This window comes from Carcharodon carcharias, chromosome 13 (assembly GCF_017639515.1).
Source record: "Carcharodon carcharias isolate sCarCar2 chromosome 13, sCarCar2.pri, whole genome shotgun sequence".
Lineage (NCBI taxonomy): Eukaryota > Metazoa > Chordata > Chondrichthyes > Lamniformes > Lamnidae > Carcharodon > Carcharodon carcharias.
Window position 1 is genome coordinate 75,319,562 of NC_054479.1, and position 144,179 is coordinate 75,463,740.

The following is a 144,179-nucleotide window of genomic DNA, read 5'->3' on the forward strand; positions in this document are numbered from 1 at the left end:
GGGGTTGGTAATGGGACAAAAGATGTGTTTGGAGGAGGTTGGATGACAGAAAACTGAACGACTTCCAACCGAGAGCAAGAACAAGAGTAAGACCGAAACACGCAAAGAAAAATAAAACAAAATGGGGGCAGAGACTATGACCTGAAATTGTTAAACTCAATGTTGAGTGCAGAAGACTGTAAAGTGCATAATCAAAAGTTCCTGAAGCTTATGTTGAGCTTCATTGGAACAGTGCAGCAGGCCAAGGACAGAGAGGTCAGAATGAGAGCAAGATGGAGAATTAAAATGACCAGAAATTCAAGGTCATGCTTGTGGACTGAGCAAGGGTGTTTTGCGAAGCAGTCTGCATTTGGTGTCCCCAGTGTAGAGGAGGCTGCATTGTGAGCAAATTGAAAGAAGTGCAGGTAAATTGGGATTTCACCTGGATGCAGTGTTTGGACAGTGAGATGGGAGGGGGTCAAAGGGAAAGTGTTGCATCTCCTGTGCTTGCCAGAAGAGGAGGGGATGTTGGGGGTGATTTGTGATTTAATCTCTCTTGTCTTCTACTCTAGGATGGACCTTCACTTTTGTTATTCCCCCTTCATTTACTTAAAACTATAGCATTTCTAATTTTTCCCACAGCTAATGAAAGCCAATTGACCCAAAACATTAACTCTGTTTCTCTCTCCACAGATGCTGCCAGATCTGCTGAATAGTTCCAGCATTTTCTGTTTTTATTTGAGGTGTCCAGTGGTTGTAGAAGGTGCAAATCATTCCTTTTTTTAAAAGAGAAACAGGAATTCTACAAACAAAATAGGAACTCTATAAGTGACTCAGGACTGCTACAGGAAGACAGAAGTTCTATGGGTGACACTGTAATTCTCCAGGGAAACAGAAATTCTACAGATAGGCTAGGATTTTTGCAAGGAGACTGGAATTCTGTAGATAAGACAGTAATTATACAGGTTGGACAATAATCCTACATTGGGACCAATTCTGCAAGTGGTCAGCAATCCAGAGGGCGAACAGGTGAAACATGGAACTTACAGGTGTTGCAGGAATTCTACTGGTGTGAAAGGACTTTTACATGTGAGTCACTAATCCTACACTTTGGACAGAAATTCTACAATCAGTACACAAATTCTTTTAGGCAGGATACGGAGTCTACAAGTGGGACTGAAAATTTATTCGTGGATCCTGAACCCTACACTTAGAACAGGAATTGTTTATGTGGGATAGATATCATAAAGATAGGGGCAATGCTAAATTTGAGACAAATGATCTCCAGGTGAGATAGAAATTCTACGGTTGAGACAGGAGTTGTGAAGGTGCACAGTAACGCTATGAATGGGACAGAAATTCTATCGGTGGGTGATGAATTCTACAGGTGGGACACAAATCATATAGTTGGACAAGTTATCTGTACTATTCTCTGGCTATTTCACACATGGGACAGGAACACAACAGGTGGGCCAGATGTTCTGCAGGTTGGAACGGTCCACAGGTGGGACAGGAACTCACAAGAACACAGAAACAGGAGGAGGCCATTTAGTCCCTCAAGCTTGTGTCACCATTCAGTCAGGTCATGGATGATCTGTGACATGACTCCATATACCTGATTTTACCGCATATCTCTTAATACCTTTGGATAACAAAGATCTGTAAATTTCAGATTTAAAATTAACAACTGATCGAGAGCATCAATAGCCATTTGTGGAAGAAAGTATAAAAACCTCTACTACATTTTGTGTGAAGAGGTGTTTCCTAATTTCATTTATGAAAGGACTGACTCTAATTTTTAGACTATGCCTTAGGAGGTTCTAGACTCCTCAACTGGCAGAAATAATTTCTCTCTATCTGCTCTATCCTTAATATCTTGAAAATTTCAATCAATCATCCTCCTTCATGCTGTCATGAATGCTAAATTTTACAAGGTGGTTATGTTTTGAAATGTACTTTTAACTCAAAGTAAAACAGAATTCTAGATAAGCATCTCAGCTTGGAGACATGCTCATGTGATCCTGTTAACACAAGGAAAGAAACTCAAACAAAAACCCATTGAAGTGGAGGTGGCTGTTTTAACACTTTTTCATGGTATCTCATTGAGAAAGAACTTATGTTTGAGATGCAGCGAATACAAGCTACTGCTGTTGAGAAGCAGGGAGAACAGTTTGGTGTTAGTGATCAAGCAAGATTTGGTTTCTATTCAAAAGAAAGGGAACAAAACAGGGTGGGCTATAGAAGATTTAAGGAATGGAGAATCACCAAGGAGTTTCTGGCTTGTGGTAACCATATCCAGAAAAAACTCAGACTGAGTGGAATAATTGTTGAAGGACACTGGAGGCGAAATTTTACGGCAGCGGGATTTTACATTCTCGCCGAAGCCAATGAGGTTTAGAATGTCTCACCATATTTTACGGCCCCGCCAAAATGGGGCCATAAAATTCTGCCCTGGAAGTTTTCCACGGGAAGAAATGAACCTCCACTGGGGAGCTGGGAGTGACTATGGGGACGTTCTTGTAAAGATATACATCTGCCAGAAGTGTGGTGTTATGTGAATGTGTTTTGTAAGGCACATTTTAGTTGTGTTAGTTTGTGAATACAAAATTTACCTTTCTCTTTCGTTTGCTGTAATAGTTGTCTATTAATTAATGTGTGATCTATGTTGATTGTACTTTGTTTGTTATAGTGAAAGTCTTAAAACATGGAATCTTGTCCTTCAGTTCTTTCTGTTGGTTGTTGGGAAGCTCATCTCTTTTTAAGTTACCAGTCTTTATGGGGATAGGAACAAATTGGGGGCTCTTTCAGGATCGAACCCAAAAGCTGTAAATCTGCTACATTGGAATTTTCCAGGGATTAAGAAAACAAGATTTCACATTTACTTTTGCTGTATTAAGTGAAAAGTCAATATGACTACTTCTACTGCTCAGGCATCTTTGGAAAACAAAACATATCTATTAGTCCTTTCAACAGTTAACAAAAGTTAATTTGGATGTCCTGGCAGAAAAAAAAAATAGATGTCAACTTGGGGCCAAAAGGCAGAGATTGTTAAAGTATTGGCTCAGCATTTTAACATTGAGGAGGAAAGGGTGATTCCAATCACACTCAAGTAGAGTTAGCTGGACTTCAATTCCAAATGAAACAACTGGAATTCTAGAAAGAAAGAGAAATGAAAAAAACTGAATTCAAGAAAGAAAGGGAGGAAAAAGAGAAAGCAAGAAACTTTGAACTGGAATTCCAAAGAGAAAGAGAAGCGAGATTTGAATTGGAAAGATAAAGTCTTTGATTACATGAATGGGGGCAGTTGCAAAACGTGAGGACTACTCAGAATTAACTCCTGGTTTTGGTTTGGCAAGGAATATTCACTAAGTACCTAAATTGTGTGCTCATCTCTTTCAGATAAACATTCTAGTGACTATGATACAGTGAAAACTGCTGTTCCCAAAGCCTACACGTAGGTGCCAGAGGCCTACAGGCAGAAATTTAGGAATTTAGGAACAGTGTCAAACTTTTGGGGACTTTGCTAGAAAAAAGAAAATTGTGTTTTATAGATGGTACAGGTCTATGAAGATGGAACAACAATTTGAGAACCCTAGAGAGGTAATTCTGCCGGTATAATTTAAAAAATAGTGTCCCTTTGGGAATAGGTCCCACCTGGAAATCCATAAAGTTTCTAATATAAGGGAGGCTGAAGTCATGGTGGATGACTACAAGTTGTCTCACAAGCATGTTAGTAACAGGTCTTTGTTTGAAGCTGAAGAGATAAGAAATCTGATCACAATGAAAAAAATGGCCCACAGGCACTCCTCAGAGCAGTGAGAGAGAAAGCCCAGAAGATAAGTTTGATTCATAAGGACCCGACATGTTACCTCTGTCATAAAAAGGGACCTGTGAAGGAGGAATGTTGGAAATTACAAAGTAAAACTTTGCAGTAAAAGCTGCACAGTGTCCCTCCAGAAAATACTGTCCCAGTGAGTAAACCTTCTGACAAGCCAGTAGGTTCTCCTGTGTTTACTGTCAGAATGGATCTGAGTGCAGAAAATGAGAGAAGTTTAAGGTGAAGTGTCCTCATTTTTGTCTGGCGAGGCAGAGAAGTCAATTGTTATTCTTGGAGATATGGGATCAGCACAATCATTGATGTTGGCAGGTGACAGTAATTTCTCTTCAGAAAGTTTTCTAAATAAAAACCCGTTGACACGGGGTATTGATGGAAATTGATGGAAAAGGGGAAGACTAGAACTAGAGGACACAATTTAAAAGTATGTGAAATCCTTTTCCTCAGAAAGTAGTGGAGGCTGGGTCATTGTATTTATTCAAGTTGAGTTAGATTCTTGATAGACAATGGAATCTAGGGTTGATGAGGTACTAAGAAAGTGGAGTTGAGGCCACAATCAGATCGTCCATGATCTTATTTAATGCCAGAGCAGGCTCGAAGGGCCAAATGGCCTACTCCTGCTCCTAAGTCCAATGTTCCTATGAAATTGTTTACCCATTCCTTTATATGGCAATAATTTAAAATGTGACTTAATTACCAGTCTGTAATCAATGATTTTGTTCATAGCTTCCCTACTGATAGAATGGATTTTTTATTAGGAAATAACTTGGCTGGGGATAAGGTACTGTCATATTCATTGGTTTCAGGAAACCCAAGTGAGGCCATTGAAACTGAGGTTGTACAGAAAAACCTAAGTGGCTTAAAAGAATCAGTGAACTTCTGTAAATGCACTATGAGAATTAATGTTTCAACTAAAGATGTGTCCAAAGAGCCAAAAACTCAGCCTGTTAATTTAAAAAAAATATTGTAGCATTAAGCTGAAAAGAATAAAACAGTTGATGGCAATTGGAGATGAGGTAAAGCCATCTGAATTAAAAATTCAAAAGAAACATGTGGCAAAGCAGATAGCAACAATACTCAAAGCTAATGATAAAACAAAGGAATGCTTTGAAGGAGATTAGGAAAGCTGAGTCTACTGCTGACACTATAAGAGCTGTGAACAAGAATATGTGTTCTTGAATGTAAATTAAAACTTCAAAATGTTGAGGCTATCACTCTTGCTTGAAAAGAATTAAATAAAGCTTGAATTCAATGGGAGGACAAAAGCAAAAAGAGATTAAGAAAATTCAGTAGCTGAATTAAAAGGAGTATCAAGTTTTCTTAGCTGAACATTGAAATAACCTTAAAGTTCTTAAAGCAGATTAAAAATGATTTTACTCAACAGAAAATGAACTGCTCACACAAAAGGGGGTAGTGTTTAAATCTGCATCTCTGTGAAAAGCAAAATGAAGAGTTAGATCATGGAAAAGAACTGAAAGATAAAAGTAATCCTGAGTTTAATCAGGATGATGTGAATTCAATTGTAATGAAGGACGATTTAGATGTTTGGCTGGTTGAAATTTTTTTCCAAGACTTGGACATTATAAAACATGCAGACATGGAAAAAAATTAGTTATATGAGTTAAAAACTGATCAGAGTGGTTCAGAGTATATTACAAAGCATCTGGCTTGAAAGAAGAACAAAGTAAATTGCTGAATCCAGAGGATAAGAAATGATATGACAAGGGATTTCTCCTTGACCTCCAATTCATAGCTGCCAGTACTCAGAAGCCAGAAATATTGCTCTTGACAAAGTTAACTAGACCCAAGAAAATTGTGAAAAGTACTATCCCAGGGTTCAGGAAGTACCCAGTCCAATACAATATAGATTTTAAAAAAACATGATGAATGCTGAACCAAGGACATGGAAAAGTTTAACACTGTTTAAAAGTATAACACTGCCCCCTTTTGTATGAGCAGTTAATTTTCTGTTGAGTAAAATCATTTTTAATATGCTTTAAGAACTTTAAGGTTATTTCAATGTTCAGCTAAGAAAGCATGATACTCCTTTTTATTCAGCTCCGGAATTCCCTTTATGCAAAATGAAAAAGGAGACCTACTGCAGAGATTGAAGAAAAGTGAATCAATCAGTATAAAAAAGCACTCATCTGCAAGAGACTTTGGACTGTAAGAATTCACACAAGTGGGATTTTAAATCTTGTCATATTCAGTTGCTTATTATGAGTTAAGCCTTATAATGTATTGTGACAGAATGTTTAATGGTGAAATGTGAGAAGAGGGGAAAGAATGTTACCATTACTGTGAATAATAAATTAGTTGTTAAAATGTTTACAATGTTGAAATTGTTGTATTTTGCTCATGTTATGGAAAAAGATCATTACTATGGTAATTTTATTTCATTTTTAGCAAGTGGATACCATGAACACTGAACTTTACAAGATGGTTATGTTTTGAAATGCACCTTTAACTCAAAGTAAAACAGACAATTCCAGATAAATAACCCAGCTCAGAGACATGTCTATGTAATCTGGTTGCCATTGGGAGGGAAAGCCAATTCATTCATTGAGGTTGGGGTTGCGGTTTTAAGATCTATTCATGATGTCCCACAGGAAAAGGACAGCTGCTATTTGAAATGTAGAGACAAAGAAGCTCATGCTGTGTAGAAACAGGGGAACTGTTTTGTTTTAACAACCAAGCAGGATGCTTGTGGGATTTCAATTTCTGTTCAAAAGAAAGGGAACAGAACATAAGCTCTGGAAGATTTAAGTAATGGAGAGTCACCACGGTGTGTCTTGCTGGTGGCAATCATTTCTGTGAAAACTCAGGCTGAGTGGGATGATTGTCAAAGGCTGTTGGATGTTTTGACCTGACATGGTGAGAAGAAATGGATCTCCACTAGAGACTGTGTTCCTATAATGCTATATCTCTGTCAGAGACATGGCATTGCATAAAAACATTTCATAAGACATGTTTTGGTTGTGTTGGTTAGTTAATGAATGTGAAACCTATCTTTTTCTATATTTTGATGTATTGGTTGCCTGTTAATTAATTCTTGATCTATGTTGATTTTAGTTTGTTTATCACAGTAAAAGTCTTAAAACATTGGAATCTTGTCAACAGTGAAAACATTGATGAAGAAGAATGATGAAATCCAACTTGCACTTCTGAGCTATCACTCAACTCCACTCCACAATGGTCTAGCATCATTTGAACTCCTCAAGGGAAGAAGAGTGCATTGGTACAGAGTGGAATTACTGTGAGTTTTGAGAAGGGTGTTTGGTGAGGAAGGAAGGGGGGTGTTCTTTTCATTTTCTTTCTATCTTTCTCAGCCTGCAAGAGACCAGGAGTTGAAAAGCTGTATGAGAGGGCTGTATGAAAGTAAAATAAAGTTAACATAAGGGGAGTAAATTGAAGCCATGGCAGGATAGTCGGTCAAGTGGAATGCGTCTCTTGTTATATGTGGGAAATCCTCGATGCTATTTCTGACCCAGACAACCATATGTTTAGTAAGTGTCACCAGCAGCAGAACCTAAAGCTCTGGGTTTTGGAGCTCAAGTGATGGCTGGAGTCACTGTGGCGCATTCACGAGATTGGGAGGTACTTTGATAGCATATTCAGAGAGGTAGTCACACCACAGCATACGAGCCTGGAGACAGAAAGGGAATGGGTAACCACCAGGCAGTCCAAGAGAACTAGGCAGGTAGTGCAGGAATGCCGTGGGGTCCTGCTCGCCAATCGGTTTTCCGTTTTGGATACTGGTGAGGGAATTGGTTCCTTGGAGGAGTGCAGTCAGAGGCAGATTTATGGCATCACAGGCAGCTGTGATGTACAGGAGGGGAGGAAGAAGAGGGGAAGAGCAGCAGTGATAGGAGATTTGTTAGGGGAACAGACAGAAGTTTATGTGGCCATAGACTTGACTGCAGGATGGTTTGTTCCCTCCCTGATGCCAGGGTCAAGGATGTCACAGAACGGGTGCAGGACATTCTTCTGGAGGAAGGTGATCAGCCAGAGGTCATGGTCCACGTTGGTACCAATGACTTAGGTAGGAAAGGGGATGGGGTCCTGAAAATAGATTTCAGGGAGCAAGGAGATTGAAAAGTAGGACCTCTAAAGCAGTAATCTCAGGATTATTCCCAGTCACACGTGCAAGTGAGTATAGAAATCGAAGAATTGAGCAATTAAACACATGGCTGGAAAGCTGGTATAGGAGGAAGGGCATCAGATTTCTGAGGCATTGGGAGTGGTTCTGGGGGAGGTGGGATCTGTACAAGCCAGACGGTCTACATCTGAACAGGACTGGGATGAATATCGTTGCAGGGAGATTTGCTCCTGCTGTTGGGGGGGGGGGGGGGGGTGCGGTGCAGTTTAAATTAAATTGGCAGGGGGGTGGGAACCTGATTTCCAGAAGGCATTCAATGAAATGCCACATCAAAGTTTATTGCAGAAAATAAAAGCTCATGGTGCAAGGGGGTAACATATTCACAGAATCACACATGGTGCAGAAGAGACCCTTCGGCCCATCGAGTCTGCACTGACACATGAGACACACCTGACCTACCTATGTAATCACATTTACCAGCACTTGGCCCATAGCCTTGAATGTTATGACGTGCCAAGACCATAAGACATAGGAGTAGAAATAGGAGCCAAGTGCTCATCCAGGTATTTTTTAAAGAATGTGAGGCAACCCGCCTCCACCACCCTCCCAGGCAACGCATTCCAGACCGTCACCACCCTCTAGGTAAAAAAGTTTTTCCTCACATCCCCCCTAAACCTCTTGCCCCTCACCTTGAACTTATGCCCCCTCGTGACTGACCCTTCAACTAAGGGGAACAGCTGCTCCTTATCCACCCTGTCCATGACCCTCATAATCTTGTACACCTCGATCAGTCTTCTCTGCTCCAATGAAAACAACCCAAGTCTATCCAACCTCTCTTCATAACTTAAATATTTCATCCCAGGCAACATCCTGGTGAATCTCCTCTGCACCCCCTCTAGTGCAATCACATCCTTCCTATAATGTGGTACCCAGCACTGCACACACGACTCCAGCTGTGGCCTCACCAAGGTTCTATACAACTCCGACACGACCACCATATTGTTGTAATCTATGCCTCGAATGATAAAGGCAAGTGTCCCATATGTCTTTTTCACCACTCCACTAACATGCCCCTCCGCCTTCAGAGATCTATGGACACACATGCCAAGGTCACTTTGTTCCTCAGAACTTCCTAGTGTCATGCCATTCATTGAATACTTCCTTGTCAAATGACTCCTTCCAAAGTGTATCACCTCACACTTTTCAGGGTTAAATTCCATCTGCCACTTTTCTGCCCATTTGACCATCCCATCTATATCTTCCTGTAGCCCAAGACACTCAACCTCACTGTTAACCACCTGGCCAATCTTTGTGTCATCCGCAAACTTACTAGTCCTAACCCCACATAGTCATCTATGTCGTTTATATAAATGATGAATAATAGGGGACCGAGCACAAATCCCTGTGGTATGCCACTGGACACTGGCTTCCAGTCACTAAAGCATCCTTCTGTCATCACCCTCTGACTCCTACAACTAAGCCAATTTTGAATCTACCTTATCAAATTATCCTGTATCCCATGTGCATTTGCTTTCTTTATAAGTCTCCCATGTGGGACCTTGTCAAAGGCTTTGCTGAAATCCATATAAGCTACATCAGCTCCACTATCCTCATCTACACACCTGGTCACCTCCTCAAAAAATTCAATCAAATTTGTTAGGCATGAGCTCCCTCTGACAAAGCCATGCTGACTATCCCTGATCAAACTTTGCCTCTCCAAGTGGAGATAGATACTCTCCTTCAGAATCTTCTCCAATAGTTTCCCAACCACTGACGTGAGACTCACTGGCCTGTAGTTCCCTGGCTTATCTCTACAACCTTTCTTCAATAGCGGAACCACATTAGCTGTTCTCCGGTCCTCTGGCACCTCCCCCGTGGCCAGAGAGGAATTAAAAATTTGAGTCAGAGCCCCTGAAATCTCCTTCTTTGCCTCCCTCAGCAGTCTGGGACAGAAATCACCTGGACCTGGAGATTTGTCCACTTTTAAGCCTGGCAACACCTCCAATACCTTGTCACTCCCTATATCAATTTGCTCAAGAACCTCGCAGTCTCTGTCCTCGAGTTCCATACCTTCATCTTCATTCTTTTGGGTGAAGACGGATGTGAAGTTTTCGTTCAATACTCTACCGATATCCTCTGGCTCCACCCATAGATTGCCCCCTTGGTCCTTTATGGGCCCTACTCTTTCTCTGGTTATCCTCATCCCATTGATATACTTATAGAATATCTTGGGATTTTCCCTACTTTTATCCCCTCTATGCTCTCCTAATTGCTTTCTTAAGCTCCACCCTGCACTTTCTGTACTCCACTAATGTCTTCGTTGAGTTGCTCCATATTGGCATGGATAGAAGATTGGCTGGCTAACAGGAAGCAGAGAGTTGGCATAAATGGGTCTTTTTTCTGGTTGGCAAGATGTGATGAGTGGTGTGCCACGGGGATCAGTACTGGGGCTTCAACTTAGTACAATTTATATAAATGACTTGGATGAAGGGACTGAAGGTGTGGTTGCTAAATTTGCTATTGACACAAAGATAGGTATGAAAGTAAATTGTGAAGAAGACTTAAGGAGGCTACAAAGTGACATAGATAGATTAAGTGAGTGGGCAAAGATCTAGCAAATGGAATTTAATGTGGGAAAATGTGAAATTGTTCATTTGGGCGGGAGGAATAAAAAAGAAGCATATTATCTAAATAGTGAGAGATTGCAGAGCTCTGAGATTCATAAGGATCTGGGTATCCTAGTGCATGAATCACAAAAGGTTAGTATGCAGGTACAGCAGGTAATTAGGAAAGCTAATAGAATGTTATCATTTATTGCAAGGGGAACTGATTACAAAAGTAAGGAGGTTATGCTCCAGTTGTACAGGGCACTGGTGAGACCACATCTGGAGTATTGTGTAAAGTACTGGTCTCCTTATTTAAGGAAAGATGTAACTGCATTAGAAGCAGTTCAGAGAAGGTTTACTAGATTAATACCAGGAATGGACGGGTTGTCTTATAAGGAAAGGTTGGACAGACTAGGCTTGTATCTGCTGGAGTTTAGAAGAGTAAGAGGTGACTTGATTGAAACATAAGATCCTGAGAGGTCTTGACAGGGTGGATATGGAGAGTATGCTTCCTCTTGTGGGAGAATCTAGAACTAGGGATCACCGTTTAAAAATAAGGGGTCGCTCATTTAAGACAGAGATGAGGAGAAATTTCTTCTCTCAGGGGGTAATGAATCTTTGGAACTCTCTTCCTCAAAAGGCAGTGGAAGCAGAGTATTTGAATATTTTTAAGGCAGAGCTAGATAGATTCTTGATTAACAAGGGGGCGAAAGGTTATTGGGGACAGGCTGGAATGTGGGGTTGAGGTTACATTCAGATCAGCCACGATCTTATTGAATGGTGGAGCAGGCTCGAGGGGCTGAGTGGCCTACTCCAGCTCCTAATTAGTATGTTCCTACGTATGTCGAGGACAAATTCAGGGCAGGGAACAGGAGATGGAGAATTAGTGGGTGACTCTGGAAGACAAAAGAAGCACAGGTTAAGAAGTGTGCAGCACAGGAATGTGGCAGTCTTAAAGCTTTATTTGTAAATGCAAGGAGTATAAAGCAAATGAAGCTGATGAGCTGAGGACACAGATAGATACATGGCAGCACAATATCATTGCTATAACCCAAACTTGGTTTAGCAGGGGGGGAAATGGCAGCTCGCCAGCCCTGGATATAGTGCAGTGTTCTTCATTGCAAGACTGGCTGGTCAGTGGCAGCTCCCATTGACACTAAGGGCAACTCCCCAACCAGTGCTGTAGTGCTGCAGGAGCAGAGCTCTGGCATCTCCAAACAGGGCCTGGAGAGCAGAGGGCGGTGGAGGGGAGTGGAGTGTCAGGGTCCCCGTGAGGTGAGGCTGGCTGTAAGGTCCGCGAGTGACCTGTTGTGGAACTGAGCCCCAAGTTGTGGGGCGGGGGGTGAGGGGAGTAAGAGGCTGACTGCTGAGTGTGTGTGTGGGACTGTGTGGGACTGAGAGAGTGAGTGTGTGTGTGAGACTGAGAGAGTTAGTGTGTGTGTGGGAGTGAGAGAGTGTGTGTGTTTGTGGGAGTGTGTGTTTGTGTGAGTGCAAGATGAGTCGAGAGTTGAACAGAAACGGGAGAGGAGTCGAGAGTTGAAGAGAAACGCGAGAGGCATCAGGAGTTGAAAAGGAGCGAGGGAGGAGCCGGGAGTTGAAGAGGAGCACAAGAGGAGTCGAGAGTTGAAGAGAAGCACGAGAGGAGCTGGGAGTTGAAAAGAAGTGTGAGAGGAGTCGAGACTTGAAGAGAAGCGTGAGAGGAGTCGAGAGTTGAAGAGAAGCACGAGATGAGGCGGGAGTTGAAGAGAAGTGCAAGAGGAGTCGGGAGTTTAAGAGAAGCTGGGAGAGCAGAAGTGACTGAGGGAGTTCGGTGAGGAGGGAACAAGGTCATCCTTTGAGTACCGTGAGTATGGCCAGTTAAGCATTTACTACTTATATTGGTCATAGTTTTTAAGATCTTATTTTGTGCTTCATTGTTTGTAAGGGCTATATTCTGTCACAATGAGGAGCAGGGAAGAAGGGCCAGAGAGTAATTGATATTATTTGATATTAAGTATCTTCCAAAAGGTTTCATTTAATTTAAAGGCATAAGTCATGGCAGAAGAGCTCAAAGCCATGGTGTGCTCCTCCTGCTCTATATGGGAAGCTGGGCACATTTCCAGTGCCCGGGGCCAGCATGTGTGCGGGAAGTGTCTCCAGTTGCAGCTCCTGGAAGCCTGGGTTTTGGAGCTGGAACGGCAGCTGGGGACACTGTGTAGCATCCCCGAGGCAGAGAGTATCGTGGATAGCACACATAGAAAGGTGGTCATATCGCAGGCTAAGAGTCCACAGGCAGGAAGGGAAAGGGTGACCACCAGGCAAAGCAAGAGGACTAGGCAGGCAGTGCAGGAATCTCCTGTGGCTATTCCCCTTCAAAACAGATATACCGCTTTGGATACTGTTGGGGGAAATGGCCTCTCAGGAGAAAGTAGCAACAGCCAAATTCATTTACCGTGGTTGGCTCTGCTGCACAGGGGAGGAGTAAAAAGTGTGGGAATGCAATAGTTAAAGGGGATTCAATTGTAAGGGGAATAGATAGTTTCTGTGGCCACAAATGAGACTCCACATGTTATGTTGCCTCCCTGGTGCTACGGTCAAGGATGTCTCAGAGCGGCTAGAGGACATTCTGAAGGGGGAGGGTGAACAGCCAGTGGTTGTGGTACACAATGGTACAAACGACTTGGGTAAAAAAAGTGATGAGGTCCTAAAAGCAGAATATAGGGAGTTAGGAAGTAAGTTAAAAAGTAGGACCTGAAAGGTAGTGATCTCAGGATTACTACCAGTGCCACGTGCTATGCAGAGTAGAAATAGCAGGATATATCGGATGAATACGTGGCTGAAGAGGTGGTGTGAAGGGGAGGGTTTCAGATTCCTGGGGCATTGGGACCAGTTCTGGGGCAGGAGGATGGGAACCTATGCAAGGTGTCAGAGGAAGGGGAATCAAAGACAAGAACAAAAGACAGAAAGCGGAATAAGAAAAGTGATAGTCAGAGAAATCAAGGGCAAGAATCAAACAGTGCCTCAGTGAAAAATAGTGGGAACGGGACAAGTAATGTTAAAAAGACACCACACCCCATCTTCCAATCCCAGCCCCAGCTGTGTATTCACTATACCCCCTGACCTTCCCCTCTCCGATGCTGAACGTTCAGTGCTCAGCAAAGGACTTCGTTTCATACCCTTACGCCCTCACCTCAATGAATTTCGGGCTCGGCATGATACTGAACTCTTCTTCCGCCGTCTTCGTCTCCGGGCTCACTTCTTTGGGCAGGAGTCCTCACCCCATTCAACGGATCCTTTCACCCACCTCCAATATTCGCCCTCCACCTGGACCCCTCCCTCTGGATTCTTACCTTCTCTTGATCTTTTCATTGAGAACTGTCGACGCGACATTAGTCGTCTCAATTTCTCTGCTCCTCTCACCCATTCTAACCTGTCTCTCTCTGAACTTACTGCACTCCATTCACTCAGGTCCAACCCTGACATCATCATCAAACCCGCTGACAAGGGTGGTGCTGTTGTTGTCTGGCGCACGGACCTCTACCTCGCGGAGGCTGAGCGTCAACTCGCAGACACTTCCTCCTACCTCTCCCTGGACCATGACCCCACCACTGAACATCAAGCCATTGTTTCCAGGACTGTCACTGACCTCATCTCCTCTGGGGATCTTCCTCCCACAGCTTCCAACCTGATAGTCGCCCAACCTCGGACGGCTCGCTTCTATCTCCTACCCAAAATCCACAAACAGAACTGCCCCGGTAGACCGATCGTCTCAGCTTGCTCCTGCCCCACAGAACTCATTTCTCGTTATCTTGACTCCCTTCTCTCTCCCCTTGTCCAGTCCCTTCCCACCTACATCCGTGATTCCTCTGACACCTTACGTCACATCAACAATTTCCAGTTCCCTGGCCCCAACCGCTTCCTCTTCACCATGGACGTCCAATCCCTCTACACCTCCATCCCCCACCAGGATGGTCTGAGGGCCCTTAGCTTCTTCCTCAAACAGAGGCCTGAACAATCCCATCCACCACTACTCTCCTCTGGCTGAACTTGTTCTCACACTGAACAATTTCTCCTTCAACTCCTCTCACTTCCTCCAAATAAAAGGTGTGGCTATGGGTACCCGCATGGGCCCCAGCTATGCCTGTCTCTTTATGGCGTATGTGGAACATTCCTTGTTCCAGTCTTACTCCGGCCCCTTTCCACAACTCTTTCTCCGGTGCATCAATGATTACTTCAGTGCTGCTTCATGCTCTCGTCGGGACTTGGAAAAATTTATTAATTTTGCTTCCAATCTCCACCCCTCCATCATTTTCACGTGGTCCATCTCTGACACTTCCCTTCCCTTCCTTGACCTCTCTGTCTCAATCTCTGGTAATAGACTGTCCATCAATATCCATTACAAACCCACTGACTCCCACAGCTACCTCGACTACAGCTCCTCACACCCCGCTTCCTGTAAGGACTCCATCTCATTCTCTCAGTTCCTTTGCCTCCGTCGCTTCTGTTCCGATGATGCTACCTTCAAAAACAGTTCGTCTGACACGTCCTCCTTCTTCCTTAACCGAGGTTTTCCACCCACGGTCGTTGACAGGGCCCTCAACCGTGTCCGGCCCATCTCCCGCGCATCCGCCCTCACGCCTTCTCCTCCCTCCCAGAAACATGATAGGGTCCCCCTTGTCCTCACTTATCACCCCACCAGCCTCCACATTCAAAGGATCGTCCTCCACCATTTCCGCCAACTCCAGCATGATGACACCAGCAAACACATCTTCCCTTCACCCCCCCTATCGGCATTCCGTAGGGATCGCTCCCTCCGGGACACCCTGGTCTACTCCTCCATCACACCCTACTCCTCAACTATGGCACCACCCCATGCCCACGCAAAAGATGCAACACCTGCCCCTTCACTTCCTCTCTCCTCACCGTCCAAGGGCCCAAACACTCCTTTCAAGTGAAGCAGCATTTCACTTGCATTTCCCCCAACTTAGTCTATTGCATTCGTTGCTCTCAATGTGGTCTCCTCTACATTGGAGAGACCAAACGTAAACTGGGCGACCATTTTGCAGAACACCTGCGGTTTGTCCGCAAGAATGACCCAAACCTCCCTGTCGCTTGCCATTTTAACACTCCACCCTGCTCTCTTGCCCACGTCTGTCCTTGGCTTGCTGCATTGTTCCAGTGAAGCCCAACGCAAACTGGAGGAACAACACCTCATCTTCCGACTAGGCACTTTACAGCCTTCTGGACTGAATATTGAATTCAACAACTTTAGGTCTTGAGCTCCCTCCTCCATCCCCACCCCCTTCCTTTTGTTTTTTTCCAATAAATTATATAGATTTATCTTTTCCCACCTATTTCCATTATTTTTAAATATTGTTAAATCTTTTATGCTCTCCCCACCCCCACTAGACCTACACCTTGAGTGCCCTACCATCCATTCTTAATTAGCACATTCGTTTAGATAATACCACCAACTTTAACACCTATGTGTTCTTTTGTTTTATTGTTGGTGACATCTTTTGATGATCTGCTTCTATAACTGCTTGTTTGTCCCTACAACCACACCAACCCCTTCCACTTCTCTCTCTCTCTCTCTCCGCTCCCCCCCCACACACCTTAAACCAGCTTATATTTCAACTCTTTCTTGGACTCGAACTCAAGTTCTGTCGAAGGGTCATGAGGACTCGAAATGTCAACTCTTTTCTTCTCCACCGATGCTGCCAGACCTGCTGAGTTTTACGAGGTAATTCTGTTTTTGTAAAAAGACAAGCCTTAAGGCTTTGTGCCTTAATGCGAGGAACATTCGCAATAAAGTGGATGAATTAACCGCGCAAATAGGTGTAAACAGGTATGATATAGTCGGGATTATGGAGAAATGGCTGCAGGGTGTCCAGGGATGGGAACTGAACATCCAGGGATATTCAGTATTTAGGAAGGACAGGCAAAAAGAAAAAAGCGGTGGTGTTGCATTGCTGGTTAAAGAGGAAATTAATGCAATAGTGAGGAAAGATATTAGCTCCGACGATGTGGAATCTGTATGGTTAGAGCTGAGAAACACTAAGGGGCAAAAAATGTTAGTGGGTGTTGTATATAGACCTCCAAACTGTAGTGGTGATGTTGGGAAAGGCATTAAACAGGAAATTAGAGACACATGTAATAAAGGAACATCTGTAATTGTGGGTGACTTTAAGCTGCATATAGATTGAGCAAATCAAATTAGTAACAATTCCGTAGAGGAGGAATTCCTGGAGTGTATAGGGGTTGGTTTTCTGGACCAATACATTGAGGAACCAATGAGAGAACAGGCCATCCTCGACTGGGTATTGTGTAATGAGAAAGGAATAATTGGCAGTCTAGTTGTGTGAGGCCCCTTGGGGATGAGCAACCATAATATGTTAGAATTCTTCATCAAGATGGAGAGTGACGTGGTTGATTCTGAGACTCGGATCCTAAATCTTAATAAAGGAAGCTACGATGGTATGAGGCGCGAGTTGGCTATGATGGATTGGGAAACGTTACTTAAAGGGATGATGGTGGGATAGGCAATGGCAAACATTCAAGGAGCGCATGGGTGAACTGCAACAATTGTTTATTCCTGTCTGGCACAAAAGTAAGACAGGAAAGGTGGCCAAACCATGGCTTACAAGGGAAATTAAAGGTAGTAAAGTAAAGGAAGATGCAAGGAAGAGGCATACAAATTGGCCAGAAAAAACAACAGACCTGAGGATTGGGAGCAATTTAAAATTCAGCAAAGGAGGACCAAGGGATTGATTAATAGGGAAAATAGAGTACGAGAGTAAGCTTACAGGGAGCATAAAAACTGACTGTAAAAGTTTCTATAGGTATGTGAAGAGAAAAAGATTGGTGAAGACAAATGTACGTCCCTTACAGTCAGAAACAGGGGAATTTATAATGGGGGAACAAAGAAATGGCTGACCAACTAAATACATACTTTGGTTCTGTCTTCACAAAGGAGGACACAAATAACATATCAAAAATGTTGAAGAACACAGGGTTTAGTGAGAGGGAGGAACTGAAAGAAATCAGTATAAGTAGGGAAATGGTGTTGGAGAAATTGATGGGATTGAAGACTGATAAATCCCCAGGGCCTGATAATCTACATCCCAGAGTACTTAAGGAAGTGGCCCTAGATTTAGTGGATGCATTGGTGGTCATCTTCCAAGATTCTACAGACTCTGGAACAGTTCCTACAGATTGGAGGGTGGCAAATGTAACCCCACTATTTAAAAGCAAGACAAAGAGCAAACAGGGAATTATAGACCAGTCAGCCTGACGTCGGTAGTGTGGAAAATTCTAGAGTCCATTGTAAGAGATTTAATAGCTGAGCACATGGATAACAGTGGCAGAATCAGACAGAGTCAGCATGGATTTATGAAAAGGAAATCATGCTTGACAAATCTACTGGAATTTTTCGAGGATGTAACTAGTAGATTTGATGAGGGGGAGCCAATGGATGTGGTTTATTTGGACTTTCAGAAGGCTTTCGACGTGTAAGATGGGATTGGGGGTAGTGTATTGAGATGGATAGAAAACTGGTTGGCAGACAGGAAACAAAGAGTAGGAATAAACGGGTCTTTTTCCAAATGGCAGGCAGTGACTAGTGGGGTACCGCAGGGATCAGTGCTGTGATCCGAGTTATTCACAATATATGTTAATGATTTCGATGAGGGAACTAAATGTAATATCTCCAAATTTGCAGATGATACAAAGCTGGGTGGGAGGGTGAGCTGTGAGGAGGATGCAGAGATGCTTCGGTGTGATTTGGACAAGCTGAGTGAGTGGGCAAATGCATGGCAGATGCAGTATAATGTGGATAAATGTGAGGTTATTCACTTTGGTAGCAAAAGCAGGAAGGCAGATTATTATCTGAATGGCTATAAATTGAGAGAGGGGAATGTGCAGCGAGACCTGGGTGTCCTCATACACCAGTCACTGAAGGTAAGCATGCAGGTGCAGCAGGCGGTAAAGAAGGCAAATGGCATGTTGGCCTTCATAGCCAGAGGATTCGAGTACAGGAGCAGGGATGACTTGTTGCAATTGTACAGGGCCCTGGTGAGACCAAACCTGGAATATTGCGTGCAGTTTTGGTCTCCTTATCTGAGGAGGGATGTACTTGCTATAGAGGGAGTGCAGCGAAGGTTTCCCCGACTGATTCCTGGGATGGCGGGGCTGACATATGAGGAGAGATTGAGTCGATTAGGATTATATTCGTTTGAGTTCAGAAGAATTTTTTAAGGGGGGGATCTCATAGAAACCTATAAAATTCTAACATGACTAGACACGGTAGATGCAGGAAGGATGTTCCTGATGGTGGGGGAGTCCAGAACCAGGGGTCACCGTCTGAAAATACAGGGTAGACCATTTAGGACTGAGATGAGGAGAAATTTCTTCACCCAGAGAGTGGTGAGCCTGTGGAATTCATTACCACAGAAAGTAGTTGAGACCAAAACATTGTACGTTTTCACTAAGGCATGAGGTATAGCTCTTGGGGCAAAAGAGATCAAAGGGTATGGGGAGAAAGCGGGAGCAGTCTATTGAGTTGGATGATCAGCCATGATCATAATGAATGGCAGAGCAGGCTCGAAGGGCCGAATGGCCTACTCCTGCTCCTATTTTCTATGTTTTTAAAATTATGAAAATAAATTGGCAAGAAATACAAAAACAAACAGCAAGAGCTTCTACGGTTATATAAATAGAAAGAGGGTAGCTAAAGTGAGAGTGGGACCCTTGGAGGATGCAACTGGAGAATTGATAACGGGGAACAGGGAAATGGCAGATAACTTAAACCAATATTTTGCATCGGTCTTCACGGTGGAGGACATCTCAAACATCCCAAAGATATCAGATAAGCAAGAAGCTAATGGAAGGAAAAATCTTCTAACAGTCTGTCACAAGGGGCAAAGTATTTGACCAACTAATGGGACTAAAGGCAGACAAGTCACCAGGACCTGATGGCCTGCATCCAAGGGTTTTAAAGGAAGCGGCTGGAGTGATAGTGGAGGCATTGGTCGAAATATTCTAGAACTCTCTGGATTCCGGGAGTGTCCCAGGGGGTTGGAATACTGCTAATTTGACATCCCTGTTCAAAAAGGGAGGAAGACAAAAAGCAGGAAGCTATAGGCCAGTCAGCCTAACATCTGTCGTTGAGAAAATGCTAGAGTCTATTACTAAGGAAGAAATAGCAGGGCATTTAGAAAAGTTTAAAGCAATCAAAGAGTCAACATGGTTTTGCGAAAGGGAAATCATGTTTGGTAAATTTGCTAGAGTTCTTTGAGGATATAACAAGCAGAATTGATAAAAGGGAACTGGTAGATGTAGTGTACTTGGATTTCCAGAAGGCATTCGGTAAGTTGCCACATAAAAGGTTATTGCACAAGATAGGAGCTCACAGTATTGGGGGTAATGTATTTGCATGGACTGAGGATTGGTTAGCACACAGAAGACAGAGAGTCAGGAGTAATGGGTCTTTTTCAGGTTGGAAAGTGGAGTGCCACAAGGATTAGTCCTAGGGCCTCAATTATTTACTATTTATTTAAATGACTTGGAGGAGAGGGCAGAGTGTAATGTATCCATTATCCATAATGCTGACGATAGAAAAATAGGTGGGAAGGCATGTTATGATGAGGACATAAGGAATCTGCAAGTGGATAAAGATAGGTTGAGTGAGTGGGCAAAAACTTGGCAGATGGAGTTTGATGAAGCAGCTCAAGTTGGTTGGGCCTAGAACGCTACCCTGAGGAACTCCTGCAATGATGTCCTGAAGCTGAGATGATTGACCTCCAACAACCACAACCATCTTCCTTTGTGCTAGGTATGATTCCAACCAGTGGAGAGTTTCCCCCTTGATTCCCATTGATTCCAGTTTTGCTGGGGCTCCTTGATGCCACACTTGGTCAAATGCTGCCTTGATGTCAAGGGCAGTCACTCTCACTTCACCTCTGGGGTTCAGCTCTTTTGACCATGTTTGAACCAAGGCTGTAATGAGATCAGGAGCTGAGTGGCCCTGATGGAACTCAGACTGAGCGTTAGTGAGCATGTTATTGCTAAGCAAGTGCCTCTTCATAGCACTGTTGATGACCCCTTCCATTACTTTATTGATAATCGAGAGTACACTGATGGAGCAGTAATTGGCTGGGTTGGATTTGTCCTGCTTTTTTTGCACAGGACATACCTGGGCAGTTTTCCACATAGCTGGGTAGATGCCAGTGTTGTAGCTGTACTGGAACAGCTTGTCTAGGGGCATGGCGAATACCATGGCACTGAAACTGCAATTTCCAGCAGAAGCACACGGTAGCAAGGCGATGCTGGAGCAGGAGAGTAGCGACCATCAACTGACCAGAGCAGACCTCAGTGAAGTACAAAGGCAAAGGAAAGAACACAGTGTGGTGATGAAAGCCAAGCTTGCAGGTTTAGCTCATAGATGAGGAACATTCACATTGAATGGAGATATACCTTCAACTCCCAGAAAGATAATGGGGGCCTTATGAAAAAAGAAAACCTATGATCATACTATGTAAGAACGGAATGAACACTCCCTCCAAAAGAAATGCCCATGGTGCACGAACAAAGTAGATGAGTTGTTGATAAGGAAAAGTTCAACTCAATGAAGTGCAAAAGTGATTCAAAAGTGTTTCAGAAAAAGTGATCCAAGTGCCAGAAACACAAAATATTACAAGTCCAACTCCAACCCAACCAAGCTTGCCCAAAGCAACTAAGCCCACCACTCCTCCGAATGTGACCAGACCGAGATCTGGAAGAATCGTGAAGCTTCCAGTCTGTCTGAAATACTTGAGGGATGTGTAATGTAAAGGTTTTCAGCACAACAAGGGTTAATGTAGATAAAAACAAAAAAACTGCGGATGCTGGAAATCCAAAACAAAAACAGAATTACCTGGAAAAACTCAGCAGGTCTGGCAGCATCGGCGGAGAAGAGTTGACGTTTCGAGTCCTCATGACCCTTCAACAGAGGAGAGAGAGTTGTATGGAGATACTATAAATTAACATGAAGTTAGCTCTTAGTCTCGGTCATTGTAAATAGTTATGTGTTACCAATAAACACTACTGTTCAAACTTACAAAGCTCTGAACCTCTTCCTGAGACCTACTGAACCCTAACAATAGGGCGAAGGGCATGGAGGAGAAAGGAGGGGGCGGGCCTGCTCCTTGATAGGCTGAGGGAGTTTTTAAGGACGTGCCACATATCAGCGGGCTCTAGGACCTGGTGGGAGTCGAGAGCAGAGCTTCTGCAAGAACGAGGTTGTTTATCAAGTTGGAGCTGAGATGGAAACGAGAAGAGAGAAAGAGAGAGGGACAGCCTTGGCTCTGCAGCTGGTGGCTCTAATCCTGCAGGGGATCCTGGCGTGTGGAATGGCCCAACGGCCAGGTAAATACTTGGGGGAGGGGAGAAAGGAGGAGGAGGAGGGAGGGGGGAGGGGAGAAAGGAGGAGGAGGGGGGGGGAGGGGAGAAAGGAGGAGGAGGAGGGAGGGGGGAGGGGAGAAAGGAGGAGGAGGGGGGGGGGAGGGGAGAAAGGAGGAGGAGGGGGGGGAGGGGAGAAAGGAGGAGGAGGGGGGGGAGGGGAGAAAGGAGGAGGAGGAGGGGGGAGGGGAGAAAGGAGGAGGAGGAGGGGAGGGGAGAAAGGAGGAGGAGGAGGGGAGGGGAGAAAGGAGGAGGAGGGGAGAAAGGGGGGGGAGGGGAGAAAGGAGGAGGAGGGGGGAGGGGAGAAAGGAGGAGGAGGGGGGAGGGGAGAAAGGAGGAGGAGGGAGGGGGAGGGGAGATAGGAGGAGGAGGGGGGAGGGGAGAAAGGAGGGGGAGGGGAGAAAGGGGGGGAGGGGAGAAAGGAGGAGGAGGGGGGAGGGGAGAAAGGAGGAGGGGGGAGGGGAGAAAGGAGGAGGGGGGAGGGGAGAAAGGAGGAGGAGGGAGGGGGAGGGGAGAAAGGAGGAGGAGGGAGGGGGAGGGGAGAAAGGAGGAGGAGGGAGGGGGAGGGGAGAAAGGAGGGGGAGGAGGGAGGGGAGAAAGGAGGAGGGAGGTGGGAGGGGAGAAAGGAGGAGGGGGGAGGGGAGAAAGGAGGAGGAGGGAGGTGGGAGGGGAGAAAGAAGGAGGAGGCGGAGGGAGGGGGGAGAAAGGAGGAGGGAGATGGAGGGGAGAACGAAGGAGGAGGGAGAGGGGGGAGAGAGATGGAGGGAGGGAGGGAGAGGGTGGAGGGAGGGAGGGAGAGGGTGGAGGGAGGGAGGGAGAGGGTGGAGGGAGGAGGAGGGAGGAAGGGAGAAGGGGGAGAGAGGAGGGGGGAGAGAGGGGGGGAGAGAGGGGGAGGGGGAGAGAGAGAGAAGAGAGGAGCGGGGGGGAGAGAGGAGCGGGGGGGAGAGAGGAGGAGGAGGGAGGGAGAGGGTGGAGAAGAGGAGGAGGGAGGGGGGAAGAGGAGGAGGAGGGAGGGAGAGAGGAGAGCAGAGGAGGACGGAGGGAGGGGGGAGAGACAGGGGGGGAGAGAGGAGGAGGGAGGGGGAGGGGGGAGAGAGGAGGAGGGAGGGGGAGGGGGGAGAGAGGAGGAGGGAGGGGAGGGGGAGAGAGGAGGAGGGAGGGGGGAGAGAGGAGGAGGGAGGGAGGAGGAGGGAGGGAGCGGGGGAGAGAGGAGGAGGAGGGAGGGAGAGGGGGGAGAGAGGAGGAGGAGGGAGGGAGAGGGGGAGAGAGGAGGAGGAGGGAGGGAGAGGGGGGAGAGAGGAGGAGGAGGAGGGAGGGAGAGGGGGGAGAGAGGAGGAGGAGGAGGGAGGGAGAGGGGGGAGAGAGGAGGAGGAGGAGGAGGGAGGGAGGGGGGAGAGAGGAGGAGGAGGGAGGGAGAGGGGGGAGAGCGGAGGAGGAGGGAGGGAGAGGGGGGAGAGAGGAGGAGGAGGGAGGGAGAGGGGGGAGAGAGGAGGAGGAGAGAGGGGAGAGAGGAGGAGGAGGAGGGAGGGAGAGAGGGGAGAGGGGGAGAGAGGAGGAGGAGGAGAGAGGGAGAGGGGGAGAGAGGAGGAGGGAGGGAGAGGGGGGAGAGAGGAGGAGGGAGGGAGAGGGAGGGAGAGGGGGGAGGGAGAGGGGAGAGAGGAGAGGGAGGGAGAGGAGGAGGGAGAGAGGGAGAGGGGAGGGGGAGGGAGAGGGGGAGAGAGGGGGAGGGGGGAGAAGAGGAGGAGGAGGGAGGGGGAGGAGGGGAGGGGGGAGAAGAGGAGGAGGAGGGAGGGGGAGGGGGGAGAAGAGGAGGAGGAGGGAGGGAGATGGGGGAGAGAAGAGGGGGAGGGGGAGAAGAGGAGGAGGAGGGAGGGAGATGGGGAGAGAGGAGGAGGAAGGGAGAGGGGGGAGAGAGGAGGAAGAGGGGGGAGAGAGGAGGAGGGGGGAGAGAGGAGGAGGGGGTAGAGAGGAGGAGGGGGTAGAGAGGAGGAGGGGGAGAAGAGGAGGGGGGAGAGAGGAGGAGGGGGAGAAGAGGAGGAGGGAGGGAGAGGGGGGAGAAGAGGAGGAGGAGGGAGGGGGAGAGAAGAGGGGGGAGGGGGAGAAGAGGAGGAGGAGGGAGGGTGATGGGGGAGAGAAGAGGGGGAGGGGGGAGAAGAGGAGGAGGAGGAAGGGAGAGGGGGGAGAGAGGAGGAGGAGGAGTGGGGAGAGAGGAGGAGGAGGAGGGGGGAGAGAGGAGGAGGGGGGGAGAGAGGATGGGGGGAGGGAGAGGAGGAGGGGGGAGAGAGGATGGAGGGAAGAGAGAGGAGGGGGAGAGAGGAGGAGGAGGGGGGAGAGAGGAGGAGGAGGGGAGAGAGGAGGAGGAGGGGGAGAGAGGAGGAGGGGAGAGAGAGGAGGAGGGGGGAGAGCGGGTAGAGAGGAGGAGGTGGGGAGAGAGGAGGAGGAGGTGGGGAGAGAGAGGAGGAGGGGGGAGGGAGAGGAGGAGGGGGGAGAGAGGAGGAGGAGGGAGAGCGGGTAGAGAGGAGGAGGGGGGAGAGAGGAGGAGGAGGGAGGGAGAGCGGGTAGAGAGGAGGAGGGGGGAGAGAGGAGGAGGAGGGGGGAGGAGGGGGGAGCGAGGACGAGGAGGGGGGAGAGAGGAGGAGGAGGGGAAGAGAGGAAGAGGGAGGGGGAGGGAGGGAGAGGGGGGAGAGAGGAGGAGGAGGGGAGGCGGGAGAGGGGCGAGAGGGGGGAGGGGGAGAGGGGGTGGGGGGAGGAGGGAGGGAGGGAGAGAGGAGGGGAGAGAGGGGGAGAGAAGAGGGAGAGGGGGGAGAGAAGAGGGAGAGGGGGGAGAGAGGAGGAGGGAGGGAGAGGGGGAGAGAAGAGGAGGAGGAGGAGGGAGGGAGAGGGGGAGAGAAGAGGAGGAGGAGGGAGGGAGAGGGGGAGAGAAGAGGAGGAGGAGGGAGGGAGAGGGGGGAGAGAAGAGGAGGAGGAGGAGGGAGGGAGGGGGAGAGAGGAGGAGGGAGAGAGAGGGGGGAGAGAGGAGTAGGAGGGAGGGAGGGGGAGAGAGGAGGGAGGGAGGGGAGGAGGAGGGAGAGGGGGAGGGGGGAAAGGGGAGTGGAGGAAGAGGAGAGGCGAGTGGGGGGAGGGAGAGAGGAGGAGGGAGGGAGAGGAGAGAGGGGGGAGAGAGAGGAGGAGGTGGGAGAGAGAGGGGAGAGAGAGGAGGAGGAGGGGGGAGAGGAGGAGGAGGGAGGGAGAGGGAGAGAGTGGAGGAGGAGGGAGAGAGTGGAGGATGAGGGAGAGAGTGGAGGATGAGGGAGAGAGTGGAGGATGAGGGAGAGAGGGGAGGATGAGGGAGAGAGGGGAGGATGAGGGAGAGAGGGGAGGATGAGGGAGAGAGGGGAGGATGAGGGAGAGAGTGGTGGAGGAGGGAGAGAGTGGAGGATGAGGGAGAGAGTGGAGGATGAGGGAGAGAATGGAGGAGGAGGGAGAGAGTGGAGGATGAGGGAGAGAGTGGAGGATGAGGGAGAGAGTGGAGGATGAGGGAGAGAGTGGAGGAGGAGGGAGAGAGTGGTGGAGGAGGGAGAGAGTGGTGGAGGAGGGAGAGAGTGGTGGAGGAGGGAGAGAGTGGTGGAGGAGGGAGAGAGTGGTGGAGGAGGGAGAGAGTGGTGGAGGAGGGAGAGAGTGGTGGAGGAGGGAGAGAGTGGTGGAGGAGGGAGAGAGTGGTGGAGGAGGGAGAGAGTGGAGGAGGAGGGAGAGAGTGGAGGAGGAGGGAGAGAGTGGAGGAGGAGGGAGAGAGTGGAGGATGAGGGAGAGAGTGGAGGAGGAGGGAGAGAGTGGAGGAGGAGGGAGAGAGTGGAGGAGGAGGGAGAGAGTGGAGGAGGAGGGAGAGAGTGGAGGAGGAGGGAGAGAGTGGAGGCGGAGGGAGAGAGTGGAGGCGGAGGGAGAGAGTGGAGGCGGAGGGAGAGAGTGGAGGAGGAGGGAGAGAGTGGAGGAGGAGGGAGAGAGTGGAGGAGGAGGGAGAGAGTGGAGGAGGAGGGAGAGAGTGGTGGAGGAGGGAGAGAGTGGTGGAGGAGGGAGAGAGTGGTGGAGGAGGGAGAGAGTGGTGGAGGAGGGAGAGAGTGGTGGAGGAGGGAGAGAGTGGTGGAGGGGGGAGAGAGTGGTGGAGGGGGGAGAGAGTGGTGGAGGGGGGAGAGAGTGGTGGAGGGGGGAGAGAGTGGTGGAGGGGGGAGAGAGTGGTGGAGGGGGGAGAGAGTGGTGGAGGGGGGAGAGAGTGGTGGAGGGGGGAGAGAGTGGTGGAGGGGGGGAGAGAGTGGTGGAGGGGGGGAGAGAGTGGTGGAGGGGGGAGAGAGTGGTGGAGGGGGAGAGAGTGGTGGAGGGGGGAAGAGAGTGGTGGAGGGGGGAGAGAGTGGTGGAGGGGGGAGAGAGTGGTGGAGGGGGGAGAGAGTGGTGGAGGGGGGAGAGAGTGGTGGAGGGGGGAGAGAGTGGTGGAGGGGGGAGAGAGTGGTGGAGGGGGGAGAGAGTGGTGGAGGGGGGAGAGAGTGGTGGAGGGGGGAGAGAGGAGAGAGGGAGAAGGAGGGAGAGGGGGAGGGAGAGGGAGAGGGGGAGGGGGGAGTGGGGGAGTGGGGGGAGAGGGGAGGGGGGAGTGGGGGAAGAGGAGGGTGGGGAGTGGAGGAAGAGGGGAGGGGGGTGGGGAGTAGGGGAGAGGGGGGAGAGAGGAGGAGGAAAGGGGGAGGTGGGGGAGAGAGGAGGAGGGAGGGAGAGGGGAGAGAGAGAGGAGGAGGTGGGAGGGAGGGGGAGAGAGAGGAAGAGGGATGGAGTGGAGAGAGGGGAGAGAGAGGAGGAGGAAGGGAGGGGAGAGAGAGGGAGAGAGAGGAGGAGGGAAGGAGGGAGAGAGGAGGAGGGAGGGAGGGGAGAGAGAGGAGGAGGGAGGGAGGGGAGAGAGAGGAGGAGGGAGGGAGGGGAGAGAGAGGAGGAGGGAGGGAGGGGAGAGAGAGGAGGAGGGAGGGAGGGGAGAGAGAGGAGGAGGGAGGGAGGGAGGGGAGAGAGAGGAGGAGGGAGGGAGGGAGGGGAGAGAGAGGAGGAGGGAGGGAGGGAGGGGAGAGAGAGGAGGAGGGAGGGAGGGGAGAGAGAGGAGGAGGGAGGGAGGGGAGAGAGAGGAGGAGGGAGGGAGGGGAGAGAGAGGAGGAGGGAGGGAGGGGAGAGAGAGGAGGAGGGAGGGAGGGGAGAGGGGGAGAGAGAGGAGGAGGGAGGGAGGGGAGAGAGGGGAGAGAGAGGAGGAGGGAGAGAGGGGAGAGAGAGGAGGAGGGAGTGGAGGAGGAGGGAGGGAGTGGGGAGAGAGTGGAGGAGGAGGGAGGGAGTGGGGAGAGAGTGGAGGACGAGGAGGAGGGGGGAGAGAGTGGTGGAGGGGGGAGAGAGTGGTGGAGGGGGGAGAGAGTGGTGGAGGGGGGAGAGAGTGGAGGGGGGAGAGAGGAGAGAGGGAGAAGGAGGGAGAGGGGGAGGGAGAGGGAGAGGGGGAGGGGGGAGTGGGGGAGTGGGGGAGAGGGGAGGGGGGAGTGGGGGAAGAGGAGGGTGGGGAGTGGAGGAAGAGGGGAGGGGGGGTGGGGAGTAGGGGAGAGGGGGGAGAGAGGAGGAGGAAAGGGGGAGGTGGGGGAGAGAGGAGGAGGGAGGGAGAGGGGAGAGAGAGAGGAGGAGGTGGGAGGGAGGGGGAGAGAGAGGAAGAGGGATGGAGTGGAGAGAGGGGAGAGAGAGGAGGAGGAAGGGAGGGGAGAGAGAGGGGAGAGAGAGGAGGAGGGAAGGAGGGGAGAGAGGAGGAGGGAGGGAGGGGAGAGAGAGGAGGAGGGAGGGAGGGGAGAGAGAGGAGGAGGGAGGGAGGGGAGAGAGAGGAGGAGGGAGGGAGGGGAGAGAGAGGAGGAGGGAGGGAGGGAGGGGAGAGAGAGGAGGAGGGAGGGAGGGAGGGGAGAGAGAGGAGGAGGGAGGGAGGGAGGGGAGAGAGAGGAGGAGGGAGGGAGGGGAGAGAGAGGAGGAGGGAGGGAGGGGAGAGAGAGGAGGAGGGAGGGAGGGGAGAGAGAGGAGGAGGGAGGGAGGGGAGAGAGAGGAGGAGGGAGGGAGGGGAGAGGGGGAGAGAGAGGAGGAGGGAGGGAGGGGAGAGAGGGGAGAGAGAGGAGGAGGGAGAGAGGGGAGAGAGAGGAGGAGGGAGTGGAGGAGGAGGGAGGGAGTGGGGAGAGAGTGGAGGAGGAGGGAGGGAGTGGGGAGAGAGTGGAGGACGAGGAGGAGGGGGGAGAGAGTGGAGGAGGGAGGGAGAGGAGAGGGGGAGGGAGAGGAGAGGGGAGAGAGGAGAGGAGGGAGGAGGAGAGGGAGAGGAGGAGGGGGAGAGGGGAGTGGGGGAAGGGGAGAGGCGAGTGGGGGGAGGTGGAGCGGAGGAGGGAGGGGGAGGAGAGAGGGGAGAGAGTGGAGGAGGAGGGAGAAAGTGGAGGATGAGGGAGAAAGTGGAGGATGAGGGAGAGGGTGGAGGAGGAGGGAGAGGGTGGAGGAGGAGGGAGAGAGTGGAGGAGGAGGAGGAGGGAGAGAGTGGAGGAGGAGGAGGAGGGAGAGAGAGGAGGAGGAGGGAGAGAGAGAGGAGGAGGGAGAGAGAGAGGAGGAGGGAGAGAGAGAGAGGAGGAGGAGGGAGAGAGAGGAGGAGGAGGAGGGAGAGAGAGAGGAGGAGGAGGAGGGAGAGAGAGGAGGAGGAGGAGGGAGAGAGAGAGGAGGAGGAGGAGGGAGAGAGAAGAGGAGGAGGAGGAGGGAGAGAGAGAGGAGGAGGGAGAGAGAGAGGAGGAGGAGGAGGGAGAGGGAGGAGGAGGAGGGAGAGAGGATGATGAGGAGGAGGGAGTGGGGGGAGAGAGAGGAGAGAGAGAGGAGGAGGAGGGAGGGTGCGGAGAGAGGGGAGAGAGAGGAGGAGGAGGAGGGAGGGTGAGGAGAGAGGGGAGAGAGAGGAGGAGGAGGAGGGAGGGTGAGGAGAGAGGGGAGAGAGAGGAGGAGGAGGAGGGAGGGAGAGGAGAGAGGGGAGAGAGAGGAGGAGGAGGGAGAGGGGGAGGGAGAGGGAGAGGAGGAGGGAGAGGGGGAGGGGGGAGTGGGGGAGTGGGGGGAGAGGGGAGGGGGGAGTGGGGGAAGAGGAGAGTGGGGGTGGGGAGTGGAGGAAGAGGGGAGGGGGGGTGGGGAGTAGGGGAGAGGGGGGAGAGAGGAGGAGGAAAGGGGGAGGTGGGGGAGAGAGGAGGAGGGAGGGAGAGGGGAGAGAGAGAGAGGAGGAGGTGGGAGGGAGGGGGAGAGAGAGGAAGAGGGATGGAATGGAGAGAGGGGAGAGAGAGGAGGAGGAAGGGAGGGGAGAGAGAGGGGAGAGAGAGGAGGAGGGAGGGAGGGGAGAGAGGAGGAGGGAGGGAGGGGAGAGAGAGGAGGAGGGAGGGAGGGGAGAGAGAGGAGGAGGGAGGGAGGGGAGAGAGAGGAGGAGGGAGGGAGGGGAGAGAGAGGAGGAGGGAGGGAGGGGAGAGAGAGGAGGAGGGAGGGAGGGGAGAGAGGGGAGAGAGAGGAGGAGGGAGGGAGGGGAGAGAGAGGGGAGAGAGTGGAGGAGGAGGGAGGGAGTGGGGAGAGAGTGGAGGAGGAGGGAGGGAGTGGGGAGAGAGTGGAGGACGAGGAGGAGGGGGGAGAGAGTGGAGGAGGGAGGGAGAGGAGAGGAGGAGGGAGGGAGAGGGGAGAGAGGAGAGGAGGAAGGAGGGAGGGAGAGGAGGAGAGGGAGAGGAGGAGGGGGAGAGGGGAGTGGGGGAAGGGGAGAGGCGAGTGGGGGGAGGTGGAGCGGAGGAGGGAGGGGGAGGAGAGAGGGGAGAGAGTGGAGGAGGAGGGAGAAAGTGGAGGATGAGGGAGAAAGTGGAGGAGGAGGGAGAGGGTGGAGGAGGAGGGAGAGGGTGGAGGAGGAGGGAGAGGGTGGAGGAGGAGGGAGAGGGTGGAGGAGGAGGGAGAGGGTGGAGGAGGAGGGAGAGGGTGGAGGAGGAGGGAGAGAGTGGAGGAGGAGGAGGAGGGAGAGAGTGGAGGAGGAGGAGGAGGGAGAGAGAGGAGGAGGAGAGAGAGGAGAGAGAAGGAGGGAGAGAGAGAGGAGGAGGGAGAGAGAGAGGAGGAGGAGGGAGAGAGAGAGGAGGAGGAGGGAGAGAGAGAGGAGGAGGAGGGAGAGAGAGAGGAGGAGGAGGGAGAGAGAGAGGAGGAGGAGGAGGGAGAGAGAAGAGGAGGAGGAGGAGGGAGAGAGAGAGGAGGAGGGAGAGAGAGAGGAGGAGGAGGAGGGAGAGGAGGAGGAGGAGGGAGAGGGAGGAGGAGGAGGGAGAGAGGATGATGAGGAGGAGGGAGTGGGGAGAGAGAGGAGAGAGAGAGGAGGAGGAGGGAGGGTGAGGAGAGAGGGGAGAGAGAGGAGGAGGAGGAGGGAGGGTGAGGAGAGAGGGGAGAGAGAGGAGGAGGAGGAGGGAGGGAGAGGAGAGAGGGGAGAGAGAGGAGGAGGAGGGAGAGGGGAGAGAGTGGAGGAGGAAGGAGGGAGAGGGGAGAGAGTGGAGGAGGAGGGAGGGAGGGGGAGAGAGTGGAGGAGGATGAGGGAGAGGGGAGAGAGTGGAGGAGGAGGTGGAATGGGGAAGGGGAAGAAGGGGGACGGAGGGGGAAGGCGGGAGGGATGGGGAAGGAGGAGGGAGGGTGGGGGAAGGGGAGAGGGGGGAGAGGAGAGGAGGAGGAGGAGGAGGGAGGGAGAGGGGAGAGAGAGGAGGGGGAGGTGGAAGGAGGAAGGGGGGACGGAGAGGGAAGGCGGGAGGGATGGGGAAGGAGGAGGGAGGGAGGGGGAAGGAGGAAGGTGGGAAGGGAGAGGGAAGGGGAGAGGGGAGGGGGAGGAGGAGGAGGGAAGGGGAGAGAGGAGGGGGAGGAGGAGGAGGAGGAAGAGGCTGGAGGGGGAAGGGGAGAGAGGGAAAGAGGGGGAAGGGGGAAGGGGAGGGGAGAGGGGGAAGAAGGGAGGAGGAGGGAGGGGTGAGGTGGGAGGGAGGGGTAAGGAGGGAGGGGGAGGGAGGAGGGAAGGGGAAGGAGGAGGGAGGGAGGGGGAAGAATGGGGGAGGGAAGGGAGGGGGAGCGGAGGAGGAGGAGGGAGAGGAGGGGGAGGGGGAAGGATGGGAGGGGGAGGGGGAGGAGGAGGGGAAGTAAGGAGAGGAGGAAGGGAAGGGGGAGAGGGTGGAGAGAGAGTGGGGAGGGGGGTAGGGGGAAGGGGTAGGGGGTAGGACACAGGGAGAGGAGGAGGGGGGAGCGGAGGAGGAGGAGGAAGGAAGGGGGAGGGAGGAAGGAGGGAGGGGGTTAAGGGGAGGGGGGATGGGAGAAGAGAAGGAGGGGGCGAGGAGGGGAGGGGAGGGGAGGGAGGGGAGTGAAGTGGGGAGAGAAGAAGGAGGGAGGGAGAGAGGGAGAGTGGAGAAGGAGGGAGGGGGAGGGGAGAAGGAGGGAGGGGGGAGGGGAGAAGGAGGGAGGGAGGAGGGAGGGGAGAAGGAGGGAGGGTGAGGGTGAAGGAAGGAAGGAGGGAGGGGGAGGGGGGAGAAGGAGGGAAGGAGAGGGGAGAAGGGGCGGGGAGGGGAGAAGGAGTGAGGGGGGAGGGGAGAAGGGGGGGAGAAGGAGGGAGGGGGTAAAGGGCAGGGGTGTAGAGGGGAAGGAGTGGGGTGGGAGATGGGGGAGATTGGAGAAGGGGAGGGGAGCAGGGGGAGGGAGGGGGCGGGGGGGGCGAAGGTGAAGGGGTGGGGAAGGGAGGGGGAGGCTTAGTGGGTGACGGGGTAGGGGAGAGAGGGGGAGGAGTTAGAGGGCGAGGGGTTGGGGGTGGGGGAGAGGGGGGAGGGGGGAGTGTTTAGAGGGGATGGGGGGGGCGGGGGGGGGGGCGAGAGCAGGGAGAGGGGAGGGGTTAGAAGGGGTGGGGTTAGATGGGGAGGGGTTAGAGGAGGCGGGGTGAGGAGGTGGGGAAGGGGAGGAGGAGGGGGGCGGGGAAGGGGAGGAGGGTGGTGCGGAAGGGGGAGGAGGAGGGTGGTGGGGAAGTGGAGCAGGGTGTGGGGCGTGAGGAGGAGGGAGGTGGTGCACGAGGAAGGGGGAGGGGCAGGGAGGTGTAGTAGTCGGGTGAGGGGAGGCAGGAGGGAGGGGGTGGGAGGAGAGTGAGGGGGGGTGAGAGGAGGGAGGGGCAGGGCCAGATGGAGGAGGCAGGGCAGGGAGGGGGTGAGGAGGAGGAGGAGGAGGGAAAGGGGGTGGGGTAACGGGGGCAGGAGAGGAGGAGGAGTGGGGGATGGAGAGGGGAGCCTGAATCTCCATGGCTTTTGGCAGGTGAGTGCTGAAGCAGCAGAGCCCAAATCTCCCTTGTGTTTGGTGGGGGTGTGGTTTGGGGATTGGCCTCCTTGAGTTTTTTTAATATTCTGTCACAGCTTGTGGGCATCATTGGCATGTCAGTCCCTGAGAAGGTGGTGATGAACTGTCTTCTTCAACTGCTGCAGTCCATGTGGTTTAGGTACATCCACAGTGCTTTGGGGTGAGTTCTAGACTTTTGACACAGTGACAGTGAAGGAATGACAATATACTTCCAAGTCAGGATGGTGAGTGAATTGGAGGGGAACTTCCAGGTGGTGGTGTTGCCATGCATCTGCGTCCCTTGTCCTTCTAGGTGTCCCTCTGCACGTTGCCCTCGAGGTGGCTGTGGTGGGGAAGAGACCGTTGTTCACCTCCTTGTAGATTGTGTCTTTGCGAAGAAGGTCTGGAGAAAGATGCAGTGGTTTCTGTCGAGGTTCATCCCGAGCAGTTCTGTAACAGAGGACTCTGTGCTCTATGGGCTGTTCCCAGGGACACACGCCGAGACAAACATCAACTGCAGCTGGAGGATCATCAACTCGGTGAAAGACGCTCTTTGGTCTGCCAGAAATTTGTTGGTTTTCCAGCGCAAAGAGTTGTCCCCGACCGAGTGTTGCAGACTGGCACATTCCAAGGTCCAGGACTATGTGCTGAGGGACACAGTTAAGCTTGGGGCAGCCACCACAAAGGCGCAATGGGGAAGGGTCACTGCCTAAGACCTTTCTGCCATAGTACACTGAGGGGCTGGGAAATGTAAAGAGCCCCTCAGGCTGTACAGCTTAAAATGAATGTCTGCCAATGATTGTAATATTCATTGTTTGTACTTGTGATTCACGTTGTAAAAGTTGAACCTGATTGTATTTTTGTAATGGTGATATTGAAATGGTTCTAAATGTTTTTGAAGATTTATAAATAAAGTATATTTTGCAGAAAAAAAGTCCCTTGTCCTTCTAGGTGGTAGAGGTCGTGGGTTTGGAAAGTGCTGTCAAAAGAGCCTTGATGAATTGCTGCAGTGCGACTTGTATATAGGGCACACTGCTGCTACTGTGTGTCGGTGGTGGAGGGAGTGAATGTTTGCGGATGGGGCTCCAGTCAAGCGGGCTGCTTTATCCTGGATGGTATCTAGCTTCGAATTTAGTCGGAGCTGCACTCATTCAGGCAAGTGGGAAGTATTCCATCCCACTCCTGACTTCTGCCTTGTAGTTGTTGGACAGACTTTGGGGCAATAGGAGATGAGTTATTTGTCACAGAATTCCCAGCCTCTGACCTGCTTTTGTAGTCAAAGTATTTATATGGCTAGTCCAGATCAGTTCCTGGTCAATGGTAAACCCAAGATGTTGATAGTGGGGATTTCAGTGGTGGTAATGTCATTTAATGTCAAGGGGCGATGGTTAGATTCTCTCTTGTTGGAGATTGTCATTGCCTGGCACTTGTGTGGCGTGAATGTCTTGCTGCATTTAGACATGGATTGCTTCAGTATCTGAGGAGTTGCGAATGGTGCTGAACATTGTGCAATCATTAGCGAACATCCCCACTTCTGATCTTATTTTTATTTTATCCACTCGTGGGAAGTGGATGTTGCTGGCTAGGCCAGCATTTATTACTCATCCCTAATTGCCCATTTAAAAGTCAACCACATTGCTGTGGGCATGGAGTCACATGTATGTCAGACCAGGTAAGGACAACAGATTTCCTTCCCTAAATGGCATTAGTGAATCAGGTGGGTTTTTCTGACAATTGGCAATGGTTTCGTGGTCATCATCAGACTTTTAATTCCAGATTTTGATGGAAGGAAGGTCATTGATGAAGCAGCCGAAGGTGGTTGGGCCGAGGACACTACCCTGAGGAACTCCTGCAGTGGTGTCGTGGCTGACCTCCAACAACCACAACCATTTGCAGCTCTTGGCATGCCCTACTGCACTTTTCATTGAGCCAGGGTTTATGAAAATGGTAAACAAAGGGAACGCAATGTTTCTACCCTCTTGAACTCTAATAACGCCACCTAACTGAAGTGGCCCAGAAACATTGCATTTCATTGCAGATTCCTTGTCACAAAATCCATTTTAAACCTTATCTTTGGCCACTCTCATCCCTGTGGTTTTTTATGTGGTACTTTGTCAAACACTTTCTTAAAACTTGTATAGACAACATCCATTGCATTCCTCCTTAACCCTAACCTTCTGTTATTTCATCAAAAAATCCAATTAGATTAGATAAGCACAATCGACTTTTTACAAATCTGGCTCTCCTTGTTGGCTCTAAAACTTTACCTACCACTGATGTTAAACTAACTGCTATATCATTGTCAGCACTGTCCTTTACACCCTTTCTTGAATAAGGGTATAATATTTGTCACTCTCCAATTCTCTGGCACCTTCTCCCTTATCGACAGAAGATTGGAAAATCATGGCAAGCCTTCTACTATATACATCTCACAAGAGCACACAAGAATTAGGAGCCGGAGTAGGCCACTTCCCCCACTTCCTTTAGCAATCTCGGATGCAAGCTACCCTGACCAGCTGATTTAACCACTCTAAGCTTAGCCAGCCTTTCCAGTACCTCCTGCCTCAATTTTCAACCCATTAATTACCTCTCCCACTTCTGCTTATCAGATTCTTCTTCCTTAGTAAGCACTGATACAAAGTACTGATTAAGTATTCTAATCCTTGTCGTGAGCGTCCAAGCACATATCACCCTCGTCATCCCTAATACCAGGCAGCAGTGATCCTTGTGCTCCTATATGCATTGGAGACTGGACAACTTACAGCAAATACCTTAAAGCACATCTGTCTTAGGGAGAGTGCTAGAATCTATTAAGGAGGTTATAGCAGGATACTTAGAAAATCGCGATTTGATCAGGCAGAGCCAACATGGCTTTGTGAAAGGGAAATTGTGTTTAGCTAATTTATTAAGAGTTTCTTGGGGAAGTAACAAGCAGGATGGATAAAGGGGAACCAGTAGATGTGGTACACTTGGGTTTCCAAAAGGCATTTGATAAGATTCCACATCAAAGGCTACTACATGAGAGAACATGGTGTAGTGGGTAACATATTAGCATGGTTAAAGGATTGAATAGCTAGCAGGAAGCAGAGAGTAGGGATAAATGGGTCTTTTTCAGGTTGACAAGTTGTAGCTAGTGGCATGCCACAGGGATCAGTGCTGGCTTCTCAACTATTTACAATCTACATGAATAATTTGGGTAGCACTGGATGCTATGGGGAGTTTCTGGGGGCTGAGTCTGACACTGGGAATAATAATGGCTGAGTTATATTGTGATTGTTCCATCAATTATTTATTATTTTATTGCAGACTGTATCCAGTCCAATGGGATAAGTTACAGAGGGGAGCAGCAAATTACATCACAAGGAATGAATTGTGCAAACTGGATGCACAGTGAGCGTGATTATAACTTGGCTCTGTATCCAGACAGCATAGCAGGTATTGAGAGTAACTTTTAAGTATGGAACATCTTTTCTATGTTAATCTGAGAAAACATGGTAGCTTTAATCTAACTATGTCAAAATGTTATGAAAACCAACAGGTGTGGGAGACCACCATTTCTGTCGAAATCCAGATGACGTGGATGGGCCCTGGTGTTATGTGTCTGGTGAGGGAAGACCAGTTCGACAACCCTGTAGCATTCCAAGATGTAATAGTAAGGCAGATCTTTAATGTCACATAAATTCTATGCAGTGTTCAACTCCTATGTACTGAATATGGCATTGAGCATGTGAGAGGGGTTGGATGTTTCCTAGAGGGGGCCACTGAGGGTGACAGCAGTACTTGTGTAATTAAACTGCCTTTATGAACAGTGGAAGTGAAAGGTAGTATCATCAAGTTAAAAGAAAGGGCAAAGAACAGGAGAACTTCTGCAGATTGGGAGCAATGTAAAGAATAGCAAAGGGATATAATAAAATTAGAAAAAACTACAAAAAGAGATTAAGCAGAAAAATCTGAGAGAGATATCTGGGGTAACAGTAAATATTTTTCTAGGAATATTGAGAAGAAGAGGGTGATTAAGAATAATGTGGACCCCTTAAAGATAGGAAACAAAAACAGAATTACCTGGAAAAACTCAGCAGGTCTGGCAGCATCGGCGGAGAAGAAAAGAGTTGAAGTTTCGAGTCCTCATGACCCTTCGACAGAACATGAGTGAGTCCAAGAAAGAGTTGAAATATAAGCTGGTTTAAGGTGTGTGTGTGGGGGGCGGAGAGATAGAGAGACAAAGAGGTGGAGCGGGGGGGCGGGGGTGTGGTTGTAGGGACAAACAAGCAGTGATAGAAGCAGCTCATCAAAAGATGTCAACGACAATAGTACAATAGAACACATAGGTGTTAAAATTAAAGTTGGTGATATTATCTAAACGAATGTGCTAATTAAGAATGGATGGTAGGGCACTCAAGGTATAGCTCTAGTGGGGTTTTTTTTTTATATAATGGAAATAGGTGGGAAAAGGAAAATCTTTATAATTTATTGGGAAAAAAAAAGGGAAGGGGGAAACAGAAAGGGGGTGGGGATGGGGGAGGGAGCTTACGACCTAAAGTTGTTGAATTCAATATTCAGTCCGGAAGGCTGTAAAGTCCCTAGTCGGAAGATGAGGTGTTGTTCCTCCAGTTTGCGTTGGGCTTCACTGGAACAATGCAGCAAGCCAAGGACAGACATGTGGGCAAGAGAGCAGGGTGGAGTGTTGAAATGGCAAGCGACAGGGAGGTTTGGGTCATTCTTGCGGACAGACCGCAGGTGTTCTGCAAAGCGGTCGCCCAGTTTACGTTTGGTCTCTCCAATGTAGAGGAGACCACATTGGGAGCAACGAATGCAGTAGACTAAGTTGGGGGAAATGCAAGTGAAATGCTGCTTCACTTGAAAGGAGTGTTTGGGTCCTTGGTCCTCACACCCCGCTTCCTGTAAGGACTCCATCCCATTCTCTCAGTTCCTTCACCTCCGTCGCATCTGGGGTTGAATTTTCTTCTATCACCCTTTTCAGGCAGTGCACTCCAGATCCTAACCACTCACTGCTTAAAATTTTTTTCTTTATGTTGCCTTTGGTCCTTTTGCCATTCACCCTAAATTTGTGTCTTCTGGTTCTCAACCATTCGGCCCATCCAGTCCATACCAGATTTCCACGGAACAATCCAGTTAGCCCCACTCCTCCACTCGATCCACAAAGTCCTGCAAGCTTATTTCCTTCAAGCGTCCTTCCAATTTCCTTTTGAAGTTATTGACCATTTCTGCTTATACCACCCTTGTGGGCAGCGAGTTCCATTATTTCTGGTCACTGTGTAGAAAAGATCCTCCTCATATACCCCCTGCATCACTTGCTCAGAACCATCAATCTGCGTTCTCTAGTCCTTGTACCATCAGCTAATGGGAAGAGTTTTTCCTTTGTTAACCTTATCCAAACCTGTCATAATCCAAAATGAATTTAGTGAATCTTTTATGCAATCTGTTGAAGTCTGAAATATTTTCTTCCATAGAATGACCATATATTTTCTAAAATATATCAAACGATTGCTGGGGGGCAGAGGGGGTTCACAAAATGATATGAAAGTGCTTAACTGAGATGGGTTGGACTTGCCCAGGCTGCAGTGGTCAAAAGTAAGTGAAGGAGCAAGTTTGGAAGCAGTGAAGTGGGAGTGGAGTGCAGTTGCCACATGGGATGGCTGTTTTGCTTAGGAGGGGAACATGCATGGAGGAATGCTGTGCACAGCACAAAGATTGAGGAGGAAAGATTGAAAGATGGAGGAACCTCAGTCCCTGGTTTTGTTGAACAGGTATGAGGTGCTTGCTACCTGTGTGGATGAGGAGAAGGACTACAAGGTGGATGAAGAGAAGGACTACAAGGTGGATGAAGAGAAGGACTACAAGGTGGATGAGGAGAAGGACTACAAGGTGGATGAGGAGAAGGACTACAAGGTGGATGAGGAGAAGGACTACAAGGTGGATGAGGAGAAGGACTACAAGGTGGATGAGGAGAAGGACTACAAGGTGGAAGAGGAGAAGGACTACAAGGTGGAAGAGGAGAAGGACTACAAGGTGGAAGAGGAGAAGGACTACAAGGTGGAAGAGGAGAAGGACTACAAGGTGGAAGAGGAGAAGGACTACAAGGTGGATGAGTGGACTGATCATGGTGAAGGATGTCATTCAAATGGGTGGAGGGAAGGAGAATGTGATAGTGAGGCAGTATAGTCAGGGGGACAGATACTGTTCTCTACAGCTGTGTTGCCTGCCCAGTGTCAGGGTTAAGGACATCTCCTCATGGCTGGAGAGGAACTTGGAGGGGGAGGACCCAGTTGCCGTGGTCCACATTGGAACCAATGACATAGGGAGAATCAGAATGATGCTCTCCTAAGAGAATTTGAGGAATTAGGGTCCAAATTAAAATGCAGAGCATCAAAGGTAATTTCTGGATTGTCACCTGAGCTGTGTGCCAATAGACAAAGGGTTAAACAGATTAGAGAATAAAATGCGTGGCTCGGAGTGGTGAAGGAGGAAGGGGTTTCAATTCGTGGGGCATTCAGAAGAGTGAGCTACTTCCTCAGGATGGGCTCCACTTAAACTGTACTGGAATCAGAGTCCTGGCTAGTCATATAATTAGGGCTGTGGACAGGGTTTTAAACTAACAGGGTGGGGTGGAAGGTTTGAGTGAAGGGAGACTTAGAAATCCAAACAGAAAAAGATTGATGTATCAGAGCAGTGTAGTGATAAGGACAAAGACAAGCAGAGTGGGACAGGAAGGGGCAGAGAATGTAACAAAATATGGACACCTGAATAAGGTCAATACAAGGAATAGAAATATAAAAATGAAATTAAATGTTCTTTTTATAAATGCATGAAGCATCTGCAATAAGAGGATGAACTAGTGGCATAAACATAGATAAATGATTTAGAATAAATCGCCATTACAGAGACATAGTTACAAGGTGATCAAGGCTGGGAAATAAATATTCCAGTATACACAATATTTCTTTCAGACAGACAGAATAGCAAAGGAGGCAGGGAAGCCCTGAGAGTAAAGGCTGACATAAGGACATTAGTGAGAAAGGATCTGGCCTCTTAAGATCATGCAGTAGAATCCGTATGGGTGGAAATTAGGAATAACAAGAGTCAGAAAGCGCTGTTGAGAGTAGTTTTTAGGCCCCCAACAGTAGTTATAGTGTTGTGCATTAAACAAGAAATTATTGGAACTTGTAACAAAGGCATTGTGGGTGACTTTAATCTTCATATAAGCTGAGATAATCAAATTGGCAAGAGTGGTCTAAAAGATGAGTTTGTTGAATGTTTTTGAGACAGTTTCTTGGAGCAGTACTTAGTGGAAGCGACTAGGGGTAAGGCTGTCTTCGATCTAGTATTGTGCAATAAAGCAGGCTTAATTAATAATGTCATAATAAAAGATCCATTGGGAAATTGTGATCATAATACCATTCAGTTCCATGGTAAGTTTACAAGTGATTATCCTAATGGCAAACAAAAATCTTAAACTTTAAACAAAGCCAATTACATAGGTATGAGGGGAGAACTGGCTATGGTTGATTGGGTAAGTAGACTAAAAGGTATGGAGGAACATGAGCAGTGGGAAACACTTAAAGAAACCATTCAAAATGTTCATCAAAAATACATTCCATTGCAGACCAAAAACTCAGCAAGAAGAACACACCTGTGTCTCTGTCAGGAAGTTAAGGATAGTATTAGATTAAAAGAATATGCTTACAATGTTACAAAAAACAGTAGCAAGTCTGAGGATTGGGTGTGTTTTAGGAACTAGCAAAGGGCCACCAAAAAGTTGATTGAAAAGGGAAAAAAATGGAATATGAGAGAAAACTAGCCAGAAATATGAAACCAGATTCGAAGAGCTTTTATAAGTATGTTAAAAGAAACAGAGTTGCTAAAGTAATCATTGGCTCCTTAGAAACAGAGACAGGAGAAATTATCATACAGAATGAGGAAGTGGCCGAAGCATTGAACAAATATTTTGTGTTTATCCTCACAGTAGAAGACACAAGTTCCATACCAGAAATAGGAGGTAAAAAGAGTGAGGAAATTAGGGAAATTAATAATCAGTAGAGATAAAGTATTAGAGAAACTCGAGGGACTAAAATCCTACAAATCCCTGGGACCTGATGGCCTACACCCTAGGATTCTAAAAGAGATAGGTGCCAAGATAGTGGATGTGCTATCTATGATTTTCCAAAATCCCTTAGGTTCGGGAACAGTCCCAGGGGATTGGAAGTTGGCAACTGTTACACAGCTTTTCAAAAAAGGAGGGAGAGAGAAAACAGGAAACTATAGGCCAGTTAGCACAATATCAGTTGTTGGGAAAATGCTGAGATCTATTATTTTTATTCATATACGGGATGTGGGCGTCGCTGGCTAGAGCAGCATTTACTGCCCATCCCTCATTGCCCTTGAGAGGGTGGTGGTAGTGAGCTGTCTTCTTGAACTGCTGCAGTCCATGCGGTGTAGGTACACCCACAATGCTGTTAGTGGGATTCCAGGCTTTTCACCCAATGACAGTGAAGGAACGGCGATATATTTACAAGTCAGGATGGTGAGTGGTTTGGAGGGGAACTTCCAGATGGTGGTGTTCCCATCTATCTACTGCCCTGTCCTAGATGGTACTGGTTGTGGGTTTGGAAAGTGCAGCCTAAGGAGCCTTGGTGAGCTTCTGCAGTGTGTCCTGAAGTGGTACACACTGCTGCCACTGTTTGGTGGTGGTGGAAGAAATGAATGTGGATGTGGTGCCAGTCAAGCGGGCTGCTTTGTCCTGGATCGTGACGAGCTTCTTGAGTGTTGTTGCAGCTGCGCTCATCCAGGCAAATGGAGAGTATTCCATCACACTTCTGATTTGTGCCTTGTAGATGGTGGACAGACTGTGGGGAGTGAGTTACTTGCTGCAGGATTCCTAGCCTCTGACCTGGTCTTGTAGCCACAGTATTTATATGGCTAGTCCAGCTCAGTTTCTGGCCAATGATAACTCTCAGGACTTCGATAGTGGGGGATTCAGCAATGGTAATGCCATTGAACGTCAAGGGGCGATGGTTAGATTCACTTGTTGGAGATGGTCATTGCCTGACACTTGTGTGATGTGAATGTTACTGTTATTAAGGAAGTCTTATCAATGCACGTAAAAAAGCATAGTATGATTAGAACAAGTCAACGTGGCTTTACTAAAGGGAAATCCTGTTTGAGAAGTTGATTAGAGTTTTTCGAGGATATAACTAGTAGGGTAGATAAAGGGAAAATAGTAGATGTTGTATACCTGGATTTCCATAAGGTGCCTCACCAAAAGTTAATCAACAAGATAAGGTTTCGTGGTGGTGGTAATATATTAGCATGGATAGAGGATTGGTTAAAGGATAAGAAACAGAATGGGCATAAACAGGGCTTTTTCAAGTTGGCAGGCAGTGAATCGTGGAGTGCTGCAAGAATCAGTGCTGGGACCTCAGTTATTTACCAGCTATATTAGAAACTTAAATGAAGAGACAGAAGGCAATGTATTTAAGTTTGCTGGTCATAGCAAGCTAGGTGGAACAGTAAGCTGAAGGAAGGATACTGAGGCTGCAAAGAGCATGAATGGGCAACAAGATGGCAGATGAAGAATAATATCATGTTACAACCACATGAGGAGGGGTAAAATGACTTCCCCATTCTCCCACTCCAGGTCTGAATGTAACAGGGTTTTTGTGAGTTTAGAAAAAATGTGCTTTGCCAATACTGCTGGAGTCCCACTATGTATGCTTTCAGATGATAAAGAATTATTTGGACAGATTTCTGAGTTTAAACAAAAAACAAGATAGGTTTATTAAGGAGAATGGGGGTCTTTTATGCTCCCCAGGGGGTTGGAGTACCTGTTCCTTTTCATCCTATTTGGTTGAAATGCACATTTGTATATTGTGACTGGCAGTCCTTTTACTGATAAAAACAAAAAAACTGCGGATGCTGGAAATCCAAAACAAAAACAGAATTACCTGGAAAAACTCAGCAGGTCTCCTGCTGAGTTTTTCCAGGTAATTCTGTTTTTGTTTTAGTCCTTTTATTGTGTTAAAATTACAGTTTATTATTAAATCCAGCCATAAAAAGAGGAATTAGAAATTGTATATTTTTACAATCTTTAACAATAGGGAAATGTGAAGTTATTCGCTTCGGTCATAAGAATATTTTTTAAAAGGCGAGAAACTTGTTTGTGCAGTTCAAAAAGACTTGTGTGTGCTCAGAAAGTTAGCAAGCAGGTGCAGCAGCAATTAGGCAGGCAAATGACATGTTGGCCTTCATTTCAAGGGGGTTGGGGCACGAATAAAGTTTTGCTACATTTGTACAGGGTTTTGGTGAGACCACACTTGGAATATTGTGTGCAGTTTTGGGCTCCACATTTAAGAAAGGATATACTTGCATCGGAGATGGTACAGCGAAGGCTCACCAAATTGGTCCCTGGGATGAGGGGGTTGTCCTATAATGAGAGGCTGTGTAAATTAGGCTCATGTTAGAACAATGAGAGACGATCTTTTTGAAATCAACATATTTCGGAAGGGTGTGTGCTGAGGGATTGTTTCCACTGGTCGGGAATCTAAAACACGGGGACGCAGTCTCAGGATAAGGGGCCGATCATTTCGGACTGAGATGAGAAGATATTACTTCACTCAAAGGGTTGTGAATCTTTGGAATTCTTTACCCAAGAGGGTTGTGGATGTTCCATTGTTGGATATATTTAAGACTGGGGTAGACAGATTTTCAGTCTCAGGGAATTAAGGGATATGGGGAACTGGAGAGAAAGCAGAATTGAAGCTCAAGATCAGCCATGATCATGTTGAAAGGCAGAGTAGGCTCCATCGGCTGTGTTCAGGAGAAAGGATTTTTGTTTAAATATTTAAGTGTTACATAGATACATAAATAAAAGTCAAAGAAAAGTGACCAAAATGCAAGTTTGCCAAGGGTGCCATTTTCTCTAATGCCAGAAAGACAAAAGTAATGTGGAAAATGATTTAAGTGTGTTATTGTCAAACATCATACCAAGATGGACAGACTCTGCGGTGAGAAGTGGGCAGATCCAATTTACAGTCTAACCTTGGTGGTGGAGAATTATTGGAAAAAATTTGAGGAACAGATGAAATCTTCATTTAGAAAAGGGTGATTGACCTGGAGCATTGGCTCTGTTTTTTTTTCTGTGGGCGCTGCCTGGCCTGCTGAGTGTTTCCAGCATTCTCTGTTTTTATTTCATTTCTGAAGAGTTGGAGTAATCAAAGACAGTTAGCACAGATTAGTTGAGGGGAAGTCATGTCTGACTAACATGATTAAATGAGGATAGTTGATGAGGTGTTGTATTTGATTCAGTTTATCTGGACTTTAGCAAAGTTTTGATAAAGTCCCACATGGCAAACTGGTCACAAAAGTTAAAGCCCATGAAATGTAAAGTATACTGGCAAAGATCCAAAATAGGCTCAGAGGCAGGAAGCAAAGGATAATGGTGGATGCATGTTTTTGTGACTGGAAGGTTGTTTCCAGTGGGGTTCTACAGACTTAGTACGAGCTCCCTTGTTTTTTGTGGTATATGTCAATGAATCCAACTTGAATGGGGGAAAATGATTAGGAAGTTTGCAGATGATACAAAAATTGGCCATGTGATTATAAAGAAGAAGAAAGTTATAGACTTCAAGAAGATATCAGTGCACTAGTCAGATGGGCGGAACAGTGACAAATGGAGTCCAATCCAGAGAAGTGTGAGGTAATGCATTTGGAGAAGGCTAATAAGGCAAGGGAATGCACAATAAATAGTAAGATACTGAGAAGGTTAGAGGAACAGAGGGACCTTGATCCCTGAAACTTGCTGGCCAGGTAGATAGGCTGGTCAATAAGGCACATGGGATTCCTGCCTTTGTTAGCTGAGGCATAGAATTTAAGAGCTGGGAGGTTACACTGGAACTATATGAAACACTGGGTAGGCCACAGCAATTCTGGCATCACACTGTAGGAAAGATGTGATTGCACTACAAAGGCTATAGAGTAGATTTACAGGGATGTTACCTGGACTGGAGAATTATAGTTATGAAGAATGATTGGATAGGCTGGGATTGTTTTCTTTGGAACAGAGGAGACCAAGGGGGGACTTAATTGAAGTGTATAAAATTGAGGGGTCTAGATAGAGTGGATTAAAAAGCCCTTGTTTAAGGGGTCCATAACCAGGGGCAAAATTTATTGTACAAGGTTTAGAGGGGATCCGAGGGAAATTTTTATCACCTAGATGGTGGTGGGATCTGGAACTCTCTGCCTGAAAAGGTGATAGAGGCAATAATCCTCATAACATTGAAGAAGTACTTAGACATGCATATCAAGTGCTGTAACTTGCAAGGCTACAGACCAAAACCTAGAAGGTGGAATTAGTCTGGATGACTCCTTGTTAGCCAGTATAGACATGATAGGCTGAATGGCCTCCATCCAAGCTGTGAATTTTTGATTCTGAAGGGACTTGATGGGATAGACACTGGGAGCTTGCTTTCCTTGGTTAGTGAATCTAGAATATTGAGGCACAGTCTCAGGATAAAGGATTTAGCATTTAGCGCTGAGATGAGAAATTTATTTTCTTGGAGGGTTGTGAACCTTTGGAATTCTCCACTTCAGAGGCTCCATCATTGAAATATATTCAAGGCTTAGATAGAGACATTGGGAATGGATGAGAAAGTGGTGTTGAAGCTGAAGATCAGCCTTGGTCATATTGAATAGCAGAGCAGGCTCAAGGGGCCACATGATCTTCTACTTCTATTTATTATGCCCCTCACGTTTTGCCATCTGCAAATTTGTACACTTCACACCGAAGTTCAAGTCATATATAAAAGCAAAATACTGCAGATGCTGGAAATCTAGAACAAAAACAAAAATACCTGGAAAAACTCAGCCGGTCTGACAGCATCTGCGGAGAGGAATACAGTTAACATTTCGAGTCCGAATGACTCTTCATCAGAACTAAGGAAAAATAGAAAAGAGGTGAAAAAAAGCTGGTTTAAAGGGGGGGGGGGTGGTGGGACAGGTAGAGCTGGATAGAGGGCCAGTGATAGGTGGAGATTGCCAAAAGATGTCATAGACATAAGGACAAGGAGGTGTTGAAGGTGGTGATATTAGCTAAGAAATGTGCTAATGGGGACATTAAGGGTAGAAAGCAGGACAAACAAGAGACAGATAGCCCTATTGGGGGTGGGGTGGTGGGGGGGAAATCGAAATAGACTGAAAGGTAGAGACAAAACAATGGATGGAAATACTTTTAAAAAATAATGGAAATAGGTGGGAAAAGAAAAATATAAATTATTGGAAAAGGGGGGATCGGAAAGGGGGTGGGGATGGAGGAGAGAGTTCATGGTCTGAAGTTGTTGAACTCAATTTTCAGTCCGGAAGGCTGTAAAGTACCTATTCGGAAGATGAGGTGCTGTTCCTCCAGTTTGCATTGAGCTTTGCTGGAACATTGCAGCAGACCAAGGACGGACATGGTATGAAAGCAGGGTGGTGTGTTGAAATGGCAAACGACAGGGAGGCCTGGGTCATGCTTGCGGACAGACCGAAGGTATTCTGCAAAGCAGTCACCCAGTCTGCATTTGGTCTCTCCAGTGTAGAGGAAAGCACATTGGGAGCAGCAAATGCAGTAGACTGAATTGAGGGAAGTGCAAGTGAAATGCTGCTTCACTTGAAAGGAGTGTTTGGGCCCTTGGGCGGTGAGGAGGGGGGAAGTAAAGGGGCAGGTGTTACACCTTCTGTGGTTGCATGGGAAGGTACCATTGGAGGAGGTTGAGGTGTAGGGGGTGATGGAAGAGTGGACCAGGGTGTCCCGGAGGGAACGATCCCTGTAGATCAAGCACAATGCCCTCAATTATTATCTCATGAAAAAAACTCAATCAAGTTATTAAATGCGGTTTACCTTTAACAAACCTGTGTTGATTTTCCCTAATTAATTAATTGTTGTTTCTCAAAGCTTCCCCGCCATGGAGGTTAAACTGACTGGCCTGTAGTTGCTAGGTTTATCTTTACACCCTATTTTTTTCAAGAAGGGTGTTACATTTGCAATTCTCCAGGCCTCAGGCACCACCTCCAGAATCTGTGGAAGATTGGAAGGTTATAGCCAGTACTTCCACAATTTCCACTCTCACTTCCCTTAGTATCCTAGGGTGCACTCCATTGGGGCTTGGTAACTTACTGACTTTAAGTGTGGCCAGCCTTTCTAGAACCATAGAACACTACAGCACAGAAAACAGGCCATTCGGCCCTTCTAGTCTGTGCCGAAATATTATTCCGCTAATCCCATTGACCTGCACCCAGTCCATAACCCTCCAGACCCCTCCCATCCATGTATCTATCCAATTTATTCTTAAAACTTAAGAGTGAGCCCGCATTTACCACATCAGATGGCAGCTCGTTCCACACTCTCACCACTCTGAGTGAAGAAGTTGCCCCCAATGTTCCCCCTAAACCTTTCCCCTAAAGCCATGTCCTCTCATGTTTATCTCTCCTAATCTAAGTGGAAAGAGCCTACTCGCATTTACTCTGTCTATACCCCTCATAATTTTGTAAACTTCTATCAAATCTCCCCTCATCCTTCTACGCTCCAAGAAATAAAATCCTAACCTGTTTAATCTTTCCCTGTAACTCAACTCCTTAAGACCCGGCAACATCCTAGTAAATTCTAATACCACCTCTTTGTTCTTATAGCCTACTCAGTATCTCAACTACCTTTTCATTGTCACTTTGGCAGTATCTCCTTCCATGCCGAATACACATTTAGTACCTCAGCCATATCATTTTTGGTCCCTCATCAGTTCCTTTATTACCTGTCCACTGTTAGAAAGCCTACTGAAGACTTTTGGATTTCCTTTCATGTTAGCTATCAGTCTATTCTCACACTCTCTCTCTTAGCCCCTCTTTATTCCTTCAAGTGAAATGAGGGCCGTATATCCAAGTTTGCTGACAACACTCAGGTGGCACAGTAAGTAGTGTAGATGGGAGCAGAAAGTTGCAAAGGAACATTGGTACATTAAGTAAGTGGGCAAAACTGGCAGATGGAGTTCAATGTGAGGAAGTGAGAGATAGTCCACTTTGGACCTAAGAAAGAGATCAAAGTATTTTCTAAATGGTGAGAAAGTGCAGCGGGGAGGTTTAGAAGTCCATGTACAGAAATCACTAAAAACTAGTGGACAGGTCCAAAATAATGATTAAAACGGCTAAAGGAACTTTTATTTCAGGAGGGTTGCAATACAAAAGGGTGGATGTTATGCTTCAGTTATATTGCACTCTGGTTTAGTCCACACCTGGAGTTCCATGTTCAGCTGTGGGCCCTGAACCTCAGGAAGGATATATTGGCCTTGGAGAGTGTGCAGTGTAGATTCACTGTGTAGAACCTTACTGGGATTAAACTATGGAGATGGGCTGCATACACTAAGTTTGTATTCCCTTGAAGTTATAAGATTAATGGGTGATCTGATTGAGATGATTAAGATGATTAAAAGATTTGATAGAGCATATATTTCCTTTGGTGGGATAGTCCTGTGCAAGGGGGCATAATCTTTAAATTAGAACTACATTGTTCAGGGTGATGTCAGAGCACTTCTTTACACACACACACACACACACTAGTGAATATGTAGAACCCTTTCCCAAAAAAAGCTGTTGAGTCTGGGGGTCAATTGAAAATTTCAGTACTGAGATTGATGGTTTTTATTAGGCAAGAGTATTTAAGTGCTGCAGAACCAAGATGGGTGGATAGAGCTGTCATACAAATCAACCTTGATTAAATTGAATGGTGGAGCAGGCTTGAGGGCCTGAACTCCTGTTCCTATGTTCCCATGTTCTCCTTCTCACCCTGACCCTAGTTTCCATCTAATGACCCCTGCTCGACCATGAAGCTGGGACAAGAAAGCCTAAGATGCATCCCTAACCCCATAGTCCTGTCAACACTCATGGTTTAAACCCAAACATGAAGAGTAGCTGCAACTGTGCTGCAGATCAGATCAATACTCCTTTAACAATAGTGAACAGTAATGGTTCCAGTCAGCATGGTCATTGCCCCAGGTGAGTTTTGCTTTATGGTGTTGATGTTTATAAGGTTTTCCCAATGTATAGATGGTACTTTACTCTCTGCTCCTTGATCATTTAGTTTCCTCTCTCGTCTTTTTTCACTAGGTACTTCTCTGAATGAAGATCTTAATCCCACAACAGCGGAGCTGGAAACAGCAAATATTGAATTGAGTGCAGGTCAGATTGATGATCAAGTTATATCAGTGCCGTCCAAGAATGCTGATACTGTGAAGCAACCAGACATTGGAATGAGGCAGCCTGTGAGGCAAACTGCTAAACAGAAGAAGGATCTTGGAATTTTAGGTATAATTCTTGAGATCTGGGGAATTACTGAGTTGTGTGTGTGTACAGTAGTGTGTGTGTGTACAGTAGTGTGTGTGTGTGTATACAGTGTCTCTGGTTGTAGCCAGTGTGCAGTGATACAGTACACAATGTGAAGCCACAATCATAGAATTATAGAAAATGACAGCATAGGAGGCCATTCAGCTCTTTGTGCCTGTGTTGTATTTCTTACATAGACCAGCCACCACCCTTAACTCCCCTCTAATCCTTCTGCCAATTAATTTAAATCTGTTTAAATCTATACCCCCTGGTTATTGACCTCTGATAGGGGAAGTAGGTCCTTCTTATCCATTCTGTCTAGGTCCCTTATAACTTTAAACACCTTACCTGTTCCAAAGAAAACAATCCCGTCCTATCCAACCTTTCCTCATAATTAAAAGTCTTTATGCCTGGCAACAACCTCTGTAAATATCTTCTGTTCCCTTTTTAGTTCAATCACAGAATCCTGTAATGTGTTGATCAGACCTTGTCTGCAGTACCCTAGTTGCAGTCTAGCTAGTGTTTTATACAGTTCTAGCATAATCTGCCAGCTCTTATACTTTATGCCTAGGCCATAGAAGAAAATTATGCTATATGCCGTCTTAACCACCTTTCTACCTTTCTGCTCCCTTCAGGGATCGGTGGGCAAACACACCAAGGGCCCTTTATTCCTCTACACTTCTCAGTATTATGCTATTTATTTTGTATTCCCTTGCCTTGTTTGTTCTCCCTAAATGCATTTCCTCAGACTTCTGTGGATTGAATTTCATTTGCCACTTCTCTATCCACCTGACCAGTCCATTGATATCCAATACCACAGTCAGCGTGCATAGGGCTGTGATACTCTTGGCACGCACGGAGAATATATCAGTATGCAACCAATGTTCAGTGTCAGGGCACAGGTCATGGTGCCGGGCTGCCAGCAGCTTCGGGCATGGTATCAATTTGCAGAGTGTACAGTAGATGTAAAGTATGAGAAGTGTTCCTCTCCATCTCGGATCTCCGTTAAGTGGTATCCTCTGTGACCCAGGCAATGACGATTGAGATCGTTTAACTGCACAAACAATGTATCTTTCTCCAGGTCAGGGCCAATGTTGTACTTTTCATAATTAATCAACAAGATTAGAAATCATTTGTTAATATTCATCAAATTAACAAAGATAACCATGAGGATGAGTTAATAGGGCGTATTTGGGACAGTTTTTTGTGGAACCAGCCAGGGGATGGGTTACTTTAGAACTGACTATGTGTAACGAGACAGGTTAATTAATGTCATAGTAAAGGATCCTCTAGGGAAGTGATCATAACATAACACAATTTCACGTTCAATTTAAGGGTGAGAAACAAGACTTAAAGAAAGCAAGTACTACTAATTTAACATTATATTTTGTAGACACTTATAATTTAAACCTGAAAATTTAAGCAGGACTATTCTATTTTTATTACCTCACAAGAATTGCCCTATAGTTTACAGGATCTAGAGGGTTCCTTCACTTTTCCTGGGACCAAACCAAGGTGAGCCACAGTTCTTCAGAATTCACTTTAATCTCTGTGTTCCTGCTGTTCTCTGAGGTATGGGTTTTCTCGGGTTCTTTCACTAACATTCGGCTAGGGCGACCCCTGAGGCACCTCAGGGTTGTGGATATACCAGCTGAAACATGGGCTGACTGTTTTCTTGCCCAGTGACTCCAAAATCAATTAACGCCCTTGGTTTCTGATAGCCCTTTGCTACAGGTCTACAATTCCTGGCAGCTTTCTCTCCCTGCTTCTCAAAGCTGTTCTCAGGCACCAACTACCTGCTTCTGTGATAAATCACAGGTAAAACCCAAAACTAAGAAAACCACCTCCCTTCAAACTATCCCCACGATGACACCACATCCCTACGATGTCTGGATAAAGATCCAAATTCCTCATACCCATTCCTAAACATTCCCTTTGTTCTGGGAAACCATATGAATAACTTGTGTGAATAATTTAAATCCCTTATGAAGACAACTGCAGACATCTCGTCTCCACCCGTTGTTTAACTTCCAACTTTGACCTTGTTAAATAAAAACAGGCCATCCTTTGAATTACAATTACTTTAGGTCTGTTTACCAGCCTCCCACTGGGGGATTTCATTTATTCTACAATTTAAAAACTGCAATCCCCGAACGAAAAGTTTTGTTCCTGAAACACATGATTCATGAAATTACCTTTTCACAACACTGCTTGATCCAGTTCAGTTTCTTATCAATGGCAACCCCCAGGTGTTAATGGTAGGGTTTCAGTGATGGTGATGCTGTTGAATGTCATGGGGAGGTGGTTATATTCTCTCTTGTTGAAGATGGGTCATTGTGTGGTTGTCATCACTTATCAGCCAAAGCCTAAACATTGTTCAGGTCTTACTGTATGCGTGCAGGGTTTGCTTCAGTATCTGAGGAGTCATGAATGGTGCTGAATGTTGTGCAATCATCAGCGAACATCCCCACTTCTGACCTTTCGAGGGAGGGAGTGTCATTGATGAAGCAGCTGAAGATGGTTGGGCCTAGGACACAACCCTGAGGAACTCCTGCAGTGATGTCCTGGAACTGAGATGATTATATTGCAAGAACCACAACTATCTTCTTTTGTGCTAGGCATGGTTCTATCCGGTGGAGAGATTTCTCCCTGATTCCAATTCACTTAAATTTTGCTATGGCTTCTTGATGCCACACTTGGTCAAATGCTGCCCATCACCTTTGCTGTCTCCAGTGCCTTCAGCTGATTCTTGATAACATGAAAACTGAATCGAATTGGCTAAATTTATAGGTATTCAGGCTAAACTAATTTTTATGTATGCCTGTTGTTGCTCTTGGCTGAAGACTGGTGTCTGTGATGTTGGGGATCTCAGGAGGAGAGCGAGATCGATCATTGTCTTGGCAATTCTGGCTAAAGATGGCTGCAAATGTTTCAGCTTTGTCTTTTGGACTGATGCACTGGGCTCCCCCATCATTGAGGATGGCGATATTTGTGGATCTACCTCCTCTCAATAATTGCCCACCATCATTGATGACTGGGTGTGGCAGGATTGTAGGTCTTGATCTGAACAGGATTGCTTTGCCATATCTATTACATGCTGCTTCCATTCTGTAGCATGCATGCAGTCCTGTGCTGTGGCTTCACCAGGTTGGCACCTCACTTTTAGGTATGCCTGGTGGTGCTCTTGGCATGCCCCTCTACACTTCTGACAAAATTATGGTTGACCCCTTGGCATGATGGTAATGGTAGAATGAGGAATATGCCAGGCTATGAAGTTAAAGATTGTGGCTGAATACAATTCTGTTGCTGCTGACGGCCCACAGGGCCTCATTGATGCTAGATTTATTCTGAATCTGTCTCACTTTGCACAGTGGTAGTGTGACACAGCTGAGAAAGTGTGTGTGGAACAATAGCAAGCTGACTGAAAACACCAAACTGGGAGTCTACAATCCTGCATCCTCAGCACACTAATCTACAGTGGTGAGACCTGGACAACATATGCTTGGCAGGAGACAGCTGAACAGTTTCCACCTTTGCTTGCTCATGTATCCTTGGCATCTCTTGGCAGGACAACGTCACTAACCCAGAGGCCCTGGAGCGTGTTAATTCCAAGAGCATGCACTCATTGCTAAGCCAACAACACCTGCGCTGGTTCGGCCATGTTCAGATGGATACCAGCCGTTTACTCAGAGACCCTCTATACGGTGAACTGGCCACTGGATCATGCTCTAGGAAGGCATCCAAACCTCCACTACAAGGATACCTGCAAGCAAGATATGAAAATGGCAGGCATTGATAATTCCAATAATTGTATGTTGAGGAAGAATAAGTCCGAAGCCAGCCAGTACCTTTTAAAAAACGGGTCTATTTCCAAGACAGCAAAGTAAAATCTCAGACTCTCCCAGTTCCTCCCGGACACCAGTAGTTACAATTTGAAACCATTGAACTCTTGATAATCTTTTAAATGAAAACAATTAAACCAAATCAACAAAATTGGGATAAATCAGGCGCAGCCCCTAATTCAGGTCAGCTGTAAAACCAAGGACAAAAATTTAAAGGAACCTTACAAACTTTAAATCAAAATGTGATTAAAGGGGTCAACAAAACACCCCAGTCCCCGCGGTGCCCACCGAGCACGGAAGGCCTCGAGAGCGCCAGCAGACACCGCGTGCTCCCTCTCCAGGGACATCCGGCAGCGAACGTAGCCGCGGAAGAGGGACAAACAATTGGGCGGGACTCCCCCGTTAATCGCCCGCTGCCTGGACCTGTTAATGGCCAACTTGGCCAGGCCCAGGAGCAGGTTCACGAGGAGGTCCTCCTCCTTCCCGACCCCCTTCCGCACCGGGTGCCCATAGATCAGGAGCATGGGGCTGAAGTGCAAACAAAACATTAATAAAAGGTTTTTCAAATAACTAAAAAGGGAGTGCAGCCTACAACACCCTATGTATACATGGTCCACGGACTCCATAAGACCGCAAAAAGGGCACGTGTCCTGAGAGTCCGTGAACCTATGCATCCTCTTATTATACGGGACTGCTGCATGCAACACCCTCCAACCCAGGTCCCCGATAGAAAGGGGGAGGACACCTCCGTAGAGGGCCTCCCATCGGGGGCCTCCACCGCCGGACGGCAACAAGGCACGCCAGGGTGTGTCCAGGCGGCGGACAAGGGCGAGAAAATGGAAGGTGTGCAGCAGCAGTCCATACAAAAAGCCCCTCTTTGCCGTGCCAAAAGGCACGGAGGGCATGTCCCCGAGGCGGCTCATATTGCGGGGCACCAGGACCCAAGGGAGGGTTCGGGGCTTGGGGCCAATGTGGAATTCTGTCCGAACAGGGGATAAAATGGAGCAATTCCTGTAACCCTTTCGAGTACAAACACGTTTCCATCTGTTTCAGATGAAGTTACATTGTTTCATAGTTTGTCATTAGGAGATTTGAACTCTTGATAATCTTTTAAATGAAAACCAAATCAACAAAATTGGGATAAATCAGGCACAGCCCCTAATTCAGGTCAGCTGTAAAACCAAGAACAAAGTTTAAAGGAAACTTACAAACTTTAGATCAAAATGTGATTAAAGGGGTCAACAAAACACCCCAGTCCCCGCGGTGCCCACCGAGCACGGAAGGCCTCAAGAGTGCCAGCAGACACCACGTGCTCCTTCTCCAGGGACATCCGGCAGCGAACGTAGCAGCGGAAGAGGGACAAACAATCGGGCGGGACTCCCCCGTCGATCGCCCGCTGCCTTGGACCTGTTAATGGCCAACTTGGCCAGGCCCAGGAGCAGGTTCACGAGGAGGTCCTCCTCCTTCCCGACCCCCTTCCGCACCGGGTGCCCATAGATCAGGAGCGTGGGGCTGAAGTGCAAACAAAACATCAATAAAAGGTTTTTCAAATAACTAAAAAGGGAGTGCAGTCTACAACACCCTATGTATACATGGTCCACGGACTCCACAAGACCGCAAAAAGGGCACGTGTCCTGAGAGTCCGTGAACCTATGCATCCTCTTATTATAAGGGACTGCTGCACGCAACACCCTCCAACCCAGGTCCCCGATAGAAAGGGGGAGGACACCTCCGTAGAGGGCCTCCCATCGGGGGCCTCCACCGCCGGACGGCAACAAGGCACGCCAGGGCGTATCCGGTCGATGGACAAGGGCGAGAAAATGGAAGGTGTGCAGCAGCAGTCCGTACAAAAAGCCCCTCTTTGCCGTGCCAAAAGGCACAGAGGGCATGTCCCCGAGGCGGCTCATATTGCGGGGCACCAGCACCCGAGGGAGGGTTCGGGGCTTGGTACCAATGTGGAATTCTGTCCGAACAGGGGAACGCTCAGACGGAAGACCACCGCGCACCTGGGCCACCTCAAGACCCAAAATAACGTCGGGTCCGAGCACGACCGTTCTCAGGTCTTGGATGGCATCGGCTGCGACCTGGACACTCACAGACGCGCGTCGCGCCAACTCCTGCGGGAGCATCCAGCCCAGATCTCCGCCACCCAGCACGTCCCCGATCCTGGTCACCCCTGCGGCCACAGCCCTCCTCTCCGCCAACCACTGAAAAGGACGGAGGGGCGGATTCCTGAGCAGCGGCTCTCTGACGATAGCCGCTACTCCTGACGGGGGAGAGCTGCGTCGCGAGGCGACCACTTTCCAGACTTTGATCAGGTCCTGGTAAAAGACGGGCAACGCCTGCAAGGAGCCACCGAGGCCCAGCTGTTCTATAAACAGGAGCTGCACGTCACAATTCAGGCCGTGCACCTGACGGAAGAAATACGTCATCAGGGCACACCATCTAGGAGGAGGCTCGACGTAGAGGTATCGCTGCAGGGTCTGAAGGCGGAAAGTCGCCACCTGTGTGCATAGGCACACTAGCGCCTGACCACCCTCCCTAAGCGGGAGACTCAGAACCTCAGCAGCGACCAGTGCAATCTTTTGTCCCAGAAGAAGTCGACTAACAATCTCTGGATTCTTGTGACAAAGTCCGGGGGAGGGGTCAATGTGACCAGCCGATACCACAACATGGCGGCGATCAGCTGGTTTATGACCAGAACTCGACCTCGGTAAGATAGCACCCGGAGCAGTCCTGTCCAGCGCCGCAGGCGAGCGGTGACTTTCGTCTCCAGTTCCTGCCAGTTTGCCGGCCAGGATTCCTCAGCGGGGCAGAAATGGACCCCCAGGTGGAGGAGGCTGGTCCTGCTCCAGGTGAAAGGCCTGAGCTCCTCGGGTAGGGGATCCATCTGCCACTGACCGACCAGGAGTCCAGAACATTTACCCCAGTTGATCCTGGCAGAAGAAGCGGCAGAGTAGACCTTCTGGCACTCGCGCATCCTCCGCAGGTCAGCCGGGTCACTAAACATAAGGAGCACGTCATCGGCGTAAGCCGAAAGGACCACCCCGATGCCCGGCCCGCGCAGAACCAATCCCGACAACCTCCTCCGCAAGAGGCGCAGGAAAGGCTCCACGCAAATAGAATACAACTGGCCAGACGGGGGCAGCCCTGACGTACCCCTCTCCCAAAGCGAAGGGGCGCCGTCAGGGACCCGTTAACCTTCACTAGACACTCCGCGGCGGTGTACAGAAGTCGGATCCGGGCGACAAAATGCGTCCCGAACCCGAAAGCTCGCAGAGTTCCGAGTAAGTATTCGTGATCCACCCTGTCGAACGCCTTCTCCTGATCGAGAGACAGGAAGGCGCTCTACAGACCAGCCCTCTGGGAATGGTGGATGATGTCCCGGACCAGATGGATGTTATCATAAATGGTTCGGTCCGGGACGGTGTAGGACTGGTCAGGGTGGATCATGTGGTCCAGCACGGTGCCGAGCCGAGAAGACATGGCTCGGGCGAAGATTTTGTAGTCCGTGCTGAGGAGGTAGACCGGGCGCCAGTTTTTAAGAAGGCGGAGATCCCCCTTCTTCGGCAGCAGGGCAATTACGGCCCTGCGCCACGAAAGGGGCATCTCCCCGGTAGCAATGCTCTCCCCCAGGACCCCCGCGAAGTCGCTCCCCAAGATGTCCCAGAACGCCCTGAAGAACTCCACGGTCAGCCCGTCTAGTCCCGGGGTTTTGCCCCTAGAAAGACCGTCGAGTGCGCCGGCCAGCCCCCCCAGACTTATAGGGGAGTCAAGCTTTCCGGCGCACTCCGGGCCGACCTGCGGCAGGTCCTCCCACAAAACTCTGCAAGCTTCCTCACTGGACGGATCCGGAGAGAACAGGGCAGTGTAGTAATCTCGGGCAATGGCCCTGATGCCCTCCGGATCCGAGACAAGGGATCCGTCGTCGGCCAGCAGCGTAAAGAGCTGCTTACGGACCCCGTGCCTTTTTTCCAGTGCGTAGAAGAAGGGAGAGCCACGGTCCATCTCCTTAAGGAAACAGATCCGCGACCTCACGAACGCGCCCCGAGACCCGACCAGTTGCAGGTCCCGCAGCGCGCCCTTCTTCTCATCGTACACCGACCGCAGGGCCGGGTCCGCGTTGGGTTACGGAGACGTGCCTCCAGGTCGAGCACCTCCTTCTCCAACTCCTCGACCCTGGATTTGCGTCTCCTTGTCGACCCCTTCGCGTACTCTTGACAGAAAACTCGGACGTGAGTCTTGCCCACGTCCCACCATAGCCTCAAGGAGGGGAAGCCTCCCCGCTTCCTTCTCCAGCCGGCCCAGAAGCGACGGAACGAGTCCAGGAACCGCTGGTCTTCCAACAACAGGTTATTAAAATGCCAGTACGCGGACCCCGTCCGAGCGCAGAACGAAGTGAGCTCCGCCCACACCAGACGGTGGTCCGTGCACGGAACCTGCTGTATAGAAGCAGCCGGAACGCAGGACACGTACGCCTTCGAAACGTAAAGGCGGTCGAGTCTGGACGCTCCGACTCCAGGTGACACAAAGGTGAACACGCTGGAGTCAGGATGGAGATTTCGCCAGACGTCCACTAAGTCGAAGGACCTGACCAGGTCCCGCAACTTACTCACACCTCGCGTGCAGTGCGGGGTACCGTGACGGTCCCGGACCCCGAGGGTGCAATTGAAATCCCCCCCGAGGACGATGCACTCGCCAGCGTCGATGGAGCCGAGATGAGTGGACACTTCTTCAAAGAAGCTCGCTTGCTGCTGCGTGCCCAGGGGAGCGTACACATTCACAAAGTGAAGCACCGCCCCCCCCAGACGCACAGTCAGGTGCAGCAACCGGCCTGGCACCGGCTCCTTGACCCCCAAGATCTCCGGCTGAAAATGCGGGGCCAACAAGATAGCCACCCCGCCAGAATTGGAGGCTAGGTGACTCATGTAGACCCCCCCTCGCCACTCCAGGAGCCACGTGGCTTCGTCTCCCGGAATGGTATGGGTTTCTTGCAGGAAGCAGAACGCATACTTCCCGTCCCTGAGGACCGAGAAGTTCTGGAACCTGCGCTGTGCGGCCCTGCTGCCGCGGATGTTGAGGCTGGCTATAGTCGTCTTCATTGTCAAAGGTACATCAAACCTTCACCTTAAGTCATTAAAAAGAAGAGGACTTTTTAGTCCTTCCTCTCCTTCAGGAGCCCAGCGAGAAACGTTTGGACCCTCCGCCGCGCGTTCCTATCCAACTCAGGAGACTTGAGAGCCCCGCGAGTGGACCAGAACACCAGCGGAAAAGAATGCCACCGGTCCAAGGCCAACTGAACCCTGTCTCGGCGACCGCGATGACTCGCCAAAAAGTCCCGGAGTTCCCTTGGGGGGATGAGGGGGGAGTCAGTGGAGGGCACCAGGGGATCCACCGCCTCGCTTGAGAGCGACTCAGCATAAACTCCAGCGCTCACCACGGACACCCCGTCCTCCTCCAGGTCGTCGCCTCCAGCTTCCGACCCCTCCCCCGCATTGAGTACGGGGGCTGATTCGGAGCTGCCAGCTGGCCCCACCTGTACCTCGATCCCACCCCCAGGATCAAGGCCAGAGGGGTCCTCTCTGGTCTCCTCTAAAGGTTTTGGGTCAGAGGGCAGCGGCAGTTCTGATGCCCGCTCTCCTCCCGGCACCGGGTCGTCCGGGGAGCTCAGGACAAGCTCCTGACCTAAACATAGGACGCCCGGTGTCAAGGTTTGGGAGGGAGCGGGAAGGCCCTCCTTTTCGCCGCCACCCAATGACGCATTTATATTTTTTAAATTTTCAAAGTTGCAGTCCCCCGACGAGCCAGAAGGTACCTCAGGGGTGTTAAGTGCACTGGAGATGGACACCACCTCAAGGGAGGTGCCCTCAGTGACCCCCGAGGGGTCCTGTTCAGGGGACTGCAGCAGACTGGTAGGGGGAACAGTGGTAGGGGTAGGAGTTTCGGGTTCCCCCAGAGGGCAGGGCGAGGTTTTACTGGGTGGAGACGCCACCACCTCTTCATCAGGGGAAGGGACACGCCCAAGTTCTTCAGTTTGGGCGTCGCCCACTTCCTCCTCCGAAGCGTGACGTCTCTTCCGGGTCAGGCTGGGGGCTAGGGAGACCTCCATTTCCGAGGCCCCCTCCTCCTTGTCCAGCCCTCCCGGACACTCCACCCTCTGGGTTTTTGATGTTTGTTTCCCCGGCTCGGGGTCCCGCGTCTTTTCCCCGCCGGCCCCGGGAGCACGCGCAGGGACGACGCCGGGCCCAGCACTTGGCGCCTTAGCGCCCACGGACCCGGGAGCACACGCGGACATGACGCCGGGGCCGGATGATGTTTTTTCCCCCGAGCCGGTTTTTCCATGTGTTTGGGGGGTTTGGGGCGTTTCAGGGGCCGCCTCCAAATTTCGGGTCTTCCTCCGCGCCTTCTTACGGCGCGGGGGCTCTCCCCCCGCCTCACCGGCAGCCGAGATGGCAGCTGCTGCTGGGGTCGCTTCCCCTTGCGGGGAGGGAGATGGAGTGATGGCGGGGGGAGGAGGGGCGGTGCCAGCCGCGGCCGCTTGGGTGGGGCTCGTGGCCTTGGAGGCGGGGCAGTTCTTTCTTACGTGCCCCACCTCCTTACAGGCATGGCACCGCACACCCTCCGCGGTCCAGAAGACCCGATAGGCGGTCCCCTCAAAATTAACTGAGAAGGCCCCCTCCAGGCACTCCTCCCGGGCCAAGCGGACGAAAACTTGGCGCCGGAAGGAGTACACGTGGCGGAGGGCCGAGTCTTTGAGGCCGAGCGGGACTGGTGCAACCCCTGACCTGACCTCCCCCAGCTTATTAAGGTGGGGGAGGAGGAGCCCACATGGTATAAAGGGCGGGACATTTGAAATAACAATCTTCTGGGCGGTGGCCTCAAGGGGATCCACCGCCAGAAAAGTCCCGCCCACAGTGAGCCCCTTCTGTAGGGCGAGTTGCACCGCCCGCTCGGACCTCAAGAAAAAGATGGCCCTCCCATACATCTTTGAGGCCGCGACAATGGCTGAGGGGCCGACAACCCCAGCCATAGCCTTAACGCAGGCCTCAATAGTCATCTCAGGGTGAGCGTAGCATTTTACCCCGAGGGCCCTGGTGAGGAGACGGAATGGCGACAGGGCAGCGGGAGCAGCAGGAGCTGCAGAAGCAACCACCCCCGCATAAGTCTTTTTTATCGGCCCTGCCACCGGTGACAAAGCCGCCTCCACATTAGCCCTCGAGGGCCCGGCCACAGGAGATGTTGAACTGGCTTTAAGGCCAGAGCCACGCCCACCCTGGGAAGGATTGGCCATTTTTTTTTTTAAATTATATATATTTTTTAATATATATATATTTTTTTTTAAATATACAATGTTCCTCCCTAGGGAGGGAGGTAGTAATAACCTCCCCCTTTTGTACAGGAGAGGAGAGGAGGGAGAGGAGTGAAGGACAGGGAGGCACAGGAGGGAAAAGGGAAAAGTCCAGGTGGGTGTCTCCAGTGAAAGGTGGATGTTGGGTGGGGTGTGATGATCTTCTTGCAGGGGGAGGCGATGTCTTCACCAGCCACCGCTGGCCTTACTGGGAAAGGGCTGGGTGGGGCGGGGGGGGTAGCAGAATGGTGGTTTTAACCACACACCCCCCTCTCTTCCTTCCCCAAACCTTCCTGCAGTCTTCTTTCCTCCCCCTACAAAACACAGTCCTTTATTGCCCCCACCTTACACAAACAATAATGTTGGACACCCACCTAGGATGTTGTTTTTAGACACAGTCCTGGCCTCCTGGCCTTCCTGTCCTGTAGCAACAGAAGCTGTTCTTCTTCTCTCCCTCTCTCTCCTTTTGCTCCACACGGGCAGGTCCAGCAGCAGCAGCAAACACCTTCAAGTGCAGGTCCAGCAGCAGCAGCAAACACCCTCAAGTGCAGGTCCAGCAGCAGCAGCAAACACCCTCAAGTGCAGGGGCAGCAGCAGCACACAGCAGAAGCAACAACCCCAAAGGCAGCAGCAGAAACAGTTGAAACACTGAGGAGCAGCAACACCAACACCACACACCTTCTCTCCTCAGTATCAGGAAATCTTTTAAATGAAAACCAAATCAACAAAATTGGGATAAATCAGGCACAGCCCCTAATTCAGGTCAGCTGTAAAACCAAGAACAAAGTTTAAAGGAAACTTACAAACTTTAAATCAAAATATGATTAAAGGGGTCAACAAAACACCCCAGTCCCCGCGGTGCCCACCGAGCACGGAAGGCCTCGAGAGTGCCAGCAGACACCGCGTGCTCCTTCTCCAGGGACATCCGGCAGCGAACGTAGCCGCGGAAGAGGGACAAACAATCGGGTGGGACTCCCCCGTCGATCGCCCGCTGCCTGGACCTGTTAATGGCCAACTTGGCCAGGCCCAGGAGCAGGTTCACGAGGAGGTCCTCCTCCTTCCCGACCCCCTTCCGCACCGGGTGCCCATAGATCAGGAGCGTGGGGCTGAAGTGCAAACAAAACTTCAATAAAAGGTTTTTCAAATAACTAAAAAGGGAGTGCAGCCTACAACACCCTATGTATACATGGTCCACGGACTCCACAAGACCGCAAAAAGGGCACGTGTCCTGAGAGTCCGCGAACCAATGCATCCTCTTATAAGGGACTGCTGCATGCAACACCCTCCAACCCAGGTCTCCGATAGAAAGGGGGAGGACACCTCCGTAGAGGGCCTCCCATCGGGGGCCTCCGCCGCCGGACGGCAACAAGGCACGCCAGGGCGTGTCCGGTCGACGGACAAGGGCGAGAAAATGGAAGGTGTGCAGCAGCAGTCCGTACAAAAAGCTCCTCTTTGCCGTGCCAAAAGGCACAGAGGGCATGTCCCCGAGGCGGCTCATATTGCGGGGCGCCAGCACCCGAGGGAGGGTTCGGGGCTTGGGGCCAATGTGGAATTCCGTCCGAACAGGGGAACGCTCAGACGGAAGACCACCGCGCACCTGGGCCGCCTCAAGACCCAAAATAACGTCGGGTCCGAGCACGACCGTTCTCAGGTCTTGGATGGCATCGGCTGCGACCTGGACACTCACAGACGCGCGTCGCGCCAACTCCTGCGGGAGCATCCAGCCCAGTCCTCCGCCACCCAGCACGTCCCCGATTCTGGTCAGCCCTGCGGCCACAGCCCTCCTCTCCGCCAACCACTGAAAAGGACGGAGGGGCGGATTCCTGAGCAGCGGCTCTCTGACGATAGCCGCTACTCCTGACGGGGGAGAGCTGCGTCGCGAGGCGACCACTTTCCAGACTTTGATCAGGTCCTGGTAAAAGACGGGCAACGCCTGCAAGGAGCCACCGAGGCCCAGCTGTTCTATAAACAGGAGCTGCACGTCATAATTCAGGCCGTGCACCTGACGGAGGAAATACGTCATCAGGGCACACCATCTAGGAGGAGGCTCGACGTAGAGGTATCGCTGCAGGGTCTGAAGGCGGAAAGTCGCCACCTGTGTGCGTAGGCACACTAGCGCCTGACCACCCTCCCTAAGCGGGAGACTCAGAACCTCGGCAGCGACCCAGTGCAATCTTTTGTCCCAGAAGAAGTCGACTAACAATCTCTGGATTCTTGTGACAAAGTCCGGGGGAGGGGTCAAAGTGACCAGCCGATACCACAACATGGCGGCGATCAGCTGGTTTATGACCAGAACTCGACCTCGGTAAGATAGCACTCGGAGCAGTCCTGTCCAGCGCCGCAGGCGAGCGGTGACTTTTGTCTCCAGTTCCTGCCAGTTTGCCGGCCAGGATTCCTCAGCGGGGCAGAGATGGACCCCCAGGTAGAGGAGGCTGGTCCTGCTCCAGGTGAAAGGCCTGAGCTCCTCGGGTAGGGGATCCATCTGCCACTGACCGACCAGGAGTCCAGAACATTTACCCCAGTTGATCCTGGCAGAAGAAGCGGCAGAGTAGACCTCCTGGCACTCGCGCATCCTCCGCAGGTCAGCCGGGTCACTAAACATAAGGAGCACGTCATCGGCGTAAGCCGAAAGGACCACCCCGATGCCCGGCCCGCGCAGAACCAATCCCGACAACCTCCTCCGCAAGAGGCGCAGGAAAGGCTCCACGCAGATAGAATACAACTGGCCAGACAGGGGGCAGCCCTGACGTACCCCTCTCCCAAAGCGAAGGGGCGCCGTCAGGGACCCGTTAACCTTCACTAGACACTCCGCGGCGGTGTACAGAAGTTGGATCCAGGCGACAAAATGCGTCCCGAACCCGAAAGCTCGCAGAGTTCCGAGTAAGTATTCGTGATCCACCCTGTCGAACGCCTTCTCCTGATCGAGAGACAGGAAGGCGCTCGACAGACCAGCCCTCTGGGAATGGTGGATGATGTCCCGGACCAGATGGATGTTATCATAAATGGTTCGGTCCGGGACGGTGTAGGACTGGTCAGGGTGGATCATGTGGTCCAGCACGGTGCCGAGCCGAGAAGACATGGCTCGGGCGAAGATTTTGTAGTCCGTGCTGAGGAGGGAGACCGGGCGCCAGTTTTAAATTTGATCAGCTGCCAGAGCTGGATTTGAACCTTGAACATTATTCTCTCTTGGTTACTAATCCAGTGCCATGGCCAGAGAATATGTTAACGACTCACATTGTTTGCCATTGTGAGATTTGAACTCTTGATAATCTTTTAAATGAAAACCAAATCAACAAAATTGGGATAAATCAGGCACAGCCCCTAATTCAGGTCAGCTGTAAAACCAAGAACAAAGTTTAAAGGAAACTTACAAACTTTAAATCAAAATGTGATTAAAGGGGTCAACAAAACACCCCAGTCCCCGCGGTGCCCACCGAGCACGGAAGGCCTTGAGAGTGCCAGCAGACACCGCGTGCTCCTTCTCCAGGGACATCCGGCAGCGAACGTAGCCGCGGAAGAGGGACAAACAATCGGGCGGGACTCCCCCGTCGATCGCCCGCTGCCTGGACCTGTTAATGGCCAACTTGGCCAGGCCCAGGAGCAGGTTCACGAGGAGGTCCTCCTCCTTCCCGACCCCCTTCCGCACCGGGTGCCCATAGATCAGGAGCGTGTGGCTGAAGTGCAAACAAAACATCAATAAAAGGTTTTTCAAATAACTAAAAAGGGAGTGCAGCCTACAACACCCTATGTATACATGGTCCACGGACTCCACAAGACCGCAAAAAGGGCATGTGTCCTGAGAGTCCGTGAACCTATGCATCCTCTTATTATAAGGGACTGCTGCATGCAACACCCTCCAACCCAGGTCCCCGATAGAAAGGGGGAGGACACCTCCATAGAGGGCCTCCCATCGAGGGCCACCGCCGCCGGACGGCAACAAGGCACGCCAGGGCGTGTCCGGTCGACGGACAAGGGCGAGAAAATGGAAGGTGTGCAGCAGCAGTCCATACAAAAAGCCCCTCTTTGCTGTGCCAAAAGGCACAGAGGGCATGTCCCCGAGGCGGCTCATATTGCGGGGCACCAGCACCCGAAACACGTTTCCACCTGTTCCTATTCAGTTGAAGTTACATTGTTTCATAGTTTGCCATGGTGAGATTTGAACTCTTGATAATCTTTTAAATGAAAACCAAATCAACAAAATTGGGATAAATCAGGCACAGCCCCTAATTCAGGTCAGCTGTAAAACCAAGAACAAAGTTTAAAGGAAACTTACAAACTTTAAATCAAAATGTGATTAAAGGGGTCAACAAAACACCCCAGTCCCCGCGGTGCCCACCGAGCACGGAAGGCCTCGAGAGTGCCAGCAGACACCGCGTGCTCCTTCTCCAGGGACATCCGGCAGCGAACGTAGCTGCGGAAGAGGGACAAACAATCGGGCGGGACTCCCCCGTCGATCGCCCGCTGCCTGGACCTGTTAATGGCCAACTTGGCCAGGCCCAGGAGCAGGTTCACGAGGAGGTCCTCCTCCTTCCCGACCCCCTTCCGCACCGGGTGCCCATAGATCAGGAGCGTGGGGCTGAAGTGCAAACAAAACATCAATAAAAGGTTTTTCAAATAACTAAAAAGGGAGTGCAGCCTACAACACCCTATGTATACATGGTCCACGGACTCCACAAGACCGCAAAAAGGGCATGTGTCCTGAGAGTCCGTGAACCTATGCATCCTCTTATTATAAGGGACTGCCGCATGCAACACCCTCCAACCCAGGTCCCCGATAGAAAGGGGGAGGACACCTCCGTAGAGGGCCTCCCATCGAGGGCCTCCGCCGCCGGACGGCAACAAGGCATGCCAGGGCGTGTCCGGTCGACGGACAAGGGCGAGAAAATGGAAGGTGTGCAGCAGCAGTCCATACAAAAAGCCCCTCTTTGCTGTGCCAAAAGGCACAGAGGGCATGTCCCCGAGGCGGCTCATATTGCGGGGCACCAGCACCCGAAACACGTTTCCACCTGTTCCTATTCAGTTGAAGTTACATTGTTTCATAGTTTGCCATGGTGAGATTTGAACTCTTGATAATCTTTTAAATGAAAACCAAATCAACAAAATTGGGATAAATCAGGCACAGCCCCTAATTCAGGTCAGCTGTAAAACCAAGAACAAAGTTTAAAGGAAACTTACAAACTTTAAATCAAAATGTGATTAAAGGGGTCAACAAAACACCCCAGTCCCCGCGGTGCCCACCGAGCACGGAAGGCCTCGAGAGTGCCAGCAGACACCGCGTGCTCCTTCTCCAGGGACATCCGGCAGTGAACGTAGCCGCGGAAGAGGGACAAACAATCGGGCGGGAATCCCCCGTCGATCGCCCGCTGCCTGGACCTGTTAATGGCCAACTTGGCCAGGCCCAGGAGCAGGTTCACGAGGAGGTCCTCCTCCTTCCCGACCCCCTTCCGCACCGGGTGCCCATAGATCAGGAGCGTGGGGCTGAAGTGCAAACAAAACATCAATAAAAGGTTTTTCAAATAACTAAAAAGGGAGTGCAGCCTACAACACCCTATGTATACATGGTCCACGGACTCCACAAGACCGCAAAAAGGGCATGTGTCCTGAGAGTCCGTGAACCTATGCATCCTCTTATTATAAGGGACTGCTGCATGCAACATCCTCCAACCCAGGTCCCCGATAGAAAGGGGGAGGACACCTCCGTAGAGGGCCTCCCATCGAGGGCCTCCGCCGCCGGACGGCAACAAGGCACGCCAGGGCGTGTCCGGTCGACGGACAAGGGCGAGAAAATGGAAGGTGTGCAGCAGCCGTCCATACAAAAAGCCCCTCTTTGCTGTGCCAAAAGGCACAGAGGGAATGTCCCCGAGGCGGCTCATATTGCGGGGCACCAGCACCCGAGGGAGGGTTCGGGGCTTGGGGCCAATGTGGAATTCCGTCCGAACAGGGGAACGCTCAGACGGAAGACCACCGCGCACCTGGGCCACCTCAAGACCCAAAATAACGTCGGGTCCGAGCACGACCGTTCTCAGGTCTTGGATGGCATCGGCTGCGACCTGGACACTCACAGACGCGCGTCGCGCCAACTCCTGCGGGAGCATCCAGCCCAGTCCTCCGCCACCCAGCACGTCCCCGATCCTGGTCACCCCTGCGGCCACAGCCCTCCTCTCCGCCAACCACTGAAAAGGACGGAGGGGCGGATTCCTGAGCAGCGGCTCTCTGACGATAGCCGCTACTCCTGACGGGGGAGAGCTGCGTCACGAGGCGACCACTTTCCAGACTTTGATCAGGTCCTGGTAAAAGACGGGCAACGCCTGCAAGGAGCCACCGAGGCCCAGCTGTTCTATAAACAGGAGCTGCACGTCATAATTCAGGCCGTGCACCTGACGGAAGAAATACGTCATCAGGGCACACCATCTAGGAGGAGGCTCAACGTAGAGGTATCGCTGCAGGGTCTGAAGGCGGAAAGTCGCCACCTGTGTGCGTAGGCACACTAGCGCCTGACCACCCTCCCTAAGCGGGAGACTCAGAACCTCGGCAGCGACCCAGTGCAATCTTTTGTCCCAGAAGAAGTCGACTAACAATCTCTGGATTCTTGTGACAAAGTCCGGGGGAGGGGTCAAAGTGACCAGCCGATACCACAACATGGCGGCGATCAGCTGGTTTATGACCAGAACTCGACCCCGGTAAGATAGCACTCGGAGCAGTCCTGTCCAGCGCCGCAGGCGAGCGGTGACTTTCGTCTCCAGTTCCTGCCAGTTTGCCGGCCAGGATTCCTCAGCGGGGCAGAGATGGACCCCCAGGTAGAGGAGGCTGGTCCTGCTCCAGGTGAAAGGCCTGAGCTCCTCAGGTAGGGGATCCATCTGCCACTGACCGACCAGGAGTCCAGAACATTTACCCCAGTTGATCCTGGCCGAAGAAGCGGCAGAGTAGACCTCCTGGCTCTCGCGCATCCTCCGCAGGTCAGCCGGGTCACTAAACATAAGGAGCACGTCATCGGCGTAAGCCGAAAGGACCACCCCGATGCCCGGCCCGCGCAGAACCAATCCCGACAACCTCCTCCGCAAGAGGCGCAGGAAAGGCTCCACGCAAATAGAATACAACTGGCCAGACAGGGGGCAGCCCTGACGTACCCCTCTCCCAAAGCGAAGGGGCGCCGTCAGGGACCCGTTAACCTTCACTAGACACTCCGCGGCAGTGTACAGAAGTCGGATCCGGGCGACAAAATGCGTCCCGAACCCGAAAGCTCGCAGAGTTCCGAGTAAGTATTCGTGATCCACCCTGTCGAACGCCTTCTCCTGATCGAGAGACAGGAAGGCGCTCGACAGACCAGCCCTCTGGGAATGGTGGATGATGTCCCGGACCAGATGGATGTTATCATAAATGGTTCGGTCCGGGACGGTGTAGGACTGGTCAGGGTGGATCATGTGGTCCAGCACGGTGCCGAGCCGAGAAGACATGGCTCGGGCGAAGATTTTGTAGTCCGTGCTGAGGAGGGAGACCGGGCGCCAGTTTTAAATTTGATCAGCTGCCAGAGCTGGATTTGAACCTTGAACATTATTCTCTCTTGGTTACTAATCCAGTGCCATGGCCAGAGAATATGTTAACGACTCACATTGTTTGCCATTGTGAGATTTGAACTCTTGATAATCTTTTAAATGAAAACCAAATCAACAAAATTGGGATAAATCAGGCACAGCCCCTAATTCAGGTCAGCTGTAAAACCAAGAACAAAGTTTAAAGGAAACTTACAAACTTTAAATCAAAATGTGATTAAAGGGGTCAACAAAACACCCCAGTCCCCGCGGTGCCCACCGAGCACGGAAGGCCTTGAGAGTGCCAGCAGACACCGCGTGCTCCTTCTCCAGGGACATCCGGCAGCGAACGTAGCCGCGGAAGAGGGACAAACAATCGGGCGGGACTCCCCCGTCGATCGCCCGCTGCCTGGACCTGTTAATGGCCAACTTGGCCAGGCCCAGGAGCAGGTTCACGAGGAGGTCCTCCTCCTTCCCGACCCCCTTCCGCACCGGGTGCCCATAGATCAGGAGCGTGTGGCTGAAGTGCAAACAAAACATCAATAAAAGGTTTTTCAAATAACTAAAAAGGGAGTGCAGCCTACAACACCCTATGTATACATGGTCCACGGACTCCACAAGACCGCAAAAAGGGCATGTGTCCTGAGAGTCCGTGAACCTATGCATCCTCTTATTATAAGGGACTGCTGCATGCAACACCCTCCAACCCAGGTCCCCGATAGAAAGGGGGAGGACACCTCCGTAGAGGGCCTCCCATCGAGGGCCTCCGCCGCCGGACGGCAACGAGGCACGCCAGGGCGTGTCCGGTCGACGGACAAGGGCGAGAAAATGGAAGGTGTGCAGCAGCAGTCCATACAAAAAGCCCCTCTTTGCTGTGCCAAAAGGCACAGAGGGCATGTCCCCGAGGCGGCTCATATTGCGGGGCACCAGCACCCGAAACACGTTTCCACCTGTTCCTATTCAGTTGAAGTTACATTGTTTCATAGTTTGCCATGGTGAGATTTGAACTCTTGATAATCTTTTAAATGAAAACCAAATCAACAAAATTGGGATAAATCAGGCACAGCCCCTAATTCAGGTCAGCTGTAAAACCAAGAACAAAGTTTAAAGGAAACTTACAAACTTTAAATCAAAATGTGATTAAAGGGGTCAACAAAACACCCCAGTCCCCGCGGTGCCCACCGAGCACGGAAGGCCTCGAGAGTGCCAGCAGACACCGCGTGCTCCTTCTCCAGGGACATCCGGCAGCGAACGTAGCCGCGGAAGAGGGACAAACAATCGGGCGGGACTCCCCCGTCGATCGCCCGCTGCCTGGACCTGTTAATGGCCAACTTGGCCAGGCCCAGGAGCAGGTTCACGAGGAGGTCCTCCTCCTTCCCGACCCCCTTCCGCACCGGGTGCCCATAGATCAGGAGCGTGTGGCTGAAGTGCAAACAAAACATCAATAAAAGGTTTTTCAAATAACTAAAAAGGGAGTGCAGCCTACAACACCCTATGTATACATGGTCCACGGACTCCACAAGACCGCAAAAAGGGCATGTGTCCTGAGAGTCCGTGAACCTATGCATCCTCTTATTATAAGGGACTGCTGCATGCAACACCCTCCAACCCAGGTCCCCGATAGAAAGGGGGAGGACACCTCCGTAGAGGGCCTCCCATCGAGGGCCTCCGCCGCCGGACGGCAACAAGGCACGCCAGGGCGTGTCCGGTCGACGGACAAGGGCGAGAAAATGGAAGGTGTGCAGCAGCAGTCCATACAAAAAGCCCCTCTTTGCTGTGCCAAAAGGCACAGAGGGCATGTCCCCGAGGGTCAGAAGATGTAACTCTTTCCAGTACAAACCCATTTCCATCTGTTTCAGATGAAGTTACATAGTTCCCTATTGTGAAATTTGAACTCTTGATAATCTTTTAAATGAAAACCAAATCAACAAAATTGGGATAAATCAGGCACAGCCCCTAATTCAGGTCAGCTGTAAAACCAAGAACAAAGTTTAAAGGAAACTTACAAACTTTAAATCAAAATGTGATTAAAGGGGTCAACAAAACACCCCAGTCCCCGCGGTGCCCACCGAGCACGGAAGGCCTCGAGAGTGCCAGCAGACACCGCGTGCTCCTTCTCCAGGGACATCCGGCAGCGAACGTAGCCGCGGAAGAGGGACAAACAATCGGGCGGGACTCCCCCGTCGATCGCCCGCTGCCTGGACCTGTTAATGGCCAACTTGGCCAGGCCCAGGAGCAGGTTCACGAGGAGGTCCTCCTCCTTCCCGACCCCCTTCCGCACCGGGTGCCCATAGATCAGGAGCGTGGGGCTGAAGTGCAAACAAAACATCAATAAAAGGTTTTTCAAATAACTAAAAAGGGAGTGCAGCCTACAACACCCTATGTATACATGGTCCACGGACTCCACAAGACCGCAAAAAGGGCATGTGTCCTGAGAGTCCGTGAACCTATGCATCCTCTTATTATAAGGGACTGCTGCATGCAACACCCTCCAACCCAGGTCCCCGATAGAAAGGGGGAGGACACCTCCGTAGAGGGCCTCCCATCGAGGGCCTCCGCCGCCGGACGGCAACAAGGCACGCCAGGGCGTGTCCGGTCGACGGACAAGGGCGAGAAAATGGAAGGTGTGCAGCAGCAGTCCATACAAAAAGCCCCTCTTTGCTGTGCCAAAAGGCACAGAGGGCATGTCCCCGAGGCGGCTCATATTGCGGGGCACCAGCACCCGAGGGAGGGTTCGGGGCTTGGGGCCAATGTGGAATTCCGTCCGAACAGGGGAACGCTCAGACGGAAGACCACCGCGCACCTGGGCCACCTCAAGACCCAAAATAACGTCGGGTCCGAGCACGACCGTTCTCAGGTCTTGGATGGCATCGGCTGCGACCTGGACACTCACAGACGCGCGTCGCGCCAACTCCTGCGGGAGCATCCAGCCCAGTCCTCCGCCACCCAGCACGTCCCCGATCCTGGTCACCCCTGCGGCCACAGCCCTCCTCTCCGCCAACCACTGAAAAGGACGGAGGGGCGGATTCCTGAGCAGCGGCTCTCTGACGATAGCCGCTACTCCTGACGGGGGAGAGCTGCGTCGCGAGGCGACCACTTTCCAGACTTTGATCAGGTCCTGGTAAAAGACGGGCAACGCCTGCAAGGAGCCACCGAGGCCCAGCTGTTCTATAAACAGGAGCTGCACGTCATAATTCAGGCCGTGCACCTGACGGAAGAAATACGTCATCAGGGTACACCATCTAGGAGGAGGCTCAACGTAGAGGTATCGCTGCAGGGTCTGAAGGCGGAAAGTCGCCACCTGTGTGCGTAGGCACACTAGCGCCTGACCACCCTCCAAAATATGATGGCTGTAACTCTTTTGAGTACAAACCCGTTTCTATCTGTTTCAGATGAAATTACATTGTTTCATAGTTTGCCGTTGTGAGATTTGATCTCTTGATGAAGTTACATTGTTTCATAGTTTGCCATTGTGAGATTTGAACTCTTAATCTTGGGGTTACAAACCCAGTACCATAACCACTTGGCTATTTAGGCCAAGCTTAAATAATGCAATTGAATTTAAATCCCACCAGCTGCCATGGTGGGATTTGAACCCATGTGCCCAGAGAATTAGCCTGGGCTTCAGGATTATTAACCCAGTGTCATTACCACTACACCACCATCTCCACCGAAAGTGGTAACTCTTTTGAGTACAAACCCATTTCCATCTGTTTCAGATGAAGTTACATTGTTTGCCATTGTGAGATTTGAACTCTAGATCTTGGGGTTACAAACCCAGCACCATAACCACTTGGCCATTTAGGCCAAGCTTAAATTAAGGAAAGATATGTTGTAACTCTTTCGAGTACAAACCCGTTTCCATCTGTTTCAGATGAGGTTATATTGTTTCATAGTTTGCCTTTGTGAGATTTGAACTCTTGATCTTGGGGTTACAAGCCCAGTACCATAACCACTTGGCTAATTAGGCCAAGCTCTAAAAGGCACAGAGGGCATGTCCCCGAGGCGGCTCATATTGCGGGGCACCAGCACCCGTACAAATACGTTTCCATCTGTTCCTATTCAGATGAAGTTACATTGTTTCATAGTTTTGCCATTGTGAGATTTGAACTCTTGATCTGGGGGTTACAAACCCAGTACCATAACCACTTGGCTATTTAGGCCAAGCCAAATTTTCATAACATACTTCTGGTGATGGCACTATGTTTTAGTAACTCTTTCAAGTACAAACATGTTTCCATCTGTTCCTATTCAGATGAAGTTACATTGTTTCATAGTTTGCTATTGTGAGATTTGAATTCTTGATCTTGGGGTTACAAACCCAGTACCATAACCACTTGGCTATTTAGGCCAAGCTTAGAATGAAGATTTTGTGGCAGCTGCCAGGAAACCTTGCACACACTTGAGGATATTGTTGTGATCACAAACCAGATGTAACTCTTTCAAGTACAAACACATTTCTATCTGTTCCTATTCAGATGAAATTACATTGTTTCATAATTTGCCATGGTGAGATTTGAACTCTTGATCTTGGGGTTACAAGCCCAGTACCATAACCACTTGGCTATTTAGGCCAAGCATGGTGTATTTGTAACTCTTTCGAGTACAAACACGTTTCCATCTGTTTCTATTCAGATGAAGTTACATTGTTTCATAGTTTGCCATTGTGAGATTTGAACTCCTGATCTTGGGGTTACAAACCCCTCCCGGACACCACGTCTTTTTACCAGTCTCCTAACTCCTGCAGGTCTGGCAGCATCTGTAACTCTTTCGAGTACAAACCCGTTTCCATCTGTTTCAGATGAAGTTACATTGTTTCATAGTTTGCCATTGTGAGATTTGAACTCTTGATCTTGGGGTTACAAACCCCTCCCGGACACCAGAGGGAATTGGTTTATATTCTCTTGCAATGATTCCCTAATCTTTCCCTAACTGGGAACAGCTGTGCGTAATTAACAACTTAAAGCATGTATTCTATTGCAGCACAAATTCAACATTCTGTTGACCCTGACAACTGGGAGACAGTCACTGACAGACGTGACCTCTGGAGGCTGATTGTTTGGAAGGGCATTGGAAGAGGCGAGCAGAAACAAAAAGCTCAGCTGGCCAAGAAAGAGCCTTTTCTATTGTGGTTTGATACGATTGTGTGGCTTGTTAGGCCATTTCAGAAGGCAGTTAAAAGTCAACCACATTAGTGGGTCTGGAATCACATGTAGGCCAGCCTGGGCATTAGTGAACAAATGCCCTTTAGAGAAGGAAATTTACCATCCTTGCCCAGTCTGGCCTACATGTGGTTCCAGACTCAAAAGGTTACAGCACAGAATGAGGCCATTCAGCCCATCATGACTGCACTGGCATCCAGAAGCCCAAGCCATTAATAGATATCAAAAGCAGCAGTGGTCTTAGTATTGAACACTGCTGGGAAACTCCACTGTATACCTCCCTTCATTCTGATTTATTCATTAACAGGATGTGGACATCACTGGCTGGGCCAGCATTTATTGCCTATCCCTAGTTGCCCTTGAGAAGTTGGTGGTGAGCTGCCTTCTTGAACTGCTGCAGCCTGAGTTGTAGGTACACCCACAGTGCTATTAGGGAGGGAGTTTCAGGATTTTGACCCAGCGACGGTGATATATTTCCAAGTCAGGATGGTGAGTGGCTTGGAGGGGAACCTCCCATCTTTCTGCTGTCCTTGTCCTTCTGGATGGTGGCAGTCGTGGGTTTGGAAGGAGCTGTCTCAGGAGCCTTAGTGAACTACTGCAGTGCATCTTGTAATCTGATAACATATGATAAACAGCCATTCACCACAATTCTAACCCTTACCCAATTTTTTATTCATAATGTTAGAGTTTCTTTTTATTCCATGGGCTTCAATTTTGCTGACAGTTCTGGTATGTTCTACTTTATCAACTGTCTTTTATATACATCAGTTGCACTGCCCTCATCCATTCTCTGTTACATCATCACAAACTCAATATATTGCCTTTCCTTCACTGTTGCTAGGTTAAAATCCTGGAACTCCCTCCCTAACAGCACTGTGGGTGTACCTACACCACAGGGACTACAGCGGTTCTAGAAGACAGCTCACCCCCACCTTCTCAAGGGCAACGAGGGATGGGCAATAAATGTTAGCCCAAAAAGCGAAGCCAACATCCCATGAATGAATTTTAAAAAAAAAACAAACTCAATCAAGTTAGTCAAACACCATTTGCCCTTAACACATCCCTGTAGGTTCTCTTTTATTAGTCCATACTTGTCCAATTAAGTGGCTCTTAATTTTCTTTCAGATTATTGGTTCGGAAAGCCTCCCCACGCTAGCACTAAACAGACTGGCCTGTGATTACCAGGTTTATCCTTTTCCCCTGTATTTTGAACAAAGGGGTAACAGTTGCAGTTCTCCGGTGCTCTGGGATTGCTCCTATACCTACGGAGGATTGGAAAATTGTGGCCAGAGCCTCTGCAATTTCTAGCCTGAGCAACTAGATTGCTTCCTATCTGGATTGGGTGACTTATCCACTTCAATTACTGCCAGCCATTCTAGTACCTCCTCTATCTGTTTTTACCTTACCCAGTATCCTGATAAACTCCTCATAAACATTTACCATGACTTTGGGAACGTCATCTTTATTAGTAAACATTGATTTTAAAGTACTCATTTAGTATATCCAACCATACCTTTTGTCTCTACTGTTTTCAGCTCTAACTGGCCTACCACTCCTGTGATAACCCTTTTATTGTTACTACCCCTATACTATCTTTGGATTCCCTTTAGTTGTAGCTGCCAATCTATTTTTATACTGTCTCTTTGTCCCTTATTTAATTTTTTTACTTCTCTCTACTTCAGCCTGATTCTCCCTTATATTATCAAGCTGACATCTGGTTCATCCTACTCTCTAAATCTTTCATCATCCAGGGATCATTGACTTTGGTGCTCTCCCACCAAGGGAAAAGTGGCGGGGGTATACCTGAATCATCTCCTCTTTAAAAGCCGACCATTGCTCCATTACACTTCTGCCTGTCAGTCTTTGATTCCAATTTACCTGGGCCAGATCCCTCTTCAGTTTGCAGAAATTAGCTCTCCTCCAGATAAGTATATTTATTCTAGATTGCTCTTTGAGCTTCTCCATAACTAAACCTTAAAGGAATATAGGAACTATAGTAGACCATTTAACCCTTCAATCCTGTTCTGTCATTCAATGAGATAATGGCTAATCTGCAACTTAATTGCCTTTGCCGCAGGTCTTTTAATACGTTTGGTTAACAGAAATCTATCAATCTCAGACATAAAATCTACAATTGAGCTAGCGTATTGTTGAAAAAGACATTCCGAAGCTTTTTGTCTTGCACTTGTCAGGATACTTCGCAAAGTAACATGTTTGCGAGCCTATTCACCAATGTACTGCCTAAGGAAGCCATAGATGTTTGCGCTGCAGCACTATATCATGGCGATCTAGACCCACCACCATTGCATGAATCAGTATCCATTGAGTTTATGAACTTGGCAACTCGTGCAGTTGAATTCAGTTTTAACACCATGTCTGCCCAAATAGTTAATGTTGCCATGGGATCGTCTCTAGGCCCAGCTCTCACAAACATTTGTTAGGTTCCACGACAAATGTGTCTTTGACGAAATAACACCTAACCTCCTATACCCCTCACATATTGCTGATATGTAGATGATACGTTTGCTATATTTAAATCTGCAGCTGCATGTAAGAATTTCCTCTCACACCTTAATGGGCTCCATCCTGTGCTCAAATTCACCTTTGAAACGGGACAGTCAAATGAACTCCCCTTTCCTGATGTACTAGTTGCAAAATCTGCCAGGGGGGTTCTCTGTCACAGTTTACCACATGCCTACCTTCACTGGTCAATATACGCATTGGGATTCTTACAGTTCTACATGCTATAAGATTCGTCTTATCCGCAATCTTGTAAATAGGGCCTGAGCCATTTGTTCACCATGCAAGCTTGATGCTGAAATAGGAGCATCAAAGACATCCTGTGGATAATGGCTACATAATATACATTTTGCACTGTACATCATGCAAACTCATGAACGGGCCTAAGGCTGTCACTTTCGGCCCTGAAAAGTGTCCAGTCTATCTCAGATTACCCTGGAAGGGCAAGGTATCTCAAAAATTTGAGCAACTGGTGAAGCTAGCTGTTTCATGCAGCTACTATGCAGTCACAACTCGAGTGGTATTCCCTACTAACAGGAAGCTACCATCAAGCCAAAAAGACGTTTTGCCGATCACACAAATGAGTAATGTGGTATATGAATTTCAGTGCCAGTGTGATGCTAGGTATGTAGGCCGTATGTCCCAAAGACTGGTGGATTGTATCAAACAGCGTGTCTCAGCTGTTATTCGCAACGGGCAAGGTACAGACTGTAACCAGACCATAAAACTCAACACAGAGTCCAACATTAGATATGATTCTGCAATTGGACAACATTTACTAAATAATCCTCAGTATGGTAAGAATTGTGCTGACAATCAATTTAAGATTATCAGTCAGGCTCGCAGTGTGGTGCATTTGCATGGACTGGAAGCTACATATATTAATACAATTAATAAAACAGGGCCCTGTTCTTTGCAGACAGAACGAACATTTACACACATTGTGCTTGTTGCAGCTAATCAAAATAAGTGACAGCCATTCGCTGACTCATTCCTCAAGGTAATGCCTTGACCAATCAGGGTCAAGCTGCTTGGTTTAAATTTCAAACAATGCTTGGCAGTTAACTGTCAGTCACCAACACTGGTGCATTCTGCATGGCAATGCCGCTACCAGTCAGAATCCACTTGCCAACCAATCAGCACTCCCTTCACGTAAAGTATAAATTGTTGTTTTCCCCTTATCAGGACACTTCACAAGAATATTGGCATGAGTGCCAGACGAAAAGCTTCGACGTGTCTTTTTTTTCAGCCATACTCAAGTTCTGTGCTACCAAATGAGTAATTGAGCTAGCATCGATTGCAGTTTGAAGAGGGGAGTTTCCTTTTTTTTACACATTAATTTTACAACAAAGCACTAAAATATTTGTCCAGTATTTTAACGACTAACTGCCCCAAGCTTACACGAACAACTACAAATATTGGAAGCAAAAAGCAGTACCTCCTCCCCCTACTGTACTGCATTCCCACTTGCGTTGAATTCCTAAATTTTGCACTCTAATAAGGATGCACTCCATGCTGACCACTTCCAAAATGGTCCATCACTGTGGTATTCGCGCTTCCTTCCTCTGGAGTAGATCCAACAATGCCTTTTTCCTTCTTGGGCAGGAGACATACAAATCAAGAAAGTTCCCCTACATTCACTTCAGAAAACCCTTCCCTATTTTGCCCTTAACACTATTGCCCCATTCAGTATTGGCTAGTTAAAGTCTCCCATTGTTGCTCATCTATAGTTCTTGCAACTCAGTAATTATCTTGCAAATCCACTGCTCTAATTCTTTCCCACTATTTGGTGGCTTATAAAATAGTATAATAGCTCCTTTACTGTGGGATTGATTCAGCTATATCTTTCATCCAATACGTTATCGATTTGTAACCAAGCTGCCCTTTTTCCACCCAGTAGAACAGAAGTGAAAGATTACATGTTTATGGTTTGAGCTATGATGGCACCCATTACTTAGTGTGACCAGACTCTCAGCAGTTTTCCTCTAGCTGGCCAACTAATCAAGAGAAACACAACCTCTGGGATTGGGTTAAACTCTATGCCTGGGGAAAATTGGACATTACAGGGGATTTGATTGAGGTTTCTGTTCATCCCCCTCCTCTTTCTACAGTGTAACATTGGTGTACTTTTATCTCTAGGTCAGGCTTTGGCGATTGGAATGATGACCATTATAATAGTGTTGGGTGCTGGCATCATCTTGGGCTACATCTACAAACGGTAAGGATGTGCCAGACACAGGATTCCATGGAGATACTATAAGATAGATTATATGGAACATAATGTGTTGCACATGCTGTATTAGGGTTTGACTTCTGCATCAATCATTTGCTGAAGATTCCACACTGTGCCAGCTCTGACACTATTTTTATTACATTCTATAGATGGAATCATAGTTTACAACTGAGAAAGAGACCACTTGGCCCATAGTGTCTGCGCCACCTAGCTTAATCCCACTTTCCGGTATTTGGTCCCTATCTCTGCATATTACAACACTTGAGGTGGAATTTAACCCTGAAATGTGTGAGCTGATACACTTTGGAAGGAGTAATTTGACAAGGAAGTATTCAATGAATGGCATGACACTAGGAAGTTCTGAGGAACAAAGGGACCTTGGCGTATGTATCCATACATCTCTGAAGGCGGAGGGGCATGTTAGTTGGGTGGTGAAAAAGGCATATGGGACACTTGCCTTTATCAATCGGGGCATAGATTACAAAAGTAGGGAGGTCATGTGGAGTTGTATGGAACCTTAGTGAGGCCACAACTGGAGTAGTTTGTGCAGTTCTGGTCGCCACATTATAAGAAGAATGTGATTGCACTGGAGTGGGTGCAGAGGAGATTCACCAGGTGTTGCCTGGGATGAAACATTTAAGTTATGAAGAGAGATTAGATAGACTTGGGTTGTTTTTGTTGGAGCAGAGAAGACCGAGGGGCGACCTGATTGAGGTGTACAAGATTATGCCGGGCATGGACAGGGTGGATAGGGAGTTCCCCTTATTTAAAGGGTCAGTCACAAGGGGGCATAAGTTCAAGGCGAGGGGCAGGAGGTTTAGGGGGGATGCGGAGAAACTTTTTTACCCAGAGGGTGGTGACGGTCTGGAATATGCTGCTTGGGAAGATGGTGGAGGCGGGTTGCCTCACAACCTTAAAAAGTACCTGGATGAGCACTTGGCACATCATAACATTCAAGGCTATGGGCCAAGTGCTGGTAAATGGGATTAGGTAGGTAGGTCAGGTGTGTCTCACATGTCGGTGCAGACTCGATGGGCCGAAGGGCCTCTTCTGCGCTGTGTGATTCTATGATCCAGACATATTTTAAATGAGTTGAGGGTTTCTGCCTCTATTACTTCATCAGGCAATGAGTTCCAGACCCCTGCCACCCTCTGGGTGAAAAAAAATCCTTATTTTCTCTCTAATCCTCTACCAATCACTTTAAACCTATGCCCCTAGTCACTGACCTCACTGCTAAAGTAAGCAAGCCCTTCCCATCCACTGAAACCAGGCTCCTTACAATTTTCTACATCTCAATCAAATCTCCCCTCAGCCTCCTCTGTTCCAAAGAGAACAACCCCAGCCTATCAAATCTTACCTCATAGCTGCAATTTTCCAGTCCTGGCAACGTCCTCGTAAATCTCCTCTGTACCCTCTCTAATACAATCACATCTTTCTGCAATGAGGTGGGGACCAGAACTGCACACAGTACTCATGTTGTGGCCTAACTAATGTTTAATATAGTTCCAGCATAACCTCCCTGCTGTTATATTCTACGCCTTAGCTAATAATGGAAAGGATCCCATTTGCCACCTTAACCAACTTATCAACCTGTCCTGCTACTTCAGGGGTCTGTGGACATTCACTCCAAGGTGTCTCACTTCCTTTACACCTCTCAGTATCTTTCCATTTATTATGTAATCTTTTGCCTTGTTTGACCTCGCCAAATGCATCACCTCACACTGCTCTGGGTTGAATTCCATTTGCCACTTTTCAGCCCACCTGACCAGTCCATTGATATGTTCCTGCAGTCTACAGCAATCTATCTCGCTATCTACGGCACAGCCAATTTTTGTGTCATCTACAAACTTCTTGATTATTCACCCTACATTTATGTCCAAATCATTTGATATGTACCATAAAAAGCAGACCTCGTACTGAACCCTGTGGAAACAGTTTTCCAGTCATAAAAACATCCATCAACGTCCTTTGTTTCCTGCCACTGAGGCAATTTTATATCCAGCTTGCCACGTTCCCCTGGATCCAACGGGCTTTTTTTTAAACCCAGTCTATCATGTGGGGTTGTCAAAGGCCTTGCTAAAATTCATGTAGACCACATCAACTACACTACCCTCATCGATCCTCCTTGTTACTTCCTCAAAAAATTTCAATCAAATTAGTCAGACACGCCCTTCCCTTAAATCATGCTGACTGTCCTTGATTAATTCAGAATCAGAATCACAGAATTGTTACAGAGCAGAAGGAGGCCATTTGGTTCTTCGTGTCTGCATTGACTCTCCGAATGAGCATTATGACTTAGTGCCATTCTCCTGCCTTTTCCCCCTAATCCTGAACATTGTTTCTGTGTTGTTTTTATTGTTTATATTTAATTATTTGTTTATATTTATCCTTATCAGATGGCTTCTAATGCATGCCTTTCTAAGTGATAGTTTATCCTGTCCCTCATTTGCTCACTAACAAGGTCAGAGTGACTTGCTTGTAATTATTTGGTCTATCCTTCCCTCCTTCTATTTTTAAAGGAAGATACAATGTTAGCAGATCTCCAATCCTCTGACACCTTGCCCGTATCCAGTGAGGATTGGAAAGTGATGGCCAGGATTCTGCAGTTTCCTCCCTGGTTTCTTTTAAAATGTGTGGTGAATGATGCATTGATGTCATAAATCAAGGAGATAGCAATGTTTCCCAGTTACCCTGAACTGGATCCTGGGCGGCAATTTACCCATCTGCTTCTGTTTTCAGACATTTCAGTCACTAGCTTCCTCAGATTGGGTAAAGGTTGGGGCTTGGTGGTGGGCGTTGGGAGTAGTGGGAGGTTGGGGTGGGTGGGTGGGGGCTCCACTTAGTTCAGATACGATTTACAGTACAGAAACAGGCCAGTTGACCCAACTGGTCTGTGTTAATATTTATGCTCCATATGGTGATAGAATCATAGAAATTTCTAGCACAGAAGGAGGTTATTCAGCCCATTGTGTCCATGCTGGCCAGCAAGGAACCATTTGGCCTAATCCCACATTCCAGCTGTCAATCAATAGCCTTGAAGATTACAGCACTACATATCCAATGCTATGAGGGTTTCTCCCTCTATCTTCTTTGCAGGCATGAGCTCCATTATCCAACTGCCTTCTGAGTGGAAAAAAATTCTTAAATTCCCTCTAACCTTTCTACCTCCTATCCTAAATCTATACTTCCAAGCTATGGATCTCTCAACCAAGGGCAATTAGGGTTTTCTATTCGTTCTTATTTAGATCCTTCACCTCCTTTGTACCAAAGTAAGCAACCCTAGCCTATCCAATCTTTTCTCATAACGAAAAGTCTCCAGTCCGGGCAATACCCTCGTAAATCTCTTCTGTACGCTCTGTAGTGCAGTCACATCTTTCCTATAGTGTGGTGACCAGAACAGCAATACTCCAGCTGTGGCCTCTGCAGTTCCAGCAAAACTTCCTATTTCTTGTATTCTGTTTCTTGGCTAATAAAGGCAAGAGCCCCATATGCGTTCTTCACCAACTTATCTATCTGATGAAAGATAATCAGATGTTAACTTTGTTTCTCACTGCACAGATGCTACCTGACCTGCTGAGTATTTCCAACATTTCCGTTTTTGTTTCAGGTTTCCAGCATCTGCCTTGTTTTGTTTTTTGACCACCTTGTCTACCTGTCCAGCCACCTTCAGGGATTTGTGGACATGCACTCCAAATTCCTCTGTTCCTCTAGACTTCTCAGTATCCTTCAATTTATTGTGCATTCCTTCACCATGTTAGCTTTCCTCAAATGCATAAACCTCACACTTCTGTGGATTGAACTTCATTTGCCACATCTGTCTAAATGACTAGTCCATTGATTTCTTCCTGCACTCTACAGCTTTCATCTTTCACGGAATCACAGAATTGTTACAGCGCAGAAAAATGCCTTTCGGCCCATCATGTCTGCTTCGGCTCTCCGAATGACCAATTCACCTCGTTCCATTCCCCTGCCTTCTCCCCATGGCCCTGCACATCCATCCTTTTCAGATAATCCAATTCCCTTTGGAAAACCTCGATTGAACCTGCCCCCACCACACCCTCAGGCAGGGCATTCCAGAACCTAAGCACTTGCTGCATGAAAATTTTCTCCCCATGTCTCCATTGCTCCTTATGCCAATTACATTAAATCTGAGCCCTTTTGTTCATGATCCTTCCAGTGGGAACAGTTTCTCCCTATCTGCCTAGGCCCCTCATAATTTTGAACACCTCTATCAAATCCCTCAACCTTCTTTTCTTCAGGGTAAACGATTCCAACTGCTCCACTCTGTGTAACTGAAGTTCCTGATCCCTGGAACCATTCCTGTGAATTGTTTCTGCATTCTCTCTAATGTCTTCACTTAAAGTGTGACACCTAGAACTGGACACAATACTCCAATGAAGCTGAACCAGTGTTTTCTATAACCTTAACCTTCTATAACCTTGTGCTCTTGTACACTAAGCTCCATTTAATAAAGCTTAGGATTTTTAAAAATGTATTCATTCATGGAATGTGGACTTCGTTGGCTAGGCCAGTATTTATTGCCCATCCCTAATTGCCCTTGAGAAGGTGGTGGTGAGTTGCCGCCTTCAACCACTGCAGTCCATATGGTGTAGGTACACCCACAGTGCTGTTGGAAGAGACTTCCAGGATTATGATCCAGTGACAGTGAAGGAACAGTGATATATTTCCAAGTCAGGATGGTGAGTGACTTGGAGGAGAACTTCCAGATGGCGGTGTTCCCATCTATCTGCTGTCCTTGTCCTTCTAGATGTTAGAGCTTGCAGGTTTAGAAGGGTCACCCATATGACCAATTTTTGTGTCATCTACAAACTACTTCATATTCCCCACATTCAGGTCAAAATCATTGATATATACCAGAGGATCTAGTACTGAGCCTTCAGGATCCCACTGGAAATGTTATGGAATCCAAGCCAGTTGGTGAAGTCAAAACCAAGAGAGCTTTTCTTTACTGAGAGATTTTATTGACTTGTTCAGTCTCATAGCTTTCCCCTCACCCTCGGTATCCCAGCTGTCCCCTTTTAATAAACAATACTTCAAGAAGATGTCCTCCTGTCGATATTTTGAATCATGTTTCAATCCATTACTTGAGGGTTTTTACTCGGCGTCAATCTCTTTCACTACCCTTTCAGAGCTGGTGAAGGCATTGAGCTTAAAACAATTTTTCTGAAATTCCACCAGCTACAGCGGTGGGATTTGAACCTATGCACTCAGAGCATAAACCTGGGCCCTGGATTATAAGCCCAGTGGTGTTGTTGCTATGCTACTGTCATCCCTGTCTCCCATTTATACTCGAGTGAAATTAATTTAACAAATCAACCAATTGAAAAAAACAATTAAACCAATTGATAGCCCTTTAGGGGCACTGTTAACTAAAGAAAAAATTTAAAGGAACGTTGCAGATTCAAATTAAAGTTTCATTTTGTGGGATGAGGAAGCATTCCATTCCTGGAGATGCCCACTGGTCAGGGAAGGCCTCAAACGTGCCAGTGGACACTGCATGCTTCCTCTCCAGGGACACCCAACTGCGAATGTAGCTATGATAGATGGGAAGTCAGTCAGGCCAGACGACCGCCTGCTACCCGTGCCTGTTAATGGCCAGCTTGGCTAGGCCCAGGAGCAGACTTACAAAGAGGTCCTCCTTCCTGCCTGCCCCCTCCTTACTGGGTGGCCAAAGATCAGGAGCGTAGAGTTGAGGCGCAGCCAAAACTTAAAGAGCAACTCACTAAGAAAACTGAAAAGGGAGTGCAATTGCCCACAACCCATATATACATTGAAGGCCAAAGAAAATACAGGTGGCCAGGGAGTTGGTGAACATTGCAGTCTGGGTTTGTATGGGACTGCTGCATGAGTACCCTCCACATCAGATACCTGATGGAAAAGGGTAGGACTCCCTCCTAGAGAGCCCTCCACCGTGGACCCCTGCCTCCATTGGATGACAGTTGGAATGCCACGACGTGTCCACATGGTTGGTGAGGAAGAGGATGTGAAGTGTGGGCAGCAGCAGCCAGTACAGGAAAGGAAAAAGCACAGAGGGAATTTCCACGAGACGGCTCAAATTATGGGGCCACAGCTCTCGAGGGAGGTTTTGGGGCTTGGGACCGATGTGAAATTCCATCCGAGCTGACCCCTGCTTGGACAAGAGTCCACTGCACGCTTGAGCTGCCCCAACACCATTGGTACAGTCGGGGACGAGGCTTTGAGGCCACGGTCCCTCAATTCTTTTCCAATAATTTTCTCCATCCCTTTTCTTCCTTTTCAAACAATGGTACAATGTTAGCTGTCCACACACATGCAGCCTGGGAAGATTGGAAAATGATGGTCAAGGACTCCACAATTTCTTCCCTCACTTCCCTTAACATCTAGGATACATTTCTTCCAGGTTTGGGGATTTACCTATCTTTACCACTTACAAATTTGTTAATTAAACCCCTTAATACCTCCTGTCTCTTCATAGTGTGTCCTTCTGTCCATCTGACCCCGGGGGGCCGGCGCCTCCGCCCGCCCGACCCCAGTGGTGTGAGGGATCAGCGCCCCCGCCTGTCCGACCCCGGGGGGCCAGTGCCCCCACCTCTGTCAAGAGATCTCATTTTCCTGACTAGTCTGCCATTTGGGACCTTATCAAATGCCTTACTAAAATCCAAGTAGACAACATCCACTGCACCACCTTCATCAATCCTCCTTGTTACTTCCTCAAAAGATTCTATTAAGTTAGTAGGACACGATCTTCCCCTAACAAAACCATACTAACTGTCCCTGATCAATCCATTCCTTTCCAAGTGACAGCTTTTCCTGTCTCAGAATTGATTCCAGTAACTTGCCCACCACTGAAGTCGGACTGACCGGTCTATAATTTTCTGGCCTATCTCTTGCACCCTTTGTTAACTAATGGTACCTCACCTGTATCTAGTGAGGATTAGAAAATGATCCTTAGAGCATCTGCTATTTTCTCCCTGGCTTCCTTTAACAACCTGGGATACAATCCATCCAGCCCTGATGACTTATCCACCTTCAAGGGTGAGATAATCCCTCCAGCACTTCCCCTCCCATTATTCTTATTGTATCTAATGTTTCACACTCCTCCTCATTAACTAGAATGTCTGCATCATCCCTCTCCTTAGTGAAGACAGAGACAAAGTATTCATTGAGAACCCTGCCCACATCTTCTGCATCAATGCACAAATTGTCATGTACATCCCTGATAGGCCCTACCTTTCCCTTAGTTATCCACCTGCTCTTATTGTACTGGTAAAACATCTTTGGGTTTTCTTTTGAGTTTACCTGCCTATTTTTTTGTATCCTCTCTGCTCTTCTAATAGTGTACAAAATTATGAGGGGAATAGATAGAATGGACAGGATAAAATTGTTTCCCTTAGTGGAGAAATCTAGAACCAGGGGACATAGATTCAAGATAAGTGGCAGAAGGTGTAGGGGGGACATGAGGAAGAACTTTTTTACGCAGAGGGTAGTGGGTTTCTGGAATTCGTTGCCCAAGTTGGTGGTAGAGGCAGAAACTCTAAACTCTTTTTAAAAAGTACCTGGATCTGCACCTTAAGTGCTGTAAGCTGCAGGGCTATGGCCAGGTGCGGGTAGGTGGGATTAGAAAGGGCACCTGGGTGTCCTCAGGCTGGCACGGACAAGTTGGGCCGAATGGCCGCCGCCTTTGCTGTAACTTTTCTATGGTTCTAATGGATTCCAACAATTTCCCAACGACAGACGTTAAACTAACTGGTCTGTAGTTTCCTACTTTCTGCCTCCCCACCCACCTTTTTGAATAAGGGTGTTATATTAGCATTTTTCCAATCCACTGAATATAACCCCAGTCTATCCAATCTCTACTTGTAACTAAAACTCTCCAGTCTAGGCAACCTCCTGGTAAATCTCTGCACTCTCCCTCTAGTACAATCACATCCTTCCTATAATGCGGATTCCAGAACTGCACGCAATACTCTAGCTGTGGCCTAACCAGCGTTTTATACAGTTCGAGCATAACCTCCCTGCTCTTATATTCTATGTCTCAGCTAATAAAGGCAAGTATCCCATATGCCTTCTTAACCACCTTATCTAGCTGTCCCGCTACCTTAAGGGATCAGTGGACATGCACACCAAGGTCCCTCTGATCCTCGGTACTTCCCAGGGTCCTATCATGTATTCCCGTGCCTTGTTTATCCTGCCCAAGTGCATCACCTCACACTTATCGGGATTAAATTGTATTTGCTGCTGATCAGCCCATCTGACCAGCCCGTCTACATCCTCCTATAATCTGAGGCTATCCTCCTCACTATTTACCACCCCACCAATTTTTGTGTCATCCGCGAACTTGCTGATCAACCCTCCTACATTCAAGTCTAAATCGTTTTATATATAGCACAAACAGCAAGGGACCCAACACCGACCCCTGTTGAACCCCACTGGACACAGGCATCTTCAGACACCTAACTATTTATTAGCTTAAAATCATATCTACCACCTAGTTATTTGATTTACTAGGACACTGTAGAAACTGATCCAGTGGAACCCTTCGTTCCCCAGTAATGATGTCGGTGGTCCATATATTGAAAATCCTGCCACCCATGTCACTCTTTCAGCCACACATTTCAACTTATAATCCGATCTCCAATGTGTTCAATCTTTTATACCCTTTTTCAGTTTCTGAAGCCGCTTTATAAACAGTTTTTCAGTAAAAGATATTTGTATATTTTTGGAACACTGCTGCGTCTTATCTAGGTCCAAGGCTTATTCTATCCCTGACTATAATGTCCCCTATCACTACCACATTCTTTTTAATTCCCTTAGTCATAGAGTCTTAACAGGAAGAGGTTATTTGGCCCATCAAGCCCATACCAGCTCCCTGTAGAGCGATCTAGTCAGCCCCATTCCCCCGCTCTATCCCTTATAACCTGCAAGTTTCTCTTCTTCCAAGAGCCCATATCATTGAAATCATTGGTCAACTTTGCTTCTGCCACACTCATGCGCTACAAGTTGTAGGCCATTACCATGTTCTGTGTTTAAAAAAATCTTCTCATCTCCTTTTATCATTTGCCTAAAACCTTAAATCTGTGAACCCTTGTCCTTGTAACATCACCTGATGAAAGTCCATCAACATTTTGTACACCTCTGTCAAATCTCCCCTGAACCTACTTTGCTCCAAGGAGAACAAACCTCAGCTTCTCTAAACTACCTTGTGGCTAAAGCCTTCTTCTTGAAACCATTCAGGTAAAACTCCTTTGCAGCCACTCAGTGACCCTCACGTCACCAAACTGTGGTGACCCAGAATTGAATGCAGAACTCTAAATGTGGCCTAACCAGAGCTTTATAAAGAGGAGAACTTCACTGCTTTTGTACTTGATGCACCTATTTTTGAAGTCCAAGATTTCTACGATTTGCTAATTATTCTCAGGTATGTCCTGCTGCTTTCAAAGATTGACACATGAACCCCCAGGTCCCTCTTTCCCTGCTCACTCTTTCGAACTGCCATTATATCTGTATTGCCTCTCCCTATCCCTTCTGCCAAAATACATCACCTCTCACTTCTCGGTATTAAATTCCATCTGTCACTTGTCTGCCACTTTGCCACTTCCATTCTGTTATCCTGTCTGTCTTGTTGCTGTTGATTGGTATCAGCCTCACTGTTTGTCACACCTCCAAGTTTGATATTGTGGACAAATTTTGAAATTTTACTCTATTGCAATATCCAAGTAATTTATATTAAATCAATAAATACAGCTGCCTTTGGGGAAAACCACTGTCTATCATCCTCCAATCTGAAAAACAGTCATTTACCATGACTTAAAAAAGGGTCATGAGGACTCGAAACGTCAACTCTTTTCTTCTCCGCCGATGCTGCCAGACCTGCTGAGTTTTTCCAGGTAATTCTGTTTTTGTTTTTTATTTACCATGACTTGCTGTTTTCTGTCCTTAAGGCAACTTTTTTATCCAAGGTGACATAGACCCTCCATTCCATGAACTTCATGTTTTTTAACCAGCCCTTTATGTGGTACTTTGACAAATGCTTTCTTAAAATCAATGTAGGCAAAATCCTCTGCATTCCTTTCATCAACCTTCTATGTCACTTCTTTAAAAAAAATTCAGTGAAATTAATCAAGCATGATCTGCCTTCTACAAAGCCATGCTGGGTCTCCTTAATTAACTCAAATCTCTCCAAGTGCCTGTTAATTTTCCCCCGATTGTTTCCAAAACTTCACCCACTACTGATATTAAACTGACCGGCCTTACTAGGACTGTCCTTGCACCCTTTTTGGATATTGCCTTTTCCCAATCCTCTGTACCTCCCTGTTTATCAAGGGAAGATTAAAAGATTATGACATGCCCTTCCACTATTGCCACCCCCACTTTCTTTAGCAACCTGGGATGCAAGCCATCTGGATCAGGTGACTTAAGCATAGCCAGCCTTTCCTGCCTATCAATTTTCACCCCATCCATTACTTCTATCACCTCCACTCCTGCCGATACTTTGTCAGCATCCTCTTCCTTAGTAAATGCCAATACAAAGTACTCATTAAGTATTCTAGCTTTGCCCTGTGTAGCTAAGCATGTGTCACCTTCTTTGTCCTTAATAGGCCCCACCTTACCTCTTACCTCTACCAAAGTGCAGATCAAATGCCAATGCTTTAATCTGTGAAGAAGTCCACATCCATGCAGGCAGACCAAGGATATACATCCAGCACTGGACACACACAAATTTCTTCCAACTAAATGTTGGGTAGACCAAAGGAGTTATTTTTAGTCCCTGTCACAAACTGCGATCCTTAGCCACTGACTCATTTTCTTTCGCATTCTGAGATCCACACACAGTGCCACGCGCCACCATATGAACACACTCGACCTCTCCCTCCAGAAGCACCACCGCACCCTTTTTCAAAGCTGCGCGTGCCCCCAGTTTAATTTTATTCTTCGTCTCATCCGACGCCTCAACAAGAAACTTATTCTCTTCCTCTCAAGTGCTAAGGAATGCAAGCGCCAACAACTCATCAGCACCAACACTCATCTAGGACCCTCCATCCCTGCCTGTCCCTCCGTCCCCACCCCATCTTCCAATCCCAGCCCCGGCCATGTATTCACTATACCCCCTGACCTTCCCCTCTCCGACGCTGAACATTCAGTGCTCAGCAAAGGACTTAGTTTCATACCCTTACGCCCTCATCTCAATGAATTTCAGGCTCAGCACGATGCTGAACTCTTCTTCTGCCGTCTTTTCTCCGTGCTCACTTTTTTGGGCAGGAGTCCTCTCCCTGTTCAATGGATCCTTTTACCCACCTCCAATATTCTCCCTCCACCTGAACCCCTCCCTCTGGATTCTTACCTTCTCTTGATTTTTTCATTGAGAACTGTCGGCGTGACATTAGTCATCTCAATTTCTCTGCTCCTCTCACCCATTCTAACCTGTCTCTCTTTGAACTTACTGCATTCCATTCTCTCAGGTCCAACCCTAGCAGTGTCATCAAACCCGCTGACAAGGGTGGTACTGTTGTTGTCTAGCGCACTGACCTCTACCTCGCGGAGGCTGACCGTCAACTCGCAGACACTTCCTTCTACCTCTCTCTGGACCATGACCCCACCACTGAACATCAAGCCATTATTTCCAGGACTGTCACTGACCTCATCTCCTCTGGAGATCTTCCTCCCACAGCTTCCAACCTGATAGTTGCCCAACCTTGGACGGCCCGCTTCTACCTCCTACCCAAAATCCACAAACAGGACTGTCCTGGCAGACCGATCGTGTCAGCCTGTTCCTGCCCCACGGAATTCATTTCTCATTATCTTGACTCCCTTCTCTCTTCCCTTGTCCAGTCCCTTTCCACCTACATCCGTGATTCCTCTGACATCTTACGTCACATCAACAATTTCCAGTTCCCTGGCCCCCAACCGCCTCCTCTTCACCATGGACATCCAGTCTCTTTACACCTCCATCCCCCACCAGGATGGTCTGAGGGCTCTCAGCATCTTCCTCGAACAGAGGCCCGAACAATCCCCATCCACCACTACTCTCCTCCGTCTGGCTGAACTTGTTCTCACGCTGAACAATTTCACTTTCAACTCCTCTCACTTCCTCCAAATAAAAGGTGTGGCTATGGGTACCCGCATGGGCCCCAGCTATGCCTGTCTCTTTATGGGGTACATGTAACATTCCTTGTTCCAGTCCTACTCCGGCCCCCTTCCACAACTCTTTCTCCGGTACGTTGATGATTACTTCGATGCTGCTTCGTGCTCTCGTCGGGATCTGGAAAAATTTATTAATTTTGCTTCCGATCTCCACCCCTCCTTCATTTTCACATGGTCCATCTCTAACACTTCCCTTCCCTTCCTTGACCTGTCTATCTCAATTTCTAGTGACAGACTGTCCACCAATATCCATTACAAGCCTACCAACTCCCACAGCTACCTCGACCAAAGCTCCTCACACCCCTCTTCCTGTAAGGACTCCATCCCATTCTCTCAGTTCCTTCGCCTCCATCGCATCTGTTCTGATGATGCTACCTTCAAAAATAGTTCCTCTGACATGTCCTCCTTCTTCCTTAACCGAGGTTTTCCACCCACGGTCGTTGACAGGGCCCTCAACTGTGTCCGGCCCATCTCCCGCGCATCCGCCCTCACGCCTTCTCCTCCCTCCCAGAAACATGATAGGGTCCCCCTTGTCCTCACTTATCACCCCACCAGCCTCCGCATTCAAAGGATCATCCTCCGCCATTTCCGCCAACTCCAGCATGAAGCCACCACCAAACACATCTTCCCTTCACCCCACCGGTGGCATTCCGTAGGGATCATTCCTTCCGTGACACCCTGGTCCACTCCTCCATCAGCACCTACTCATCAACCCCCACCTACGGCACCTTTCATGCATAATATGCAACACCTGCCCCTTCACTTCCTCTCTCCTCACTGTCCAAGGGCCCAAATACTCCTTTCAAGTGAAGCAGCATTTCACCTGCATTTCCCCCAACTTAGTCTACTGCATTCGTTGCTCCCAATGCGGTCTCCTCTACATTGGAGAGACCAAACGCAGACTGGGTGACTGCTTTGCAGAACACCTTTGGTCTGTCCACAAGAATGACCCAGACCTCCCTGTCGCTTGCCATTTTAACACTCCACCCTGCTCTCTTGCCCACATTTCTGTCCTTGGCTTGCTGCATTGTTCCAGTGAAGCTCAACGCAAACTGGAGGAACAGCACCTCATCTTCCGACTAGGCACTTTACAGCCTTCTGGACTGAATATTGAATTCAACAACTTTAGATCTTGAACTCCCTCCTCCATCCCCACCCCCTTTCTGTTTCTTCCCCCTCCCTTTTGTTTTTTTCCAATAATTTATATAGATTTTTCTTTTCCCATCTATTTCCATTATTTTTAAATCTATAACTTTTCTGCCCTTTTAGTCTTATTTCACCCCACCCCCACTAGAGCTATCTGTACTATGCTATCCATTCTTAATCAACACATTCTTTTGTTCTTTTGTCTATGACATCTTTTGATTATCTGCTCCTATCACTGCTTGCTTGTCCCTACAACCACCCCCCCGCACTTCTCTCCCTTCACCCCCCCCACCTTAAACCAGCTTTCACCCCTCTCCTATTTTTACTTAGTTCTGTTGAAGGGTCATGAGGACTCGAAACATCAACTTTGTTCTTCTCCGCTGATGCTGCCAGACCTGCTGAGTTTTTCCAGGTATTTCTGCTGTTGTTTTGGATTTCCAGCTTCCGCAGTTTTTTTGTTTTTTTTTGACTTATTTTCTTTCCTTGGGCCTGAAGTTGAATCAGGCTGTTTGAAACCTTGGGTTCTTTGTTGACCCTGAGTTGACCTTACGAACCCTATGAATGTTTCATCAACAACACAGTCTACTTCCAGCTGCATAGTCTTGCCCATCTCTGACCCTGGCTCAGCTCATCTTTTGCTGAAACCATTATCCATGGCCTGAATTTTTCAGATGGCAGGGTCTCGCTTCCCGCCACCTGAAGATTCGGTGGGGAACACACCCCCACCAACTCCGAGTGCCCCACAGTCATTTCACACTCAAATGAGTGCTAAGTGGCTGCAGGCAGGACTTCTACTCCTCACTCGGTGGGGGTGGGGGGGGTGTCCCACCTTAAGAGAGCTGCTGGCCAATCTGATTATCTTCAGCTGCCTCGTCTCTAAGGTCCGAAATTGCCTCCCTGAACCTCTGCCTCTAACTCTCTCTTCTCGTTTAAGATGCTGCTTACAACCTATGTCTCTGTTCAAGCCTTTAGTTTTTTTATTCATTCACGGGATGTGGGCTTCGCTGGCTGGACCAGCATTTATTGCCCATCCCTAGTTGCCCTTGAGAGGGCGCTGATGAGCTCCCTTCTTGGACCCCCGCAGTCCATGTGGTGTAGGTATACCCACAGTGCTGTTAGGAAGGGAGTTAGCAAAGAGCAGTTCCAGCATCTTAAACGAGAAAAGTTACATGTCTTAATATCCTATTATGTAGTTCATTGTCAATTTTTGGGACATTTTGTGATGTGAATTATTATGTGGAAATGTTTCGGCAGTGTGTGGAATTAAAAGGCTTTTACACAATTTTATTCCAGGGGACAAGACTTGAAGAAAAAGCAGGAGCAGCGAGCCAGTGAACGAGAAATGCATCGTATAATGTTACCATTGTCAGCCTTTTCCAACCCCAGCTGTGAGCTAGTCGATGAAATAACTCAGGTGGTGGAGAACCCTCAGATAGGAAACGATGAAAGCAGTGAAAGGACCAGTCCCCTCGTAGGCACAGCTGGCACTCCTGGGGCTTGAGTTTGGATGCAACCCAACTGAGAGGGATCACTGGATCTGGATTTCAGACTTCGGTTGAGCAAGTGGGCTGTACATGGAGTTTGCATTTGAAGCCTAACTCAGACCAATGCCATTAATAAAATCTCTCTGAATAGAGAAGTCGCTCAGAGAACTGCCAAGGATGGCACAGTGTCTGCTTCACCTGCAATGTAGGGAAGGACCAGGCCACATCAGGCTGTTGGCCATCAGTGCATGAATTCAGCAATTATTCCAATGTGACGGTAATTCAGGTGATGGTTGTTTGTTTTTAAGAGCAGCAGACAGTGTGCTGCAAGCGTGCTCAATTGGGTCCTTTCTGTAATATCCACTTCTAACCTGTACCAGTTTATTAGAGGGTGGTACTTGAACATGTAAACAGCCTGCTTAGCAGTGTTTTAAATACTAGTCAACCATGTTTAACTTACTATTGAATATAAACATTTTTGAGAAAGTGTTGAAGTTGTGAATTGTTTCACTGAAGAAGTGAGTATTATATAAGAACAAAAAATATAGGAGCAGGGGGTAGGTCATATGCCCCCTTGAGCATGCTCTGCCATTCATTAAGGCAGTGGCCAAACTTTTCCACCCTATTTCCATATCCCTTGGAATCTAAAAGTTTATTGATCTCAGCTTTGACTAGATCCATTGACTGAGCATCCACGTCCCTTGGGGGTAGAGAAATCTAAAGATGTACAACCCTCCAAGTGAAGAAATATTTCCTCATCTCAGTCCTAAATGTCTGCCGACTTATAGTGATCCCTAACTCTAGAGTCTCCTAGCAAGGCATAGGGGACCTTGGGCTTCATAACTAGAGGTATTATATACGAAAGGAGGGAAGTTATATTGAACTTTTATAATCCTCTGGTTACGAAAGGAGGGAAGTTATATTGAACTTTTATAATGCTCTGGTTAGGCCATAAATCAAGATTCAGCATAACTTCCCAGCTTTTATACTCAATACTTCTATTTATGAAGTCCATGCTCCCAAATGCTTTGTTGGCCATTCTCTCAACATATGGTGCCACCTTCAATGACCTATATACATGCGCTCCCATAGGTCCCTCTGTTCCTGCGCACACTACAGAACTGTGCTGTTAAGTCTAGGTCGTTTCTCCCTATCTCTTCTAGCACAAGGCATCACCTCACACTTCTTTGTATTAAATTTCATTTTCTACTTATTTGTCCATTCTGCTCCTCTGTCTATGTCATAAGACCATGAGACATAGGAGCAGAAATTAGGCCATTCGGCCCATCGAGTCTGCTCTGCCATTCAATCATAGCTGATAAGTTCTCAACCCCATTCTCCCTCCTATTCCCTGTAACCTTTGATCCCCTTACCAATCAAGAACCTATCTATCTCGGTATTAAATACACTCAATGATCTGGCCTCCACAGCATTCTGTGGCAATGAATTCCATAGAATCACCACTCTCTGGGTAAAGAAGTTTCTCCTCATTTCTGTTCTAAAAGGTCTTCCCTTTACTCTGAGGCTGTGCCCTCAGGTCCTAGTCTCTGCTACTAATGGAAACATCTTCCTCACGTCCACTCTATCCAGGCCTTTCAGTATTCTGTAAAAGTTTCAATCAGATCCCCCCTCATCCTTCTAAACTCCATCGAGTATAGACCCAGAGTCCTCATTCATTCCTCATATGTTAAGCCTTTCATTCCTGGGAGCGTTCTCATGAACCTCCTGTGGACCCTTTCCAGAGCCAGAGCATCCTTCCTGAGATATGGGGCCAAAAATTGCTCACAATATTCTAAATGTGGTCTGACCAGAGCCTTATAAAGCCTCAGCAACACATCCCTGCTTTTATTTGCTAGTCCTCTTGAAATAAATGCCAACATTGCATTTGCCTTCCTAACTACCGACTCAACCTGCAAGTTAACCTTAAGAGAATCCTGGACTTGGACTCCCAAGTCCCTTTGCACTCCAGATTTCTGAATTCTCTCCCCATTTAGAAAATAGTCTATGCCTCTTCTTCCTACCAAAGTGCATGACCTCACACTTGCCCATGTTGTGTTCCATCTGCCACTTCTTTGCCCATTCTCCTAACCTGTCCAAATCCTTCTGCAGCCTCCCTGCCTCCTCAATACTACCTGTCCCTCTACCTATCTTTGTATCATCTGCAAACTTAGCCAGGATGCCCTCAGTTCCTTCATCTAGATCATTAATGTATAAAGTGAAAAGTTGTGGTCCCAACACTGACCCCTGCGGATCTCCACTAGTCACCGGCCGCCATCCTGAGAAGGACCCCCTTATCCCCACTCTCTGCCTCCTGCCAGACAGCCAATCTTCTATCCATGCCAGTACCTTTTGCCTCCAACACCGTGGGCTCTCATCTTACTGAGCAGCCTCCCATGCGGCACCTTGTCAAAGGCCTTCTGGAAGTCCGAGTAGATAACATCCATTGGCTCTCCTTTGTTTAACCTAATCGTTACCTCCTCAAAGAATTCTAACAGATTTGTCAGGCATGACCTCCTGTTGTATGTCCTGTTGCAGTCAGTTGGAATCATCCTCACTGTTTTTCACATCTCCAAATTTAGTATCTGGCTAAAAGTGGTGGTTGTAGCACTGAACCTTGGGCAATATTACTGTCTAACTTCCTCCAATATGAAAAATAGCCATTTACCATGACTCACTTTTTTGTCCATAAACTAATCATTTTATCCAAGCTGACACTGACCCTGCTATTCCAGGATCCTCAATTTGTTAACTTTCCTTTTATTTGATACTTTGTCCAATCCATATAGACAACATCCATTGCATTCCCTTCATCAACCTTCTCTGTTACTTCATTAAAAAATTCAATTAGATTAGTCAAACGCAATTTGCCTTTAACAAACCTGTGTGCTGGTTCTCCTTAATTAACTCGAATCTCGCTGAGATGCCTGTTGATATTTTCCCTGATCATTGGCTGGAATTTTCCAGCCTGCCCGCCCCACCACGGTGGGTTCCCCTGCGGCGGGGCTGGTGAGCCGTTGAAATCTCCATTCACATCGGTGGGACTGGAAGATGCTATTGGTGCGAGGGGCGGAAAATTCCGGTCATTGTTTCTAAAACTTTACCCACCACTGATGTTAAACTAACTGGCCTGTAGTTACTAGGACTGTCCTCAGACCCTTTCTTGAATAAGTTGTACCTATGGAACAAACTGCTCTGTCCAGCCCCAGATCCTTTAGCAACTTGGGATGCAAGCCATCCGATCAGGTAACCTATCCAATAAATATAGCAAGCCTTTCCAGCACTGTCTCTCAGTTTTCACCCCATGAATTACCTCTACCATCTCCACTTCTACCAATATTTAGTTTGCTCCCTCTGCATTATTAAAACTGATACAAAGTAATCATCAAATATTCTAACCATGACCTGAGCCTCAAAGCATATCATATCACTCTCATAGCGTCGGAATGGTCCTATTAGAAACAATTATTGGCCTTCCAGTAGAAGATTTTTGGGTTCCCTTTTCTGTTGACTGCCATTCTATTTGCACATTTTCTATATGCCAGTCTTGTTTTCCGCTCTACTTCCCTCTCAACTTTGTATTTGTATTTGAACTGGTTCTTGCTTGAGGAATTCACTTGACGTACCACATATATCCTCCATTTTTGTTTCATCATATTCTCTATCTATCCAAAGAGCCCTAGTTTTGGTTCTCGACTTTTTGCTGTTGTTAAAGTGTACTCGCCCTGCACCTGAAGTAGCTCCTCCTTTAAAGATTGTTCTGTGACAGTTCTTCCCGATAGTCTCTGGTTCCATTTTATCCTGGCTCGATCCCTTCTCATCCCATTGACTTTAGTCCTCTTCCATGGACGTTCTACTTTAAGACTGTTTCTGCTTTTCTCCATTACTAGTCTAAACCTTATGATACGATGTTCACTCTTACCCAAGTATTCCCTCACAGACCCTTGGCCCACCTCATTCCTGTGCAGATCCTTCCTATAACTAGTCATTTGGTAGTACAGAACTTGAGTACTGCTGGAAAAATAAATTTTATGTCAAAGCTTTTTATCTTGTACTCATCAGGACAGTTCGCAAGAAAATACCAATGTCAGGGGAAACAACATATTTATACTGCATGAGAAGAGAGTGCTGATTGGTTGGCAAGTGGACTCTGATTGGTAGAGGCGTTGCCATGGAGAATGCACCAGTGGATGATGACTGACAGTTAATTGCCAAGCAGCATTTGAAACTTGAGCTAGGCAACTTGACTCTTATTTGTCAAGACATTGCCCTGGGGATTGAACCAGCGTCACTTATTTTTGTTTAGCTCAAATAGCTGCAATGTGTGTACATGTTCTTTCTGTCTGCAAAGAAAAGGGCCCTGTGTATTAATATATATAGCTTCCACTTCGAGCCCAACTGACAATCTTAAATTGGCTGTCAGCTTAATTCTTAGCACATTGAGGATTACTTAACAAATGTTGTCCAATTGTGGAATCACATCTAATGTTGGGCACTTTTGAGTTTTGCCAGCATGGGCTGGCTGGTATGGTTGCCTGTTGTGAATAACAGCTGGGACATGCTGTTTGGGACAGTAATGCTTCCAAGTTTTGTATCACCTGCAAACTTTGAAATTGTGCCTGTACATCAAGGTCTAGGTCAATAATATGTATCAGTAAAAGCAAAGGTCCCAACACTAACTCCTGGGGAACTCCACTATATACCTTTCTCCAGCCTGAAAAACATCCATTAACCACTCCTCTCTAGTTATGAGGGGTTAGCTAAGCTTGTTTGGGTAAATGGACTAAAAGTTATGGTGGTAAATAAACAGTGGAAAATATTTAAAATAGCAATTCCAATGTTCAACAAAAATATGTTCCATTTTTAAAAAGCTTTTGTGAGAAAGATCTATCTGTGACTTACTCGGGAAGCTGAGGATAATCTTTGAGATTGAGAAGAGACTTATAACATAGCAAAGAATAGTAGTAAGCCTGAAGACTGGGAGAGTTTTAGAAAGAAGCAAAAGGTGACCAAAAAGTTGATAAAAAGGGGAAAGAAATAGTATAAGAGTAAACTAGCCAACCATATAAAAACAGTAAGAAGGTTTACAATTCTTTAAAACAGAAAATAGCTGACATAAACATTAGTCTCTTAAAACAACAGAAATTATCATTGGAAATATGATAATGGTGGAAGCTTTAAATGAATATTTTGTGGCTGTCTCCACAGTAGAAGACAATAGTTACATACCAAAAATAGAGGGGCTAAGAAGAATGAAGAAGTTAAATTCATTCATGTCAGTGGAGAAGAAGTATTGGAGAAACTTATGCAAGATCCTTGGGCTGATGGCTTACGTCCTAGTGTCCTAAAAGTGGTAGCAACAGAGACAGTACAAGCACTGATAATGATTTTCCAACATTCCCTAGATTCTTGAATGGTCCTAGCAGATTAGAAGTTAGTAAATACATCGCTACAATTCAAGAATGGAAGGAGAGAGAAAACAGGGAGCTACAGGGCACTTAGCCATCGTCAGGAAAATGCTGAAGTCTTGTAAACAAATTGCTTGGAAAATAGTAGTATGAACAGACGGTGTCAACATGTGTTTTTTGTGAGACGTGGATGTCCCTGGAAAGGCTGGTGTTTGTTCCCTATCTTAATTTCCCATGAGAAGGTGGTGGTGAGCTGCCTTCTTGAACTGCTGCAGTCCATGTGGTGTAGGCACACCCTCTGTGTTGTTAGAGAGGGAGTAATGATCCTTCTGCAGGAAAAGGGACATCGTATTTGACAAATTTCTTAGCTTTTTTTGAGGATGTAACTAGGTAGATACAGGAGAGCCAGTAGATGTTATATTCTTGGATTTCCAAAAGACATTCAATAAGGTGTCACACAAAAGGTTAACACACAAGATAAGGGCACATGATTTTGCTGGTAATAGCATGGATAGAGGATGGGTTAACAGACAGGAAATAGGAGTGAAAATGGGATATTTTCAAGTTGGATTTTTAAAAATATTTGTTCATGGGATGTGGGCACCACTGGCCAGGCCAACATTTATTACCCATTCCTGGTTGCCCTAATTGAGAGGGCATTTAAGAGTAAACCACATTGCTGTGGGTCTGGAGTCATATGTAGGCTAGGCCAAGTAAGGACAGCACATTTCCTTCCCTAAAGGACACTAATGAACCAGATGGGTTCAACCATCAATGGTCATCATTAGACTTTTAATTCCAGATTTTTATTGCATTCAAATTCCACTATCTGCCGTGGTGGGATTTGAACCCAGGTCCCCAGAGCCACACTGCGAGCCCGACTGACAATCTTAAATTGGTTGTCAGCTTAATTCTTAGCACACTGAGGATTATTTAACAAATATTGTACAATCGTGGAATCCCATCCAATGTTGGACACTGTTTTGAGTTTTGCAAGCGCGACTGGTTGGTATGGTCTGTACCCTGCCTGTTGTGAATAACAGCTGGGACGTGCTGTTTGATACAGTAATGCTTCCAAGTCTGTGCCTTGTATTACCCTGGGTCTCTGGATTACTGGTCAATGACAATACCACAACGCCATTGCCTCCCCTAAAGTGGAGTGCCGCAAGGAGGAGAGCTGGGGCATCTATTATTTACAAACCATATTATTGATCTGGACAAAGAATTAATGTATCCAAGTTAGTTGACAATACAAAGCTAGGTGGCAGTGTAAGCTGTGAGGAGGCCACAAAGAGGTTGTAAAGAAGTATACAATTAAGTGAGTGGGCAACAAGATGGCAGATGTATAATGGTTATTCACTTTGGGAATGAGAATAGAAAAGTAGAATAATATTTAAATTTCCATACTGAAACAGGAAATGGTGTAAATACTCAGAATCTGGAGAAACAAGAGTTAATATTTCAGGGTCGTTGGCATTTCATCAGAATTGGGAAAAGTTAGAAATGTAATAGGTTTTAAGTAGGTTGAAGTAGGGAGCACATTCACCACACGTGCAGTCGCAGTGCCAGTGACATCAGCGCCAGCAATGCTGCAGGTAGCTTCCTGAATAATGTTTTAGATGCTTGCTGATCGCTGCATGTCTCAATCTCTCGCCGCCTCATCCATCACCCTGCTTGCTGCCTCACTCGCCACCCTGCTTACCTCCCAATCGCTGCTCACTCGCTGCCTCACTTGCCCAAATCGCTGCCTCACTCGCTGCCCTGCTCACCTCCCAATCGCTGCCTCACATGTCAACCCATTACCAACTCTTGAGCACTCACTGCCTCACTTCACGCGTCGCTTGCCACTCCACTCCCCAAGCAAAGCAAGCAGGAGGCAGCAACAATGGGTGCAAATGACATCAGTGGCACTAACTTGCTGCTCCAGTATGGTGGCAGGAGATACACTGAAAGACAAAAGTGTTGATAGGGCAGCCAAAAGGATTAGAAAAAGCTGAGGTGTGGATGACACAATGTTGAACTGAATGTTGACAATGCTGTCTGAAAGGAAAAATAAGATCAATATTGCAAATAAAAGGAAACAAGATGGAGGCAGAGTCCAGTCTGGAATTATTGAACACAATGTTAAGTCCAGAAGGCTGTAAAGTGTCCAATCAAAAGATGAGATGCTGTTCCATTAGCTTACTGCTTTATTGGAACTTTATTAGAGCTTTATTGGAACATTGCAATAGGCCGGCGACAGAGAGAGAGGTCATGACAGCAAGATGGAGAACTAGAATGACAGGTGATTGGAAGTGCAGGGTCATGCTGTGAATTGAACGGAGGCATTCCACGAAGTGGGCACCCAATCTGCATTTGGTCTCCCCAGTGTAGAGGCCACATTGTGAGCAGCGAAAACAGCAAACTAACTTGAAAGAAGAACATGTAAATCAGTGTTTCACCTGGAAGGAGTTTTTGGGACCTTGAATGGTGAGGAAAGAGGAGGTAAAAGGACAGGTATTGCTGTAGGTGCCATGGGAAAGGGAAGGGAAGTTTTGGGTGACTGAGGAGTGGAACAGGGTGTCACATAGGGAATGGCCCCTTCAGAACGCTGACAGGAAAGGGGAGCAGAAGATAAGTTTGGGAGTGGCTTCATGCTGGAGGTGGCAGAACTGGCAGAGGTTCAATATGGAAGCTGGTGGGGTGAAAGCTGAGGACAAGGGGTGGTTCCGGGAGGGAGGGGAAAGGGCTAAAGTGTGGGAAATGACTTGGACAGGGTTGAGAGCCCTGTCAATAATAGCTGGGGTGGGGGAGCCTCAGTTGAGGGAAAAGAAAAACTTGTCTGAAGCAGTGGTGTGGAAGGTTTACATCATCAGAACAGATGCAATGCGGGGTAGAGATACTACGTGAATAGAAGGAGTCCTTACAGGATGTAGCGGGTGAGGAAGTGTATTCAAGGTAGATGTAGGAGTTAGTGGGCTTATAATAAATATTTATTGTTTGTCCACCTCCAGAAATGGAGACGGAGAAGACAAGGAAGGGGAGGGAGAGTTTGAGATAGATTATGTGAAGGTGGAAGGAGGATGGAAATTGGAAGCAAAGTTGAGGTAGTTTTTCTGTTCAAGGCGAGAGCAGGAAGTGGCACTGACATAGTCATCAATGTACAGGAAAGAGTTGAGAAGTAGGACTGCAACAAAAAATGTTCCACATACCCCACGAAAAGGTAGGCATAGCTTAGAGTCATGCAACCACATTTGTTTAGAGGAAGTAAGTTTGGTTAAAGGAGTTGTTCATAGTGAGAAAATGATCATCCAGGGTAGAGGAAGGTGGTTGTCAATAGAGACTGGAAGAAACAGAGCTCTCAGACTATTCTGGTGGGGGATGGAGATGTAGAGAGGTTGGATGTCCAGAGTGAAGAGGAGACAGTGAGGACAAGGACATGGGAAACTGTAAAAGTGAGGAATCACGGATGTAAGTGGGAGAAAAAAAAGAGTCAAGATGGGAAGAAATCATTTCAGCAGAACAGTAACAGGCTAACACAATAAGTTATCTAGGACAGTGCTGTTTGTGGATCTTGAAAAGGAGTTGGAAGTGAGCTGTATGGGTTTGGAGGACCATGAGATTGGAAACCATGGAGGGAAGATCTCCAGAGAATATGAAGATAGGGAGAGCCATGTCAAAAACGACCTGATGTTCGGTAGTGGCTCAGGGAGGATACAGGAAGTATGGGAAAGTTGGCGTTTGAAATTTGCTAAAGTCAGATTGCTAGACAACAACAGCACCACCCTTATCAGCACATTTAATAAGCATGAGTGGAATCTAATGCAGCTCACTGGCATAGGAACCACAGAGGGGGGCATAGGATTGTGTAGGAGGCCATGTGTCAGAGGCCAAACGACCCGGGGGTGTGGAGGCAATGAGGCAGAAAACGGTAGGGCGACAATTTAGATCATAAAAAGGTCATTAATTTAATGAACATACCCTGAAATGGAATGAAATGATCCTACTGAATTTAATGAACATAACCCGAAATGGAATTTTTTTTTTTATTCAATCAAGGGATGTGGGCTTCGCTGGCTAGGCTAGCATTTATTGCCCATCCCTAGTTGCTCTTGAGAAGGGGGTGGTGAGCTGCCTCCTTGAACCGCTGCAGTCCATGTGGTGTAGGTACACCCACAGTGCTGTTAGGAAGGGAGTTCCAGGATTTTGATCCAGTGACTGAAGAAATGGCGATATATTTCTAAGTCAGGATGATGAGTGACTTGGAGGGGATCTTCCAGGTGGTGGTGTTCCCATGTCAAAAACAGAATTACCTGGAAAAACTCAGCAGGTCTGGCAGCATCGGCGAAGAAGAAAAGAGTTGATGTTTCGAGTCCTCATGACCCTTCAACAGAACTGTTGTTCCCATGTGTCTGCTGCCCTTGTCTGTCTAGATGGTAGTGGTCACAGTTTTGGAAGGTACTGTCTAAGGAGCCTTGGTGAGTTTCTGCAGTGCATCTTGTAGATGGTACACACTGCTGCTACTGTTCATTGGTAGTGGAGGGAATGAACGTTTGTGGATGTGGTGTCTATCAAGAGGGTTGCATTGTCCTGGACGGTGTCAAGCTTCTTGAGTGTTGTGGGAACTGCACTCATCCAGGCAAATGGGGAGTATTCCATCACACTCCTGACTTGTTTCTTGTAGATGATGGACAGGCTTTGGGGTGTCAGGAGATGAGTTACTCACTGCAGGATTCCTGGCCTCTGACCTGCTTTTGTAGCCACAGTATTTACATGGCTCATCCAGTTCAGTTTCTGGTCAATGATAACCCCCAGGATGTTGATAGTGGGAGATTCAGTGATGGTAATGTCATTGAATGTCAAGGGGTGATGGTTAGATTCTCTCTTGTTGGAGATGGTCATTGCCTGACACTTGTGTGGCAAAAATGTTACTTGCCACTTGTCAGCCCAAGCTTGGATATTGTCCAGGACTTGCTGCATTTGGACATGGACTGCTTCAGTATCTGAGGAGTCGTGAATGGTGCTGAACATCGTGCAATCATCAGCAAACATCCCCACTTCTGACCTTATGTTGGAAGGAAGGTCATTGATGAAGCAGCTGAAGATGGTTGGGCGTAGGATACAACCCTGAGGAACTCCTGCAGTGATGTCCTGGAGCTGTGATGATTGACCTCTAACAACCACAACCATCTTCCTTTGTGCTAGGTATGACTCCAACACAGCAGAGAGTTTCTCCCGATGCCAATTGACTCAAGTTTTGCTAGGGCTCCTTGATGCTACACTTGGTCAAATGTGACCTTGATGTCAAGGTCAGTCACTCTCCCCTCACCTCTAGAGTTCAGCTCTTTTGTCCATGAGGTCAGGAGTTGAGTGACCCTAGCGGAAACAAAACTGAGCGTTAGAGTGCGGGCCATTGCTAAGCAAGTTCCACTTGATAGCACTGTTGTTGACCTCTTCCATTACTTTACTAATGATCGAGAGTAGACTGATGAGGCAGTAATTGGCCAGGTTGGATTTGTCCTGCTTTTTGTGTACAGGACTTACTTGGGCAATTTTCCACATTGCTGGTTAGATGCCAGTGTTGTAGCTACACTGGAACAGCTTGGCTAGGGGCGCGCAAGCTCTGGAGCACAAGTCTTCAGTACTATTGCTGGAATATTGTCCATATCCAGTGAAAGTGAAGGAATGGCGATATATTTCTAAGTCAGGATGGTGAGTGATGTGGAGGGGAACTTCCAGGTGGTGGTGTTCCCATGTGTCTGCTGCCCTTGTCCTTCTAGATGGTAGTGGTCGCAGGTTTGGAAGGTGCTGTCTAAGGAGCCTTGGTGAGTTTTTGCAGTGCATCTTGTAGATGGTACACACTGCTACTTTTTGCAGTATCCAGTGCCTTCAGCCGTTTCTTGATATCACGTGGGCTGAATCAATTTGGCTGAAGACTGGCATCTGTGATGCTGGGGAGGAGGCCGAGATGGATCATCCACCCGGCATTTCTGACTGAAGATTGTTGAAAATGCTTCAGCCTTATCTTATGCACTGACGTGCTGAGCTCCCCATCATTGAGGATGGGGATATTTGTGGAGCCTCCATCTCCAGTGAGTGTTTAATTGTCCGCCACCTCCCGTACCATCTCTTCCTCCCTTTTTTAATAATGGGACAACGTTAGCAGTCCTCCAATCAACTGTGACGAGAGAGGATTTGAAAATTACTGGTAGGGCCTCTTATCACTTCCCTTGCCTCCCTCAACAGCTTGGGAAACATCACATTTGGGCCTGCGGATTTATCCACTTATAAGGCCGCTAAACCCGCTGGTACCTCCCCCATCTCTGTGTTAGCTTCCTCTAATATTTCACAATCCTCCACCCTGATGTCTATACCTGTGTCATCCTTTTCCATTTTGAAGACCAACGCAAAGAATTCATTGAGGACTGTACCCACATCTTCTAGGTCGAAACACAGATTACCTCTATGGTCCCTAATTGGCCCTACTCTTTCCCTAGTTATTCTCTTGCTCTTTGTATATTTAAAAAAAACCCTTGGGTTTTCCTTTGTTCTACCCACCAATGCTTTCTCATGCACTCTCTTAGCTTTCCTAATTTCCTTTTTAAGTTCCCCTCTGCACTTTTTATACCTAAGGACTCTGCCGTATTGAGCCCTTGGTATATGCCATAAGCTTCTGTTTTTTTCTTAATCCTAACCGAACATAAATGTCCCTTGACATCCAGGGTTCTCCAGAGCTGGTCCCCTCCTTTGTCTTTACGGGAACATATTTGCCTTGTAATCTCACTATTTCCTCCTTGAATGCCTCCCACTGCTCTAACACAGTTTTATCTGCAAGTGGCTGCTCCCAGCCCACTTGGGTCAAATTGTATCTCATCTTAGTAAAATTAGCCTTTTCCCAGTTTAGAACTTTCATTCCCAGCCCAGCCTTAAGCTTTTCTGTAACTATCCTAAATCCGACTGGTCACTATCTCCAAAATGACCCCCTACTGATACGCCTTCCACCTGCCTGGGCTCATTTCGGAATATTAGGTCTTGTTGGGCTTTCTACACATTGGCTAAAAAAGTTCTCCTGGATGCAACTTAAGAATATTGCTCCCTCCCCACCTTGCACACTAAAACTATCCCACTTAATATTTGGGTAGTTAAAATCCCCACTATTACTGCCCTATTATTTCCCTGAAATTTGATTACATATTTGATCCCATATCTCTCCCTAACTGTTTGGGGGGCCAACAGTGTGTTTGGCCCTTTTGTGTTTTTTACTTCTACCCATATGGCCTCATTTGATGATCCTTCTAAGATATCATCCCTCCTCATTGCTATAATTGATTCCTTGATAAATAATATGATGTCCCCTCCTCTTCTATCCCTCTCTCTATCTTGTCTGAATACCCTATAACCAGGAATGTTGAGCTGCCAGTCCTGCCCTTCTTTTAGCTAAGTCTCGATCCTAGCTATATCATATTCCCATGTGCCCTCAGCTCGTCGGTCATATTCCTCAAGCTCCTTGTATTAAAATATATTCCATTTAGTTTTGCTAAACTCACTTTCTTATCTAGCCTATGTTTCCTCTGTCCTCCAGACTCACTTACTAGTGTTTTAACTTCTAATTCCATCTCAGCTTCTCTCCCCTCTGAACTACTTTTCAGGATGCCATCACCCTGCCTAGTTTAATTAACTAGTTTACCTAGTTTAAATCTGCCCCAACAGCACTGGCAAACCTCTCCATGAGGATGTTCGTCCTGTTCCTGTTCAGATGTAACCAATCCAACTTGTACAGGCCCCACCTCCCCCAGAAATGGTCCCAATGCCCCAGGAATTTAAAGCCCTCCCTCCCGTACCATCTCTCCAGCCACACATTCATCTGCTCTATCCTTCTGTTCCTATACTCACTACTGCGTAGCACTGGGAGTAATCTGGAGATTATTACCTTTAAAGTCCTGCTTTTCAATTTCCTACCTAACTCCCTAAAGTCTGCTTGCAGGACCTCATTTCTCTTTCTTCCTATGTTATTGGTCCCAACATGGACCACGACCTCTGGCTGTTCACCCTCCTCCTTCAGAATGTCCTGCAGCTGTTCCGCAACATCCTTGGCCCTGGCACCTGGGAAGCAACATTCCATCCTGGAGTCAGGTCAACAGCCGTAGAAGTGCCTGTCTACTCCCCTCACTAAAGAATCCCCTACCACTATTGCCCTTCCACAATTCTTCCTCCCCCACTGAGCAGCTAGACCACCCTCAGAGCCAAGGACTTGGCTCTGATTGGCCTCCACAGAGGAACCATCACTTCCCCCATTTTCAGGCCGAATAAAGGTTTGTGAGTGAGATGCACTCGGGGGATTCCCTCACTACCTGCCTGGTCCCTTTCTTCTGTCTGGCGGTCACCCATTCCCTCTCTGCTTGCGCTTCCTTAAGCTGCGGGGTGACCCCAGGCTGAAACGTGCGATCCATGAACCCCTTAGCCCCTTGAATGTACCGTAGTGCCCCCAGCTGCTGCTCAAGCTCGAAAACCTGGAGCTCGAGTTGCTCCAGTGCACAGAAGGTTATCCAGACTGCCAGGAGCGTCTAGGATTCCCCACATAGCACAAGATGTGTAAATCACGGGACTGAGCTCCCCAGACATATCTTAACTGAACAGAAAATGGACCCTTGATTTTATTTTACCCTTACTTGAGTATAGACTAGATGCTAGATCCGCTAGGTACTGCTGACTGCCTGTCCCAGGGTCCTCCTCTCACACTCTCTTCTAGGTGCTGCTGACTGCTGGTCCCAGTCCTCCTCTCACACTCTCCTCTAGGTGCTGCTGACTGCCTGTCCCAGGGTCCTCCTCTCACACTCTCCTCTTCTCTGTAATGGTATTGCTTCAACATGTTTATGTGACATAACTGTTTCTTCTTCTTATGCTCAGGAGTATCTATCAGGTAAGTCACTTTAATAACTCTCCTAACTATCTTATAGGGGCCACTGAATGTCGCTTTCAGGGGTTCACCCTGCAAGGGTAATACTACCAATACTTCATCTCCTGCTTTTTTTTCATTCACAGGATGTGGGCTTTGCTGGCTGAGCCAGCATTTATTGTCCATCCCTAGTTGCCCTTTAGAAGGTGGTGGTGAGCTGCCTTCTTGAACCGCTGCAGTCCATATGGTGTTAGGGAGAAAGTTCCAGGATTTTGCCCTTGCTTAGAATGTTCTAATTGCAGCATATTTGTCTGCCCATTCTTTCATTTTGGCTTGGGAAATTTTTAAGTTCTCCTGTGCTACTTTACATGCTGCTGTGAGTCTTTCTCGAAACATGGACACATAATCCGACATGGAGGATTCACCTTTCTGCTTTAGGAACTTTTCCTCAATCACTTTTAATGAACCTCTTATTTCATGACCATAGATCAATTCAAATGGACTAAATCCAGTCGATTCATTGAGAGAATCTCTGGTAGCAAATAGGAAGAAATCTAATCCTTTGTCCCAATCCTTTCGGTATTCATGGCAATAGGTCTTAATCATAGTTTTGAGAGCCATCAGGTATCTCTCTAAAGCTCCGTGTGTGTGTGGGTGATAGGCAGTAGACTTTAGTTGTCTGATACCCAAACTGCTGACTATGTCCTGGAAAATTTTAGACATGAAGCTAGAACCTTGCTCAGATTGTATTTCAATTGGTAGGTCATAGCGAGTGAAAAACTGAGTTAACTTTTCCACTACCACCTTATCTGTAATTGACCTTAAAGGAATAGCTTCTGGAAATCGGGTTGTCAAAGCAATGATTGTAAAGATATACTGATATCCTGCTTTTGTTCTGGGTGATGAGCCTACACAATCTACTAATACCCAACTGAATGGTTCTTCAAAAACTGGTATGGGTACTGGTATGGTACTGGTTTGAGTACATGTTGAGATTTACCTACTACCTGACATGTATGACACATTTTACAAAATTGCACCATGTCTTTATGAAGCCTTGGCCAGGTAAAATGTCTGTTTATCAATGCTTAGGTTTTCAGTATTCCCACATTTCCTGCCATAGGGATTTCATGTGTTACTCGCAATATTCCCTTACGATATTTGGGCGGTACCACTATCTGTTAAACAACCGTCCATCCCTCATCCGCAGGTCTTTGAGAGTGTCTCCACTTCATGATCAGAACTCCGTTTTTAATGTTAAAGCACTCCGGAACTTCTTCTACCTCAGCTTCAGTGTGAGTTGACTGTGTTAACTTGTTTAACTCTGGATCTGCTTTTTGAGCTTCAATTAACAAAGACATGCCAAACACTTCCTTGAATCATACTCATCCTTAAAGAAAGTTTCAGCTACTCTTATGTCTGTTTGTGTTAGTACTTAGTGTGTGGGACCAGGGCAATAGGTCAATGGGAAAATACCAGGAACTTGTTCTTGTAACTGCTCCATCTCTTTAGCCTCTCTCAGACTTTGCGTAATTATGGGCAAAGCTAAAACTTTCACTCCTGCCAAATCATTCCCCAGGAGCAAATCAACTCCATCCATGGGTAATTTCTTAACCACTCCTCCAACCACCAATCCAGACAACAAACCACACTCCAATTACACTTTTTACAATGCAATACTCTCCATTTATCCCGCTAACTAATACTTTAGCTTCCATTGAGCTCTCTGGAGGGAAAACTAGGTCCTTCTCCATTAAAAGAGTTTGATTTAGCTCCTGTGTCCCTTAATATAGTTATGGGTTTAGCTGCATCATTTGATGAAAAAGGCGTTATCTTCTCTTTAGACAAAAACCCTTTATATCTCTCAGCTACCTCATTCACAGCAATGTTTACCTCCAGACCATTATTTATAGTTAAAGCTACAATTTGATCTGTTGCATCTTCTTTTTGAGTTCCCTTTTCAGACTCACTCTTATGAACTCCAATAAGACCCATGGGCTTCCCTCATAACTTCCAGCATTCTGAATGAATGTGTCCCACTTTATTATAATGGAAATATTTAGCCCTTCAAGTTTCACGCCCACCCTTCCTGACCTGGGAAGGAGATCTCAAGGTATTACCAGCTATCCATTCTTTACCCTGGCTACTCATCTTCCTTTCACTCTCCCACTTTCCATCCTTTTCAAATTTATGGGGTTGATGGAAAAAATGTTGTTTTATGGATCAGCCATTACTGCTGCCTGTCTAGCAGTTGCAATCCTTTGGGTTCTTATTACAGAAGGTAGGGAGTTTTTAAATTCTTCCAAGAGAATGGTCTCTCTGAGAACTTCATAGGTAGTTTCAACTCCTAATGCTCACATCCACCTGTCAAAACTACTTTGCTTAATCCTTTCAAATTCAATGTAAGTTTTCCCAGGCTGTTTCCTTAAATTTCAAAACTTTTGTCTGTATGCTTCAAGGACCAACTCATATGCACTCAAAATGGCCATTTTCACCACATCATAATCCCTAGAAACCTCCTCTGACAGTGAAGCATAAATTTCTTGTACTCTACCTGTCAATTTGTTCTGCATGGGCAACGTCCTGTTTTCCTTTGGCCAGTTCATCTATTTAGCTATCTTCTCAAATGAAGTAAAGAATGCTTCAACATCCCTTTCCTCAAATTTTGGAAGAGCTTGTACAAATTAAACATCTCCCCACTGGGTTCTGATCTGGAAATAAGCCCTGCCTCACCACCTGGTGTCTCTTTTTTAACTGCCAGCAATTTAAGCTCTCTGTTCTTTCCATTCAAGTTTATGTTTCTCCATTTCTATCTAACCTTGCCAATTCTAACTCCATTTACAATGCTCTCTCTTCCCTTTTCTTTCTCTTCAGCCTCTGGTTCCAATTTTTTTATTTGCAACTGAATTTGAGCCCATTCCAATGAACCAGCCCTTGGAGAACTCGGCCTCTCGGGTATTTGTTCCAGTTTTAAATGCTGTGCCATCTCTTTGATTAGCTCTGCCTTCCTAGCTTTGATAGGCAATCCTACTCTAAATTTACTTGCCAATTTGATTAACTTTTGGGATCCCTTGTAAAATTGTCAGGGACATCTCTTCCACTTGCAGAAATGTTTTAGCAGTTTCCTGTGCTGTCTTATTTTTGATAGTAAAAACCTGGTGTTTCCATTTAGGCTTTATTACTTATTAAATCTACACCCAAATTGTCATTGTCTTCTGTTCCAAATTATCCCGGACTCGAGCTCCCAAGCTTTGACATGACTCACTGGGGATAATGCACTGTAGTATCAAGGCCCACTGCTCCCCAAGCCGCGACAAATGTGAAAAGTTTAATCAGACCACCAGGTTGCCCCAATTCTACCCAACTGTCTAATTTAGGTTAAAAGAATATGAGCACCAAGTTTGTAAACTTAACAAGTAAATAACTGTTTATTAAACAAATTGTCTGTCACCAGTGGCAAAAGAAATATGAATTGTGAACTTTTAACTCTATAACTTAAACTCTGCCCCTTCTTAAACCCCTATACACAAACACACACACACTCACACTTAAGACACACAAAACATTGGTTTTAAGGATGAGATAAAACAGTTCAATAGCACCAATCCGGAGTTCAGGATTAGATTGGTTGACTTGATTGTGCTGTGGCTGACACAAGGTGGTCTCCCAGCACTTGAAGTCTGAGGTTCTCAGGTTGAAACATTCTTTTAACGTCTTCACTGGTGATTCTTCTCCTTTTCCTCCTGACAGGGGTTTTTCAAAGAAAGTAAGATACAGCGATGTGAGGAATAGCCAGCTAGCTACTATGGCAGGACTACTGGAGTCTTACAAAACACAGGAGAGGTTTCAGGTCTTTCCTCTTTTCAGGCTAGGACCTGATCTACTGCACTATCATCACACACAACCGAGCCACTTAGTCAAGAGCCAATCAAAATGCCATCGCTCGGCAGTTCCCTCTTAAACCAGGTCTCTGTTCCAGCTCCATTCTGTCCAACCTAGCACATTGTTCCAGCAACATTGTAGATTTTCTTCTCCCAGCTCTAGAGAACATCTCTTTTAAACTGCAGCCATGGTAGTTTTTAAAGTCACCATCCAAAAAAAATAAAAATATGTTCTTTGCACACTATAACTTAAATTCTACCCCCTTCTTAAATCACTATACACACACACAAACATAAAACACGGATTTTAAGGGTGGGATGAAATAGTTCAATAGCACCAATCCGGAGTACAGGACTCAATGGGCTGATTTTGATCAATGTCTTCCAAATTCCTTTCAATCCTTTGTTGATGACATGAGGTGGTCTTCCAGCAATCCAAGTTTTTAGCTCACTGGTTGAGAACTTGCTTTCCAATGTCTCTAACAGTGATTTTCCCCTTTGCCTCTTGACAGGGGTTTGCAGAGAGACAGCAGGATATAGGGATATGAGGAGAAAAAGCCAGCTAGCTATTATTGTGGAATTAATGGAATCTTCCACACACACGAAAAAGAGGATTTAGGTCTTGTTCCTTTTAGGCTAGGAGCTAGTCTGGTGCACTGCCCTCACACAAAACCTGGTCAGGTGCCAATTAAAACGTTGTTGCCAGGCAGCTCCCTTGGTCCAGGGCTCCTTTCTGGCACCATCCTGTCTTTCATAGCACAATCTGTTCCAGGACTGCAAAATTGTATATATCTCTCATCCTGTTCCAGTGGACATATCTTTCAAACAGCAGCCATTGTAATTTTAATCCACAGTCCAACAGAAAATAAAAAGATATGTTCTTTACAACAGTCTAACAGAAATAAAAAGATATGTTCCTTACAAGAGGCTCGTCACCTAACTCGGCTCACAGATGCTTCTTCCCCAGCAGCCCTCCGAATGCCAGGGAGTTCTACTGAACCTGCCCCCTCCTGCAATTCTGGTCACCACAATACCAGGATATGGAGGCATTGGAGAGGGTGCAGAGGAGGTTTACCAGGATGCAGCATGGTCTGAAGGTTATTAGTTATGAGGAGAGGTTGGAGAAACTTGGATTGTTCTCACTAGAGCGACGGAGATTGAGACCCGACTTGATAGAAGTTTACAAAATTATGAGTGGCATGGACAGAGTAGATAGTCAGAAGCTTTTTCCCTGGGTGGAAGAGTCAATTACTAAGGGACATAGATTTAGGGTGAGAGGAGAAAACTATAGAGGAGATGTGTGAGGCAAGATTTTTTACGCAGAGGGTAGAAAGTGTCTGGAATTCGCTTCCAGAGGAGGTGGTGGAAGCAGGTATGACAGCGGTGTTTAAGAAGCAGCTTGACAAATACATGAATAGGATGGGAATAGAGGGATACGAACCCCGGAAGTGCAAAATGTTTTAGTTGACGGGCAATATGATTGCCGCAGGCTTGGAGGGCCGAAGGGCTTGTTCCTGTGCTGTACTTTTCTTTGTTCTTTGGTCAAACTGTTGAACTCATAGTTGAGTCAGGAAAGCTGTTAAAGTGCCTAATTGAAAGATGAGCTGCTTTCCTTCAATATTGCTTTGGGCTTCATTGGAACTCTGTAGGAGGTTGAGGAAGGCAGTATGAAAGCAAGGTGGAGAATTAAAGTGACAGGCACCTGAAAGCTCAGGGTTATTCTTGTGGACTGAATGGAGGTTTCTGTAAAGTGTTCTTCTCTGTGTACAGCAGATTGCATAGTGAGTAAATGCAGTATGCTAAATACATGTAAATTGCTGTTTCACCTGGAAGGAATGTTTGTGGCCTTGGACAGTGAAGGGAGAGGACATAAAAGGGCAGGTGTTACATCTCCAGTGGTTGTGTGGGAGGGGGGATGAGGTGTTGTGGGTGATTAAAGAGGGACCCAGGGTGTTGTGGAGGGAATGGTCTCCTCAGAATACTGAAAGGCGAGGGCAGGGGAAAATGTGTTTATTGGTGGCATCACACTGGAAGCGGTGCAAATGGCAGAGGATGATCTGTTAAACTTGCAGATTAATGGGGTGGAAGGTGTAGACAGGGTCCTCCATCATGGTCCTGGGAGAGGGGAAATGGTGAAAGCAGAAGTGAGATGGATATGGGCGAATTCTCAGTTGAGGAAAAATAAAGTGAAAAATGAACTTCAGAGCATGCAGGTACAGCAAGCAATTAGGAAGGCAAATGGCTTGTTGTGCTCCAATCCCTTGCAATAAAGGCCAAAAATAAGGAAGGTTGGCTTTGTTGACACCACACCTGGACTACTGTGCACAATTTTGGTCTACATATCTAAGGGAGGATTTCTGTGCATTGGAGGTGGTACAGTGAGGGCCAACTATAGCTTGGTTCCTGGGAGAGGGTCATCCTATGATGAGGCTGAGTAAATTGGGCCTATGCTCTCTTGAATTTAGAAGGATGAAAGGCGATCTCATTGAAACATACAGGATTCCAAAGGGGCTTACTTGTTTTCCCCTGGCTGAGGAACCTAGAACAAGGGGGCAGTCTCAGGATAAGGGGTTGATAACTTTAGGATTAAGAGGAGAAATTTCTTTACATCTTTGGAATTCTCTACTCCAGAGGGTTGTGGATGCTCCATCATTAATCACATTCAAGGCTGGGATGCACAGATTTTTGGTCTCAGGAAATTAAGGGAGCAAGTGGGAAAGTGGAGTTTAAGCAAATCAGTCATTATTGCACTGAATAGTGGAGCAGAGTTAAGCGGCCAATTTCTTATGCTCTTCTGTATCATGGAATGCATGGATTATACATTGTATCATAAAATGGCAGGTGGGTGACAAGACAACACTCGGTTTGATGTCTCACCTGTAAGACCTCAACTCCTCTCCCCGTCCTGGAATGAACATACAAATTAGCAGGAATAGGTCACTTGGCCCCTCAAGCCTGCTCCTATCATTCAATAAGATTGTGGCTGATCCGATTATAACCTCAACTCCACATCAACCCCCAATAACCTTTCACCCCCTTGCTTATCAAGAACCGAACTAGCCCTGCCTTAAAAATATTCAAAGACTCCATCACCTTTTGAGGAAGACTCACGACCCTCAAGAGAAAAAAAACTCTCATCTTGGTCTTAAATGGGTAACCTCTTCATTTTAAACAGTGACCCCCCTGGTTCTAGATTCTCCCACAAGAAGAAGCATCCTCTCCACATCCACCCTGTCAAGAACCCTCAGGATCTTAAAGGTTTCAATCAAGGCACCTCTTACTCTTCTAAATTCCAGTGGATACTAGCCTAGTCTGTCCAACTTTTTCTCGTAAGACAAGCTGCCCATTCCAGGTATTAGTCTAGTAAACCTCCTCTGAACATTTATACCTTTCCTTAAATGACAGTGGTGCTGTCATTCAATACTCCAGATGTGGTCTCACCAGTGTCCTGTATAACTGAAGCATAACCTCTCTATTTTTGCATTCAATTCCCCTCACAATAACCAATAACATTATATTACTTTCCTAATTACTTGCTGTACCTGCACACTAACCTTTTGCAAATTATGCATTAGGACACCCAGATCCTTTTGCAATAATAATTTAGATAATATGCTTTTTTATTCTTCCTGCCAAAATGGACAATTTCACATTTGCCCACATTATACTCCATTTGCCAGATTTTTGGCCACTCACTAGCCTAGACTTTGTGCTTAAGTTTGTGGAATGGATTTGAACCTATGACCTTGTACCTCAGAAGTGCCTGGCTGACAAGTACTTTATCCAAATATCAGAACTCAGAATAGCTGAGCTCCCACTTTAAAATGTTCTAGGAGTTTGGTGAATTCCCACAAGACACATTGGATGATTTTGGACAAATTTCCTTTCTCCCCACTGAGAAAGCTTTCAATGAGGATATGCGAGTGTTCTGATGTTTTTTTTTCATTTGATCAGTAGTATACAGCCTCATTATTAGTACAAACATATAATGATAAAGAATCAGTTGATCAGTGTACAAGTTTTATTTCACATTAGATACAAATTAGGAAACAAGGTATTAAATTAAAAACGCATTAGATGTCTATAATAGAAGGCTACCACCCCATATACAACTGATATTCTCTACCATCATTACTGGACTTAGCCTGTCTTCAGCATGAACCCTACACCAGACACTGGAAATGTCAATGAATTTTCAGGAACTCCACTAACCAGTTGAGATGAATGACAGATGGAGCCTCTTCACAATCCAGTTTTTCGCTCTGTGGCCTCACCTCTTCCTTGTCACCCACCTGTTATCCTGTTACCTGCTCTTCTCTGTAACTAGTTCACTTCCACAGATGCCCAGTTTTGAGACTCAGCCAATTCCACCAAGGTTTTAAATTCTCATCTCCTAAATGACGAACACTTTTCCACTACCACCTCCCACAGCCAGTCCCAGGGAGTTTTTGACTGCAGTGAGAATGTAACAGGATGGGGTCACGAGGGCTCCTGAATGTTCAAAGTGTTTCCCCAGCCTTAACATCTATTTAAATTCAGTTGTCATTTAAACAACACTTGCTGAGAGTTTTGAAGGTCTCAGTTTTTCCTAATGTTAGATCTGGAGTTACAAGGACAGACCACTATTAAATCGTGAAAGGAGGCCTCTGACAGGTGAACTTATAAAAGATATAGAAGAATTGTTAACAGTCTGCAAAAAGTAGATCCAGAAAATCAACATACTGAATGTAAGGAGTTGAGAGGGTTCAGGTTCCAGCAGGTCTAACCCTCCCAAGCTAATCACAGAATCAGTATTGGGCATCTAGCTGAGAACCTAGTTGATACTTAAGGCAGGTTTATTTACCAACCATCAAAAATCAAGTGCTAAGCACCTCAGTTAAAGGGAACCCCAAAATACAGTCACCAGAGAGGGTAAAGTTGTCATTGAAAAACTCCACTGAGACATTCCGGTTCGAACAGTGATAGGCAGAGGGAGAAAATCACCTTTAACAGGTTGACTAACAAGTCTGACTAGCAGTTAAAGACAATGTCCTTTTGCTATTAGTTTTCTTTTAGTGAAATTAAAAAGCAAAGGAACTTGCAGTTATCATCAGGCTCTGATCAGGAAAAGCTTTTCACAGCTAAGGAATTGCTTTTGAAGTGTAGTCAATGTTATGTCGGGAAACATGACAATGAATACAGGCATAGCAAGATTCCACAAGCTGCAGTGAAATACATAACAGTTAATCTGATTTTGGCAGTGTTGTTGCCCAGGGCATGCAGAGCTCTTGCTTGTCTTTAAATAGTACCATGGGATCTTTTATATTCACGTGAACAGATGAAAGGGGCCTCAGTACTGCCATACAGTGCCGGCCTTGACTGTATGCTCAAGTCCTCGAGTGGATTTTAATTCTTTTGATTTGGAGGCAAATCAGCTGAGCAAAACTGACAAGTGCAGCTTCGAGGCAGTATTAAATGTCCACTTCAAGGATTATTTGTTCATCCAAGAAACAAGTTCTCTGGTCCTTTCCAAAGTGAAAGTGCAGCAGTGATTTGGATAAAGGTATAGGAGATCATCAGAAACTTTCAGCTTGAAGTCAGCATGCATACCATTTGAATATTTCACAAAATACAGACATTTCCACAGAATTACAGCCCAGGAACAGGAACCTTTTAAACAAAGATTACTAGCCCATTCAAGCCAATGCCACATACACGCTGTTTCCATCTTCTCCTTCAATTGGTTAATTCAAAGAATAGTTTCAGTCCCAATTAGATATGTTTTTGTTCTTAGTGTATATTTGAAGGTAGAAAAACTTGGTGAAAGATTCTAATTTCTCAGAAGAGTTCATCCACCTATACTTCAGATCACACAAAGACCTGGAACAAGGATTGCTTCTGTCTATCCTTATGCAATGAGGAGCCAGAACATAATCACAAGAGCCACAAAGAGGAAAAGGCGGGACAGAAACTGTTCATCCACATATTGCGGTGTTCCAGGGACTGCTGCAGGGTGAAAGGGCACAAAAAAAAAGGTCAGATTCCAGCAGCTGGAGACAGTTCTACATTAATTGAACCCTCCCTCCCTTTTTGCACAGTTGCTTTCCTTGTCTCTTGCTGTGGGCTCTGGCTCCAGGGATACTGGATGTCTTCAGTTCCTGCCCTTCCATTCAAGTCCACGTTTAACACCGAAATTATTTAAGTACCAAGGGCTTGGGAATTTTTTGAACCATCAATTTTTTTTCTTTGTACCTTTTGCAGTTATCGCGACTGTTCTTGATGGCAGCTATATGCCATGTACAGATGGAGCATGTATCACTCCAAGTTAGAGACCAGATGAAGCATATGGCATCAGAACATAGGAACAGGAGGCCATTCAGCCTGTCGAGCCTGCTCTGCCATTCAATACGTTCATGGCAGATCGAACACTTCAATGCCTTTTACCGACACTATCCCCGTAACCCTTTACGTTATTGTTAATCAGAAATCTATCAATCTCAAGCTTAAAAATGACTGAGCTTCCACGGCCCTCTGAGGTAGAGAATTCCAAAGATTCACAACCCTCTGAGTAAAGAAATTTCTCCTCACCTCGGCCCTAAGTGGCTTCCCCCTTATTGTGAAATTGTGTCCCCTGGTTCTAGACTTCCCAACCAGGGGAAACATCTCACCTGCATCCAGCCTGTCTGTTCCTTTAAGTAATTGTAGGTTTCAATTAGATCACCTCTCATTCTTCAAAACTAGAGAGAATACAGGCCCAGTTTCCCCAATCTCTCTTCATAGGATAGACCCACCATCCCTGGAACAAGTCTGATGAACCTTTGTTGCATTCCCTCTATGGCAATAATATCCTTTCTGAGGTAAGGGGACCAAAACTGCACACAGTACTCTAGGTGCAGTCTAACCAAGCTTCTATACAATTGAAGCAAGACTTCACTATTCCTGTACTCAAATCCTCTTGCGATAAAGGCTAACATTCCATTAGCCTTCCTAATAGCTTGCTGCACCTGCAAATTAGGCTTCAGTGACTTATGGACGAGGACACCCAGGTCCATTTGTATATCAACACTTTCTAATCTTTTAGGAAATACTCTACACACCTGTTCCTTCTACCAAAGTGGATAACCTCACATTTTTCCACATTGTATTCCATCTGCCATGTTCTTGCCCACTCACTAAGTCTGTCCAAATCCTCTTGAAGCCACTTTCATCTTCCTCACGATACACATTCCCGCCTGGCTTTGTGTCATCCGTGAACTTGGAAATATTACATTTGGTCCCCATGTCCAAATCATTGATATAACAGCTGGCGCCCAAGAACTGATAATTGCGGTACCCCACTAGTGACAGTCTATCAACGTGAGAATGACCCGTTTATTCCCACTCTGTTTTCTGCCTGTTAACCAATCCTTAATCCATGCCAGTATATTGCCTCCTATCCCATGTGCTTTTATTTTGATAATCAATAGTGGCATAGAGTGACATTATATAGAGGTTAACACAAATAAAACTATGGGTTAGAAAGCTTGACAAAACGCAGGCACAGTGGTCCCCAACTTCTGAAGCACCTGGAAATGGACTTGTAATTTATAGGCAAACATGATGCTTTGTAAAAGCAAAATGCTGCAGATGCTGGAAATCTGAAACAAAAATAAAAATAGCTGGAAAACTCAGCAGGTCTGACAGCATCTGCAGAGAGGAATACAGTTAACGTTGAGTCTGTATGACTCTTCATCTGTAAATTGATTTCTGATTCAAGATCATTATTACGATGATGATACTGATTACACTTAGAGATCTCTTTATCAAAGAGACCATTACTATAAGGGCAAGCTAAGAGGAGAAAGGGTATAATGGAAATGTTTGTACTGAAACATAAGCTTCAAAGCTACAAAAAATTCTTTGAGATCAAGGGGGGGCTTACAGATGGGGTGGGCCATACAGATGGGGTGGGCCAGGTGGGGAAGAGACCAATATCACAAAATGTTAAATATATAATAAACAATCTGCAACAGCAGGTTGTATAAGGTCACAATCAGGAAAAGATTGGGACCCGAGAACAGACATGGTTTGTTCCAGGCAGAGTCAGAGTCAGTCGGTCTGGAAATGAATTGAATACAAAGAACATCTGAAAAAACTGGGATAGTAAGGTACAAACTGAGAAAAGCAATGATAGTGCTCTGCACATGGGCTTATCAAGAGAGCATAATTTACAAGATGACTTAATGTGTTAACATGTTACACTTAAAAGGAAAATAACCAGAATGTTATCATCACAATATCAAGACATTAACACCATAACGTTGATGCAATTTAATTGAATTCTCAAAAGGCCTTCAATAAGGTGCACCATAATGAACTAATTATTAAGGTCAGAGGATATGGATTTAGGGAACAAGTGGCAGAACAGATTGCCAGCTGGCTTCAAGACTGTAACAAATTACAGATGGGCTTTAATAAAGTTGCAGAATAGGCAAATAATTAAGATCAACACAGATAAATGCAAGGTAGTACACGCTAGTAGAAAAATAGGTAGGTGCAAGGTGTACACTTGAAAAGTGTAAGTCTGGTTACATAGAGGGGAAAAAGGGATCTTGGAGTATAAATAATCTAATCACTAGAAGTTGCACCACAGTTTAGCAAGGCCATTTAAAAAAAGCATATCAAACTAGGCTCTATTTCTAGAAGGACAGAATTGAAAAGAAGTTATGCTAAACCTGCATTGAACACACAGTGTGCCGCATGCAGCTCTGGTCACTGTATAAAAAGGAGATTATTGCACTGGAAAGGGCACTGAGAAGATTTACAAGGAAATGTGTGGGTTTACATATCAGGAAAGAATTGACAGGCTGGGTCTCTTTTCTCTTGAAAAATAAAGGCTGAGGGGTGATCTAATAGAGGCCTTTAAAGTTAATAAAGGTTTTGATCGAGTGGTTTCAGAGAGAATGTTTCCTCTCATGGGGAACAGCAGAACTAAAGATAAGATAGTCATTAAGAAATCCAATGGGGAATTCAGAAGAAACTTCTTTACCTGAAGAATGGTGAGAATGTGGAACTCGCTACCACACGGAGTGGTTGAGGCGAATAGTATATATGTATTTAAGGGTAATATATCTCAGACAAGAGTCTGAGATTTCTGTGCTGTATGCAATTCATGCAATTCTCTGCATATATGGTACATGTGGCTTTGCCCAGCGTGTACAGGTTTACAAGCTTGTTTAAAGGGATCTAAAACAACAATGAGATTTAGCCAACTGGAGGTAAAACCTCAAAATTGCACAGGCTATTAAACAATGTAGTGAAGCTGCTCCTGTCCATACCACACAGGTTTTCAGCAATGGCCTCAGGATAGCAACCAAGGGCAGAAACCTTAGACACTTGCAAGCTGGTACAGATGTGATGGGTTGAATTGCTACCTTTTGTGCTGTATCTTTCTATGAACTGCTACTCCAGCTGAGGCCAGGTCAACAGGCAACAATCCGTTTGAATGGTTTGCTGGCCAACCACACTATGTTTGCAATTACCCACTCTTTCAAGCAGTTTGATGCTGTCTTCAATGCAATTTTTACAAGATGCATCAACAGGTTTACAGTGCTGGATACGATATCTGGATATGAATACCACACTATTGTGCTTAAGTTGGAATGTTGGATTAGGCCTTTCCCAGATAGGTGTGCTGTGAAGGCTGCAATGGTATTGCTCTGAATTTTGCTTTGGAATGTATAGCATTGAGTGTGAATAAGATAGAGACTGTGATGGAGAATATGGCGATTTTAATCATGTACCTGGAGGTGGACGGCCATCATTGATGTTAAATGCTGTTGCAAAAATCCCAATTGGAAATGCACCAATCCCAAATGACATCTGGAATCCTCCATCTCCAAATCCAAAACCTTGAAATCCCTAGGGAGTAAGATGATTGTGGCAGCAATTCAATGAGCAGATTATAAAGAGCAAGTAGAGCACATCTGCTATCAAAAACCTATAGCCTCCATAAGAGAATAAAACATCCCATAACACGTCTCACAATGAAAAACGAGAGCACACGGAACTGAGGGCAACCTATTGACATACGTAGAGAGCTGGTTAGGAGGTAGGAAATGGAGTAGGGATAATGGGTGTTCAACCTAACTGGTAGGACTTTACACATGGTGTCCTTCAGGGTTCTGTACTGGGGTTCAGCTTTTCACTACATTCATCAATTTCATAGATGAAGGAATGGAGAAACGTATATACAAGTTTTTTGACAGCACCAAGTTAGGCAACGCAGTAAGATGGGAGCAGAAAGTTGTAAAGGGTGTGATGTCCCATGTGCTTTTGGGGAAAACCTATATCTAATTTTGGGGTGATGGTCCCTTTAAGAACTAGGGTTTTTCTGAAAGATAATTTGTTGTAAAAAGCAACCTGCTGCCAGTAAATGATCATGTGACCAAGTGCTGCTTGGGAAATAAACAATAGTAAAGCAAGAAGCTAATTATAGGGGGGAGCAGTTTCCTGGTTGTGGTTCTGTTTTCAAGCAGTTTAGTCTTAGAACAAGCTGGCCACATGGAACAGCTCTTTCAAGCAAGATTCAGTTGAAATTCTCTGCGCTAGCTAACTGAAGTGTTCTACTAAAAGTGAGTTGAATTTCTGGGATAACCAGGCTGAGTAGGATGACAGAGGATGGGGGGGGGGGGGGGGGGGGGGGGGGGTGGAGGGTGAGAGAAAGCAGGCAGGGCAAGCAAGAGAGGGCAAGAAGCAGGAGTGTCAGCCTCTGCAATTGTCCAATAATGTTTGAGGTTCTCTCAGCTTGTTTGGATGAGAGCAAGGACTGCTGTTTGGATGAGAGCAGGGACTGTAGGGTGGATGAGCAAACTGACCATGGAACCGTGGTAGAGGAGGCCATTCAAGCAAAAAGGAATGTACTACCCCTACTAACACTATAACGAGGTGGATTGACACTGTTCTCTGCAGCAAAGAGCAAGAGTTCCAGACGGCTGTGTTGCCTGCCTGGTGCCTGGGTTCAGGACATCTGCTCAGGGCTGGAGACGAACCTGCAGTGAGATGGGGAGGATCCAGTTGTCGTGGTTCATGTAGGTACCAACGACATAGGTAGAACTAGGAGAGGTGTTCTGCACAGAGTGGGAGAAATGGGTTCCGGTTTGTGGGGCACTGGCACCAGTACTGGGGAAAGAGGGGGCTGTACCGTTGGGACGGTCTACGCTTGAACTATGCTGGGACCAATGTTCTTGCAAACCACATAACTGGGGAGGTAGAAAGGGTTTTAAACTAAATAATGGATGCAAGGGATCAAATGTGGAAAGATGTGGTATATCAAAGAGTAGAGGCAAGGTGAGAGAGGAAAATAGTAATATGGGAAATGAAGGTCAGAGGATGGCAGGAAAGGACAGCGTGAATGCACCAATAATCAAGACTAGATGTTACAAAGATAATAAAAAGACAAAACTAAGGGTTTTGTATCGCGTAGCATTCAGAACAAAGTAAACAAATTGATAGTGCACATTGAAGCAAACAAATATGATCTGATAGCCTTTACAGAGACGTGGCTGCAGGGTGACAAGGATTGAGTCCTGAATATTGAGGGGTATATGACATTCAAGAAGAATAAGAAGTTCGGTAAAGGTGGAGGGGTAACACTGTTAATCAAGGGTGGCAATTGTGCAATAGTTAGAGATGACCTTGGTTCAGGAGATCAGGATGTGGAATTGGTTTGGGTGGAGATGTAGGGGAAAGAAGTCACTACTGGGAGTGGTCTCCTATCAGTAACCACAATGTAGGACAAAGTATATGAGAAAAAAATATTGGGTGCTTGTGATAAAGGGACAGCAATAATCACGGGTAACTTTAATCCACATATAAATTGGGAAAGTCAAATTTGCTATTGTAGAAGAGTTCATAGAATGTTTGAGATAATTGTTTTTTTTTAAAAAAAAGAGCAGCACATTCTGGAATCAACCAGAGAGCAGATAATATTAGGCTTGGTATTGTGTAATGTGACAGGATTAATTAATGACTTCAGAGTGAAGGCAAGCCTTGGTGGCAACAACCACAATATGACCGAATTTTACATCCAGTTTGAAAGGGAGAAGAGCAGGTCTAAGGCTATTATTTTAAACTTAAATAAGGGCAACTATGCGCGCATGAAAGCTGAGCTAGCTGAAGCAAACTGGGATACAAGGCTAGGGGATAGCAGTGGCAGAGATTTAAGGGGCTATTTCAGAACACTCAGAATAAGTATATTCCTACTATATAGAAAATTTCTAAAGGGACAACCCACCATCCGTGGTTAACTAAAGAAATTAAGGAAATCATCAAACTTAAGGAAAAAGCATTTAACTGCGCAAAGATGAGTGGCAGGTCAGGTGACTGGTCAGTATATAAAGAATATAAAGAATGTAAAGGTTAATGAGGAGTAAGAAATTAGAGTATGACAGGAACCTAGCTAGACATGTAAAAACAGATAGCAAAAGTTTGTACAGATATTTAAAAAGGAAAAGAGTAAGTAAAATGAGTTAAAAGCAAAATACAGCGGATGTTGGAAATCTGAAACAAAAATACCTGGAAAAGCTTAGTGGGCCTGACAGCATCTGCGGAGAGGAATACAGTTAACGTTTCGAGTCCGTATGACTCTTCATCAGAACTAAAGAAAAATAGAAATGAGGTGGAATATAAGCTGATTGAGGGGGGTGGGACAGGTAGAGCTGGATAGAAGGCCAGTGATTGGTGGAGGCAAAGAGATTGCCAAAGATGTCATAGACAAAAGGTCAAAGAGGTGTTGACGGTGGTGATATTAGCTAAAGGATGTGCTAATGGTGACATTAAGGGTAGAAAACAGAACGAGTAAGTGACAGATGGCCCTAGTGGGGATGGGGGTAAGGGGAAGGGCATCGAAATAGACTAAAAGGTGGAGATAAAACAATGGATGGAAATAAATTTAAAAATAATAGAAATAGGTGGGAAAAGAAAAATATATTAAATATATAAATTATTAGAAAAAAGGAGGATCGGAAAGGGGGTGGGGATGGAAGAGAGAGTTCATGATCTGAACTTGTTGAACTCAACATTAAGTCCGGAAGGCTGTAAAGTGCCTAGTCGGAAGATGAAGTGCTGTTCCTCCAGTTTGCATTGAGCTTCACTGGAATATTGCAGCAGGCCAAGGATGGACATGTGGGCACGAGAACAGGGTGGTGTGTTGAAATGGCAAGCAACAGGGAGGTCTGGGTCATGCTTGCGGACAGACCGAAGGTGTTCCGCAAAGCGGTCACCCAGTCTGCATTTGGTCTCTCAATTGAGACCACATTGGGAGCAGCGAACGTAGTAGACAAAACGAATGGGGAAGAAACGGAAAGGGGGTGGGGATGGAGGAAGGAGTTCAAGATGAAGTTGACAACCTCCCTGTCGCTTGCCATTTTAACACTCCACCCTACTCTCTTGCCCATATGTCTGTCCTTGGCTTGCTGCATTGTTCCAGTGAAGCCCAACACAAATTGGAGGAACAGCACCTCATCTTCCGACTAGGCACTTTACAGCCTTCCGGACTGAATATTGAATTCAACAACTTTAGATCTTGAACTCCTTCCTCCATCCCCACCTCCTTTCCATTTCTTCCCCCTTCCTTTTGTTTTTTCCAATAATTTATATAGATTTTTCTTTTCCCACCTATTTCCATTATTTTTAAATCTTTTATGCCCTGCTAGTCTTTCCACTCCACCCCCCACTAGAGCTGTACCTTGAGTGCCCTGCCATCCATTCTTAATTAGCACATTCGTTTAAATATCACCACCTTCAACACCTCTGTGTTCTTTTGTCTGTGACATCTTTTGATTATCTGCTCCTATCACTGCTTGCTTGTCCCTACAACCACACCCCCCCCACCAACTTCTCTCCCCCCCCCCCCCCCCCCACCCCACCTTAAACCAGCTCATATTTCACCCCTCTCCTTATATTCGCTCAGTTCTGTGGAAGGGTCATGAGGATTCGAAACGTCAACTCTTTTCTTCTCCGCCGATGCTGCCAGACCTGCTAAGTTTTTCCAGGTAATTCTGTTTTTGTTTTGGATTTCCAGCATCCGCAGTTTTTTGTTTTTAACAAAAAGTTAGTACGCAGGTACAGCACATAATCAAGAAGGCTAATGGAATAGTGTGCTTTATTATGCGAGGAATTGAACATAAAAGTAAGGATATTATGCTTCAGTTATATATGGCATTGGTGAGACAGCACCTCGAATACTGTGTGCAGTTTTGGTCTTATTTAAGGAAGGATGTAAATGCATTGGAGGCGGTTCAGAGGAGGTTTACTAGATTGATACCTGGAATGAGTGGGTTGTCTAATGGGGAAAGGTTGGACAGGCTGGGCTGGGCTCCACTGGAGTTTAGAAGAGTGAGGGGTGACATGATTGAAATATAAGATCCTGAATGGTCTTGACAAGGTGGATGTGGAAAGGGTATTTCCTCTTGTGGGTGAGTCCAGAACTATGGGGAATTCTTTTAAAATTAGCGGTCACTCCGTTAGGACAGAGGTGAAGAGAAACTTTTTCTCTCAAAGGGTTGTGCGACTTTGGAACACTGTGCCTCAGAAGGCAGTGGAAGATAGTTCATTGAACATTCTTAAGGGAGAGGTAGATTGCCTATTAAAAACCTACGGTTAAGGTTATTGGGGGTGGATGGGAATGAGTTATTGCAAACACAAACAGATCAGTCATGATAGTAACGAATGGCGAAGCTGACTCTAAGGGCCGAAATGCCTACTTCTGCTCCTATTTATTATATTTGTAAGTATGTATGAGAGGGGCGAGGAACGCAGGGGAGGGTCGGTAACAGTGAGATAGCGCAGCAGAGGCATTAACTGTGAGAGGGGAGCAGCTGGGCCATTAACAGTGAGGGAGGAGCAGCGCGGCATTTACAGTGAGGGAGTGAGGAAGGAACAGTGCAGCATTTACAGTGAGGGAGTGAGGAAGGAGCAGCAGGGTCAATGGCAATGAGAGAGGAGCAGCGAGGCCATTAACAGTGAGAGAGTGAGAGAGGAGCAGTGGGGCCATTAACAGTGAGAGAACAATAGGAACAACAGGGCCCATTAACAGTGAAAGTGTGAGAGAGGAGCAGCAGGGTCATTAACAGTGAGAGAGTGAGAGAGGAGCAGTGGGGCATTAACAGTGAGAGAGGAGCAGTGGGGTCATTAACAGTGAGAGAACAATAGGAGCAGCAGGGCCATTAACAGTGAGGCAATGAGAGAGGAGCAGTGGGGCCATTAACAGTGAGGGAGTGAGAGGCGTGCAGCGGGGCACTAACAGAGTGAGAGACAGGAGCAGCGTGGCTATAAGCAGTAAGAGAGTGAGAGAGTTGACTGACAGTTCATGTTCCAGCGAGAGCCAGGGTTTGAAAAAAAAAACTGGCAGGAGGACCGGGTGAGAGGTAATTAACATTTTATTGTGTTTACTTAAGTTCTAACTTTCGGCCGTAGATAAATAATTCAAGGCATGGCAGAGCAGCTCACACCCGTCGAGTGCACATCCTGTACCATGTGGGGAGTCCAGGACAGTATCCAGTCCTGGACAACTACATTTGCAGAAAGTGCCACCAAATTGAAAAACTCGAGCACCATATCTTGGAACTCGAGCAGCAGCTGGTGTAACTGAGGAGCATTCACGAGTATGAGAGCTATGTGGATAGCACACTTTAGTAATGGTCACCACACAGTTTAAGAAAGTGCAGGCAGAGGGGGATTAGGTGGCCACCAGACAGTCAAGAAAGGCAAGGCAGGTAGTGCAGCAGACCCCTGAGGACATCCCACTTTCTAACAGGTACTCAGTTCTGAGTACCAATGGGGCAGAGGGTTCCTCTGGAGAGAACAGCAAAAGTCATGACCAGAGCACCATGGGTGGCTCAGCTATGCAAGGAGGGAGAAGAAAAGATAGGAGAGCAATAGTGATAGGGGATTCTATAGTTAGGGGAACAGACAGGCGCTTCTGTGGTCGCAGATGTGATTCCAGGATGGTATGTTGCCTCCCTGGTGCAAGGACCATGGATATCATTGAGCAGCTTCAGATCACTCTGGAAGGTGAGGGTGCACAGTCAGAGGTCGTATTCACATTGGTACCGACGATATAGGTAGAAAAAGGGATGAGTTTAGGCAATTTGGAAAGAGATTACCAAGCAGGGCCTCAAAAGTAGTAATCTCTGAATAATGAGTATAGAATTAGGTGAATGAGTGGCTGCAGAGATGGTGCAGGAGGGAGGGGCTTCATGATTTCTGGGGCATTGGGACTGGTTCTGGGGGAAGGTGGGATCTGGTCGAGCTGGACAGTCTACACCCGAACAGGACCGGGACAAATATTCTCGCAGGGAGATTAGCGAGTATTGTTGGGGATGGTTTAAACTAGACTGGCAAGGGGATGGGAACCTAAGAGCGGATGCAGATAGGACAAACACAGCACAGGGAGCAGGTAATAGAAAATTAGCAAATGGCTTTGAAAGACAGAAGCAGCATATGTTAAAAAGTGCACAGTGCAGGAATTTGGCATTGTTAAAAGATATGTATTTAAATGCAAGGAACATAGCAAACAAAACCGATGAGCTGAGGGCATAGATAGATACGTGGCACCATGATATAATTACTAAACCTGGCTTAAAGAGGGGCAAAAAGTGCAGCTCAACGGCCCTGGATATAGGATCTTCAGGCAGGATAGGGAGGGGGATAAAGAAAGGTGGGTATGTCGCATTATTGGTTAATCAATTACAGATGTGAGGAGGGATGATATACCAAATGAATCATATGGGTCGAGCTCAAAAATAAAAGGAGCAGCCACACTACTAGGTGTACTATAAACCCCTAAATAGTGAGAGGGAGATAAAAATGCAAATATGTAGGCACATTTCGGAGTACAAAAACAACAGGGCAATAATAGTTGGGGACGTCAATTACCCTAATATCAACTGGGATACGAACAGTGTGAAAGGCACAGAGGGCACAAAATTGTTGAACCGCATTCAAGAGAACTTTTTTTTAGCCAGCACACAACAAACCCAAGAGGAAGCGCAATTCTAGATTTAGTCTCAGGAAATGAAGCTGGGCAAGTGGATGAAGTAGCAGTGGGTGACCATTTTGGAGACAGTGACCACAATACACTTAGATTTAGAAGCATTATGGCAAAGGATAAAGATAGAACAGGAGTAAGAGTTCTAAATTGGGGAAAGGCAAATTTTACAAAGCTGAGAAGTGATCTGGCGAAAGTGGACTGATTACAGCTACTTGGGAGGCAAATCAGTGACAGACCAGTGGGGGGTGTTCAAAAGCGAAATTCTACAGGCACAGTGTAGATGTGTCCCCACAAAGAAAAAGGGTGGTTATGCCAAATCTAGAGCTCCCTGGTTATCTAGAAGCATACAGGGTAAGATAAAGCAGAAAAAGCATGCTTCTGATAGTCACAAAAAGCTTAATACATTAGAAAGCTTACAGGAGTATAGAAAGTACAGGGGTGAAGTAAAAAAGGAAATTAAGAAAGCAATGAGAGGACATGAAAAAATACTGGCAGGTAAAATCAAGGAAAACCCCAAAGATGTTTTACCAGTACTTTTAGAGCAAGAGGATAACTAAGGAAAGGGTAGGGCCGATCAGGGATGTACAAGGAAATTTATGAGCTAATGCAGATGTGGTGAGGGTTGTAAATGAGTACTTTAGAGAGGGATGATACAGACATTCTAGTTAAAGAGGAGTATGAAACGTTAGATACAATAAGCATAATGAGAGAGGAAGTACTGGAGGAACTGGCATCATCATTGAAGGTGGATAAATCACCAGGGTCTGATGGACTGTATCCCAGGCCGTTAAAGGAAGCCAGGAAGGAAATAGCAGATGCCCTGAGGATCATTTTTTAATCCTCACTAGATACAGATGAGGTACCAGAGGATCGGAGATCTGAGAATGTTGTACTATTGTTTATAAATGGATAGGTCAGAAAATTAGAGACCAGTCAGTCTGACTTCAGTGGTGGGCAAATTATTGGAATCAATTCTGAGACACAGGATAAACTGTCATTTAGAAAGGCACGGGTTGATGAGGGACAGTCAGCATGTTTTTGTTAAGGGAAAGTTGTGTCTTCCTAACTTAATTAAATTTTTTGAGAAAGTAACAAGAAGGATGGATGAGGGTAATGCAGTGGATGTTGTCTACATGGATTTTAGGCATCTGACAAGGTCCCACATGGCAGACTGGTCAGAGAAATGAGATCGTATGAGATACAGGGGAAGGTGGTGAGTTGGACCCCAACGTTGGCTCAGCGAAAGGAAACAAAGGGTAATGATTGACGGATGTTTTTGCAAATGGAAAGCGCTTTCCGGTGGTGTTCCACAGGGCTCAGAATTGGGGCCCTTGCTGTTTGTTGTGTATATTAATGATTAAATGAGGGAGGCATGATTGGGAAATTTGCAAGTGACAAAAATTGGCCATGTGGTTGACAGTGAAGAGGATAGCTGTGGATTCCAGAATGATATCAATGGCTTGGCTGAATGGGTGAAAAAGTGGCAAATGGAATTCAGTGCAGAGAAATGTGAGATAATGCATTTTGGGAGGACAGACAAAGCAAGGGAATACTCAATAAACAGGAGGATATTGAGAGGGGTAGAAGAAGATCAAACAGACCTTGGAGTGCATATCCTCAGGTCCCTGAAGGTGGCAGGACAGGTAGATAGGGTGGTAAAGTAGGCATATGGAATCCTTTCCTTTATTGGACAAGATATAGAATATAAAAGCAGGGACTGCTGGAACTGGATAAAATGCAGGTTAGGCCATAGCTAGAATTTTGTGTACAGTTCTGGTCACCACAATACAGGAAGGATATAATTGCTCTGGAGAACGTACAGTGCAGATTGAGAAGAATGTTACAGGGCTTGAAAATTGCAGCTATGAAGAAAGATGGGATAGGCTAGGGTTGTTTGCCTTAGAACAGAAGAGGCAGAGGAGTGACTTGATAGAAGTGTATTGAATTATGAGAGGCCTGGATAGGGTAGACAGGAAAGATTTGTTTCCTCTAGACGTCAATTACAAAGGGGCACAGGGATGGTACTGCCAAATCCAGACCTCCCTGGTTGTCTAGAGGAATACAGGGGAAGATCAAACAGAAAAAGAAAGCGTACGATAGGCACAAAGAACTAAGCACTGCAGATAGCCTAGACGAATATAGGAAGTGTAGGGATGAAGTAAAAAAGGAAATAAGGAAATCAAAGAGAGGGCATGAAAAAAGTGGGACCTATCAGAATTGAAGATGGAAAACTTGTGTGTACATGTGGGAAGGGTTTTGAATGAATATTTTGTCTCCATGTTTACAAAGAAAAGGGAGGATATAGATATAGTAGTCTAGGAGGAACACTGCAAGATATTGGATGGGATAGTCATAAAGAGAGAGGAAGTACTCGAAGGGTTGAAATCCTTGAAAGTTGATAAGTCACCAGGGCCAGATGGATTATTTCCGAGGTTGCTGAAGGAAGTCAGGGAAGAGATAGCAGATGCTCTGAGGATGATTTTCCAATCTTCACTAGATGCAGGGGAGGTACCGGAGGACTAGAGAAATGCAAATGTAGTTCCATTGTTTAAAAAGGGATCAAAGGACATGCCAAACAATTATAGGCCAGTTAGTCAACATCAGTGGTGAGCAAATTAGTAGAATAAATCCTGAGAGATAGGATTAACTGTCATGTGGAAAGGCATGGACTAGTCAGGGATGGTCAGCATGGATTTGTCAAAGGAAGGTCTTTCCTCTCAAATTTGATTGAATTCTTTGAGGAAGTGACAAGAAGGGTTGATGAAGGTAGTGCAGTGGATGTTGTGTACATGGATTTTAGCAAGGCATTTGACAAGGTCCCATATGGCAGATTGGTCAGGAAAGTAAAAGCCCATGGGATTCAGGGTAATGTGGCAAACTGGATAAAAGGTTAGCTTTGTAACAGGAAACAAAGGGTAATGGTCGATGGATGCCCTTGTGAATGGAAAGTTGTCTCAAGTGGTGTTCCACAGGGTTCGGTGTTGGGACCCTTGCTGTTTGTGTTATATATTAACGATTTGGACGTGAACGTGGGGGGCACGATTGGGAAATGTGCAGATGACACAAAGATTGGCCGAGTAGTGGATAGTGTAGAGGATAGCCATAATCTCTGAAACAATATAGATGGGTTGGTGGAGTGGGCGGTAAAGTGTCAGATGGATTTTAACATAGAGAAGTGTGAGGTCATACATTTAGGGAGGTCAAATAGGGATTACAAAATAAATGGGAATATACTAAGAGGGGTAGATGAAGTGAGAGATCTTGGCATACAAGTACACAGGTCCCCGAAGGCAGCAGTTTAAGTAGACAAGGTTGTAAAGAAGGCATATGGAATGCTCTCCTTCATTGGCAGAGGTATAGAATATAAAAGTAAGGATATAATGTTGGAATTGTATAAAACACTGGAGTAGTGTGTGCAGTTCTGGTCACCACATTGCAGGAAGGACATAATAGTGCTGGAGAGAGTGTAGAGGTTTACAAGAATGTTGCCAGGGTTAGAAAAGTGTAGCTACGAGGAGATTGAATAAGTTGGGGTTATTTTCCCTGGAACAAAGAAGGCTGAGAGGTGACTTGATTGAGGTATGCAAAATTATGAGAGGAATAGATAGAGTGGACAGGATAAAATTGTTTCCCTTGATGGAGAATTCTGGAACCAGGGGACATAGATTCAAGATAGGTGGGACATGAGGAAGAAATTTTTTACGCAGAGGGTAGTGGGTGTCTGGAATTCACTGCCCAGGTTGGTGGTAGAGGCAGAGACTTTGAACTCTTTTAAAAAGTATCTGGATCTGCACCTAAAGTGCTGTAAGCTGCAAGGCTATGGGCCGGGTGCAGGAAGGTGGGATTAGAAAGGACACCTGGGTGTCCTTGGGCTGGCATGGACAAGATGGGCCGAATGGCCTCCTTCTGTCCTGAAACTTTTCTATGGTTTAAGGTGTTTTGTAGAAGGATTAGAGGGGACATGAGGAAAAACTTTTTCCACCCAGAGGGTAGTAGTGTCTGGAATTCACTGGCCAACCATTAGTTATTGGCTGAAACCCTCAACTCATTTAAAAGGTTGTTAGATCTGCACCCAAGTGCTGTAACCTGCAAGGATCGGATGCTGGAAGGTGAAATTAGAATAGGCGGCTAGTTTTTTCAGCCAGTGCAGATACGATAGGCTGAGTGGAACCTTTCTGTGCTGTAACCTTTCTAAAGTTTGTAAGGAGGGTGGGCATGACACGGGGGCGCGGACAGATGGGAGGGGAGGGCATCCACAAGACGGGGGCAGGAAGATGGGGGCTATTTATAGCAATCAACTGCTTGCAGAGCTTAAATATACCATATAACTATGGCACCTAAGCCATCGAGAATAATTGAAATGAACACGAAACTTTCAGTATGCACGGGCTGTAAAGATCAAGAGGTAGAACTGGCGCAAGAGTTTTGAACAAACCACCATTTGCTACGTTCAGACAAGAACTGGGAAGTGAATACCTATGTTCTCATAGTAAATTGTGAACTCTGATTCATTATTACCATAGCAGAATTGTGTTGTATGGTTTTAGCGAGTACTCATGTTGGATTACATCCGTCTTCACCCAAGAGAATGAGGATGAAGGTATGGAACTCGGGGAGAGAGACTGCGAGGTTCTTGAGCAAGTAGATATAGGGAGCGACAAGGTATTGGAAGTGTTGGCAGGCTTAAAAGTGGACAAATCTCTAGGTCCGGATAATTTGTGTCCCAAACTGCTGAGGGAGGCAAGGGGGGAGATTGCAGGGGCTCTGACCCAAATTTTTAATTACTCTCTGGCCACGGGGGAGAAGCCAGAGGACTGGACAACAGCTAACATGGCTCCGCTATTTGTAGAGAGAAGCCAGGGAACTACAGGCCAGTGAGTCTCACGTCAGTGGTAGAGAAACTATTGGAGAAAATTCTGAAGGAGAGAATCTATCTCTGCTTGGAGTGGCAAGGTTTGATCAGGGATAGTCAGCATGGTTTTATCAGAGGGAGGTCGTGCCTAACAAATTTGATTGAATTTTTTGAGGACGTGACCAGGTGTGTAAATGAGGGTAGCGCAGTTGATGTAGTTTATATGTATTTCAGCAAAGCCTTTGACAAGGTCCCACATGGGAGACTTGTAAAGGAGGCAAATGCACATGGGATACAGGGTAATTTGAAAAGGTGAATTCAAAATTGGCTTAGTTGTGGGAGACAGAGAATGATGACAGAAAGCTGCTTTAGTGACTGGAAGCCAGTGTCCAGTGACCACAGGGATCTGTGCTGGGTCCCCTATTATTCGTTATTTATATAAATGACATAGATGACTACGTTGGGGGTAGGATTAGTAAGTTTGCGAATGAACAAAGATTGGCCAGGTGGTCAACAGAGAGGTTAAGTGTCTTGGGCTACAGGAAGATATAGACGGGATGGTCATACGCGCAGATAAGTGGCAGATGGAATTGAACCCTGAAAAGTGTGTGAGGTGATACACTTTGGAAGGAGTAATTTGACAAGGAAGTATTCAATGAGTATTCAAGTCTATTCAACCTCTCTTCATAACTTAACACTAGGAAGTTCAGAGGAACAAAAAGGACCTTGGCATGTGTGCCCACAGATCTCTGAAGGAGGAGCAGCATGTTAGTAGGATGGTGAAAAAGGCATATGGGACACTTGCCTTTATCAATCGAGGCATAGATTACAAAAGTAGGGAGATCTGTGCAGTTCTGGTCGCCACATTATAGGAAGGATGTGATTGCACTAGAGGGGGTGCAGAGGAGATTCACCAGGATGTTGCCTGGGATGAAACATTTAAGTTATGAAGAGAGGTTGAATAGACTTGGGTTGTTTTTGTTGGAGCAGAGAAGACTGAGAGGCGGCCTGATCGAAATGTACAAGATTATGAGGGATGGACAGGGTGGATAGGGAATAGCTGTTCCCCTTAACTGAAGGGTCAGTCACAAGGGAACACAAGTTCAAGGTGAGGCGCAGGAGGTTTAGGGGGGGATGTGAGGAAAAATTTTTTTTACCCAGAGGGTGGTGATGGTCTGGAATGCGCTGTCTGGGAGGGTGGTGGAGGCGGGTTGCCTCACATCCTTTAAAAAGTACCTGGATGAGGCCAAGTGCTGGTAAGTGGGATTAGGTAGGTAGGTCAGGTGTTTCTCACGTGTAGGTGCAGACTCAATGGGCTGAAGGGCCTCTTCAGACTGAGAGATTCTGCGATTCTGTGATTATGCAGCACGAGCTCATTAAAGACAAAGATTTGATTCTGTGGTTGTAACAACTGATGTCCATGCTCAAAGTAATGAAACAAAGTAGAACTGGAAAGGAGTCTGACCTTTTGGTGACCCAGCGTGATTTGTTTCTCAGAGTCAGACATGATATTTTGGAAACAAAAACAGAATTACCTGGAAAAACTCAGCAGGTCTGGCAGCATCGGCGGAGAAGAAAAGAGTTGACGTTTCGAGTCCTCATGACCCTTCGACAGAACTTGAGTTTGAGTCCAAGAAAGAGTTGAAATATAAGCTGGTTTAAGGTGTGTGTGTGGGGGGGCAGAGAGATAGAGAGACAGAGAGGTGGAGGGGGGGGTGTGGTTGTAGGGATAAACAAGCAGTGATAGAAGCAGATCATCAAAAGATGTCAACGACAATAGTACAATAGAACACATAGGTGTTAAAGTTGGTGATATTATCTAAACGAATGTGCTAATTAAGAATGGATGGTAGGGCACTCAAGGTATAGCTCTAGTGGGGTTTTTTTTTTATAATGGAAATAGGTGGGAAAAGGAAAATCTTTATAATTTATGGGAAAAAAAAAGGGGAAGGGGGAAACAGAAAGGGGGTGGGGACGGGGGAGGGAGCTCACGACCTAAAGTTGTTGAATTCAATATTCAGTCCGGAAGGCTGTAAAGTCCCTAGTCGGAAGATGAGGTGTTGTTCCTCCGGTTTGCGTTGGGCTTCACTGGAACAATGCAGCAAGCCAAGGACAGACATGTGGGCAAGAGAGCAGGGCGGAGTGTTAAAATGGCAAGCGACAGGGAGGTTTGGGTCATTCTTGCGGACAGACCGCAGGTGTTCTGCAAAGCGGTCACCCAGTTTACGTTTGGTCTCTCCAACGTAGAGGAGACCACATTGGGAGCAACGAATGCAGTAGACTAAGTTGGGGGAAATGCAAGTGAAATGCTGCTTCACTTGAAAGGAGTGTTTGGGTCCTTGGATGGTGAGGAGAGAGGAAGTGAAGGGGCAGGTGTTGCATCTTTTGCGTGAGCATGGGGTGGTGCCATAGGAGGGGGTTGAGGAGTAGGGGGTGATGGAGGAGTGGACCAGGGTGTCCCGGAGGGAGCGATCCCTACGGAATGCCGATAAGGGGGGTGAAGGGAAGATGTGTTTGGTGGTGGCATCATGCTGGAGTTGGCGGAAATGGCGGAGGATGATCCTTTGAATGCGGAGGCTGGTGGGGTGATAATTGAGGACAAGGGGGACCCTATCATGTTTCTGGGAGGGAGGAGAAGGCGTGAGGGCGGATGCGCGGGAGATGGGCCGGACACGGTTGAGGGCCCTGTCAACGACCGTGGGTGGAAAACCTCGGTTAAGGAAGAAGGAGGACATGTCAGAGGAACTGTTTTTGAATGTAGCATCATCGGAACAGATGCGACGGAGGCGAAGGAACTGAGAGAATGGGATGGAGTCCTTACAGGAAGCGGGGTGTGAGGAGCTGTAGTCGAGATAGCTGTGGGAGTCGGTGGGTTTGTAATGGATATTGGTGGACAGTCTATCACCAGAGATTGAGACAGAGAGGTCAAGGAAGGGAAGGGAAGTGTCAGAGATGGACCACGTGAAAATGATGGAGGGGTGGAGATTGGAAGCAAAATTAATAAATTTTTCCAAGTCCCAACGAGAGCATGAAGCGGCACCGAAGTAATCATCGATGTACCAGAGAAAGAGTTGTGGAAGGGGGCCGGAGTAGGTCTGCAACAAGGAATGTTCCACATACCCCATAAAGAGACAGGCATAGCTGGGGCCCATGCGGGTACCCATAGCCACACCTTTTATTTGGAGGAAGTGAGAGGAGTTGAAGGAGAAATTGTTCAGCGTGAGAACAAGTTCAGCCAGACGGAGGAGAGTAGTGGTGGATGGGGATTGTTCGGGCCTCTGTTCGAGGAAGAAGCTAAGGGCCCTCAGACCATCCTGGTGGGGGATGGAGGTGTAGAGGGATTGGACGTCCATGGTGAAGAGGAAGCGGTTGGGGCCAGGGAACTGGAAATTGTTGATGTGACTTAAGGTGTCAGAGGAATCACGGATGTAGGTGGGAAGGGACTGGACAAGGGGAGAGAGAAGGGAGTCAAGATAACGAGAAATGAGTTCTGTGGGGCAGGAGCAAGCTGAGACGATCGGTCTACCGGGGCAGTTCTGTTTGTGGATTTTGGGTAGGAGATAGAAGCGGGCTGTCCGAGGTTGGGCGATTATCAGGTTGGAAGCTGTGGGAGGGAGATCCCCAGAGGAGATGAGGTCAGTGACAGTCCTGGAAACAATGGCTTGATGTTCAGTGGTGGGGTCATGGTCCAGGGAGAGGTAGGAGGAAGTGTCTGCGAGTTGACGCTCAGCCTCCGCGAGGTAGAGGTCAGTGCGCCAGACAACAGCACCACCCTTGTCAGCGGGTTTGATGACAATGTCAGGGTTGGACCTGAGAGAATGGAGTGCAGTAAGTTCAGAGAGAGACAGGTTAGAATGGGTGAGAGGAGCAGAGAAATTGAGACGACTAATGTCGCGCTGACAGTTCTCAATGAAAAAATCGAGAGAAGGTAAGAATCCAGAGGGAGGGGTCCAGGTGGAGGGAGAATATTGGAGATGGGTAAAAGGATCCGTTGAACTGGGAGAAGACTCCTGCCCAAAGAAGTGAGCCCGGAGACGAAGACGGCGGAAGAAGAGTTCAGTATCATGCCGAGCCCGAAATTCATTAAGGTGAGGGCGTAAGGGTATGAAACTAAGTCCTTTGCTGAGCACTGAACGTTCAGCATCGGAGAGGGGAAGGTCAGGGGGTATAGTGAATACACGGCTGGGGTTGGGATTGGAAGAAAGGGTGGGGACGGAGGGACAGGCAGGGGTGGAGGGTCCTAGGTGGGTGTTGGTGTCGATGAGTTGTTGGAGCTTGCGTTGCTTAGCACTTGAGAGAAAGAGAAAAAGTTTCTTGTTGAGGCGTCGGATGAGCCGAAGGATAAAAAGAAACTGGGGGCACGCGCAGCTTTGAAAAAGGGTACGGCGGTGCTGCTGGAGGGAGAGGCCGAGTGTGTTCATATGACGGCGCATGGCACTGAGTGTGGATTTCAGAATGTGACGGGAACAGCAGTCCAAGAAACGTTTTTTGTCCCGAAGATACCTGTAATCCTGGGTGGGTTCGAAACATGAGGGGTGGAATTTCAGTTGAAATCCACGTGGGGTAATTCGGAAACGGAGACAGTCACTGAGAAAGGAGATATGGCTGTGAAAGCTGGTTTTAGTAAACACCTTGTCAAACACTAGGAGGGAAATGGAAAGCAAGGAAGGTGAGCAAGACAACAGAGAGATACGGAAATCTTGTCGCAGAGAGGAACAGAACTTCTTCAAGGAGGTAGGCATTTCTTGAAGAGCAGTGGCAGTCAATTCAACACAGAGATAAAAACAAAAAAACTGCGGATGCTGGAAATCCAAAACAAAAACAGAATTACCTGGAAAAACTCAGCAGGTCTGGAGCATCGGCGGAGAAGAAAAGAGTTGACGTTTCGAGTCCTCATGACCCTTCGACAGAACTTGAGTTCGAGTCCAAGAAAGAGTTGAAATATAAGCTGGTTTAAGGTGTGTGTGTGGGGGGCGGAGAGATAGAGAGACAGAGAGGTGGAGGGGGGGGTGTGGTTGTAGGGACAAACAAGCAGTGATAGAAGCAGATCATCAAAAGATGTCAACGGCAATAGTACAATAGAACACATAGGTGTTAAAGTTAAAGTTGGTGATATTATCTAAACGAATGTGCTAATTAAGAATGGATGGTAGGGCACTCAAGGTATAGCTCTAGTGGGGTTTTTTTTTTATAATGGAAATAGGTGGGAAAAGGAAAATCTTTATAATTTATTGGAAAAAAAAAGGGAAGGGGGAAACAGAAAGGGGGTGGGGATGGGGGAGGGAGCTCACGACCTAAAGTTGTTGAATTCAATATTCAGTCCGGAAGGCTGTAAAGTCCCTAGTCGGAAGATGAGGTGTTGTTCCTCCAGTTTGCGTTGGGCTTCACTGGAACAATGCAGCAAGCCAAGGACAGACACACGGAGGCTGAGCGTCAACTCGCAGACACTTCCTCCTACCTCTCCCTGGACCATGACCCCACCACTGAACATCAAGCCATTGTTTCCAGGACTGTCACTGACCTCATCTCCTCTGGGGATCTTCCTCCCACAGCTTCCAACCTGATAGTCGCCCAACCTCGGACGGTCCGCTTCTATCTCCTACCCAAAATCCACAAACAGAACTGCCCCGGTAGACCGATCGTCTCAGCTTGCTCCTGCCCCACAGAACTCATTTCTCGTTATCTTGACTCCCTTCTCTCTCCCCTTGTCCAGTCCCTTCCCACCTACATCCGTGATTCCTCTGACACCTTACATCACATCAACAATTTCCAGTTCCCTGGCCCCAACCGCTTCCTCTTCACCATGGACGTCCAATCCCTCTACACCTCCATCCCCCACCAGGATGGTCTGAGGGCCCTTAGCTTCTTCCTCGAACAGAGGCCCGAACAATCCCCATCCACCACTACTCTCCTCCGTCTGGCTGAACTTGTTCTCACGCTGAACAATTTCTCCTTCAACTCCTCTCACTTCCTCCAAATAAAAGGTGTGGCTATGGGTACCTGCATGGGCCCCAGCTATGCCTGTCTCTTTATGGGGTATGTGGAACATTCCTTGTTGCAGTCCTACTCCGGCCCCCTTCCACAACTCTTCCTCTGGTACATCGATGATTACTTCGGTGCCGCTTCATGCTCTCGTCGGGACTTGGAAAAATTTATTAATTTTGCTTCCAATCTCCACCCCTCCATCATTTTCACGTGGTCCATCTCTGACACTTCCCTTCCCTTCCTTGACCTCTCTGTCTCAATCTCTGGTGATAGACTGTCCACCAATATCCATTACAAACCCACCGACTCCCACAGCTATCTCGACTACAGCTCCTCACACCCCGCTTCCTGTAAGGACTCCATCCCATTCTCTCAGTTCCTTCGCCTCCGTCGCATCTGTTCCGATGATGCTACATTCAAAAACAGTTCCTCTGACATGTCCTCCTTCTTCCTTAACCGAGGTTTTCCACCCACGGTCGTTGACAGGGCCCTCAACCGTGTCAGGCCCATCTCCCGCGCATCCGCCCTCACGCCTTCTCCTCCCTCCCAGAAACATGATAGGGTCCCCCTTGTCCTCACTTATCACCCCACCAGCCTCCGCATTCAAAGGATCATCCTCCGCCATTTCCGCCAACTCCAGCATGATGCCACCACCAAACACATCTTCCCTTCACCCCCCTTATCGGCATTCCGTAGGGATCGCTCCCTCCGGGACACCCTGGTCCACTCCTCCATCACCCCCTACTCCTCAACCCCCTCCTATGGCACCACCCCATGCTCACGCAAAAGATGCAACACCTGCCCCTTCACTTCCTCTCTCCTCACCGTCCAAGGACCCAAACACTCCTTTCAAGTGAAGCAGCATTTCACTTGCATTTCCCCTAACTTAGTCTACTGCATTCGTTGCTCCCAATGTGGTCTCCTCTACATTGGAGAGACCAAACGTAAACTGGGTGACTGCTTTGCAGAACACCTGCGGTCTTTCCGCAAGAATGACCCAAACCTCCCTGTCGCTTGCCATTTTAACACTCCACCCTGCTCTCTTGCCCACATGTCTGTCCTTGGCTTGCTGCATTGTTCCAGTGAAGCCCAACGCAAACTGGAGGAACAACACCTCATCTTCCGACTAGGGACTTTACAGCCTTCCGGACTGAATATTGAATTCAACAACTTTAGGTCGTGAGCTCCCTCCCCAATCCCCACCCCCTTTCTGTTTCCCCCTTCCCCTTTTTTTTCCCATAAATTATAAAGATTTTCCTTTTCCCACCTATTTCCATTATAAAAAAAAACCCCACTAGAGCTATATCTTGAGTGCCCTACCATCCATTCTTAATTAGCACATTCGTTTAGATAATATCACCAACTTTAACTTTAACACCTATGTGTTCTATTGTACTATTGTCGTTGACATCTTTTGATGATCTGCTTCTATCACTGCTTGTTTGTCCCTACAACCACACCCCTCCCCCCTCCACCTCTCTGTCTCTCTATCTCTCCGCCCCCCACACACACACCTTCAACCAGCTTATATTTCAACTCTTTCTTGGACTCGAACTCAAGTTCTGTCGAAGGTCATGAGGACTCGAAACGTCAACTCTTTTCTTCTCCGCCGATGCTGCCAAACCTGCTGAGTTTTTCCAGGTAATTCTGTTTTTGTTTTGAATTTCCAGCATCCGCAGTTTTTTTGTTTTTATCTATGATATTTTGGAATTTGAGTTCACCATGTCAGAGTTGGTTCAGGGAAGTGTTTCCCAGGCATCAGTATGAGAGGTCAGTTTTCTCAGAGGTAGTGACCTCAAGGGGTTCTCCAGTTAACAATGAGAGAATCAGGTAAAATTCTGAATGAAGTCTGGTCTTTTCTTAATAAATGGAGCGAATCTAAAGGGGAGATAGGGCAGGAAACAACGACAAAAGGATGGAGAGAGTCATGGACTCCTCAGTGGAGAGTGTCTGGTGAAAAAGTAAGGGGCTGGTGGCCAGAAATGAAAAGGCGACAACATTAGCATTACAGTATCTAATGCTGCAACTTGCCAAGGTTCCTTCAACAGCACTTTCCAAACCCATGACCTCTACCACCTAGCAGGACAAGGGCGGCAGGTATTTGGGAACACCAAAACAGGACTTTCAGACAGAAAGAGAGGCCACCACTCCCCTTCACACCCCCTTTTAACTTCTCTGCCCTGCACCAGGATGGTTTGAGTGGTGATGATGGGGACAGAGGAGCAGTTAGCTGCCTCTTTGGCTCCTCTGATACTTGTTACTTTACAACAGTACACCCAACCATCTGGTATCATGGACAGTGGGAGAAGCATGTTTGGGTGGATAAGGCCAGTGTCTGACTGTGAATCTTTCATTCCGAGGGAGATTGTGAAGACAACACTAGGTAGTGATCTTGGAGATTCCTGATATGAGAGCAAAGGCATTATGTTACAGGATAAGAACAAGAGATTGTGCAGAAGAACATGGAGCTACAGCATTAAAATATTGTAAAAGTTTGCATTAAAAGAAACCCTGGGTTACTGAAACTGATTAGGAGGAAAAGAGCAAAGTTAAAACTGCTGTGAGAAAGGAATAGACGGCATGTTCTGTTTTTAAGGAAAACACTGGATTTTGTTTTTAATTCCTGAGTGAGTGTGTGGGAAAGCTTCCTGATCTGTGAATGAAAAACTGGGGAACAGGTGGCCATAGATGTAACTCCAGAATGGTTTGTTGCCTCCCTGGTGCCAGGGTCAAGGATGTCACAGAACGGATGCAGGACATTCTTCTGGGGAAAGGTGATCAGACATTAGCTACCCTCATGGTCATGGTCCACGTTCATCAAAGGAGGACCAAGGGATTGATTAATAAGGGTTAAATAGAATACGAGAGTAAGCTGGCAGGGAACAAAAGCTGACTTTAAAAGTTTCTATAGGTATGTGAAGAGAAAAAGATTGGTGAAGACAAATGTACATCCCTTACAGTCAGAAACAGGGCAATTTATAATGGGGAACAAATAAATGGCTGACCAACTAAATACATACTTTGGTTCTGTCTTCACAAAGGAGGACACTAATAACATCCCAGAAATGTTGGGGATCACAGGGTTTAGTGAGAGGGAGGAACTGAAAGAAATCAGTATAAGTAGGGAAATAGTGTTGGGGAAATTGATGGGATTGAAGGCCGATAAATCCCCGGGGCCTGATAATCTACATCCCAGGGTACTTAAGGAAGTGGCCCTGGAAATAGTGGATGCATTGGTGGTCATCTTCCAAGATTCTATAGACTCTGGAACAGTTCCTACAGATTGGAGGGTAGCTAATGTAACCCCACTATTTAAAAAGGGAGGTAGAGAGAAAGCAGGGAATTATAGACCAGTCAGCCTGAATTGGGTAGTGGGGAAAATTCTAGAGTCAAATATAAAAGATTTAATAGCTGAGCATGTGGAAAAGAGTGGCAGAATCGGACAGAGTCAGCATGGATTTATGAAAGGGAAATCATGCTTGACAAATCTACTGGAATTTTTCGAGGATGTAACTAGAATTGATGAGGGGGAGCCAGTGGATGTGGTTTATTTGGACTTTCGGAAGGCTTTCGACAAAGTCCCACATAAGAGATTGGAGTGTAAAATTAAAGTGCATGGGATTGGGGGTAGTGTATTGAGATGGATAGAAAAGTGGTTGGCAGACAGGAAACAAAGAGTAGGAATAAACAGGTCTTTTTCCGAATGGCAGGCAGTGACTTGTGAGGTACTGCAGGGATTGGTGCAGGGACCCCAGTTATTCACAATATAAACTAATGATTTAGATGAGGGAATTAAATGTAATATCTCCAAATTTGCAGATGACACAAACCTGGGTGGGAGGGTGAGCTTTGAGGAGGATGCAGAGATGCTTCAGTGTGATTTGGACAAGCTGAGTGGGCAAATGCATGGCAGATGCAGTATAATGTGGGTAAACGTGAGGTTATCCATTTTGGTAGCAAAAGCAGAAAGGCAGATTATCTGAATGGCTATAAATTGAGAGAGGGGAATGTGCAACGAGACCTGGGTGTCCTTGTACACCAGTCGCTGTTGCAGCAGGCAGTAAAGGCAGCAAATGGTATGTTGGCCTTCATAGCCAGAGGATTTGAGTACAGGGGCAGGGATGTCTTGCTGCAGTTGTACAGGGCCTTGGGTGAGACCACACCTGAAATATTGTGTGCAGTTTTGGTCTCCTTATCTGAGAAAGGATGTACTTGCAATAGAGGGAGTGCAGCGAAGGTTTACCCGACTGATTCCTCTCATAGAAACCTATAAAATTCTAACAGGACTAGACAGGGTAGATGCAGGAAGGATGTTCTCAATGTGAGCGAGTCCAGAACCAGGGGTCACAGTTTGAGAATATGGGGTAGACCATTTCGGACTGAGATGAGGAGAAATTTCTTCACCCAGAGTGGTGAGCCTATGGAATTCATTACCACAGAAAGTAGTTGAGACCAAAACATTGCACGTTTTCAAGGAGTTAGATATAGCTCTTGGGGTGAAAGGGATCCAAGGGTAGGGGGAGAAAGCAGAATCAGGCTATTGAGTTGGATGATCAGCCAGGATCATAATGAATGATGGAGCAGGCTCGAAGGGCCGAATGGCCTACTCCTGCTCCTAGTTTCTATGTACCAATGACTTAGGTAGGAAATGGGGTGAGGTCCTGAAAGCAGATTTCAGGGAGCAAGGAGATTGAAAAGCAGGACCTCTAAAGCAGTAATCTCAGGATTATTCTTGTGTTAAAAGACGCATATGTGAATGCAACGTGTATAGCAAATAAAGCTGATGAGCTGAGGGCACAGATGGCAGCACGATTTCATCACCATAACAGAAACTTGGCTTAAAGAGGGGCAAATAATGGCAGCTCAACATTGCTGGAAATAGTTTTCAGGCAGGATAGAGAGGGGGATCAAAATGGTGAGGTGTAGCATTGTTGATTAAAGAAACAATTACAGCTGTGAGGAGGGATGAAATACTAAATGAAGGGTTGAGCTCAGAAATAAAAAAAAATAGGCAGGCAGCCACACTGTTAGGAATGTACTATAGCCCAAAAAGTGGAAGGGAGTTAAAAGAGCAACTAGAAGGACAGATTTCTGAGTGCAAAAACAATAGGGCACTTCAAATACCCTAATATCAACTGGGTTACGAACTGTATGGAGGTCACAGAGGGCACAAAATTCTTACACTGCATTCAAGAGAACTTTCTCAGCCAGCACATAACAAGCCGAATGAGAGGGAGCGCAATTCTTGATTTAGTCTTAGGAAATGAAGCTGGGCAAGTGGATGAAGTAGCAGTGGGTGACCATTTTGGAGATAGTGACCATATTATAGTTGGATTTAGCATCATTACGGAAAAGGACAAAGATAGAACAGGAGTAAAAGTTCTAAATTGGGGGAAGGCAAATTTTACGAAGTTGAAGTAAGCTGGTGAGAGTGGACTGGATACAGCTACTTGAAGGGAAAACAGTGTCAAATCAGCAGGAGGTATTCAAAGGCAAGATTCTACAGGCACAGTGTGGAAATGTCCCCACAAAGAAAAAAATGGTGGCACTGCCAAATCTAGAGCCCCCTGGTTATCTAGAAGCATATAGGGTAAGATAAAGTAGAAAAAAAAATCTTATGACAGTCACAAAAAACTTAATACTGTAGAAAGGCTTGACGAGTATAGAAAGCACAGGGGTGAAGTAAAAAAGGAAATTAGGAAAGCAAAGAGAGGATACGAAAAAATATTAGCAGGTGAAATCAAGAAGACGTTTTACCAATACGTTAACAGCAAGAGGAAAACTAAGGAAAAGATAGGGCCTATCAGAGATGTACATGACAACTTGTGCATTGATGCAGACGATGTGGGCAGGGTTCTCAATGAACACGTTGTCTCTGTCTTCACTAAGGAGAGATGATGCAGACATTCTAATTAATGAGGAGGAGTGTGAAACATTAGCTACAATAAGCATAATGAGAGAGGAAGTACTGGAGGGACTGACATCCTTGAAGGTGGATAAGTCATCAGGGCCGGATGGATTGTATCCCAGGTTGTTAAAGAAAGCCAGGGAGGAAATAGTAGATGCTCTAAGGATCATTTTCTAAACCTCACTAGATACAACCTCAGGATTGGAAGTCTGTGAATGTTGTA

At 47.1% G+C, this 144,179-nt stretch overlaps 2 protein-coding genes across 2 annotated transcripts in view; one reads left to right on the forward strand and one right to left on the reverse strand.

Moving 5' to 3' along the window:
• The first annotated feature begins 21,720 nt into the window (after positions 1-21,720).
• Positions 21,721-92,528, forward strand: pik3ip1 (phosphoinositide-3-kinase interacting protein 1). Its single transcript, XM_041201917.1, has 6 exons — positions 21,721-21,901; positions 35,579-35,707; positions 35,811-35,924; positions 48,419-48,616; positions 77,175-77,253; positions 91,849-92,528. The coding sequence occupies exons 1-6, from the start codon at positions 21,799-21,801 to the stop codon at positions 92,054-92,056; spliced, it is 831 nt and encodes a 276-aa protein (XP_041057851.1). The 5' UTR covers positions 21,721-21,798; the 3' UTR covers positions 92,057-92,528.
• Positions 92,529-114,206: 21,678 nt separating this feature from the next.
• LOC121286082 (tetra-peptide repeat homeobox protein 1-like) overlaps positions 114,207-144,179 on the reverse strand; it is a 47,790-nt gene continuing 17,817 nt past the window's right edge. The window contains exons 6-7 of the mRNA XM_041203080.1: positions 119,962-120,079; positions 114,207-116,185 (exon numbers count right to left, since the gene is read on the reverse strand). Coding sequence (XP_041059014.1) covers positions 116,088-116,185; positions 119,962-120,079 — 216 coding nt within the window. The 3' untranslated portion in view covers positions 114,207-116,087. The remainder of the gene's footprint in view (positions 116,186-119,961; positions 120,080-144,179) is intronic.

Coding starts and splice junctions, on each gene's coding strand:
- pik3ip1 (XM_041201917.1), top strand. CDS start 21,799: ATGGAAACGAGAAGAGAGAAAGAGAGAGGGACAGCCTTGGCTCTGCAG. Junction 21,902..35,578: donor TGGAATGGCCCAACGGCCAG/GTAAATACTTGG, acceptor ATTTTATTGCAG/ACTGTATCCAGTCCAATGGG. Junction 77,254..91,848: donor TTGGGCTACATCTACAAACG/GTAAGGATGTGC, acceptor ATTTTATTCCAG/GGGACAAGACTTGAAGAAAA.